The 122,420-nt window shown below is 35.3% G+C and overlaps 1 protein-coding gene across 4 annotated transcripts; it reads left to right on the plus strand.

The window, feature by feature from the left end:
• Positions 1-38,429: 38,429 nt before the first annotated feature.
• LOC128233441 (homeobox protein php-3-like) lies at positions 38,430-113,381 on the plus strand. Of its 4 annotated transcripts, none has more exons than XM_052947123.1 (3): positions 38,430-38,521; positions 100,854-101,367; positions 111,780-113,381. In XM_052947123.1, exons 2-3 carry the CDS (start codon positions 100,869-100,871, stop codon positions 112,130-112,132), a joined length of 852 nt encoding a protein of 283 aa, XP_052803083.1. In that variant the 5' UTR covers positions 38,430-38,521; positions 100,854-100,868; the 3' UTR covers positions 112,133-113,381. The 4 variants fall into 4 exon arrangements, with proteins under 4 accessions (XP_052803083.1, XP_052803081.1, XP_052803082.1 ...); XM_052947121.1 differs by lacking the exon at positions 38,430-38,521 and adding an exon at positions 62,216-62,538; XM_052947122.1 differs by lacking the exon at positions 38,430-38,521 and adding an exon at positions 63,216-63,406.
• The last annotated feature ends 9,039 nt before the right edge of the window (positions 113,382-122,420 follow it).

Consider the following 122,420-nt stretch of genomic DNA (forward strand, 5'->3'; position numbering starts at 1 on the left):
CGATAATGTTTGAGACCAAAATGTAAAACAAAACTGTGAGTCGTGAAGTTACCTCCGATAATGTTTGAGACCAAAATGAAAAACAAAGCTGTGAGTTGTGGAGTTACCTCCCATAATGTTTGAGGGCCAAAAGAAACCAAAGCTCTGAGTTGTGGAATTACCTCCCATAATCTTTGAGAGCCAAAAGAAACCAAAGCTCTGAGTAGTGGAATTACGTCCCATAATGTTTGAGAGCCAAAAGAAACCACAACTCTGAGTTGTGGAATTACCTCCGATAAAGTTTGAGAGCCAAAAGTAAAACAAAGCTCTTAGTTGTGGAATTACCTCCCATAAAGTTTGAGAGCCAAAAGTAAAACAAAGCTCTTAGTTGTGGAATAACGTCCCATAATATTTGAGAGCCAAAAGAAACTAAAGCTCCGAGTTGTGGAATAACGTCCCATAATGTTTGAGAGCCAAAAGAAACCAAAGCTCTGAGTTGTGGAATTACCTCCCATAATCTTTGAGAGCCAAAAGAAACCAAAGCTCTGAGAAGTGGAATTACGTCCCATAATGTTTGAGAGCCAAAAGAAACCACAACTCTGAGTTGTGGAATTACCTCCGATAAAGTTTGAGAGCCAAAAGTAAAACAAAGCTCTTAGTTGTGGAATTACCTCCCATAAAGTTTGAGAGCCAAAAGTAAAACAAAGCTCTTAGTTGTGGAATAACGTCCCATAATATTTGAGAGCCAAAAGAAACTAAAGCTCCGAGTTGTGGAATAACGTCCCATAATGTTTGAGAGCCAAAAGAAACTAAAGCTCTGAGTTGTGGAATAACGTCCCATAATGTTTGAGAGCCAAAAGAAACCAAAGCTCTGAGTTGTGGAATTACATCCCATAATCTTTGAGAGCCAAAAGAAACCAAAGCTCTGAGTAGTGGAATTACGTCCCATAATGTTTGAGAGCCAAAAGAAACCACAACTCTAAGTTGTGGAATTACCTCCGATAAAGTTTGAGAGCCAAAAGTAAAACAAAGCTCTTAGTTGTGGAATTACCTCCCATAAAGTTTGAGAGCCAAAAGTAAAACAAAGCTCTTAGTTGTGGAATAACATCCCATAATGTTTGAGAGCCAAAAGAAACTAAAGCTCCGAGTTGTGGAATAACGTCCCATAATGTTTGAGAGCCAAAAGAAACTAAAGCTCCGAGTTGTGGAATAACGTCCCATAATGTTTGAGAGCCAAAAGAAACTAAAGCTCTGAGTAGTGGAATTACCTTCCATAATGTTTGAGAGCCAAACGTAAACAAAGCTCTTAGTTGTGGAATTGCCTCCCATAATATTTGAGAGCCAAAAGAAACCAAAGCTCTGAGTTGTGGAATTACCTCCCATAATGTTTGAAAGCCAAAAGAAACTATAGCTCTGAGTAGTGGAATTACCTCCCATAATGTTTGAGAGCCAAAAGAAACTAAAGCTCCGAGTTGTGGAATAACGTCCCATAATGTTTGAGAGCCAAAAGAAACTAAAGCTCTTAGTAGTGGAATTACCTTCCATAATGTTTGAGAGCCAAAAGTAAACAAAGTTTTTAGTTGTGGAATTACCTCCCATAATATTTGAGAGCCAAAAGAAACCAAATCTCTTAGTTGTGGAATTACCTCCCATAATGTTTGAGAGCCAAAAGTAAAACAAAGCTCTTAGTTGTGGAATTATCTCCCATAATATTTGAGAGCCAAAAGAAACTAAAGCTCTGAGTAGTGGAATTACCTCCCATAATGTTTGAGAGCCAAAAGTGAACAAAGCTCTTAGTTGTGGAATTACCTCCCATAATATTTGAGAGCCAAAAGAAACTAAAGCTCTGAGTTGTGGAATTACCTCCCATAATGTTTGAAAGCCAAAAGAAACTAAAGCTCCGAGTTGTGGAATAACGTACCATAATATTTGAGAGCCAAAAGAAACTAAAGCTCTGAGTAGTGGAATAACGTCCCATAATGTTTGAGAGCCAAAAGTAAACAAAGCTCTTAGTTGTGGAATTACCTCCCATAATATTTGAGAGCCAAAAGTAAAACAAAGCTCTTAGTTGTGGAATTACCTCCCATAATATTTGAGAGCCAAAAGTAAAACAAAGCTCTAAGTTGTGGAATTACCTCCCATAATGTTTGAGAGCCAAAAGTAAAACAAAGCTCTTATTTGTGGAATTACCTCCCATAATATTTGAGAGCCAAAAGAAACAAAAACTCTGAGTAGTGGAATTACGTCCCATAATGTTTGAGAGCCAAAAGTAAAACAAAGCTGCAAGTTGTAGAATTACCTCCAATAATGTTTGAGACAAAAATGCTATACAAAGCTGTGAGTCGTGAGTTTCCTTCTATTATTGTTGAAACCCAAAAGTAAAAAAGCTCTGAGTTGTGGAATCATCCCCAATTATGTTTGAGATCCCAAAATAAAGCAAAGCTTTGAGCTCTAAAATTACCTCCCATAATGTCTGAGACCCAAAAGTAAAACAAACCCTGACTTGTTGAATACCTCCTGCGATTTTTGAGACATAAAAGTAAAACGAAGCTCTGTTTTTAGGAAGTACCAAGATGATGAGGATAGAATAAAAGAGTACTAGACCCCAATTTTTTTTTTCTGATGCATAGCATAAGATTCTTTCGAACAATAATACAATGGACGAGCCTATAAGTCAAACTACTAACAAAAGTCTTGTTGAAAGGTACTAAGACCATTCGGACACTCAACGAGACATTCGACAACACAAGACAATAGACACAGATTACATACATATTCAGATATCTTTATCAAATCATGCTCGGGTTATCTTCTTGGAATGGTCGGTGTAAAACAGATTAGTTATCGGGTTACGAGATCTCGACCAACGACTTGTCCAATTTGTTCCCTAGTAACTCCATCTGAATTTTTGTTCATAGTGTACAATAGTGAACTATGTTTGCCAGAAAAAGTTGCGTGTGTATATCTGTATAGTTAAATATATAACGCTTTGACCAAAATGTCCAATGAAATTTTGGTGGACCATTCAAACATTAGTAATATGTAAATCGTGTCATTGTTCTTCCAAACTCGCGACATCATTTTTTATTTTTAAATCAAACATTATTTGGTTGAGTCAAATGTCTTTCAAACATGTTTATAGTCCTTAAACGTTAACATCGTTATATTAAAAACAATGGTTACTTATCACTTATACCAGAAGCATACATGCGCTTCCATAAACTACTTTGGTAAACTATACATTATTTTTTTGCACAATATTTTTGTCTAAAAGTGTTAGCAAATTCAAATTGTCGCTTAAACAATCCATAATGATATCGCCCAGTTAAAATATAATTGAATTCTAAAATGTCCAAGTCGATGGTTCTGGTCCTCCCTACTCAGCTGTTGTTTCTTCAGACTTCTACCTTAACTGACATACTGCCAAACATGTTTCGAAAAGCTGTGACAATGGATACCAGACCTTTCAGGGTTCTATGCTTATTATACTAATTCTAGTCATAAAACCGTGCCGTACTAATTCAATTCGTCTAATCATAAACTTTTATTTCGTTCGCCAAAGCCTTAAAAGACCATCGCGAGTAGCGCCTAAGCCATAATTTCGATTCACTTTGTCCATTTCGACGAGTGCCTTGTAAGAATGGGGCCCAACTATTCATTTTGTATTCTGATACATTTTATGTCCCTTTTCAATGGAAACTTTGTATAAATCACCGTGATCAGTTGCCTTGGTTACGAATTTTTCTTGGCAGGGTATAATTCAAGCGCGATAGCGAGGTATGAATTTACATAAATCTGGTTTTATTGTTGTTTTACGATCTTTTTTCTTCTTCTTCTCAAAGAGCTTAGACCTCAAAATGGACACCCATAGAGCATATGATTTCGTGTACAAAGTTTTATTCTCGGCAAAAATCGCAACAACTGTGAGCGCATTAAGAGATTAATCCCGTCCTGTTCAAAGCCGCTGGAAACAAAACAGTCTTAAATCTAAGATCGTTATAGAAAGACGAAATCACTGGGAAAACGGGTCGAAAGAGAATGAAAATAGTAAATAAAACAGTTTTCCATGAGATATGGGAATTAGGTACTATATTAGATCCTGGAATTGAAAATCGTAAAATTTCTGGCCGTAAATTCGAAGCTTTTTGGCGCATTCTTAGCGATTTGTTCTCCACGTTTGTTAATTGATATAGCCATGATTAAGGATATAAAATATGTGTTTGTTCAATAACTTTGATCGTTGTTTAACATATACTGAGCATTAAATGAAAACATGTACATATTTGTATGGAAGCGTATGTCGCATATACGGAGGATGAGATCATGCTATATTGTCAACTTTTTGTATGGAAGCGTATATCGTATACATTGATGATGATACCATGTTATATTGTCGACTTGTTCTATGGAAGCGTATATCGTACTAACTGATGATGAGACCATGTTATATTGTCAACTTGTTCTATGGAAGCGTATATCGTATTCACTGATCATGTAGGATTGTCGACTTGTTTTGTGTCGACTTTGTGACATATAAGGCGACATTTTATAGGTAATAGGTACTCTATATAACATAATAACTGGATTTGCGACAGCATTTTCTCAAAAATAAAACTAGTTGAACGCACCATGGCGAAATTATTTTGTTAATGTATAACCTTATTTGTCCACAGAAAGTAAGTCATCATACGCAGGTAGTAAGCACAAATCGAGCCAATGTTGTGCTATATCTCGTAAAGTCGACATAGAACATACATGGTCACCATCACTAAAAACGATATTCTCTTCCAATCTTGTTAGCTGATCGGACGGATTCAAATACTTAATTATAATCCTAATTTGCATTGACAGTGTTATTCATTATTATGATAAAATAGTGCTTATTGCGATAATAATTATTGTTAATCATATCGTTGTATTTAGAAGCACTTCAATCAATATCACTTATTTATGTTTGTTATATATAATAATATAACATTGCATATTTTTAACGATCTATAAACAACTAAAGAGCCGTAAAGATAGATCGAAACTTTGTCAAACAATTCGTTTAAAAGTACTGTCAGCGGACAAAACGTTCTATAGAATATAAACAGGTGAACATTTGATTAATTTACACACGATTTCCATTAGTCCACAAACAAGTGCATACACTAATTATACCTGATTGTATACTTATAACTTATAGTAAGCATCAAATTTAGTCCAGACGAGGCTGAACGTGCAGGTGTTATACTTAATTTGATTCCTCTATTATTGTTATTTCTATTGCTGTTATAATGACAACGATGACTATAAAGCTTATAGTAAATACGTTAAGAGTATAGTCATTATTATTATTGCAAATGAAACTCTTGCATGTGATAATATTAATTAGAAAAAACTCAATAGAATTGTAATTAGCATGTGATAATAATCATACTACAAAAAATGTCGAACGTACTTAACATTTGAAGATTATTTTTTGTTATGTTAGGTATTAAAATAAAAACTATTATTTCTGTTATCATTTTTACGTTTTTACGTTAATTGTTATTAGTATGATTAGTACATTATTATTATTATTATTATTATTATTATTATTATTATTATTATTATTATTATTTTTATTTATTTTACTTTATTTTTTTATTATTATTATAATCAAGATTGAGAATTTTATTATTCTTTTAATATGACCATTCCTTATATGTTTTATTCAATTTTAATTTATGGTATTTATATTATAATATTTATATTCTTAACGAACATTTCAAATAGTCCTTGCTGTTTTTTATAACGATTTCCACACCATATAACTGTTTAATTTAGCTTAGTTGTTTCCAAAAGACTGGACATCAATGCTGATTTTGATGAGACGGAAGATATAAATGCAGTTCGTTAATTTATTTATTTATTTTATATTGATTTTTATTCTAATTCTAATTTTATTATTATTATTGTTATTATTATTGTTATTATTACTATTATCATTATTATGTATTTTCCTATTTTTATTATTAATATAATCATCATCATCATCATCATCATCATCATCATCATCATCATCATCATCATCACCACCACCACCACCAACACCACCATATTTCTATTTTATTTTTCTCGTTTTTTGTTAATTAGTTTGTTATGTTGTCAGTTTAATATTTTGAGCAAAACGCTAAATTAACAAAAAAAGTTTTCTTTTTTTTTTAAATAAGAAGGAAATTCTCACGAACCATCCAATTTTAACACTTTACGGCTGAATTTCAAAGCTTGCCGTATAACACCAAGACTGAATTTGAACATGCCGATTTATAAAATGCATTTTCAATTCTTGAGAAATGTCTTGTAAATGAACTGGATGAATATGTAAAATCATATAAGACATTTTGTTTATATTCGTATCGGGAAACGCAAATATTCCCAATTTAAAATCGCTCATGCAATTTGACGGGACAGCTTTTCTCTAAAACAATATAATTTATAAATACAATATTTGATATAATAATTCAATAATAACATTTCTCAAACTTCCGCAATTATATATACATAGTAAGAGTGATAATGTTAAATGTAATATCATTAATTTCACTTTAATAAGGAAAATAAAATCATCTCAGAATTGTTCATATTGTTTCTCGCCTATTCCATTTCATGTCAGCGCAAGTGGTGATTTCATTAGTATATTATTTTTCGTGTACCTTTTTAATATACTCAAATCGATATAATCAAAAATATACTTTTCATATATACTCAAATAGATATTTACATTATCCAAGCATGAAATTACAATTTGTTATTGTAAAAATGCATTTTATGGTGAAAACAAATAGTCAAACTTTGACGAACGAGAATCTTAAATCAGCTTTTTGAAAGTATTTTAATGTTATTATAGATAATTCAAATGTGATTTGATTAACAAAAATTAACAAAAATAGGTGCCAAATGGAATTTAAAATTTTGAATTTCAATATACAGAATCTTGAATTTTTAAAAATAAAAGGACGATCTTTTTCTTATAAAGTCCGGGTTTTCACATCTGAACATTCGGCCAAACAGATTTTTACATTGAACTGACATATAAACAATTAAAGGCAACGGCCATTTCGAGAATATGAAAATATGTATTGTAGTTGAAAATAGATATGAAACTCATTACTATTATTGCAATTTGTTACAATATTCCATATCCGTGTTTCGGCGTGTTTGTTTGACGTGGGCTCGCGGGTATGTACCTTTGTATCAAATTTGGATTCAGCAACCCTGTTGGTTTAACCAGTACTTATTTTGATAATATAATAAGTTCAAACCCCATATAATATCAAGTAGACAAATACGCACAAAGTAATCAAGATAGAAAATATGTGTAAATAAGAGATATCAAGAATAAGTCATACTAGCTATTCAAGTACACATTTAAAGAATTGAGAAGTAAGCGTAAATGTTTTTTAAAAGTCTATTTCTGTATATCAATAGAATGATTAACCAGATTTGACATGTTGACATATTTGATTCATAATTCACCTAGTACCCTTAAGAGGAATAAACAAACATTGATAGTTGAACCTGTTTTTTAAGACCTTTGGGAAGACCAGCAAAAGTATTGAGGGAGCTGTAGGATATTCTACGTATTTAATTCCATTGATTTCAATTTGTATACATTCATTTTCCAAAACAAACCTGTGGCGGTATTCAAACAATGACTCAAGTTTTTCCTTAAGTTAAGTCAATTTCATAAATTGAAAGAATTAAAATTAAACGAAAAATATAAATGTTTTTATTGAAAGGATTGTAGTTTATATCAAATAAATGAAACTAAAGTACTTCAAATATTATAAAGCGAATAAATTAAAATTAGAAGCAAAGTATAAGGGTTTTTTTACGTAAAGGAATGTATTTTTAATCGCATAAATGAAATAAAAGTATTTCAAATGAAGCGATTAAATCATATGATTAGTGAAATACTTGACATTAGAAAATGCTTTAAGTTAGGATATGACTTAAGATATTTTTTATGAATACCGCCCCTGGTATAGATTGCATTCGCAATAGTGTTCAATTCACAAATCTATCAAAGTACCTTATACCAATAAACCCTAAATATTCAAGATAAAACACGTCTATGAAAAGCAGATACAACAGCAGAACATTCCCTTCGGCGTTCTGTACCCCTCTATCTATTGAACAGCGCATGTGTTCTCCTCAGGAAAACGTCATTCACAAGCTACCAAAGAAGGCAAACCCTTCACCAACTTCAAATTCTTTCAGGTTTTTTTCCCCTTCTAACATCCTTCGGGAGTTTGTTTCGGATCTTGAAAAACTAAAGCTTCCGTCAGTCAGGTTTCGGCTGAGAAATATTACTCCATCACAATTATGACAACCCTCAATTGAAGCCATTTCAAGTGCGATTTCCTGTAAAGCAATCCATTTTCGGATATGATCCAGAAGCGTCCAGGGACTTTCCAAATTATGCTTTAACTTGTTTTATCCATTATTTTGGTTTTAACTTTTCACAGCTTTTTGTTGCGTAAGCAACGGTTATCTTTCTCGTCTTTCTTTTTGTGTTCACAACTTTCAAGATATATTTCATCTAATAGAGGCAAAAAAAGTTTGCCTTATATTCGAATGAGTCAATAACATATATATGTCCAAAAATTGCAACACCAAGAAATATGAAGAAATAGCTAATCCGGATGGTTTATTTCATTTATATTCCGCAACCTTAGTCTTGAAGTTTTAAGAATCAAAAATGACAGAAGATTGTTAGCTCGAATATTTATACGTATTCAGAGAGTTTAAACGCCATTTTATGGTCTGCTTGGATATAACTGCCCTTTTTGTTGTCCCGAGAAGATGTTTACTCTGTTTTTATGTTAAAACCGTTGTTTTATTCGAGAAATAAAATAATACGACCCCATTTAATTACATGATGAAAATTTGTATTGGTCTGTGGGCGCATTTCTGTGTTTAGTTATACCTGATCTTAAACATTATCTGTCATTTTATGTTTGCGAAATTGGCATAAACGAATTTGAGAAGCGCAATCTGTTGTATTTAGAGTGTTTCAGTTTTCTACTATTTCTTTTGAACTTCTTCGGGCAAAATGTTACTTTTATGATTGCATTAAAATTTTAAGATGTTGTAAAAATCGCGCTTTAAACACAATCCGCGGATAGGGAAGATTTTGTAGTTTTATGGACGTTGTACTCTTGATTCATTCATTTGAGTCCTGATGACTTTTATTAATATCACATGGGGGCGTTTGCGAGAGAAAAGAGAGATAAACAATCTTTTTGAGAACATAAGTTGAGATTCGAACATATGCTTTATTTTTATGTGGGTTATAAAAATATTATGCGAATTTAAACGCTTTCTAAGGGTCATAAACTCGTGATAGGTCGAAGCGAGTCATGTATATTTCCGCCAAAATGTAAATATAATTATTGAAAATGATAAATTTGAATGCTTTACCTAGAGATACGATCATCATAAAAAATAAGAAAACAAGTTTCGAATTTTAACAGGTGTTGTGAACAAACTCGCTGAGGGTGTTTTTTGTTATCAATGATTTCCAAAACGCAATGAAACGACAACAATTATAACACAGTCAAACCTATCTAGCGATAATAAACTTCTTCAAACACATTCACTTCCTACAACTTTGAATAAATATTTGAACTTGGACTTAAATTCAAAAATTCATTTTATTCCCGGCTAATATCACGAAAATACCTTCAAATCTCAATCACAATCTCAATTCATTTTAGCACATAAAACATAATATGATTCAAAATCGCGCATGAGCTTTATACCTTTTGAACACGTATTTTCTCAAAGAATGTGTTGATAAAACGATATTGTCAATATTTCAAAGAAAACTTATTCAAGAGTCAAAAATATACTTGAGAAATTATTGAAAAAATACCTAAGAATTGTACTAAAATATATTTTTGTCTGTTTGATATTTTTCTGTTGGAGTATTGACCAAAAGTTTTAATTAACATATTCTATTATAGAATGCGTGTTTTCACGGTGTAAAACATATATGAATTTGATAACTTTTGAGGCTAGTGGTAAAATGAGTTGAGACCATAATTGAGATTTACTTTAAGTATTTTCGTGAAATTGGGCATGATATCAGCGATCGCTTATTAGGTTGTCCGGTTAGCACACTCGCTTCTTACCTAAGCGACCCGGGTTCGCTTCCCGGCCTGTGAGTTTGGTTTGTGGTCACCAAGCCGTACATGTGGCTTTTCTCTGGGTGCTTCTGTTTTCTCCACAGCAAGCACAAGACCGTTGTCACCTTGCCAGACATGTGGGTGTCCTCCGGATTCTCCGCCCCCCCCCCCAACAACACAAGACCATACTCTCGAGTAAGATCGTGCCAACGAGAGTGATTAATGTAGTGTTGCGTAATGTTGCAACAGCTTGTTTCACAATCGTTGTGAAATAGATACGTTAAACTAAAATAACGATCTCATTTTCTATGGGGCGAGGAGGGCCCCCGTATCAACGATCGGATTTTGTGAAGCAAGACTATCTTTTTCAAAAGTAGTAATTATATTTATTAGTTCAAGCATAGTTTATTTGTTGTATCTTTACCAATAAAACCGTCCAAATTCATTGGTTTGGTTTTACCTGACGTTATATTTTACTTCGATATTCATATTATAACAATAGTCAAAATTCAGCATTTAAACATGTTTTTCAACTACATTTCGGCCATTTTACTGTCGGCTTCATTAATTTGGCATTATATTTTGGTCGCACGCACCTTGATCAGATAGACTCATACTGACATAAGAAAGTCTAAACGACGAGGATGGAAACACCTACTAATGGAATAACTGCCCTATCAAAATGGTGCCGTAATTGTTCCTATTGCCATGATATAATTTATTACATATAATAATTTCCACCAAAAGAAAAACTTATAGTTGTTATAATTTTTCACGTACTTAATCGAACTGGACGAAGTAAAAAGTTATGATTTCATGAAAAACGTTAGTAAAACAATATCCAAAATCATGTGTATTAACAATATGTAAAATCAAGTAAAATCAAATGAACCTTCTACACATAGAAGTTAATCATTTTGGATGCCGGGTTCCAATAAATAAAATATAATATTGTCTGCATGATTATTTGTTTGCGTTTGGGTTATTTCCCTGTAGAAACATTGATATGTTTTATATGTCTGATCTATATGTCTGTGTATGTGAAAGCCTGATTCTTCTTCTATTTTACGTATAAAATTCTCGCTTTTTGTAGATTTTTTTAAATACTTTGATAGCAAATAAAATAGATACCAAAAATATAACATTTAAATCTTAAATTTATTACAGACATTTAGAATAAGTTTCTTTATTATTTGAAAACTTTAACGAGCGTATTACCGAATGTTAGGGTTCCCATGGCGCAAAATATATTTTGCTGTAAGTGTGAGAAATGGAATTGAAATGAGACAAGGTTTTCAATATAAAATAGGGTATTATACACCGCAAATTGACTGAAGAAGCTGTTTCAAAGGGAAAATTTCCATTTTTTTCAAGAGTATCGTTGTAAATAACAATGATCCTATACTCAAGACGCTTGATAGATGTTTTACAATGAAACTACAATGGTTAAGTCAAATGATGCGTGCGTTTGGACGAATCTGATGACTGGATTTGTCTGTTTTATGACAATATGGCGTTTCTGCTTGACAACAAGAGCATTAAGGAAACAAATGAGATTTCTGAAGAGAAACCACCGCTAGGAACGAACGTTTTAAGTGATTTGTAAGTTAAATTGTTCGAAAAATTTAATGTGTTTGCATTACCATTAGCGGATGATGGCATTGTCATCTTTTGACCGCTAATGGCAACGGATGCGCCGAGGACGACGTCCCCAATATTGAAACATTTTGCTTTGAGGTTTAAGAAAATGATTTCAGATCAAAGAGAATCAAAGATCACTTGTTGCAAAGACGATGGACCTCAGTAACATTATGCTGTTTAAGAAACTACGATCCTGCAAATAAATAAGACCCAAAAATGGCACTAAGGGAAACATGAACAATTTGTTTAGCTGTGTGGCCCACGAGTTGTTACTTTTATTAAAATGTATTATGTTGCACATTTTAAGATTGGAATGAAAGGTAATTTAAAGTCGAGTTTTTCTTCTTCCTTATACAAGGTTAACGTTTTGTTAAATTCGGTAACAATTTGGTAACAGCTCTTCTTCAGGACTGGCAACCAACACTAAGATTATGACAAGATATACCTTATCTCGTATGGAAAGAAAATATCAATGCTGATGTATACGAATTTACGTGTTTTTTCAAACAAAAATGCACCAATAAAAAAATGTGTTCAACACCTAATACATAATTACAGTATGTGTTATTTCGTTCGTTGATTTTTTCTCTGAAAGTTTGTAATTTCATTATTTTTCTGTTACTTAAAGGTTGCATGTTAACATCGGGAAATAATGTCTGGTCTAATCAATATGTTAGCATCCTTGTCATGTTCTATTGAAGGCGTTAACCCAGCGCGTAGGAAATCATGCGAATGCGTTTCTGTATAATGAACCTATTTACCCATAATCGCATAATATTGCGCGTGGAAAATAGACCGAAGAACATAATAGACTTGGTATTTTCAGAAAGCAGTGCTTTCTGCACTCATGCAACTTTGTGTTGTAAGTTTAGCAAATGAACAATATTGCGTGAATATTCTATAAAAGCGATAGACAGGGCATAATTAAAAATGCATCGATTAAATACAATGTATCCACTCTTGTTTATTTAAACTAAGTGAAGCACGTCAAGCGTACAGTGCACTATTCAATTAACAAACAAAATAAAACCTTATCACCGAGACATGTTATATTAATATTCATTTTTTATTTAATATGTACAGTGGAACCCCATTGGCTCGAACTCACAGGGATCGGCGAATATACTTGGAGCCTTAGAAAAATCGAGCCAAGCTGGATGGTTTGTCTTCAGTTTAGAGAAATCGGTCCTTTACATCTAGTTCGAGCCAACGAGGATTTCGAACCAAACGAGTTCGAGCCAACGGGGTTCGACTGTAATTCCATTGACGTCATTGTTTTGTTGTTTTGTAGGCTTTGTTTTTGCATTCGCTGCTTTAAGTTTCTTATGGGCATACCGTAAGAGCACACTCTCGCGTGACATCATGCCAAGAAACTTAATTAAACCGAATTCTAGAAACATTTAATCTTGTATAATAAATAATTTCAAACTTCTGTGCAAAAACTCGTTGAAATACGCTCGGAATAAAGTAGAGATTTGTTCCATTTTACTTTAGTGCGTATTCCCCTAATGCCTTCTTATCCTGTATTGGCCACGTATCTTAGAGACGTTACACCAGAACATGTTTGCCTTAGTACCGCACATCTTTGTGACGTTACACAAGAGCATGACTGTCTTTAGAATTTCGCATGGATAAACATCTTGTTGACGTTACACTAGACATGTTTGCATTTTGAATATCGCATTGGTACACAACATGGCCACACATATTTCTCACGTTACACTAGACTTTCACATAGTAACAAGTCTTGATGACGCTTTTTGCTTTTAGACTTTCGCATTACCATACACCTTGGTAACGTTACACTAGACCCTTATGTCTTTCGCCACACACGTTGGTGACGTTACACTAGACCCTTATGTCTTTCGCCACACACCTTGGTGACGTTACACTAGACCCTTACGCCTCAGACTTAAGCAATACCATACACATTGGTGACTTAGTGCTTGACCCGCATTACCATACACCTTGGTGAGGTAACACTGAACCCTTACGCCTTTAGACTTTCGCATTACTACAATCATTGGTGGGGTTACTCTGCACCCTTATGCCGTTAGACTTTCGCTTTACCACACTCATTTGTGAGGTTACACTAAACCATAATGCCTTTAGACTTTCGCATTATCACATTCATTGGTGAGGTTACACTGCACCCTTACGCCTTTAGACTTTCGCATTACTACACTCATTGGTGAGGTTACACTGCACCCTTACGCCTTTAGACTTTCGCATTACTACAATCGTTGGTGAGGTTACACTGCACCCTTACGCCTTTAGACTTTCGCATTGCCACAATCATTGGTGAGGTAACACTGGACACTTATGCGTTTAGACTTTCGCTTAACCACACTCATTTGTGAGGTTACACTTAACCATTATGCCTTCAGATCTTCGCATTACCACAATCATTGATGAGGTTGCACTAGACCCTTATGCCTTTAGACTTTCGCATTACCAGATACCTTGATGAGGTTACACTAGAACATTCTGTCGTTAGATAATCGCATCACCCCAATCATTACCACAATCATTGCTGACTTTACAATATACAACTATGCTGTTAGGATTTTGCATTACCACACACCATGGTTACGTTGCACTAGACTTTTATGCCTTTAAACGTTTGCATTATCCCATGCCTTGGTGACGTTACACAATATTCATGTGTCGTTAGATTTTCGCTTTCGCACTCACCTTGGTGACGTTACACTCGACCCTTATGCCTCAAAGTTTTCGCTTTGGCACACACTCTTTGACGTTACACTCGACCCTTATGCCTTAAAGTTTTCGCTTTCGCACTCACCTTGGTCACTTTACACTCGACCCTTATGCCTCCAAGTTTTCGCTTTGGCACACACTCTTTTGACGTTACACTCGACCCTTATGCCTTAAAGTTTTCGCTTTCGCACTCACCTTGGTCACTTTACACTCGACCCTTATGCCTCCAAGTTTTCGCTTTGGCACACACTCTTTTGACGTTACACTCGACCCTTATGCCTTAAAGTTTTCGCTTTCGCACTCACCTTGGTCACTTTACACTCGACCCATATGCCTCAAAGTTTTCGCTTTGGCACACACTCTTTTGACGTTACACTCGACCCTTATGCCTTAAAGTTTTCGCTTTCGCACTCACCTTGGTCACTTTACACTCGACCCATATGCCCAAAGTTTTCGCTTTGGCACTCACCTTGGCACTTTACACTCGACCCTTATACTTCAAAGTTTTCGCTTTGGCACTCACCTTGGTCACTTTACACTCGACCCTTATGCCTCAAAGTTTTCGCTTTGGCACACACTCTTTTGACGTTACACTCGACCCTTATGCCTTAAAGTTTTCGCTTTCGCACTCACCTTGGTGACGTTACACTCGACCCTTATGCCTAAAGTTTTCGCTTTGGCACACACTCTTTTGACGTTATACTCGACCCTTATGCCTCAAAGTTTTCGCTTTGGCACACACTCTTTTGACGTTACACTCGACCCTTATGCCTCAAAGGTTTCCCTTTGGCACACACTCTTATTACGTTACACTCGACCCTTATGTCTCAAAGTTTTCGCTTTGGCACACACTCTTTTGACGTTACACTCGACCCTTATGCCTCAAAGTTTTCGCTTTGGCACACACTCTTTTGGCGTTACACTCGACCCTTATGCCTTAAAGTTTTCGCTTTCGCACTCACCTTGGTCACGTTACACTCAACCCATATGCCTCAAAGTTTTCGCTTTGGCACACACTCTTTTGACGTTACACTCGACCCTTATGCCTCAAAGTTTTCGCTTTGGCACACACTCTTTTGACGTTACACTCGACCCTTATGCCTCAAAGGTTTCGCTTTGGCACACACACTCTTTTGACGTTACACTCGACCCTTATGCCTCAAAGGTTTCCCTTTGGCACACACTCTTATTACGTTACACTCGACCCTTATGCCTCAAAGTTTTCGCTTTGGCACACACTCTTTTGACGTTACACTCGACCCTTATGCCTCAAAGTTTTCGCTTTGGCACACACTCTTTTGACGTTACACTCGACCCTTATGCCTCAAAGTTTTCGCTTTGGCACACACTCTTTTGACGTTACACTCGACCCATATGCCTCAAAGTTTTCGCTTTGGCACACACTCTTTTGGCGTTACACTTGACCCTTATGCCTTAAAGTTTTCGCTTTGGCACACACTCTTTTGACGTTACACTCGACCCTTATGCCTCAAAGTTTTCGCTTTGGCACACACTCTTTTGACGTTACACTCGACCCTTATGCCTTAAAGTTTTCGCTTTGGCACTCACCTTGGTCACGTTACACTCAACCCTTATGCCTCAAAGTTTTCGCTTTGGCACACACTCTTTTGACGTTACACTCGACCCTTATGCCTCAAAGTGTTCGCTTTGGCACACACTCTTTTGACGTTACACTCGACCCTTATGCCTCAAAGGTTTCGCTTTGGCACACACACTATTTTGACGTTACACTCGACCCTTATGCCTCAAAGGTTTCGCTTTGGCACACACTCTTTTGACGTTACACTACTCCAGTTGTGTTCAGCTTGATCCTGTTTCTGATAAGGTTTGTATTTATACAATAAGAGATCATGTTGGGACATGTGTGAGGTTGAGTCATCATAAAGTAGTTGAAACCCAAATGCATATATGTTTCGCTGACCGTTTCAAGGCGGTTATCTTTATTTGTTGCATTTGTGAAGTGTATTCCTCTCTCGTTCAATGTATGTTTGATTTGTTCGGCCTTAAACGCTGTGCCTCTAAAACTGGCTCATCACTAATGCACCAATCACATGTAACCACGCCCCCCCCAAGGTCCGGGGAATAGCGGGGACTATGACTTTTGGTCTAGTCAATCCCAGGTGAAATCTCCGCCCTGCCAGGACCAACTGCTGGTAAAAGCCCCGCCAAATGCACCCACACCCGGGGACATCCTAGGTAAGGCCCATTACCCGCTATTTTCGGCGCAAAACAAAACCACCGCATTCATCCGGGACTGCGGGGCCACCTGGATGGTAAAAACACGGCCCATTTCCCCCGCTATCCCCGGTAAACCCCCGGACCTGGGGGCTGTGGTTACAATTGACTGGTGCATAAATGGTTGGCTACAAGTTTTAACCCTGTGTGTTTAACTGTATAAGTAATATTGAAATAAAGGTAATTGTTATTTCGCCGTCGTTATCATACTGTTGACCAGATTTTTTAAAGATCCATTGACTCCTACGAGGCCCTAAACATGGATTTCAAAAACGATGTTAGTTTCTGCAATACAGTCGAACCCCGTTGGCTCGAACTCGCTTGGCTCGAACAGGATTTTAAATGCCGATTTATTTGTATTGAAGGTAAGCATTCCCGCATGGCTCGAATGTTGTGAGGTTCGAAGTATTTTCGCCGGTCCCTCGGAGTTCGAGCCAACGGGGTACGACTGTAGTTGCAACTTTAAAGTTAAACTTATTAAGGTCATTACCAGATGTAAAGATTTATTGATAAGGTCAATGTTTATTATAACTTATGCTGATGTCTTACCAATTTCTTTCCAATTATCACGAAATTTACATAGGTTCCGTAACTTCAATAAACATCAACTATTAAAGACATGAATGTTCCAGCGAAAACGTTTTTAACTACGTGTTTAACCATATACCAAGTTATATACACATCATTATAGCAATATTTTACCAATAACATGAGCAATAACCTTCTCTTTTATATGAATATGACAACAAAAACCAGCAGTTAAATTTGAGCTTCGAAGATTCTGAATGACCGGTAGTAGTATTAAACCTTCTATATTCTCGTGGATTTTATTGAAAATTAATGGTGATGATTATAGCGAATATATGAGAAATATAGCCATGAAATGGAAATGAAAATGTATCGTAACAAAAGTATAAAAACGAGGTAAATTTAGAATAAAAGGGGTAATGAAGCGAACGGCTCGACAAAACGATGAAACAATTCTCTATTGCCTTACTAATAGGCTATGATAAATAATTGATAAAGGCAGTTAACACAAGCAATGGAAGTTTACTATGTCAAACAATAACGTAATGTTAATTTCTAGTATACTATAAAAAACAATATTATTATCCCCAGCGGATCCGGGTTGGGACGCACGCTGCGCGCGCCCTCCCACCTAAATTCGACCAAGTTTACTTTGTACGTCAATATCGTAAAAACGTATTCAAAAACGCTCAAAAAACACAATTTCGGGAAATAAATTGCTATATATATATATATTTCATTCAACGGGGGAGTGTCCCAAACACCCCCACACCCCGACAACGTTTCGAACTTTTTGAAAATCGATTCTGAGTGAGTGGCAACTGTCAAGATTGTGCCCCGAGTTACGCCCCCTCTAACGTCAATTCCTGGATCCTTCCCTGATAAATGTTTTCACAGTAAAACTGTTTATATTCATACGTTTGCAGTTATAAAAAGTAAAATCGCAAGACGCTGCACAAAATGATACAAACGCCATTTTATAATCGACAATGAAATAAGACTGGCGCCATGAACGCAACAACTGAGCGTTAAAGACGGAAATTGTATAAACCATAAATATACCAACTGCAATGAAAATTGGGCCCATTGTTCAGAGCTTTGTTAAAGTTAACAACATTGTTATCATCATCGTTGTTAATTTTCACATCGTTACTGTTCTGGAAGTTTAATGTATACACTTGTGATCTGCAGTATCTCTAACAAGCTTGAAAGTAAAATCACATTTGATTCCTGATAAATATATTAATAATTTTTAAGTTTAAAACAAGATACTATTATTATAAGTATGACTCATTTTCATAAGCTTGTAGTTTTGTCACAAACTGTTTCAACCATACTATTTTTTTTTACATGATTGAGCACAGTATCAACTTTTTCACATTTTAATGTTAACAATGATGTCTTCAATCTCGTTGTTAACTTTTACATAGTTTTGAACAATCGGCCATAATTAACTGTTAATTCTATATCATACAATTAGGTGTAAAGCCCTGCATACAAAAAGGTAGTTTTGGGCTCACCTATGACAAAAAGTATACTATCCAAATACCTTTATACCCCAATGTAATGGAACTTTTACCATGCCTATAATATACCATCCAGTGTGTTACAAACCTCGCTTTACCTATGATTGACTTTCCTACATGGTGAAAACTTCGCGAAGCCTATGACTTACCGCAAATGTGGTGCACATTTCAAAATGCCTTTGCTTTACCACCAAACTTGGCGCACACTACATTATGCCTATGTGTTATCACCCAATGTGGTGCAAACTCCGTTAAGTTAAAGTGTTTTATTACCCAATATGGTGCAAACCTCGTTGAATATATGTGTTATCACCCAATGTGGTGCAATCTTCATTGAAAATATGTGTTATCACCATATGTGGTGCAAACCTCATTGAGAATACAAATGTGTGTGTTATCACCCAATGTGTTGCAAACCTCATTATGTATGTGTTATCACCATATATGATGCAAACCTCATTGAGAATATGTAAAGTGGTCTTAACCTCATTGAGTATATGTGTTATCACCCAATGTGGTGCAAACGTCATTGAGTATATCTGTGACCACACAATGTGGTGCACGCTTCATTGACTATATGTGTTATCACCCAATGTGGTGCACACTTCATTGAGTATATGTGTCATCACCCAATGTGGTGCAAACTTCTGGTGCAAACTTCATTGAGTATATGTGTTATCACCGAGTGTGGTGCAAACCTCACTTAGCCAACGGTTGTTCACCAAATTTTAAGTTATCTATTATCTAGTTAACTATGCGCATAAAATACTACCAAATGTGGTGCAACCTCATTATGCATATGATTCATCGCCAGTTGTGATGAAAACTAGACTTCGATATACCACACAGGATGGTACAAACTGCGCATGCCCAGGCTGTTTAACCAAATGTTGTTCGGTTCTTACTACACATTGCCAATACATTTGCCAACTGATTTGGTGCAAACTTCACACTGCCTTTATCGTTGCCAACTAGTTCGGGCACTCTACACATTGCCTAAACCTTTGCCAACTTATTTAGTGCAAACTGCACATTGATTATATTGTTGCCAACTAGTTCGGGCACTCTACACATTGCCTAAACCTTTGCCAACTGATTTAGTGCAAACTTCACATTGATTATATTGTTGCCAACTAGTTCGGGGCACTCTACACATTGCCTACACCTTTGCCAACTGATTTAGTGCAAACTTCACATTGATTATATCGTTGCCAACTAGTTCGGGGCACTCTACACATTGCCTACACCTTTGCCAACTAGTTCGGGGCACTCTACACATTGCCTACACCTTTGCAAACTTCACATTGATTATATCGTTGCCAACTAGTTCGGGGCACTCTACGCATTGCCTACACCTTTGCCAACTGATTTAGTGCAAACTTCACATTCCATATATTGTTGCCAACTAGTTTGGGGCACTCTACGCATTGCCTACACTTTTGCCAACTGATTTAGTACAAACTACACATTGCCAATACATTTGCCAACTGATTTGGCGCAAAATACACATTGCCAATACATTTTCCAACTGATTTGGTGCAGACTATACATTGTTTATTGCTTTGCCATGTTCACTGTGTGAGAATCACCATTGTCTTTAAATATTCGTTTGTGGTTACAAAGACAATGTTCATTGTACAAGTCTAAATAAATGATCTGCTCTGTTCTGTTCTGTTCTGTTCTGTTCTCCTCTACATGAACACTCATAAGAAGAAAAAAAAACTTTCACATTTTATATAGAATGGTCATGTACATCTGCATTTTCATTGCATTCATGTATGCGGTAGGGTGAGACTTGAGTTAATAAATAATAAAACATGAAGCCTGAAATGAGTGAGAATCAGGTTATCATAGGAATCTGACCGAGATAATAATCGATTGGTTACACCCATAACTTAATCAAGCGCGATCGTGCGCGTTTTCTTTCTGGGCAAATAACACAAATTCGGAAGTGCTCGATCAGTTTTACATGCTTTATTTCTTTTAATTAGCACATGGCAGTGAATCAAAGCATGGTTATACCATCTCAGACCATTGGCTACCTTCCTTATTTTTAGGTTTGGAAGCTGAATTGTATGTAAATTTTATAAACAGTAGTGCGTTCAGTAAGGCGAGCCTTTACAAAACGCTAGCAAACGTTTTGTTTTGTACCCCTATTGCATCCCAGCGCATACACTGCAAGCGGGGAACCAAACAGTAAAGGTTCGGCGCAAACATGTTAACTGAATGCATGGCAGGCTCAACACAGTTATATCTCCTTTTTAATAGTGAAGTTTTCACCGCATGTTTGTCCTCGTACACCGGATATGGTCATTTTACCGAAAACACAGTGGTTACGTTCAACAAATTTAATTTTTCTTATGAGAAACGTATTTTTTTCTAACGTTGTTAAATGTTTAGTACACAAGTGGAGCTTCCTCTTCATATATGGTGTTTAATTTATTTCTATACCAAGATAAGCTTTCGTATACAGTGTCTAACTTTATAACTTCAAATATACTTCATCCAATTTCTGTACAATACTTAAGAAATATACCACACCACTGAGGGTCATATGGCATAATAAGGACTGGCCAGTCAGCCCCTGACGGTGTATATGAACCGAGGCGTTCTACACACCGCCTCTTCATTCTGTACTTACCTATACAATTTGTCTTCTACTGCATCAGCTTCACATTCTCTCCTCTCCTTTCTCACTTCTTTCATCTCTCAATTTTTTCATATCTCATTTCCTCTCTCTTCACTTCTCTCTCTATCTCACCTTTTTTCTATCTCCCTTTCTCTGTCTCCTCCTATCTCCTCCTCTCTCTTCTTCTATTTTCTTTTCTCTATCTCTTGCACTTCTTTCCATTCTCCTCTCTCACTCTCACGCTCTCTTTCTCTAATTCCCCCTCTCCTTTATTTCCCACTATCTTCTCTCCATTTCTTCTGTTATATGTCCGTCTCCTATTGCTTCCATCTCCATCATAACATAGGCTTAATTACATTGAGTTCCTTCTCTGTGTTCATCCCTCTATCTCTGTTTGTCATTTCTCCCACATACTTTATACACAAGATATCCCCAAAATGTTAAGCTTCCTTTTGACTCTGAAAACAAAAACAAAATGTGTTAATATAGTTAATTCTTTCATCTATCAGGCACTAATTATTAACAAAATGTTGTCACAAGACTTGACATTAATTTTCAATTAGTTCAGTCTCTCAACACGATATCTGCATGTCTGTTACTACAGTATAATTTGAAGCCAAAGCTGTCATATATTTTCGCGAACTTCACCCTTATTGACGAAAATACAGTCTAATACAATGAAACACCATTTCAAAATGTTGAACTATATATAAGATGAGCTTTTCGATATTTCTTAACATTTTTAAACCGAAAAATAATCATATGATATTAAACAAATCTCAAACACTCACCTACGACTTACCAGTTTCTGGACAAGATATATATGATGCGACAAGAGAACAAATACTTTCCAGTGGACCAAATCTAACATACCAGCCAGGGAAAAACACTCTTGGTCCGTATTACAGAAGCATCTTAAGATTTTTAAACATATTTAAACTTAAGTGTAAAATTTGGAATTGTTATATTTCTTCAAAAAGCTAATTCTTTAAAATGGAATTTTCATTTTTAAAACGGAATGAAAGTGTCCATACTTTAATTGCAGAATATAAACTAAGCATAACACTTTCTAACTGTGAAGTAAAACCGTTAAGAAAACTGTTGAATTTAAGGAAAAGGTACAATTTTAATTTAAGATGCTTCTGTAATATTGCCCCGATCTTTTAATATTTATAATTACCAGCTTATTGTCTAAATGGGCTATTTCTATCAGCATTTTGTCCAAAAACTTTTAAATATTATTTGCATGCTTAGACTAAACAATCGTTCAATGACTGTCCGAGTCAAATAAAAAATGACCGTTTTTCGTGATTTAAAGCCAGATTAATATGTGGCATTTTCGCAGAACTGGTAAACTAGGACAACTAAGTAATGATAATGAATTTTATATTTAAGTGTAATATACGTTTAACGGCATTTTTGAAGAACTGGTGAACTAGGACAACTAAGTAATGATAATGCATTTAATATTGAAACGTAATATACGTTTTACTTACCTATAGCACTAGAATCAATTAAATAGGTGCATAAAAGTGTTTGTCATTCTGTACTAAATTTAGAAGCTAATGGAAAATTTATTACCTGAGGAAGTAACTTAGGTATGTATATGTAGTTACAAAAATTTCATCAGACAGTATTCATTAACTACAATGTATGTATGTATTTCTTTAGACCTTGCGATCAAGGATAACCCGTGAAAGTGCAAGCACTTATTTCCAACGGGGTCCTTTGTTTTTTGCTGAGGGGACAGCACGCTGAAGAGACAGTGGTGGGATACAAGGAAGTCCGGGTGCGAGACCCTAGCTCTTTTTCGAAGAGACCCCTTGGTTCTTTTACGTGCTCGGTGTAAAGCACCGATACACGGGGTACAACTTTCCTGGGTTAAACCAGTACTGAGTACACCACTTTTCCAAGCACTACCCTTTAAATGCCAAGCGCCAGGCAAGGGAGCTACTTGTACCAACTTTTAACGTCTTTTGGTATGACGCGGCCAGGGATCGAACCCACGACCTCCCGCTCCGTAGGCGGACGCTTATCCACTAGGCCACGGAGACGGTTACAATGTAATAATAAGGAAATGTTTTTTAAATAAGTCTTGTAATTTTAAGTATCTGGCACCAATTTCTCGAAATTTCTTAAGCTTTATATATGCTTATGTTACTTATTTCAAATTTCTAAATTAATCTCGATTTTACTAAGCAAAAATCAGTTTTTGATGATTATTATAATGATTATTTCCTTCTAGAGTCCAAATACTTTGAAAATGTGAATATTTATAATACACAATATATACCTAAACAAAAAAGTAAACTTAGCTTAATCCTGTTGTAACGGACTTCAGGTGCTTCGAGAAATTTGGGCCTGTGATAATACCTATTAAAGATAATTCGACTGTTATGGCTCTACAAACTATACATAATAAGTTAATAACGCCCCCACCTGTAAGTAATCAGCATACGATTTGTAAATCCTTTTAGTACGTTCCTGTTTGTGCAATATTTGGAAACTTTATTATTCAGGAAACACATTTTTACGTAGCTATCTTTTGAAAGTTTTTGTTATAATCTACACAATCTGATAGAGAGAACTGAACTTCTCTCAAATAGAAATTACTGTAAAACATCTGAAATTCAATGATGGTAATTCAAGTTCAAGAACTTAGGCTTATGAGTTAGTAGTTTTAAGGGACTTGTTAATGAACGGCGAAGGGCAGTTCATGAATGTTAAAAAACTGTCTATCAGTTCATTGGCCGGTTCTCAACAGGGTGAGCATGCAGCCAGGGGCAGTATTCAAAACTGATTTTATCCTTATCCTTAGACACGTCTCAGTGATTCCATTAAGCCCATTGGTCAGCTATATATACGGGCCAATCAAAACACTAAGATTTTAATCTTATAATTCAGTTCAATCTAAGTTGTTTATTGAATCCAGCCCCAGAATAAACACTGATTGCACATGTTATAAAAGATATATCTACAGCATAAATGGCTCTTCAAGTATTTAAATTCAATTTAAGCATTATCGAACACTTATATAAAACAGAATTCAAATTCTAAACATTGGCAGTTCTGGAACGAGTCCTTAGTTCTTGGACTGTCATCACAGGGGCATATGTGCATATGATAATTGCTGTCACAACATATATAGTCCATCTCTAAACATCATCCGCATATCACTCAAACACTTCATTAGTGGAAACGTATCTTAATTTTATGTTAACAAGTGGACAACCGGTGGATTTTTTTCCTTCTCTTGGTTAGCTTCACGTTGATAACTCGTGCATAGCACATTGGTCTTTGAAAGCACTTGGTCTATAGCGTTTGCTGATATGTATCTGGCGGGGCAGTTGTTTCGCACTCACCATACTTGGTCATATTTTCCCCACTGCACCCTCCTTTCTTGAGCGCTAAAGAGGACAAATGTTAATTCATATCACGACACTATGATTGCATATGCAATTTAATGTTTGATAATTCAATACCTATCACAGCTATATATCTCAGCTACACATACATTTATAGTATATTTGTGCACATTTAGTTGATAAAACGAATTTACGTTCCATATCGTGGCAATTTCTTTTAGAATCACTGGACCTGTATGGCAAATAACATCGATGCGGAAGCCCCTTCTCAGTATAACATGTGTTTTTTCCCTTCTTTTTCTTAACACATGACAGTGAATCACATCATTGTTATATCATATCGCTACCTTTATATTATGTTGATTAATAGTTATAACGCGATTGGAACTTTCATCCTATGTGTGGTTTCGGGGGTCGTGAAACACTTGAAATCAGTATTATTTCGCGTGCAAATCGGTTGGTGGTGTGAAGCTTATTTATACTCGCACTCGGGCCTTGCCCATTCGGTGAGTGCTCCGATAAGGGTGTTAGTCATTTTAGATTTTTGGAGCATAGTGCACAGACAGAATGTTAGCCTGGTTAGAGCTACCATGGTTCTTTAACGTGCACCAGTGTATAGCACTGTCACACGGGACCCATTTAACGTCCCTCGCGGAAAACGATTAGTATTTGTTAGTGGTTGGGAATCGAACCTGCGATCACTGAATTGAGTGTCAAGTGGCGTTCAAATCGGTCAATTCCCTATAGAATACATAGGAAGTTTATTCAGTGGTTTCTGACCTTGTAAACCCTCTGTTTCTTAATGACCGTTGATTAAACCAGGTATATTCTTATTGTTTAAGACCCTACCGCTTCCTCTAAACACACTCACCTGGAAGCTAAGGTCTGGCAGACTGATTGCTGAAAATCAATTCTGTGTTTATTACTTGCAATCTTAATGAAACGGCTTTTGGCGGTGATTCGGGCAATATTCACTAATATAATTGGCTGCTAAATCATAATAATCAAGGAACACACAGGTCGAAATACGTTGTAGTACACAAGTCTGGACGTTGTTATTTTGGCATTTGTATAACTTTCTGGTGAATGAAATATAGGTTTCGTTTAGTTTTCAGGTAGAGGTATACTTTATCGTTGGGCAATTACAAACGGATATTAATCGCTCTTAATCGTTTATTGTTGAACGAATATTAAAAGAAATTTTTGGCACGATCATTCTAAAAATAATAATCTGAAATTGAGTGTTTTATTTACTTTAAACAAAGATTAAACATCAAACAGGACCTGGCAGATACTTATTTGGGCTCCAGGCATACTGCATTAGCAGACTACAATAGTGGACAACATTAATGAACAAATTTTGCAAACTCATAAGCAGACTTAGAAGATGTTTAAAAAAGCAGACTACATCAGCAGACTCCTTAGCTGTATAAATTAGCAGACTACATGAACAGACTACATTAGTGGACTACATAAGCAGTTTATTTAGCAGATTATACAGTGGACTACATAAGCAGAATACATAAGTGGACTACATTTGCAGTCTACATCAATGGACTACATTAGCTCACTACATTAGCAGACTACATAAGTGGACTACATTTATGGACTACATAAGCAGACTACGTAAGTGAACCTCATAAATGGACTACATAAGTGGGCTACTAAAGTGGACTACATAAGTGGACTACTAAAGTGGACTACATAAGCAGACTACATAAGTGGACTACTAAAGTGGACTACATAAGTGGACAACATTAGCCGACTATAAAGCAGACTACATAAGTTGACTACATTAGCATGCTATTAAGCAGACTACATAAGTGGACAACATTAGCCGACTATTAAGCAGACTACATAAATAGACAACATTAGCCGACTATTAAGCAGACTACATAAGTGGACAACATTAGCCGACTATTAAGAAGACTACATAAGTGGACAACATTAGCCGACTATTAAGAAGACTACATAAGTGGACAACATTAGCCGACTATAAAGCAGACTACATAAGTTGACTACATTAGCATGCTATTAAGAAGACTACATAAGTTGACTACATTAGCATGCTATTAAGCAGACTACATAAGTGGACAACATTAGCCGACTATAAAGCAGACTACATAAGTTGACTACATTAGCATGCTATTAAGCAGACTACATAAGTGGACAACATTAGCCGACTATTAAGCAGACTACATAAGTGGACAACATTAGCCGACTATTAAGCAGACTACATAAGTGGACAACATTAGCCGACTATTAAGAAGACTACATAAGTGGACAACATTAGCCGACTATTAAGAAGACTACATTAGTGGACAACATTAGCCGACTATTAAGAAGACTACATAAGTGGACAACATTAGCCGACTATTAAGAAGACTACATAAGTGGACAACATTAGCCGACTATTAAGAAGACTACATTAGTGGACAACATTAGCCGACTATTAAGAAGACTACATAAGTGGACAACATTAGCCGACTATTAAGCAGACTACATAAGTGGACAACATTAGCCGACTATTAAGCAGACTACATAAGTGGACAACATTAGCCGACTATTAAGAAGACTACATAAGTGGACAACATTAGCCGACTATTAAGAAGACTACATAAGTGGACAACATTAGCCGACTATTAAGAAGACTACATAAGTGGACAACATTAGCCGACTATTAAGCAGACTACATAAGTTGACTACATTAGCATGCTATTAAGAAGACTACATAAGTTGACTACATTAGCGTGTTATTAAGCAGACTACATTAGTGGACTACACTAGCATGCTATTAAGAAGACTACATTAGTGGACTACACTAGCATGCTATTAAGAAGACTACATTAGTGGACTACACTAGCATGCTATTAAGAAGACTACAATAGTGGACTACACTAGCATGCTATTAAGCAGACTACATAAGTGGACTACATTAGCATGATATTAAGAAGACTACATAAGTTGACTACATTAGCGTGATATTAAGCAGACTACATTAGTGGACTACACTAGCATGCTATTAAGAAGACTACATTAGTGGACTACACTAGCATGCTATTAAGAAGACTACAATAGTGGACTACACTAGCATGCTATTAAGCAGACTACATAAGTGGACTACATTAGCATGATATTAAGAAGACTACATTAGTGGACTACACTAGCATGCTATTAAGCAGACTACATTAGTGGACTACACTAGCATGCTGTTAAGCAGACTACATAAGTTGACTACACTAGCATGCTATTAAGCAGACTACATAAGTTGACTACACTAGCATGATATTAAGAAGACTACATAAGTTGACTACACTAGCATGCTATTAAGCAGACTACATTAGTGGACTACACTAGCATGCTATTTTGAAGACTACATAAGTTGACTACACTAGCATACTATTAAGCAGACTACATAAGTGGACTACACTAGCATGCTATTTAGAAGACTATATAAGTTGACTACAGTAGCATGCTATTAAGCAGACTACATTAGTGGACTACACTAGCATGCTATTTAGAAGACTACATATGTTGACTACACTAGCATGCTATTAAGCAGACTACATTAGTGGACTACACTAGCATGCTATTTAGAAGACTACATAAGTTGACTACACTAGCATGCTATTAAGCAGACTACATTAGTGGACTACACTAGCATGCTATTTAGAAGACTACATAAGTTGACTACACTAGCATGCTATTAAGCAGACTACATTAGTGGACTACACTAGCATGCTATTTAGAAGACTACATAAGCAGACCCATTAGCAATCTACATCAACAGACAACATTTGGAAGGCGTTTTTTCTGCCGTCTCTAGTCGAGCATTCATAGATTTCCCATTCATACCTAACTTAGTATTATTTCACACGTGTAGGTCCTCATTGCGTTAAAAGGATTCAAAGCAATGAAGCGATTTATTACCGAATATTAAAACATGATAGCACCATGTTAATTGCGCATAACTCATAACGCTCAGTTCGTAAATCACGACAATTATTGCCGAATGTCGAAAGTACTTTTAGGGAAGTATTAAAATAAATTGCATCAATGTATTAGGTTGGTACCAATACATATTGTAAAATTAAAGGCTGGTGTCGATGCGCTGAGGTCTTGTTGTGTGAACAATAAGTGGGGGAGTGTGTGTTTGTGTGTGTGAGGGGGGGGGGGGGGGGGGGGGGGGAGAGAGAGAGAGAATATACTAGCATGCATGGTGGGCGATAACTGCTATTTCGTATTTCGATGCGAAAGGGCGTACATGCAAAAATCCGCTGCGTGACAGGATGTGTCGGGTAGAAAAGTGACATTGCGCCAAGTTTCGGCGCAAAAATCCTCAAATGGCAGAGCGAAAATCTTTTTTTTTGTTGCTAACAGTTTACATTTTGAATGGAAATTGGCCTTCTGCTTATAGAAAGGGTCTTGAATTTTAAACAGAAAAAAACAAACACATTTCAATCGTTTTTGTTAAATAAACTTCCGACTAAATTATAATATGTATTGGTTATAGAACGGATATGAAGTTTTGCAAAGAAAAAGATTCGAACATTAAGTGTTTTTTATGCAATAAACGCCGTTTCTTCAATCTCACAGCTCGTGTTACCGTTGCTCAAATACTAAAAGAAACCTACAGTTGTATGTAAGCGTTCAAGATGACGTTTATTAGTAACATTTAGGAGTACACGATTTTCCCCCAAATGCTCCATCAAGCTTTGATTCTCAATGTCAGTATTAATTACTTTTAAAACGTTTCATCATTTTGCAAAACACTATCAAATGAGCAAACTTCTTCTCTCAGACCTGTCAGTATTTCCTATTAAAATACGTCGGACTTTGATCAGCTTCTTCGATGATGGTTTAACAACACTATTTTATTTCCATTTTAATATCACAGGTAAGGGGTCAAGACATAAAACAGTCAAATTCGCTTTCACTTTGAAATTAAATAAAGAAAGCACGTGAAATATATACGGCTTGGGACTTGAGCGTGATATATACACACACGTGGCTGTGCCCAAGTATTTGTGTGGTCATAGGAACGAATACACACATGGGTAATACTTTAATTTGAGGTTTTGCAAGATGCATAATAAAAAATGACTTGAATAAAAGTCGTCTTAATTTAAAACAGGATATATTTTCATATTTTTTCTGTCAAAAAAGTTATTTAGAAACTACAGTGTGTATATACCACGTGATAAATTACGTCATATATGCTACGTCGGAAGGCAATATTTTGCTTCAAATGAAGACTTTAAACATAAATAACTTTTCTTTTTCTTTATCATTTTAAATGAAACATATGGCAGTCTATGTCTTTTAAAGAGCCCCACCTTTGTTTTATTACCGGAGTTTGATTTGGTGAACATTTCGACAAACCTGTTTTCAAAATAATATTTTGACACTCCTCCATCAGGCTCCATCGGTTCTGTGAAAAGGTTTCTCGACGTGTTTTAAGAATTTAAACTCTAAATCAAACTCTGGTAAAAGACTGAGGGCGGGACTATGTAAGCGGCGTAGACGGTTTCAAGTTTCATTTAATATGGTGAATTAATAGCAAAGTTATCTTTTTTTTAAAGTCATCATTCGAAGCAAAATGTTACCTTCCGACGTTGTATTTTGACGTAGTTTATCACATGGTACAGACACACTGAATTAGCGCCACTTACTTATTTGTTAACATCGGTTGTGACCCGTGCTGACACATCTTAGAACCCTCTAAGTCACATGATTCCTCAACCTGATTTGGCTTAACCTATAGTTTTTTTTGTAATTTTAGTTCATATATTTGACGAATACAATATTTGGTATCTGGTTCATTACAAAACCAATTCTCACAAAATATTCAAACATGAAATCAATAAAAGTACTATCATATACTAATAAACTCAGTTTAGTATTGCAATAACAACATTAGATTGCGTATGTGGAAAACAATAAAATCAACTGAAATAAAAATAAATGTTCAAACAGAATTTTTCATTGACACTAATTGTAGTCCTAAATTAATATACTACAGGATGTTTAACCACGCTGGTCGAACCAATGAAAAGTGAGAGTATTACTGAAGTATACTCTAAGCCCACTTGAGACATTCCTGTGACGTACTTTCCCACACTCGTTTATCTGTCCTTCCTTTACCACTAAGATTATCAACTTCTTCAAGAGTAGACTTAGAGCTACCAAATGGTTCCTCTAGTATTTGTTCTTCCATAAACAAATGTACACTGTGAAATCTAACACTCGGTTGCAACAACTGGCTAAATAAGCTTTGCTATCTAAATGGACATTAGGGGCATCCATATAGCAATCAATGACTGGTCAATAAAACTCTTGAGAATTGGGTAGATTTAAAGTGAAAGTGATATGAAGAAGATGAAATACCCGTTTATTCAATGACTGATACAACAAACAATACATACTATTTGAATAAGGCCACCAACTTGATCATTGATTTAATGTATGAATCATGTAATGGCTTATTCGTGTATCTTTGTATTAAGAAGAAGAAGAAGAAGATGGAGAAGAAGAAGAAGAAGAAGAAGAAGAAGAAGAAGAAGAAGAAGAAAGTGCATTCTATGACTATAAAGAACAATTCATACTATTTAAGTTATGTCAACACGACCCGTGATCTAATGTATGAATCATGTTATGGCTTATGTATGCACCTTTGTATAAGGAAGAAGATGATGAAGAAAAAGATGAAGAAAGTTTATTCAATGACTGATACAACACACAAGACATATTATTTGAATAAAGCCAACAGGACCAGTGATCAAATGTATGAAACATGTTATGGCTTATTCATGTAAGTTTGTATAATGTAGATGAAGAAAGTTTATTTAATGAATATAATATACAATACATACTACAATTAGGCCAACATGCCCAGTGACCAAATGTACCAAACATATAATGGCGTATTTATGTACCTTTGTGTGAAGAAGAAGAAGAAGAAGAAGAAGAAGAAGAAGAAGAAGAAGAAGAAGAAGAAGAAGAAGAAGAAGAAGAAGAAGAAGAAGAAGAAGAAGAAGAAGAAGAAGATTTCAGATATAATTATATCATGTAAACGGCCATGTTTAGAATATTTAAAAAAGTCAATTATGCCAATGCTATTTTTAAGTGCAGAACACAATGACTCATTAGTATGTCCACAAAGTCATAGATATATTATTCTCTTTGTTTAACATTTTTTTAAAAATGTTGTTGAAATTCAATGTAGTACGGTCATTTGTTATTTTGAAGAAAAAGAAGATATATATTGCAAAATTAAAACTAAAAGCGTAGACTTCACTTGACCTACTTCATAAATTCGGTTACATAATGTTTGTCTCTATTCGTCTGGGACTGTAGGGGCCAGACCCGCAGACAGCCACTCCGGTATGCCACCAGAAAGGGGTTACTAAGAAGAGTTCTGAGACCAGATACGATACATGGGTGCAACCCTCTTGAAATTCTTCGAACGAGAACGAAGGGTTTGTTCAGACCACCTTGAAAAACTTTGAATATTCTACCAATGTGTTAGTCTGGAATAAGGCCTATATAGTTCTGGTCGATGTGAAGTGTTAATACGTGTGGTGTGTAAGCTTACTGATAATCGCACTCGGGCCTTGCCCACTTAGCGAGTGATCCGATATGATTGTTAGTCATTTTGGCTTTTTGTTGTCGTTTTTGGAGCATAGTACACATACAGAATGTAACCCGGTTAGAGCTACCCTGGTTGTTTAATGTGCACCAGTGTATACCACTGTCACACTGGACCCCCATTTAACGTCCCTCCCGGAAGACTATTACTATTGTTTTAGTGTTGCGGCGCGGAGTTGATCCTGCGAACCCTGGTTTGACAGTCAAATGTGTTACCACTAGACCACGGATTCGCAACTGTGTTAATAATAATAATACTTGACTCTTTTATGACACATTTGAGTGTGTGTTTTATTCATTTGTTATTTCTCATTGTGTTCTGAACAGTCGAACAAGTAGGACAAAATATATGGACTATTTTGTCATTGAGAGTACGATAAAAAATTAAGATTGCGCATTTCAAGTGAACAATCAGCGAGTGTTAGAAACAAATAAAAAAACACAACTCGTAAATCTGAGTAAGCATACAGTCATATAACTTTCTGCTTCAAAATATATCACAATTCAACCAATATTAAATAGATTGATACGATCGGTGATTAGAAGATGGCCCCTTTTATTCGCACACTTGCAGATATGTCATTTTACGTTCTTTATTTATTCGTCCAGTCGAACACCGTTGGCTAAAACTCCCTTGGCTAAATCGAGCCAAGCGAGCTCGAGCCAACGGGGTACGACTGTATGTTGAAATTTTAGTGACGTTTGTGCCATTGTATCAACGATACGATTGTTTTTCGAATGAATATTACTGATTAAACACGTTGACAATATGACCCAAATACGATTTTTCCTTGAGCAGTAGTAGCTGGTCCCAATATCACGAAAATACTTTCAGGTCAAATCTTAACCTCAATCTCAACTCATTTTACCACATGATATCAAAAGTTATTAAAATAGCATATGAGATCACACCTTTTAAAACTGCACTCTCACAGATATACCATTTTTACAAATGTTTTATTTTTTGTCTTGGAAAGAGCAAATGTTTGCGTAAATATCTGCAAACCAATAATTAAAGATTGTTGACAAAAGATAAGACCGCAGATGTTCATATTTCAGTTCGAAAATTAATGTTTGATGGCTTAAACCGTTACTAACGGTTTAAGAAAAATGCATAAAACATCAATTTTTGAACTTAAATATAAAAATCTGTGATATATTATTTTGTCAGCAGTCTTATGCAACTGGTGTCCATGGATTTTTGCTGAAAAATGGCTCGTTCCTAGACAAAAAATAAAAAAAGTTGTCTAAACGTTCAATCTGTGAGAGTGCAGCTTTAAAAGCGCATTCTATCATATCATATGTTGATAAACGCCTTTCGTCATTATTCTAATGGAACAATATTCTACACCAAAAAACGATTTCATTAGAATTGATTGTTTTTAACAATAGCTTAAGTATATGTTTAGCTCTAGAATTTAATCTTAAAAAATAGCAAAATCTATGGTAAAAATTCGTTTTTGAAAAAGTTTAAAAACATGGAAGATTTTGAATTAAACTATGATTTTATGTGGCAAATTGAGTTGAGATAGAGATTGAGATTCGACTAAAGTATTTTTTGTGATGTCGGGGCATGACGTTCACGACATATCTGATAAAATATTGATTTGACAAGGACATGGACCTTGCCTTTCCACTCCCACTTTCCTTCATTTATTCGACTCTCATGATCGCCAGACTATAGCATTCCAATAAAGAAAACAACTAAACACAATAAAACACACGTTTGAATGGCAATAAACTACCTTTCTCAAATATACTTACAATTCGGTCTACCCATGGAAATAACTCGTACATTATCACACTATAAAACGCTAATAAAACAATACTAAACCTTCAGTTAGGTCACTGATCAAACATGAAGCAATATGCATAAAGGCGGTAGTGGATGTAAAATCAACGTAGATTAAAGGGAATGGGTAAGCAGAATATTCAGACCCAGATGGGATCTTACGGAGTAACAAATGTAGCCACAACTGGGCTTCATCTGTTGGATGGAAGCAACAGCATGTTGAGGACTATGAAAAGGCAGAAGAGAACAATAAAACAGACATAAACATCAACCATTCTTTGCATTCTGCCAGATTTATACTTCCATTTCTTTGAATGTTATGTGAGGTTTATTCGAAGGGTATGGCCCGGACAATTTGTTCCATTATAGTTTATGATTCATAAAATAGGCGCTGTATCCTGCTACTAAACTTACGCAAGTTTGACTTATACAGCTTAACGGCGGTAACACCTTACTTAAGCTTAGTCTTAGGTATGAACTTTCCTCGCGAAAACTGTGTCTTTCTCAGTATGTCAGAAATGATTTCTTTACCTTTTCGCACTACAAAACTACTTATCCTAAATGCACTAATAGATATCTAAAAGGAATAACGTGTTTGTGTGATTGTTGATTAGTACACTTTACATACAGTCGAACCCAGTTGGGTCGAACTCGCTTGACTCGAATTCCTTGTTGGCTCGAATTGGATGTAAAGGACCGATTTCTTTAAACTGAAAGTATGCACTCCCGCATGGGTCGAATTTTCCGAGGTTCGATGTATTTCGACTGTATAATGAATTCAATCTAATAAATGAAAAAAATAATAGTGCATAAACAGTGAAAGAATAGTGTTTACATTTCTAAACAAAAACACCACTCCTATACATATAATTGGTCATATAGGAGTTGTTTGTCGTTTGATTAGTCGTAAGTCGGAGTTGGATAACTCGAATCATCGGATAACTCGAGTGTTAGGTCAGAGCCCATTGTCCTCGATTTATCGCAGTTTTTAGTGTGTATTGTGACGTTATGTATCTCGTCCAGTGTCTGCTAGGCATTAAACCTTTGGCATCTTAACAGTGTTGGCACTGAGATTATCCCTGTAGTTTCCATTGTGTTGTGTTCAGGGGCGTACCTAGACGTACTCCGGCACGCCCAGTCGTACAAATGAATTTAAGTTCCCGCAAAAAGGCAAGTACTCTCAACTCGAAATTAGGAATACAATTTGAAGGCTTAAGGGAATGCTAGCGTTCATAATGCTTGAAAAAGCATCAGATACGCTTCTGATGTTGATAGCAATTTACATGCATTTAAACTTTAAAGGGGCTAGACACCCAAATCGGCAAAAAAAAAAACCATTTCCTCCATACAAGCTTAGAATACGAACTAAAATGAGGCCGATAATACATCATATTACATGATTAAAAGAATAGTTTTCGTCGATGTCACAGCTGAGTTTACCTATTTAAGAATAGTCCATAATGTTTTCCCAGTTTATAATGTGTATTATTTAGCATGTTAAAGTCACGTGATTAGTACAGATACATACATATACACAACGATATCAATTTTATTTAAGTTGTTGACATTTTTTTACTGCAATGATATCATCTGGTATTAGTGAATGTTTTCAACTTAGTGAGAATTTCATTATTTTTGACAACGATTATGTTAAAAGGCTGGTACTTTTCATCAGATTTATTCATATGCATATATTCTTTAGACAATTTTCTTGCTTATTTTCATAACTTTGGTGTACAAACATTTTTCGTTTTCGGAAAAGTAGAAAATAGGCAATTTTCACTAAGTTGAAAATTGTTACTAAGATGCTTCTTGAATACGGCCCCTGGTCCCTTTAAGCTTTTTAAGAGAATCGCGAATTGAATTTTCTGTGCTTGGGAACCTTGAACAATGTATGTCAATGCCAAATCTCGTCTTGACCGTTACAACAACGAGAACAAAACCCAAATGTGATAACCAACCGTGCAGACGAGACACCTGCAGCTAAACATCATCAAGGTTTATCTTCCTCACAGTCCCCAGTCTGACATTTTACTATGGCCGAAATTGAAACAGGGCTTCGGCTTGGACAACGAGATAAGACGGCGACATTTTTATGACGTCAGCAACAGATTTCCGAGGTCGGGATAGACGTTTACGGTCGTTTTATGACCGGCTACACGGGGTTTGTTATCGGACTTGATTAAAAGGGAAGATGGTATGTATGACTTGGACACTGTGTCTGTTTAATTAGAGTCTTGTTTCCAATTTTTATCAACAGCTTGGTCCGCATTGTGGGTTTTCGCCGTCTGCGTCTTAAAATCATGAAACTCTTTCAATGACAATCTCCCTAAAAATTGAGGATTTTTTTAATGTCGAATTTATTAAATGTTATCGATGGTGAATATCATTTTGGAAAGCAAATGCGAGAAAATTCAACGAAAACTGTCAATGTTTTTATTTGATAATAACCTCTGAACAAAGAAGTAAATACATAACTGCTTTAGAATACAAACACCGCATTTTTTTGACGTTTCGATCGTGGCGATATTATTAGGATTTAATTCCATAACTAATATTGGGTCTAAAATATGTTTGATAAGGGTGACATCTTCATCATTTTTAGGTAGGGTAGGTAGGATTTTTTTTTAAATATTGCAAGAAGCAACATTCTAGCAAATGTCACTCATATATTGCTGTTGTTATGGAGCTTTAGTCTGTCAAAATATATAACATACTTATGTTTTGAAATTTATGTGTTTATGATGGGAGGACCTTTTTTCTCTTTTTGGAAAAAAAATACTTTGGGCTGTTATTAGGTAGTGTCGTGTTACCTGAAACAAACAATAATCATTTTAGGCCTTGACGTAAGATCTTTTTACCTTTTCTCATAAAGTGACAAGGTAACTTAATTTTATGTGTATCTTTTCTTTCCTCCTTTCAGTGTGACCCAGATGAAAACGCTATAAATGTCTGAATGATATTTGCAAGGTGGCGAATCCAAGAAAAAATAACTTGTAACAGAAGTTCTGACAGTTTGCTTGTATACACGAGAATGGAACTCCCAGACACCAGGCGCCATTTAAAACATTTTCTCCGCGCGCGATGTCCACATATCACGAGCGAAAATTTATATTTTAATTTTGTGAAAACCTTTTAGGTATTACGCGCTTATGACTTTGAATACATTTGTATTTCGTTTTTAAATCAAAATAAAATGCGGAACGTGTGTAAAAAGAAACTACAATGTATAAATATTTGCCATACATGTAGAAAACATTTTCTCTGCGCGCAATGTCCACATATTCACGAGCAAAAATTTATATTTTAATTTTGAAAAAACCCTTTTATGTATTACGCGTTTATTTCGTTTTTGAATTAATATAAAATGTGAAACGTGTGTAAAAGAGACTACAATGTATATTTATTTACCACACATGTAGATTTATTTACCGTGCATGTAGATTTTTTAATATCTGCACTGAAAAATATCTAAATATAATTTATTATATACAATTTGAAAGTTTTTACATATCCCTTGTAATTGAAAAAACCCAACACATAACCAATTAAACATGACCATTATTATTTTTTATATATATACAATTTGAAAGTTTTTAAATATAATCCCTTGTGAATTGAAAAAAACAACACATAACCAATTAAACATGACCATAATTATTTTTGTTCGACGCAGATGCATAATTTGCATTTAGCTAAAATCATTACAGATGATATATAAAAACGGTTCATATTCTTTCAATTTTCTGAACGTGTAATTAAAATTGTTCACCGATTAGTTTGAACATTAAAGAAGATTAACTGATACATTTGCTGCACACAAACACCAGGGCGTCCGCTAAGCTACACCTGCATTATGCAGCGGAAAACACCGCTCAAATTATTTATACCCGACAAGGACCATGTGTGGTCGGACCTTAATTATCGTTTATAAAAATTGCAGGGAGTATAAATAATTGAATTAACTATATAGCATCATTAAGGAATCGTTGAGCATCCCCGATGTAGAAAATGGTTTCGATTCCGACCGGGTAATAGCAAGGAAAGCAATAAAGACCCCACCGTACCAGTCATAAATGGAACCAAACACCGAATTTAAGTGCACAATGTGTAGCATCCCTAAACAAACTTCAGCATTTCTAAACAGTGGGAAAATGGTAACCATTTAGATATAAGCACCTTTGCAAATGCTGTGTTAGATTTTAAAGCAAGTAATAATTTCCATCGGAATTTCAATTTTAATTTAAAATGGGTATTAAATGGAATTTTTGCATACTTCGAAGGTAGGCTCTTTGTTTTGTAATTATATTTAACTGACACTTAAAAATATTGTGTTTTTGCATACAAATTATTTCTACGTGCAAACGAACCTCAACCTATTCTTATTTCAGGGAGCATACTGTTTAAATAGGTAAATACTATTCAAGTACGGAACAGACCAAATACCAGGTTTAGATTAAAACCTTATTTTGTGCAGAGGTGTATTTGTTTCGAACAAAACAGTGTTACATATTTTATTACCCGAGTGGCCATTTTTACTGAACTTTGATAACAATGTTAACCAAAATTCGCGTAATGATGGCCATTACCTAAACCGTGCCTAGGGCCACATAATCCGTCCTGTGATCAAGGGAGCTAATTTAGGTTGTTACGTGGCCTTATTAATGAGTGTGGCGACATGAATGCCGCTGCTTCCCACGTTCTTGGTCAGTGATTATCCTGCGGGCGACCTAGGTTTGAGGGAGGGTGGCATCTCTAGAAAGTCGTAAAAGAGCGACAAAGGTAGACTAATTGAGATAAATATGATAAACCTCGGAAGGAATCGGTCACTCGCCCGTAGGATCTCGACTTGCGGCGCCGGTGGACCTACTTACGCGAACCAGTGCTCAGAATAGTTAGCATCTATTGGACATTCGTTAGAGTTTACAAATGGTTATCTTTGACCTGGTTAGATATTGTAATGTGGAAATATATACAATAGGCAATAATTGCAAAACACAAGGGTTGATGCTTTCATTTGTGTTCGCAAATATTTGGTGGCCATTGACAGTCAAGGATTTACCCCATTTACTGTAGCTCCATATCATGTAGAGCAGCTTTGACAGTGAACACAACATTTATTTTCATAGAGGAACTTCTGTCGGTTTTCGTGACTTGGTAAAGTTGACTATTTTTCATTTATCGCTCTGCCCTCTGAGCCTGCGCGAAGTAACTATTGCTCCATTTTCTATAGGTCGCCAAAATGAACTTTAACATATAGTTGGTGTTCGCACATATTTGTGGGCCAATGATAATCGAGGATTTACTCTATTTACTGCAGCTCCATTTCATGTACAGCCCATCTAATGGAGAATACAAACACTTATTTTCTCACTGCTCTTGCTCACTTTTCTGTAGATCGCCAAAATGAACTCCAACATAATTATATGAGTCCTCGCGTTCCATTTAATTTATTTAATTTTACACCTGATTATGAAGATTTCATTTGTGATGATTTTGGTCTACAGTAAAACTGCGATCGTTCGAGGACACCGGGGCCAGAGCTAAAACCTCGAGTAATCCGATGTTTCGAACGACCCAATTTCGATTATAATCCGTTGTGGAATGTCTTACAATGGATTTTCAATGTTTGAAGTCATCATACCTATTGTTTACTTCGGCATTGATAATGAATTGCGTTGTGGAAATCGCTCATATGCTCTAAGGCTGTCGTATACTAAATGTGAAACTGTAAATGAAAAACAAAACAATTAACAGTGAATATATCAGGTATATGTAGGGTAGCATCTTCTTTTTAATCATTAATAGTGAAAGTAAAGAGAAATCTAGCAATAATACTCTGCATTTCGATAGGCATTGCTTAAAAATCTGCGTTATAATTGTATATAAAGATAAGATCATATCTTCGCATCAATTTTAGTGCCATATAGCTATGTTTGAGAATAGGTAAGAAGAAGAGTGAGATTAGTTCAAAATGCAATGTACAATACTTGAAAGCCTGCTTCATAATTACATTTAAAATAAGTTTTCTTTTCATTAATTTCGCTGGACAAATGCCACACATCTATGTTTGAGCATAGGTAATATAAATGTTTAAAAATGGAAAGCAAATTAATTACAAACTGAGTCATTTTTACATGTAAAACAAGTTCTCGTTGCATCGATTTCGCTGGACCAATGCCACACAGCTATATTTCAGCATAGGCGATATAAGAAAGAGTGTTTGTTGTATGCTTTCCTGTGATTTATATAGATTTATCAGTGAAAAAAAAGATATTTCACTGTTTCAAACACTGTTATAGATTTTGGTGTTCACTCGATGAAATATATTACGATCTTATACTAAAACAGACTTCTATCCTCCATCTCTATGACATTGTTTAACATTTCAATGCAAATTACATATAAAAAAAACATTGTCAAGAAGCTCTGAGCCACACGCATTTCAGGATGATGTAAACTCCCAAGCTCTCAATTCAAGTCTGCCGTACATCACTGTAGAGTGTCATACAGAAAATAAAACCCTTGTCAACTGCAAGCAATTGGGGAGGTTTACGTTTCGTTTGGAGGGGTTATAAGCGCGGATTTGGGATGTTCTCCTCAATGTGTGTTGTCGAGAAGTCAGACATTCTGATGTATGTACGGAACCCCCAGGAGGGACTGGGCCACACAAGCGTGCGAAAATTAACAAATTAGAATTTTTACACAATAAGAGGCACTTCTAAGTTCTAATTGTATACGAATACTTTAATAAATTTGCTGCCTAGTAGCGAATTCTGAAACGAGACAAAATGATGTTGAGTGTAATGTTTTATTCTTATGCTGTTATTATGTTTTCAAAATCATTATCCTCTTCATCGTCAAAGCCACTCTGTTTTAATGCCACGACGTCGTCGTCACCACTGCCTACCATCATCATTTACATCACCATCAATCACCATCATCATCGTTATCATCATCAGCAGCAGCAGCAGCAGCATCAGCAGCAGCAGCATAAGCAGCAGCGGCAGTGGCATCAACACCATACTTACTAACACCATCTGTATCATCACTCATCATCATCATCATCGTCATCATCATCATCATCATCATCATCATCATCATCATCATTATCATCATCATCATCATCGACTTCATCAACATATTCATCATCATCATCATCATCATCATCATCATCATCATCATCATCAGCAGCAGCAGCAGCAAGTGAAGCAACACCACCAATACCAGCAGCAGCAGAAGCATCATCATTAACATCATCATCACCATCTCATCATCATCATCATCATCATCATCATCATCATCATCATCATCATCATCATCATCATCATCATCATCATCATCATCATCATCGTTATCGTCAGCAACATAATCATAATTGTTTTCAGCATCGTCCTTACCCACATTAACACCATTATCAAAATCAACACATGCGTCGTTGAAATTTCACAAAGCACTGTAGAGGACCACACATCATTGAAGGGTTCAAAACAATTGACATCTCAGCAATTTAAGGCGATCAAGTACCGCGGAAACTTCTAATTTTTCACCAGGTATGACTAAAACTGGACAATTTCAAGCTATGACTCGATGCTCATTTTTCAAGAAAAACTACAACTGTCGACATTATGGAAACACTAAACTCCAGTAAATCTAATGGCAGACACTATCATCTGTACCACTTGTTGAAATCAGAAACCACCAGGATCAAGATTTATGCGCAAATTAAACAGAAAACACATTTATTTTTGCGGGGACGTCCGCATGTGTATTAGGGTAGTTTTGTAAAATAGCTCCATTATACAAAACGATAATAGGGTCATTTCGTCTCATTGCTCATTAAGTGAATTTGAATTGGCCGTATTAGCATACAAATTGTCTTTATAATGATGGATTGCGGAAGCTTTAACGTGATTTTGATTTCAAACAGTATTTAACGCCCTTGTAGATTTCAACACTGGCTGTTTGTGTCCAGAAAAAATGGGAAATAATTTGTCCAAAGTGCCACAGTCGTGCTTAGCGAGATTTTATGCGAATGAAATATGTGTTTTTGCGAATGTTACAACAACTATTTAACACGGACTTAATGAAAAATGGGAAAGGTTATGATGTAATAATTGATTGGTAATTCACTCTGATGATTATTGACAATAACGCTTAAATCATTACATTCACACTTTTTTGTAAATCTCATCCTAATAATGAATTGCTTTAAAACAAAGAATCACTTGATTCGATAAATCTGCGCTTTGGATCAACTATATGCATTTGTTCTCTAAGGTAGAGGAACGTACCCTGTTTTGAACGAAAATGGCATTTACCTATAGGTGCACAATACAGATGGATTAAAAAATAAATAATGCATTATTATGTTTAACGCCTTTTGGTTTAAATACATTTGATTCAACATATCTAAATATCATACATTGCTTCATTGTATGTCATTATATACATGAAAAATTAAAAGCAGATTAAAACGAATGCTGATTTTAAAATGTTTAAATCTTTGCGGTATTTAATGGGTTATCATGTTTAAATCATTTGACTTAAATGATCGAAATAAATAAAAAAATATATGACTTGTAAACAGATAAAAATATATAAGCGATATTTTGGCCCTTTTAGCTAGATAATTTATGACCACGTAGCTATTAATTAAAATATATAGAGGATAATTGTTTGTTTCAGTATAAGAGGGTAATATATTGCACCAAAATTTATGCTCATGAGGTGAAATATATTGCTATTTTACACTGAAACAAACAATTGTTTTAATTTTTATTATATACCTAAAATTGGAATTAAAAGTATTTTAATTACACTTTTCTTAAACACGCGCCAATCTGTACGCGCACGTGACGTCATTTCGGAAACGACGTCGTTGAAATTGTGCCCCAGCCTTGTGCGCGCTGACGTTTGAATTGGAACCGAGGGCGAGCCTAAATTTTAAAACAGTGAAAATATCAAATTCATATTTTCACTGTTTGAAACAGTGAAATATCAATTTTATTTCACTCATAATTATCTATAAACCACTGGAAAGAATATATATTTTGCTTTGATAATTGAAGACAAATTAGTTAAACATAATAATGCATTAAAATTAAAACAACAACACATGCCTTAACCTACATTCTGCGCCTTTAAACTATGCCTTATATGCATCAAACGTGCTATTTGCATCAAACTTTAGAGTATAATGCGTATATAAGTATTATTATATTAAAGATGCACTCTTACTACCAAATAAGTTTTACCACAATAAATACTATTGTTTTAATTTATCAAAAAGGTTAAATAAATATCACAAACAACGGTTCTTATGAAGGCGTTATTTGCGTTTTCAGCTATTAAAAACACTGTTACAATTTTGTTATCAGTAATTAATATTTTCCATATATGCATTACTTAGTAAGTAGTAAAAGGTTTATCACTCAAAATGTATGTTTGTTATACATGTGTGTGTATTGATTTTAAATAAAAGTGTCACTTTAATAAATAATACATGTACAAAGAACAATATGTGTCATTATTTCGTACGACTACAAAAATGATGGAAATGTTCCCTAAAACGTCAAACGTGTACACCAAGATCACTGACAAGAAAACAAGGCATAATTCATTTCACGTCCTCAAGATATTTCAATTAGCTTCCTGAATTTCAGGGGGTTCCTTTGTAGAAATGTGTAACTATTCGTGCTATGATCTAATTTCGAATTTTATGTCTAGTTTTTGTCTTCGCTGATGGGCTTTACACGTTAGAAGTAGTAGAACCTTCCATTAAAACGATATAACATGATTATAAAACTGAAAGCAAAATGGCATACAAAATGTAAATGACACAAGCGACCCGTTCGTTCGCGCCATCTTAGGTCACATGATCGGGGCATTGTTTCCAATCAGAGAAAGGGATGAGGGCTCTTCGTAACGAAGATTTTATTGTCTACGTTATAATTACAAAGCCTTAAAGGTGGTATAAAACTGGTCATAAAAGATTCTTTTAATTCCAGTGTCGACACCGTTCGAAATTAAACGCGGGCAACGCGATACGAAATCGAATATAGCACTCAGGAATTTTACGACGTCAATAAAATGTTGCTCCTTATTTAAGAAAAGTCTGGCTTAGGCTATGGTCGGTGTTTGCCTCGCAGTTTTTATTCTTTTGCTTTTATTGTTAAGAATTAATTCAAATTTGCATATAGATTTGGTCCATACTGAACACGATTTTATGACCCTACTCAGTTGGACTGTTTTATTCAAATGTATAGGCGTTGTTCCCAAGACCTCTTGTAATCTTTTGATGTCTTCCAGACTGGCTAATCTTGGTCTTATGGCCGTCAAACTCACCTCACAACGAGGACAAAGAAGCGAAGCAACTGCTTTGCCAACATTTACATTTACATTCTACTGCACACCTCCGCTGTTTGCGCTCAAAGCCACACGGAATAATGTGGAACACAATGCATGACTTCTGCAAGAGATGTAAGGCAGAAGATAGGGAGATGAGATTCTTAACAGAACATTACATTAATTGCTTTCAGTTCAAACATTCTAGATTAAATACAGGCGAAACCCGCTGGTTCGAACTCGCTTGGCTCGAATTCTTCAATCGAACAAGATGAAGGACCGTTTTCTTTATACTAAAGGTAAACATTCTCGCTTGGCTCGAATTTTCCGAGGCTCGAGGTATTTTCGCCGGTCCCTTGGAGTTCGTGCCAACGGTGTTTAACAGTACAATGGAATAGATAAAAAAAATGTCCCTTGATCATTTACAAGAAACAATACCTGTTTATTTATACATGGTGATCGGCGAGGATATACATTATGAAATGTAGGTTTTTTACCTCTGAAATGCCTCCTACAAGAAGTATGTTATTTCTTGATTCGTGAATATAGACATATGTACTGACAATAGATTGTAGTTCGGCTTTTATGTCAAGGATATATTTGTGAGTTTTGTTTGTTTGGCAAATACACCAGAATGCTAAATAACTGCATGCTCAATGTTGCGGAATATGAGTTGGCATACTTCTTAGTTCAATTATCAAAGTGTCGCGGATTAAGGTGTAATACAGTGTACAGACGAAACCAGTTGGTTCGATATGCCGGGGACCGGCCAAAATACTTCGAGCAAAGCAGGAATGCTTACATAAAGTAAAAGAAATCGGTCCGTTGCATTACGTTCGACCCAACGAGGAAATCGATCAAACGGGTTTATACTGTAATTCACTCACGAAAACAGGTGTGGATGCTCACGTATGCCGTCCATCTTGCAGAATGATACTTTTTACCGGCCCCAATATCAGAAAAATAATTAAGTCAAGATTCAACTTATTTTACATCAAAACGTGAAAAGCATATATAGTTTTCATACTTTCGTTAAATGTGCATTCTCTCATAGAACATGTTGAATGCAATTTTTGGCAAAGATTCCAAAAAAAATACGGCGAAAAAAATGCATTTAAGTACAAATCATTGATTTTTAACAATTACTCAAGATCTTTTTGCTGTAGAATTAGTTCCCTTTGGTATATGGACAAAGCAGTTTTGTAAACAAATTTTAGGTTAGAAACCTACAAGATAATCATACCATGCTTGTATGTGGTGAAATGACAGTGAGATTTAGAGTTGACTTAAGTATTTTTGTGATATTGGGGCCAGGTGTTCTCAGCCCGACATTAATGACCAATGAACAAGCCCCTGATAAAGCACCTCATTGTCACTACATTGCGAACACCAGTTGCAATGGTTAAGTCAGTAAGTACAAAAGGATTGGTTTGGAACGCAATTGTCTGGAAGAAAAAAGGTGACCTGTTTGAGTAAAACGTTTGTCTTGATGTGGACATAAATGTCACATCAAACAACGTCGAATACCACTCGGCCATGCTTTGGTAATTTCATAACCATAGTTATCTTGGATAAATCTAACTATGGAACATTTCATTTGGAACTATTTTATTATTAAAACTGTATAAAAGCAAATTACTTGAGAACTGTCAATCAAATCCCCCGTAAATGTCAATCGATTCTCGCTTACTGAAACTGCTATGTGCCAAATTGTGTTGAAATTGATTTGATAAACCTCTGTGTAGAATTAAACATGAGTTTACGAACGATTACTCATTGTTAAGTGTGTTAAAGGTTTCTAGTCAAGGACATTGAAATAGTGCACTTTATTGAATGCTTTCCGATGCTTATAGAAATTTACCAGTTAAATAAAAAGATATTTCACTGTTTCAAACAGTAGAACAACAATTTGATAGTTTTCCCTGTTTTGAACCTGTAGCCCGCCCTCACTTCCGATTCAAATGTCAGTCCAAACAGTGCTGGGACTCAATTTTAATGACGTCATTTAAGAAATGACGAAATGTTCGCATATAATTTGTTGCGCTTTTCTGAAAAACTATGAATAATTGTTCAAAGCATATGACCAAAAAGAGAAAAAAAGTGTTTGTTTTATCATGTGAACACCAAAAGTAGATATTCTTCTTCCATTGAACAATTCTCATCTGTGTGTGTGTATACCACGTGATAAATGACGTCATACATGCTACGTCGGAAGGCAAAAACTTGCGTAAAATGAAGACTTAAATCAAAGATAACTTTTCATTTACAACACCATTTTAAATGAAACAAATAGCAGTCTATGCCGCTTAAAGAGCCCCGCATTTGTTTTATTACCAGAATTTGATGAGGTCATTAGTTTCATCAAACACAAAATAATGTTTTGACAGTGCTCCGTCAGACGGCCGTATTGTGAAAAGGTTTGTCGAAGTGTCTTAAGAAACTAAACTCTCGATCAAATTCTGGTAAAAGACCGAAGGTGGGGCTCCGTAAGCGGCGTAGACTGCGCTATGTTTCATTTAAAATGGTGAAGAAATAGTGAAGTTATCTTTGTTTCAAGTCTTTTTTCAAATCAAAATATTGCCTTCCGATGTAGCATTTATGACGCAATTTATCACGTGGTATACACACACTGAGTAATCATAAAATATTGTTCAGATTTATCATTGACCATACGAAACATGTCATTGTAAACATGTTTTAATTTCACAACGTATTATTTAGATGTAAGTAGGACAACACAGTTGTAACGGTCAGATATATGTATAGTTTTGTGGCGCTGAGACAATATGGCCACACGAAATAGGCACAACAAAATGGAGCCAATTGTATAAAACTGTGTTAAGTTCAAAATGGAGCCCATTGTATAAAACTGTGTTAAGTTCAAAATGGAGCCCATTGTATAAAACTGTGTTAAGTTCAAAATGGAGCCCATTGTATAAAACTGTGTTAAGTTCAAAATGGAGCCCATTGTATAAAACTGTGTTAAGTTCAAAATGGAGCCCATTGTATAAAACTGTGTTAAGTTAAAAATGGAGCCCATTGTATAAAACTGTGTTCAGTTGTCTAAATGATTTTTTTTGGCTAGTTTGCACACATAAATGATTTGCAATTTTAATGTTAATTTTTGGATAAATATTGAACAACTAATAAACGTTTCGGCTATTAGTTTGACCAAACCAAAACTTTTACAGAACAACTGACACCTTACCGACGTAAGGTCAACATAAATATATATTTCAGCATTAGCTGAAAAAAGCTTATAGAGGTTAAAAGATCTTAAAACCATGTTACTACGGAGTTTGTATAGATGTTATGACGTGTTTTGACGGGATATAGTTTTGAACGAATTATAAATGTTGATTTAAGATTCACACTTAGTACATATAAGCATTAATTAAATAATTACTTTGTTATGAATATTGGAGTTATCCTTAGCAAGGTCAGTCAAATATTGTATTGCAACATGGTGATTGTATTTTGGAATCGTTTTGTTTTTAGATTGAGACTTAGTAAGTACATGAACTGTATTCAAGACTCCAAACTGCACATTCTGATTTTCTAATTAAAAATGATAAGTAAGGCATTGATGTTAAAACTTGCTGTATTGTGGTAAATAAGACTAGTTTCACTTTAATATGTTCTCCTTTTGTCGACCGGAGTGATTTTAATGACTTTTTATCAAGTTTAAATATTCATGTTCTTCAGTCTAAGCCTAAAACGCGGACTCTGTTAGTGAATTCGGGCCCCGTATAATTGATTTTTTTGATCGCCAAACGTTAGAAAGTTTGTTTTATTTTGAATAAGTCTTACATTTTATGCCACGTTATGCGTGGGATGCCATGCTATTTGCTGAAACTGACAAAGCAATTTGACATAAGTGCGTTATTACCTGCACTATGTTGCATAAATCTTTCTTAAGATGTCAACTATAATTGAGCAACAATATGCATCAGCCATTTTGTGTAGTGCATAAACAGTCAAGAGTTTTGGTACTTTATTGAAGAGCTTTTGCTAAGTTCTATACCAAATTGAAAAGCAAAAAAATCCTTTGTTCGAATGCTGTTTTTTCCAAAAGTCTAGTGATCTTGTCTGCGTTCTTTTAAGAACTTCTTAACGAAAAGACGAATAGTTTGGCGTCGTATGATGATTTTCATAATACTATATAGCAGAACGATGCATACATTTAATTGAGAACCGTTTCGATTTCCCGAGTGTTTATAACTTTGTTAGAGTGAACAACGCGATTGACAACATCGTTGTTACCTTTAAAATGCGAACTATTTTATGACAATATCATAGATTTTAATAAAACACGGACAGCTGAGACGGGTGTCTCAAAACTTTGTTAGAAATACTGCAGATCACAAATATGTCCATTTTATTACTAGAGAAATAAAGATTTGAAAGTCAACTATGATGACGATGAAGTAAACTAAAGTTCGGAACAATCGGCACATCATCTGTACAGTCGTTCAGCTCTTAATACGATAAAAAATATGAATGGAAACGAGAGTTTTGTAACTCAATACATATATTATAGAGCTTATTAAATTTGTGCTTTTACATATTCCGAGCAGAAGTTATCATGTTTTATTTTACTATAGTGTCGTAAATGCAAACATAACTACATTTCCAAAATAAAAAAAAACATATATAAATAAAGTATTACCACTCTAATTGAGTCAAAAGAGAATGTTATAAATTATACAGAATCGTATTAAAATATTATATGTAGTATATACTATACATACAATGTATAAAATCTGAAATTAAAAAACTGATGTATTCACTGTAATTCATTTATAAGGTACCAAGTATTGGTTTCTATCTTATATATCATATGTTAAATGTCCACAAAAATGGCAATGACTTGTTGAAGATATCCTTAAAGTGCTTTACATAACAAAAGTGTGTCTAATATATCATATTTTCATTGTCCAAAAAAATAGTGGAAATAATTTGTTTTAACTATCGCAAGTTCTTTACATAAAAGAGTGTGTTCCGAAAACATGAAAAATACTATATAATAATTGTATAATTATATGTTACTATTTTTTATTTATTTCATTTTTTAAAGAAAACATTTCACTACATCTTCATGCGAGCCGTTCCTTACGTATCATAAGATACAATCTAAGATAAGCGTTCCCCCTTTTTTCCCTATGATATACAAACATCATTATTAAAAGCAATTGGCATGAATTATTCCCCCACAATCTACTTATTTTAATAAAAGTCTAATATCAATTCAAGCTATCTCCCGGAGCAGTACACTTTTTTCGCAAATTGCTGTTAACACGTGCGTTTAACCGTACAGTCGGCGTACATTTCTATATTTCTATACATTATCCCATACCGCTAAAGCCGCAACACTCTACCTATCTGTGCCCATAAACATAGTTTACCGCCGTATCTGTGCGGGCGCTTGACGGGCTCGGATGATCTATGGGCTCTCTTGGGTGGGCTTTGGAAGCTGTTCGGCGCGGGGGAGCGCTTGCAAGACGGTACCCTGAAGCCCATGCAGTTAAGTTTAGCATATTATGCTATCGCAATAAAAACACTTGTCCTCACCAGATCAAACGCTGTGGGCAATCTTTTGCTTAAGAAATTAGACGCGTTACATGGTCGTTTTCTCATGAAAAATGAGTTTCTGCTAAAGCCATTCACATCTCCTTGTCGATTTAGCTAATTGAGATCATAACTTTGATTTAATGCAAACATAGTTAATTCTGACTATGAAGCATACATCGTTATTATAACGTTATTTATACCAGATTTCATTCAGAAAAAATATAACATGAAAAAGGAAGAAATCCATGTTGTAGTAGAAATATTAATAAAGTGCAAGAAGATCATCCCTTTACCTAAATCGGTTCATGCATTTCAATGAATTTAAATGGAATCTGTTCGCATGTGCAAAAAACAGTTATGCAATATTTATTAAGTTACTGAACTGGTGCGAGTTATAGACGTACAAGGAGGGATAATGCATTGATCGCTTGACACTGATACTGTCAACAATGATAAAGCATTACTTACTGGAAGCAGTAACAGCATTAGAATAAAAGCAGCAGCTGCTGTTGTCAGTGATGATGAATCATATAAAAGCAATGACTATAAAGCACATCGTTTTTCAACTATCGATACCCATGTGTTGCTGCTAACGAAAATGATAAAATAATGAATGACGATGACGATGTTACTGCAACTGCTGCTGCTGCTGATATTGATGATGTTGTTGTTGTTGTTGTTGTTGTTGTTGTTGTTGTTGTTGTTGATGATGTAGATGAAGAAGAAGAAGATGATGATGATGATAATGATGATGATGATGATGATGATGATGATGATGATGATGATGATGATGATGATGATGATGACGATAATTTGAAACAAATGTTGTGATGATTATGGTGGTGGTGGTGTTGGTGGTGGTTGTGAAGATATTTGCCCATGCTTTGTCCCCCAAATGTGACTATATAATGGCTAATGCACACCTATATTAGGTCAGGGCACCCTAACTCCGTCAGTGTTATGTGTACCCGCCAGATGGTTCATCAGTCGTGGCAGCGAAGCATAAATCCTATACACAAGTGGATGCGCACTGGTGTGTTACGCAACGGGCGAAAAGTAAACAAACATAGAAGAGGCGCTGTGTTGAAGGCGTTTTATAATTTTCGGCAGTGAAAATTTGAATAAAAAAATACGGTAGGTTTTGTATATTATCATTTTGTTTTTGTGCACAGTTTATTTTTTTTTAAATTTCATTCGCGCACAATAGTTTTAGTTTATATTAAATGGAGGGAGAAATACGGGTTAACGGTTTAACTGGAGTTGTGATTTTTATATTGACTACTTTATTTATATTAGTTGCGTCGTTTGTCGCAATTATTTCGGCATAATGTCAATCGCTTCAAACGGCTGTAATATCTAAAATTTCAAACCCGGGCAGTCTAAAAAGTGAAACATATCGGATCTCAAATAACATTATCTAATAGTTTGACAGAGAATGGTTAAATAATAGCTTACGTAAATAAAATTTAAAGACGTCCTAGTTTGACAAAGAATGGTTAAATCATATTGTACGTAAATAAAATTTAAAGACATCGTAGTTTTAATAACATTATTTCACAAATATTAGTAACATATTTCATGTAAGTGTTTTAATTTCATTTTGCAATATAAAGAAGAATGCGAAATAAATTGCCTAAGAAATAATAATATGAAAACAACTCATAACGCGTTTCATCGTTAATTATTCTTTAATAAAGGCTCATCCATATTTACAAAAGATGAAATCATTCTTAAAGAATGGTAATGGACTGTAATCATCTATTACAAACAACTGTAGAATATTCTTAAACCATAATTATGCAGTAATGACTTACTAATCTACTTACTAATCTATATGCATGTATTCATATAGTTAGAAATACTACAAATATCCATACTGTATTTTAATACATGATGTGAAAACATGCGAACAAACATATATTATCATACATTATCAAATTACCATCTTACGTTTATTTAATATCTTATATCGTCATAGTGACATCTAATGTAATATTGTATATCAAATATTATCATATAAACATCTTATATCATATTTTATATCATAAATCATCATATTAACATCTGATATTATATTTAATTTCATATAAACATATTATCTGATATTTCGTATATCATCAAATTAACATCTTATACTTTAAATCATATGTCATCATATTAAAATATTATGTTATAGTTTATATCATATTTTATCATATTTACATATTATCTTATATTTTACTTACTAGTTAGTTAGTTGTATAAGGACCCAACGAAAATAGTATACAATTAATTAGAACGGGCAGGGTGATATACATTATGTATTAATGTTGTTTATAATTCTTTACTATTTTGCTTAGTATTCAACACATGTACAAGGTCAATCAAATTATGTAGTCCATAGAAACAAAATGATCTTAGATACATTTAGTAAGATCATTTTGTTTCTATGGACTACATAATTTGATTGACCTCGTACACGTGTTGAATACTAAGCAAAATAGTAAAGAATTATAAACAACATTAATAAATAATGTATATAACCCTGCCCATTCTAATTAATAGCTTTGTGTTGCTAGTTTTCAAAAGGGCACTGTAACTCTTCCTAAAAATAACACCGAGATTAGAATATAGACACTGGTCTAGAAAGAAAATACAACCACAATTGAAAAGAGAACAGTTATAACAATAGCGTTCGGTATGCTTTAACGTTAAAAAAATAATGTATTTCAGAGAGTATATTTTAATAAAAATATAAAAATACACGCGGTTGACAAAATATAGTAATAACCTACAAAAATAATAAAACATCGTGCCTATTTATAATTAAACACATTCACACACTGTTCAATTAAAATGATTCAGAATTCAAAGATGTAATTCTATTATTTTTCCCAAACTCAACTTCTACTTACAAATGCTGTTTCCTGTCAAGGAAAGATTAACTCTTAACAGTGAACATTTAAAACAACAAAAGGGCTATTCAAAGTATAGAAACAGTATGTTGATTTCCAGTACCAAATGCAAACGGAAAAATATAAATAAAAAAACAACAACAATAAAATATATATTCCAACTACGAAATACTCACTTACATAATATATGAACACTATCATAAAACTTCCCCTTGTTGAACTACCACGCCAATATATTTAAGAATACAAATCATATCAAAGTTAAATACTAGTACCCGGAAACATGCAGTTATTTCAACAAAATAAAGAAACAATGTTTCCAAATTTATTTTGTTGACCAAGAGCTTTGAAAAAAAAAGACAAAATAAAATCAAATACAAAATAAAATCAAACACGCGCAAACAGTTCCACAATGGAATCAAAGCTGGACCCTAGCAATAATCACCCAATAAAACCAAGTGACCGTTAAAGTGACCAACAGTGGAAAGGGTCTGCTAAATCCCTTCTGCATCTGGAATACTCACAGACGGAAGGGACCTGTTGGCCCTTTGACTTTTATCTTCGCTGTTGCGTGTGATTTTTATGATTATTTCTGTCATCAAACTCAAATTCTGAAAAGAAAGTGGACAACATTTATTTGTGTTTATGATCTTCTTAACTGCTTCTTATATTTTGATCTTTTTATGAAAAAGGATTTTGGAAATAAAAATTGAAAAATAATGGCGGAAGCAATGTTTGCTTAAGTGAATTTTATCGTAAGATCCTAAAGATCAAAGTTATAGTAACTTCTGGGAAAACAATTGTCCGTTTCAAAAGCAAATTTCATTTTAAAAGATCAGATTGTCCATCTTTCGTCCTGACCACAATAAACATTTAATTTCAAATTTTACAATCAACCCAAAGTGATTGAGTGGTTTTAAGTCAAACGTTTTGTCTTTAGCACTTACTTTTCTAGGCATACGGAAAAAAAATGTGTATATGATCTTTAATATTAACCACACACAGTTTTAGATGTAGTTATCGCATATTTTATCGTATTCTTTTCAAACGAAGTTTCTGATAAAATTTCAAGCATAAGAAAAAGCACATCACAAAATCAGAAATGCACTTTAGTATCAACCTCGTGTTCAGTCACAACCAGCATTCCACATACTATCTAGAACACCTGGTTTAATTTTGTCTTCATTATCATAACATGTAAATGCATTTACCTGCAAGCCAGATAACACAATACCAATTTACGATGAAACAGAAGAAATTATTCAGGAAAGAGCACAAAAACATCGGCAAGTAAGTTGTTATGTTTTAGCATTAGCGGAATACTCAACGTCAAGCTATTATGTTATTTTCGTCGTCAAAATATGACATAAAACGTTCCAATTTGCATGGGACATTTTTGCTTCTTTTCTGGCCCAAATGTTCACGAGCAATCTTAAGTCTTTAATAACAATACTATTTTTTTGTTTGGTTAAAGTTGTGAAAGGGTCTCCTTTGATTTTTTTCAACATTTAAAGAATGGAAATCAAAATATAACACTTATGATTAAAAGGAAATTATTCAAAAGATCATCAAGAAAAAACAGTTAATCTGTTTTGTAAAATCAAGTCTTACCAACTAAACCCCATTTTGGGCCGAATGATATAAGGCACTTAAACCTGTAGTGCTTATGATATTCCGTGAAATTGGGACCAGGGACAATTTAAGCTACATTAAACCTGTAATTCTAACAAAATACATGAAGCTATCAGGACAGGCTGAGCAACAATTTATTGCACCGTGCCGTTGTAAGAAGACCCAAAGGTCAAGGCCAGAACGGAAACTCATTGAGCGACATACAAAGTCACAAGAAAACACGTATAGCTTACATATCAATAATGCGCTAAAAACTTAAGGGACAAACCAAGTAGTCTGAAATTCATATATGAATACACATTAAAAAATACAACCAATAAATGTCGGGGATAACATCTTGAATTGTCGAGTGTAAAGATTGTCTAGATGTGGTCAATAACTTTCTGAAAGTTAACAACCTCCTGGTATATTGAAATGAAAAACAATGCTTTCCGCGATACATTAAAGCATAATAATGTACCAAAAGAAAACAATGTTTCAGACTTCAAAGCTTTAGCAACGAACTCCTTGCATGGAAATTGAAAGAAACTCTAATATACCTTCTACTGTCCATTAAAGGGTTAAATTTCCGTTAGAAATGTGCCCGCATGAGAGACATGCCATAAAACTGACTTCATCATCCTGATTCCTCTTGGCTCTAGACAGACTTGTTTATGTCCCCTTGGTGGATATCATGGCTCGTGGTCAGACATCTCGCTGACAACAAGACCCAAAAAACTCTAACTGGGTTACACAATATGAAGTTGAGAAGTGTAGTAGGAAAATTTACAAAAAGAACTAGGCTGAAAAAGTTTGTAATCTAACTTGTTTGGTTTACATTATTTGTGCATTTAAACAGGATATTGGTAAATTACAGGTTACTGCGACTGTCCCAATAGTTTTCATTTTTCCAATGATAGGAAAAATGTGTGTGTAAAAGTAAAACTACAAATGCATACAATAAGTACATTAAGATCAACGTAAAAATCATGGAACCGGAGGGTGTGTCTATATTTGTTCAGTTCACGCGCATGGATTCGTGTCCACAAGTGTCAGGTATTCAGATCTAAAAGATATCTTAAAAACACCATCATATGGTCTGGCGAAAATTTTAAAAGGATCACAAAGTAATCAACAGCCGGTTTCAATGCAGTAGAAACAATTTTTTATTTGTCGTCACATTAAATCAAAGCATTTTAAAAGGTCTAGAAACGTTGCTGACACATTACCAAAGGAGGTGTTAAAACATTTGAAAGAAGTGGCATTGTGTAAAAGTAGAATAGAAAATACACTGATATCAGGTCTTAATGCGAGCGTCCAAGCAAAAACCGAAGTGTAATTCTAAACATGAACCCGGCTTTAAGCCTGTTGAAGAGTTTATATGTCCGTGGGGTCGTGTAAAAGTGACTTGCATGTCGTGACACCGGGAGATAAAAGCAGAAACCTTGTAAGATAATGGTGAAGTAATTGGAAAATGGTCTCAACGTATCACAGAGCCTAAGTGTCCACATTTTAATTTCTTTCCCTGGAAAATTCTTCCCTTTCTAAGACTTTCTGGTATCATAACGATTAGTTCGATCATGAAAATGATATGGTTGCCTCGATAGAGGTATCAAATTTCACAGTGTCAATGTATAAGGTAATACTATCATGACCAGTGTTGTCTTCTTGTCTTAACATATGTCTGTGAAGTTAATATTGAACAAAAAAACAATGAAAGTATAAGTGAACATAAGATGTGTTTTAATCACTATGCCCTCAAAGCGCCGCTTTCTCATTACGACCAAAATATTTTGTCCCAAGATTACATTTTCCATACTACTTTACCTTCCTGGTTTTCTTTTCATGCCATCATTTTCTTAACTTCCCTTTACCATATTATCTGTTTGTTGATCTATCACGGTATGTGTTTACACAGGATAATACACAAGCGCGTTCTGCTGTTATGTGACGTTATACTCGTATGTACACACAGAATAACACACACGGGCATTATGTTGTTATGTTGTTATGTAGCCTTATATTTACACACAGGATAACATACAATAACTTTTACCATATGTTGTTCAGTGTTGTTATGTGTACACACAGGATAAAACATATTAACGGTTTGTTGTTATGAAACGTTGTGTGTATACAAGCACGGTCTGCTATTCTATGACATTATGTATACACACAGAGCAATACATATTAACTTTTTTTTCTGTAACGATGTGTGTATGCAAACAACACACAAGCACGGTTCGCTTTGTGTGACTTTATTTGTCTTCCCTAAAGTGCCTTGATGCACATGATTCTTATGTGTAAGGCAACTGGAAAGCAGGAGGAATATAAAATAATGCACCAGTCAATTGTAACCACGCACCCCTCCCCCTGGTCCGGGTGTATACCGGGGCTAGCTGTGGAAATGGGCCGTGTTTTTACCTTCCAAGTGGCCCCGCAGTACCAGGTGAATGCGACGGTTTTGTTTTCGCCCCGAAAATAGCGGGGAATGGGCCTTACCTAGGATGCCCCGGGGTGCTGGGGGGGGATTTTGCGTGGATTTTTCCAGCAGATCGTCCCCACAGGGCGGGGATTTTACCCGTGATTGGCTGGATGAAAGTCAAAGTCCCCGCTATTCCCCGGACCTGTGGAGTCGTTGTTGCAATTGACTGGTGGTCTCATCGAAATTTCAAACTTTATTTATAAAAAATAATGAATAGTACAGAAATTATTTTTATGTATAAAATGCGGACGCAAACATCGAATGAAGCGGTTCCTGAAAAATAAGCCTTATGTTGGCCTTATTGTTCGTTTTCTAAGCTGAATTGATAAACCCTAAAATATAACAAAATACATCAAAATAGGTGTCTCTGTAGAGTGGAAAAAAAGAATGTTCATGTCGAAAACTGAAATGTGGATCAAAACAGGGTATGCTGATATGTGATAGTTTAAACATAAAAACATTATACTTAAAAAACATGATCAAATGAACATGTACAGCCGGTATGCAAGTTTCGTATCAAACCTTTCTTTTATTCATGGCCATTTTTTCGCACCTTTCATTGTAATCGTCAAACTCGCTACAGCAATACATTGTTGTTATAATAATACATTAATATATAGAATATCCATAAATGATATAAATAGATTGAAGAAAAAACCGGAAGGCAGAAAAAAATTACTTAATCGCTTAAAGACGACAATTAACTCAATTTTGAAGAATTGTCATTCCAGACTTAAGCTCAGAAAATATAATATTATGACATGTAGGTTTTCCGCCTTCCATTGAGTGCATATGTACAAATGTTATTTCCACTGAAAGTGTTATAGAAAAATACAATTTAAACCTCAAGTATTTGTATTATGACAAAAATATCTCCCATGGTTCAAACATGGGACGAATTTTGTACGGGAACTAGCGTTGCTGGTTCTCGAGCCTGGCTCTCAGAGCCTCCGTTCGTACGTGTGGTCGTGCATGGTACGAGATCTGTCTTCTCTTCTGTCTTTCCCATCGTACATGCGTATGTGGTCGCGCATTGTTTCGAGAACTATTTAATCGAATCTCTTTATTATTCCTAGATTCCTCTCTTTCTTTCTTCATCAACTCTCTCCGCTGACACATAGGTCTCCAACCCATTAACCCTCCTGTATATTTTTCCTTTCCTACCACTTTCCCTCTTCTTCCACTTATCGTAACTCTCTCACGTTTTCCTTTCCCTATTCTACCTTTCATACTTCTTCCTTATCTACCGCCTCTCATCACACTCTGCTACCCCTTTCATCTTCCCTTCTCCTACCTCTTCTTCCATCCTGTCTCACCTTCCCTCTCTAATGCCTTCTTCCCTACTCCCTCCTACCCCTCCCCATCAGTACCCACTTCTCCTCCCTTCTCTACCCCTCCCTTCCCCCTCCTCTACCTTCCCTCTTTTCCTCCCCCCTCATCTACCCCCCTCTCCTTCCCCTCCTCGGTCCCCCTCTCCCTCCCCCTTCCCCTCCCTCCCCTCCCCTTACTTCCTTACCCCGTCCCCTCCCTTCCCCCTTCCCTTCAGTCCTCTCCCTCACTTCTCTACCCCTCTCCTCTCCCTTCCGCCTCCCCTCCCTTCGCTACATATCCTCTCCCATTCCAACCCCCTCCTCTCTCTACCTCCTTACCTCTCTGCCCTCTTCCCCATTTCCCGCAGCTACCCCCCTCCTTCCACACTCTTTCCCCCTACCCTTTCGACCCCCTTTCACCCCTTCTCCTTTTATCTCTCCTTCTTTACCTATGTTGCTATATTGACTTGAATATACGTATTTTTTTTAAAAAAAATAACACAATGGGATCCTTTTATTTCGATTGTTTATCTCCAAAATTGGCTTTTATGAGATTGCTTACAAAAGGACATTTGAAAAGGTAAGTTTGAACGAAAACATTAAATGCAGGGAAATTTAAATAGGTTAAAAACGTGGCAAACGTTTATTTTTTTTTAATATAGAAATGAAGTCGGCTCTATAAAACGAATGCAACTCTGCCTGAGAAAGTTAACATTGTTTGTGTTTGTCCCGGGTACTCATAACTTATTAACTAGTTTTAAATGCTCCCTGAAATTCCTAGTTAATACTCGTTCTAAGCATTTATTAATAATGAAATGTTGATGTATGTCTGGTACGCGTTTGTTGTATTTTGACCTTGTCCTTTAAGCGTGTACCTTAGTACGGAACAGTAACAAATACCCTGAACAAGTGACATAACGTAGACACAACAAATACAGACCACACAAATATATGTTGCCCTACACAGGGTATTCGTAAAACATTATGCTACTTGGCTTGCACTACGTTGTCCCCATTGCAAGCGTGATCGTAGTGATGTTTAATGTGGGTGCGGCGTACTATGTATGTCTTAACAATACAAAATAAACAATTGAAAGGCACAAGGCTAAGACACAACGTAAATACAACATACCACCCATATGTACCAATGCATAGACTTCGTTGAATATGTTGCTATTGGGCTTGTCCGATGAAGTGACCATTGCAAGCGTGATATTGTGGCGTCCTTTGTGGGTTTTAAAACTACAATTGAAACTACAAAAACGTAACCCAAACCCCTATTTAATGGCACGAGGGCCAGATCTATCAAACACTAAGCAGTTAACACAACATAGAAAGAGAACACATATGTTTTAATACATATATATTGAACGGAGTCTAAATAAACATGATAAACATGTGCCTACGTGGCTTGCCCTGAGTTGTCTCCTTTGTAATCCAGTTTGATATGGGTGTGAGGTCCGGTCTGGGTCTAGGTCGTGGTGACCTATTCGTTTTGCCAGTGCTGTAGTCTCCGTGCTGTTAAAACTAAATAATATAAGAAAAGACACACAATATCAGTCAGCAAGCCTCGACGATGTAGTTACTATTGTTTTGTCCTATGGAATCATTTAAGATGCACTCTTACGCCCAAATAAGATCTACCACAAAAGATACAAATGTTATAATATACCATAACACGATGAATACATGTCAAAAACATTGGTTGTTATGAAAGGATACCGAGTTTAATTTGAAAAAAGGTGCACGAAACACGGTATTTCTATCTAATGAGATGATAGTAGATCACAGTAAATCTTTTAGCACTCACCAATCATTTAATATTTTTGCGTGTTCAGCTATTAAATACACGGCTACAATCGTGTTATCAGTAATTAATAATTTCCATAAATGCATTATTAAGTAAGTAGTTAAAAGTTTATCACTCAAAATGTATGTTTGATATACATGTGTATGTACTGATTTTAAATAAGAGTGTCACTTTAAGGTAATCCATCAATAATACAAACAAATGTTACGTGTAAAAAATCATTTTAAAGTCACAAAGTGTTCAGGCTGAACAGAGAGCTTCTTGTTATAGAGATTATGTTATTAAAGAAACAAGTTGATAAATTTGGTATATAATCATAGTAAAATTATGTCTTATTACCTCCCTTAAATAGATCATATCATAACAGTAGCGTCATTATGGTGTTATTCGAAAATGTAGACTAGGTCAAAATATTAAGGGTTAATCAACATAAATCAAACATAGAAATAATGACGATGTTAACATCTACAAGACATATTTGCATCCTACTGGTGGATGGCTTACCTTGTGTGACTTTGTTTTGCTTTTACTGAACGAGGTTTAGTTTAGGTATTAGTATATGGATAAAAATACATTGAAATAACGAAATAACACGTTTAATGCATAAATCACTCTCAAGATTGAGGAGATAGCTATGAGTTGATAAAGTTACCTCACTTCTTGGTGTTTAAAGATATATCATAGTTTAAGCAGTTGTTCAGGGGTTTGACAGAGTTGCCGGTTTGTAAATTTTCTGTCAACGTAAGTCTTAGGTGGCTTCCCACTTTGTGTTTATGTTTTGCTGGTCAACCTATGTACAAATGTATGGATTTCTTTTCCAATGCAAACTGTATGATTCCCTTTTCAATTACAACAACAGAAAATGTCTTTTTAAGTTTTTCTGCAATTCGTTGCTAATTCTTTGACATTTCAGATGTGAGTTTATTGTTTTGTTCTTTTGAATGTAACTTTAAATAACACGTCTTAAAATACTTCAAAGGCTAGATTTTCATCTTGGCAATACGTTTGTTCCAAACACAATACATATCGGAAAGACCATATATCAAAATCAAACACAACATGCTCCTAATGAGATTAAATGGGCTTCATAAACAGTTTTTGTTTACTCTGGTAAGCCAATGCATTCTAACGAGCGCTTTGTACATGTATTTTAATGATGTATAGCGGAAATGAAATCCATGTTATCTTAAAGCAAGGCATGCCGATCTTGTATGTTTTTAACATACACTTTTATTTTGTGATGTTGGCCAACGTTGATTTAAGCATGTTGAAAAAAATACTCATTATGCACATATGAACATATATATATGTTAATTAGCCAATCACAAACAAAGCCAAATTTACGTGATTGGTCAGTTTAATTTTGATTGAAGTATATTATTGTAAATCAAAACAAAACTAAGGTACGAGTTTTAAGCCATTCTAGGTCATATTAGCCAGACACAATAGAACGTAGGTATCATATTGTATTATAAAATTACATGGCATTTGTAGTACCATTAATAAACTCATTATGAAATATAATGACAAACATAAATCGTCCAGAAGATGCAAGTATGTCTGTTTTGCAGAATGTGTGTAGGTGGGGAGGGGACTTGAACTTCTTATAAATGATTATCCAGCCAGGTCAAAACAGTACAATTTCATTCCCATGTAATGTTGAGTACCACAGCCAGATGCCACGGCGTAATTTTAGAAGGAAAAAAAACTAAAGTTTAAACCTCAAGGCCAACGATTATGAATATTTCGTGTACTACTACTTTGCATTGCATATTCGAATATAAATACAAACCGAACTGTTTACCGTGTATTGCTTTAATATTTCGAGACGAAATTTAATTAACTTCATGTTTTGTTGCGTTTTCATGTGTGCATTAATATGCTAGTGATATGATCCTAGTTTCAGGGACTACATCTCAGCGCGGATGTATATTTACGAGTTTTCACATGGTCTACTTTGAATGATGTAGTGTACCGTAGAGTATACGGAACGAAAATTATCAACTTTACGTGTATTGAATTTCAATCTTGTGAATGACAAAACAGTTTATGGAAAGGTATTTAGTCGACATCAAACAGTTCGTAGACTTTGGAACGCATGATTGTGGGTTGGTTATACCGTCAGCTGAAGGGTGCAGATTATTCGCTTCTGTTCGCCAATATTAGAAACCAGACGTTGTTCTTGGAGCATCACACGAAATCGTCTTCCTGCACAAGTGTTTGCCTTCGGACATGCGTACGGACGGACATTAAGACCTAAGCTTGAGTTCAGGTATTGTTGTATTCTTTCTTGTTAAATATTCCTCTTCGTGATGTTAAATCGGTGTAAATATGATGTTTAAGTCGTTCATACAAAACAAATGCAGTGTTAATACTATTAAACATCGAAGGAGGGCGGGCACTGTGTATTTAATGACCGATTATAAAAGCTGGAAGCCTTTTCAAGCAATAATATCATTTGATGGGCAAAATTATTGTTTTGCGGGCCATGATTTCTGTAGATCAGATTTAAACCGATTTCTACCAAGCCTTAAAATTTTTATTATGTGTATAAAAGTGTACAGTCTCTAGTATAAAAGCGTCCTATTAGTCCGATCGTTCCTTGAATTTTATTTTATTGTCATATAGTTTTAGGTTTAGTAGGAATTGTACACACAAACGTCATTTTTGCAATGCTAGGTGCTATTTTGGAAGATATCGTTTACGCGTATTAAGATAAATATGACATAAGAACCAGAATTGAGTGAACATTAAATCGTAAAGAGTATATGAAATGTGTTCTTTTAATGGGGTAATGAAACGACATTTTAATGCTTAATTTCAAGCTATAAAGTCAGTTTAAATGCCGTAAAATGGATATTATTTAAACCGTAAAAAAACAAAACACATTGTGGATTTTCGCCGAGGCCATTTTGAATTTATTTTGAGATCCCGCAGTACTTTTAGCAAGAAAACATAGATAAGTTAACCGACATCTAAAGTGCATCTTCGAAGTGATAAGTGAACCAGCGCTAATGTTTGTATTTACATTCTGTTTATTTATAAGACTGGATTCAAACTATTTATAACACCTTGTTCAATGAGATGCAAGTTACGGAAGTGATTTTGTTTTTTAACACAATGGATAGCTGCGCTTTTAGGTAAAACACTTCTTTACAGTTTTGTATTTGCATATTTCACTTATTTATGTCTTTGAAAGTTAAAAATATTGTATATGAAACTAAATCATGCATGTACACATAATCTTTATTCCTGTTATTTCATTTTACATGTATATCACCCTTTTTATTTAATATTTATACATCAAACAAGGGCTGTTTGATATATCTGACATGTTACACAACATTCTAAATATTGCCTTAAAATTACATGTATATATTTTCATGTATATATCGAAATGATTCATTGCGTCGATATCTTATAACAATACAAAGAATGCCGTAATTATTACGGTTATATAACTTATGTAGTGAAGATGAAAATGTTTATTACTGTAAAGAATGTACATTTATATAATTAAATACCATATTTTTGAATGCACTCTTACATCAAAACTATTGAAGTTCTAACCATTTCTAGTCTACCAAATGTTTTAAAAGTCATGTTGACATTAAGTCAAACAATCAGAGACTGGGTGGTGTAATGTTTAGTTACAATATTCCATCGATTTTACCATAAATTCAACAACTTGGTTTCGATATGAAGCGTAAAAGAACATTAAAGTCATTAACTTAAATTTGTAATGACGGTCGGGTATGGTTTAGTGGGCAAAATCTTTAAATGCACAGAATAATATCTTGTCATCCGACGTGCACAAATCAATACAATTAAAACAGCAGGTGTTAAACAAATGGTTATATTTTATTTAAAGATTTTAATAAATTATTTATATTTATTTTTATTTATAATGTAACATTGACTAATCTTTTGTTTTGGACAGAACTTTTGAACTTTGACAATGTTTTGTTTTTATACCCATATTATCTTAAATTAATAATTATACAATAATTGTGTTTTACACCACATGTCAATTATTCTAATAATATACAGAAGAGAGACCTAGAAAAATAATAAATGCTTACTCCTAAATTCTGTAAATGTGTATTTTAATTGCTAGTAGGACTTATTATTGCTACCTCTTATTTATAAATATTGAGTAACATGATTACTATGGGGTGGTCTGCCTGCTTGCTAGTGTATGTGTTTTGAACTTATTATATTATCAAAATAAATACTGGTTAAACCAAAATAGTGAGAAAAAATAAAAATACAACCCAAAATAATTATTGTTCTGCATTTTATTCACAATCTCCTACAGTTTTTACCCCAAAAAATGCAACAAAAGATTTATACATAGCACAAGGCTATAAACTTGATATAATCAAGAATAAAACATGCTGAAGTGTTGGAGGTATTTGAAATAGGTTCAGATATATTTAGACTGTTAAACTTTCATGCTGGATTTGATTGTCAATTTATTAAAAAAAATAAAGTTGATTTGTTTTCTGTGTGTTCATTCTTTAATAGCTTACATATAAACTTACATATGCAAGTGATTATAATAAAATATTATAAAAAAAAATGCATTACTCATATGATGCGATATTTTCTGTCATAATATATAATAATAATAATAATTTTCACACTCTTTTGAAATGACATTGATTATATAACATAGTTTCAAGTTTCAAACTATATTCATATAACATGAAAACACGAGGTTAACGTATAGTTACTTTTATTGTTATGCAGTTTTACATAAAATGAAAATGAAAGCCACATTTTCTTTGTTCTGCTTAATTAAGTGAAAAAACTTTACAACATTTTATAGCTCTTCCATATTGTATAAATTTAAAATGTTTCCTTGCATCAAAACATCGGCTAAATTATATTACTATTATTTTAACCTTAATCATTCATTATGTGTATTTTAGTGAAATTATAAATCATAGTTTTTTACACAACCTACGCTTAAAGCAAAATGCAATGTTAAAATCCCAAACAGAAGAAAATCAGTGAATATTTCAGCTTGTGTAAAAGTGTCATCTAAGCGATTGACACTAATGGTCGCTAAATTGTTATTTACAATCGTATAAAGACAGCCAAAATTATCAATATATATTTGTTTAATCAATTCGATACGCAACTGTTATTTATTTCTTAAACCTAGGATTGGGTGACAGGACTCTGTCTTAAAACCATGGCATGTTTAAGTACCACAAAAATGCCTAATTTCAATCCAGAATTTATTAAACAAGGCCACAAAAAGATTTATCTTTTTTTCTGTCATTTGTATGTAGCTGTTCTTTTAAAGCTGACGTATTTAAACTTTTTCTAACACTTTTATATATTTTAAATCCATTTTAAGTTACACGAATGTTGCTTAAATCATATAAAACAACAACAAAAAGGAAGGCATGTACTTGAATGCTTAATTTACATACATGATTTAGTTGTTTATTTTGTTAATATTAAAATAAAATACAAACAAATGTAGTTTAAACAATTCTACCCGGAAACAAATAAAATTTTAAACAATCTTGGGCAATCTTACCCTATGCCAGTAACTAATCCACATGTAGTTGGAGTTATATAAATCAAAATATCTTCAGAATGAAATAAATAATATATATACATGCATACATGTGTTGGTATATGGACAACAAATTTAATGTGTGGTTATTATAAAATAATAATAGTGAAATTAAAAAAAATAAAATGAATGTTCTTTGAAACCTTTTTTCTCTCCTCACCCCCCCCCCCCCCCCCCACCCGGACCTCCGAAACAAAAACGTCAACAAACAAACAAAATCAGACAATTGATGTTTATAAATTAGGCTTATACATGTAGTTTTTTGGGATGTTTGCAATAATGCAATGCGTAAATGTTTAGTCGTTTGTTATTGTTGTTTTATTTGCAAAATCTACTATTGCTTCTGTGAAGTAAGTATGTATAATACTGATTAAATTGTTTTAGAATTATTCAGATTTTTTTAAAGAAAGTATGTTGTTGGTGTCTCCGTTTGTCTGTCTGTCTGTGTCCGTCTGTTTGTCTGGCTATGTCTGTCTGTCAAAATACAATTTTCTCTAGGATGGAAGGGAAGTTAACCATTATGTTGCAACATCCTTTCAGAAGAAAATTATTTCATGATGAAAAGAATGTACACTTTAACCAGATCTTATTCAGGAAGATTTCGCTGCTATGTGTTATGTGTTACAGTTATGTGTTGAAATAAAAAAGTTATACAATTTGAATAATTTGAAACTTGCAGAATTTGCAAGTACTAAAACACATAAAAAATAGCAACAATAAGAAAATGACAGCGAAGCATTTTTTTGAGAACACATAAAACCAAATATGTTTTTAATTCGGCATAACTTGTGATTATTATACTGGTTAGACTAATTAGCATCCAACATGCTGTTCAAACATCTTTGCACAAAATATTGCATGACAAAATTTCAAAGTACGACAATAAAAACTCCTGCAAATTTTCCAGCCTAAATAAATTTCTCTGAATTCGCATAGCTTATGAAACAATGCAGTTTAGTCATGATTTTCCCGTGGAATGAGACGATGGCACGAAATGTTTTAATTATTTCCAACTGCACGCTTCCTAAAACACCTAAGACTATGCACAGTACGCTAAACACACACGTAATTTAGACTGGCAGCGTGAAAATGGTAAGAGTACTCCAGCAAAATATTCACATAAGAAAGTATCATCTTAACGCACATGCTGTTGACAGGTCACGTGATCATGACGTCATATATAAACATGGAGTCATGTCGGTCGGACAACATGCTCAAAATAGGGTTTCGATTGAAGTTCAGCATCATATTTCTAAAGTGCAGGTGCATGCAAACGTACTTCAGGAATTATTTATTATTTCCTTTACCCGTTCAGGTTTTATTGCCATATTGCAAATTTGCCTTGAGCTATGTACAAATATACAGTGCAATAGCACGGCCAAGACGTACAGGTAACATGACAAACAATGAACATATCATCAAACAATCTGGGTCGATTGTTCAGAACTTTGTTAAAGTTAATAGCGTTGTTAACGTCATTAATTTTAACTTTTAAATCTTTACTGCTCTGGAAGTTCCATGACCACACTTGTAATCTGCTGTAAACTAACACGGTTTGAGACAAATGTTGTAGCTGTAATTGCTTTATTTAAGGATAAGAGCACATTATCAAATATTTCACCTTTGAAAATTGTTAACTTTAACAAAGTTCTGAAAAATTGGCCTTATGCCTGTTACTGACATCATCATATCTAGCAGTCTCTATATACAGACAAAGTGATGAGATTCTAAATCTTGAAAATTGTATCCTGTATTACCAACATAAAAACAAGGGATCAAATAAATTGCAATCTTGAAGTTACCAAACAAAATGAACGACGATGATATATATTTCATAAAAGTTGAAGCGTGTAATACAATGACAATGCATTCTAACGAATTAGTTCTAGTATCAAAACAGCGCTTGGATGTAAAAACGCCAATAAAGCTGTACACAAATAATTATATAGCACATAACATTCTTAACAATATCCCGACGGTCTACCATAATTGCATATTTAATCAGAAAAAAATGAAATAAAGACTACATTATATAAACATATAATGAAATTCACAAGTCTACACACAATCACATAAAATAATTATATTTACATATAATCAAGTTTACAAAATGCATGTGCATTGGCAGATACCAATTTCTCGATGAAAATCAAGTTTTCCGACACCAGTCTAAATACACTTAGACGGTCCCCTGATGGTGTATTACCAATAGACCTATTTACAGTATAGCTATCTAGATGAAAATGATAATATCCACACCACACACATAAGCCATATACACTATCTAAAGCTTTGCAAAAATCTAATAAATCATATAGAAAAACCCGGGGAAGCAATAAAAATGAATACCACACAAAAACGCTCACAGGCGGGTTTAAGGTTTTGTAAAATGTTCTCTAAAATATTTTCCCTTAAACTAATACATTGCAGCTACATTTGAAACGGTCTGTTGACATGTTTATGTTGACAGTATTTTAAAAGGTGAATGTAGTTTTGCTTATAACGGGTAAACCTATCTGCTTACATTATGAATTCCAAACATATTTATTACTCGTTTTACATTTTCCTCGTGTTCATGGAGACATTTTGTTCTGTATCTCAAATTTTAGCAATCGAAAACATCCAATGTTTTGCATATCATTGAAGCCTCATGTTTCAAGCTTTCATACTTTTTTGCAAAACATGTTGCTTATCAATTTAATCTGTGTTATGTTAAAAGGCTACCGAATACACATATTGTCCACCCTTAAAGTTTATATAGAATGAAGATGTTTCTTTAATGGCCGACATACGCAAATATTAGTGTGAATAGAGGTGAGCTTTTGCTTAGAATATTTTAAAAATATCGACTGAAACAAGTAATTATGAATGAATATATTTAAATTATTATGTTAGCATAACAAATAAGCTGAATATTTCCATGCATTTTGGGAAAAATAATAAACGTCTGTGGTTAACTTCTAACAAGAAATAGAATCTGAATGTCGTGAATAATGTCAGTTAAGGTTAAACGAATTGTGTGGAAATAATGTAATTGAAAATTATACAATAAAACTCTCTTGGCTGTATGTAATGAATGACACGAGGCGAAAATCACCTGGACGAATATCAGAACAGTGGTTGCATTGTGGCCAATGGTTGGGCCATACACCAACTTTTATTTCTCTACATTGAGTTTTAATACAGTAATTACGGCTTATTGCGACTCTTTAACCTTTATAGATACTGTCCGAGTACTACAACACTCGTTCAATAATTCTACGCTTGGTCTAAATGTTTTCCACCTATTTTAACAACAAGGATATCATTATCGTGAGCTTTAACGTATTTGTTTCTTTAACAAAACCGGTTATGAACTGGGCGATTAGCGTTTGACAATGCAACTGAAAGTTTTCTTTCCTTTGCAATTGTCTGTTCTATGATTTTTCATAGCACGGTGAGTGATTTTTGAAAGCACTAAACGTCGAAACATGTGTCGATCACTAAACGATAGGAATGAAAATTAAAGAGAAGTTAAATGCTGGGTAAAAGCCCAGGTGGTAAAATGGGCTTCCCTAAGCCCAAACAGGAGAGCTCAATATCGTGACGTGGGTCTATTGGGCTACATGGAATGTCGTCGGTGCTTTTGATGTGGTGGATTGGCCACACTAGAGCCCGATGTTTGACATTGATGAAAAATGTATATTGTTTTTTTCTTCGATTTGTAAGTGAAATTTAAGTAAACAAAAACGGTACGGGCTGTGATTATGTTAAATATTCAAGGCATAAACAATATCGAATTGAAGTATATGTAAATGCATTTTTTTTTCGGCCGACTGCAAAGTTTATATTAGACAGCCGTGTAGGAAATCACATAATTGTGGTACTGACTGGCTGTGACGCCGAATTAAAACCGATACCGGACTCCAAATTAAAAACAAATGCATTGTTTTTAATATTTTCACACTGTGTGTCCTGTATTACCATTGTTTAAACCATATGTTACGCATCGGCACATCACATATCACATCGTTACTCATTTAAGCTTGTTTTTGAATATTTTTTTCTTTCGCCAATTGTTTTGTCTGCTCGTTTTTCCGTTGCATTCGTCATTGTTGTTGTCTGTCCGTTGTATGCTATATTGTTTTAGTCTGTTCCCTTGGTGTGAACACATGGCTTGTAGTTTACGTGTCCGACCAGGTTACACTAATTGGCATACGACAAAGTACGTTCATGCAAACCTTTGTTGTCTTGAATGGTTTGTGTTTGTTTTGTTTTTTAATAATTGGCAGGTTGGCTTCTTGTCCCCAAAATGGCTTGAATACGTGTGTGTTTTGCCTTGTACATGTCTTGTATGTCCTGTTTTGTACATGTCTTGTGTGTTCTACCATGAAGTCTTGTGTGTCTTTGCTTTGATGAATTGTGTGTTTTGCCTTGCACATGTCTTGTGTGTTCAACCCTGTATGTGTCGATTAGGCTTTTAATAGAATGAGTGTATACTTGGCTTGACCCTGTGGTTCCCATTGTTATATTGATTGTTCCAGCCAGTACATGTCATTTAGGCCCGCACCTTGGACCTCTAAAATGGGCTTAGGCCTAAAAAAAATGTTTGGTTAGGGTTACATCCTTTTCAAAAATAGGTAGGGTAGGTAGGCTTTTTTTTATTATTTTTTTTTATTAGGCTTTATATAAGAATATCATTTTCATCATTGGAGAATGGTGTTAAAGCTATCTTCTGTAAAAGCATTTAAGGTTTAAACTTCATATTGAAAAGCACTTAGAAAAAAAACGAAAATATCTTTATTTTTTTTGTTTTTCATTTTTTTTTTCAAACTGACTATAAAAACGGTAGGGTCGGCACCTATTCCGTAGGTAGGGTCGGGTAACCCGAACAAAATGTATTTTTTAGGCCTTATGATAAGTTGTATGTTTCTGGGCTTGTCCCTGTAGTTGTCAGTGATCTATTGCTTTTGATATCCTGTATATGACCTGTCTGCTATTCCCTGTATATCAATTGTTTGAACTGTTCTGTGTATGACTTGTTTGTTCTTCACTGCATATGTCTTGTTTGTTCTCTCCTGCATATGATTTGTTTGTTCTGCTCTGAATATGCATGTTCACGCCCCCCCCCCCCCCACCCCCTTGTATGTCTTGCTTGTTCTGCCATTTGTATGTATTGCTTGTATTTCCCTGTATTTAACTTGATTGTTTTTCCCTGCATATGTATTGTTTGTCCTCTCCTGTATATGTTATGTTTGTTCTCTCCTGCATATGACCTGTTTGTTCTACCCTGTGTATGTCTTGCTCGATTTTCCCTGTGTATGATATGTACTACCCGGAATATAACTTGTTTGTTCTTTCCTGTGTAGATTCGTTTGTTATGTTCTGTTTATGATTTTTTTTTTCTGTCCTGAGTTTGTCTTGTTTGCCCTGCCCTGTATGTGTCATGTTCGTTCTGCCTTGTGTATTGCGTGAGTGTTCTGTTCTATGTTTGTTTTGTTCGTCCTGTCCTATATATTACTTGCTTGTTCTGCCCTGGTTTGTTTGTTTTACCCTGTATATGACTGTTTTCTTCTGTCATGCGTATGACTTGTTTGATTTGCCCTGTGTAAGTATTTTTATTCTGTCCTGTACATGACTTGTCAGTTGCCCTGCATATAACCTGTGTGTTCTTTCCTATATATGTCATGTTCGTTCTGTATATGTCTTGTTTGTTCTACCTCTACCCTGTCTATGGCTTGTCTGTTCTGTCCTGTCTATGGCGTGTCTGTTCTACCCTGTCTAGGACTTGTCTGTTCTGTCCTGTGTATGGCTTGTCTGTTCTGTCCTGTGTATGGCTTGTCTGTTCTGTCCTGTGTATGGCTTGTCTGTTCTGTCCTGTGTATGGCTTGTCTGTTCTGTCCTGTGTATGGCTTGTCTGTTCTGTCCTGTGTATGGCTTGTCTGTTCTGTCCTGTGTATGACTTGTCTGTTCTGTCCTATGTTTATGACTTGTCTGTTCTGTCCTGTGTTTATAACTTGTCTGTTCTGTCCTGTTTTTGACTTTTCTTTTCTGCCCTGTTTTCACTTGTTTGTTCTGTCCTGTGTATGACTTGTTAGTTCTGTCCTGTGTATGACTTGTCTGTTCTGTCCTGTGTTTATGACTTGTCTGTTCTATCCTGTTTTTGACTTTTCTTTTCTGCCCTGTTTTTCACTTGTTTGTTCTGTCCTGTGTATGACTTGTTAGTTCTGTCCTGTGTATGACTTGTTAGTTATGTCCTGTGTATGTCTTGTTAGTTCTGTCCTGTGTATGACTTGTTAGTTCCATCCTGTGTATGTCTTGTTAGTTCTGTCCTGTGTATGACTTGTTAGCTCTGTCCTGTGTATGTCTTGTTAGTTCTGTCCTGTGTATGACTTGTTTGTTCTGTCCTGTGTATGACTTGTTTGTTCTGTCCTGTGTATGACTTGTTAGTTCTGTCCTGTGTATGACTTGTTAGTTCTGTCCTGTGTATGTGTATGACTTGTTAGTTATGTCCTGTGTATGTCTTGTTGGTTCTGTCCTGTGTATGTCTTGTTAGTTCTGTCCTGTGTATGACTTGTTAGTTCTGTCCTGTGTATGTGTATGACTTGTTAGGTCTGTCCTGTGTATGACTTGTTAGCTCTGTCCTGTGTATGTCTTGTTAGTTCTGTCCTGTGTATGTCTTGTTAGCTCTGTCCTGTGTAAGACTTGTTAGTTCTGTCCTGTCTATGGCTTGTTAGTTCTGTCCTGTGTATGACTTGTTAGTTCTGTCCTGTGTATGACTTGTTAGTTCTGTCCTGTGCATGACTTGTTAGTTCTATCCTGTGTATGTCTTGTTAGTTCTGTCCTGTGTATGACTTGTTAGTTCTGTCCTGTGTATGACTTGTTAGTCCTGTCCTGTGTATGACTTGTTAGTTCTGTCCTGTGTATGACTTGTTAGCTCTGTCCTGTGTATGACTTGTTAGGTCTGTCCTGCCTATGACTTGTTAGCTCTGTCCTGTATATGTCTTGTTAGTCCTGTCCTGTGTATGTCTTGTTAGCTCTGTCCTGTTAATGACTTGTTAGTTCTGTCCTGCCTATGACTTGTTAGTTTTGTCCTGTGTATGACTTGTTAGCTCTGTCCTGTGTATGTCTTGTTAGTTCTGTCCTGTGTATGACTTGTTAGTTCTGTCCTGTGTAAGTCTTGTTAGTTCTGTCCTGTGTAAGTCTTGTTAGTTCGGTCCTGTGTATGTCTTGTTTGTTCTGCCCTGCATATGACTTCTTTGTTCTGCCCTGTGTATGAATTGTCTGTTCTGCCCTGTATATGTCTTGTTTGTTCTGTCCTGCATATGACGTGTTTGCTCTGTCCTGTATATGACTTCTTTGTTCTGCCCTGCATATGACTTGTTCGTTCTACCCATATATGTCTTGTTCATTCTACCCTACATATATCTTGTGCGTTCTGCCCTGTATATGCAATTTGTTTCATGCCCTGTATATGACTTGTTTGTTGTGTCTTGTATGGCTTGTAAAGCTGCTCTCTTAAAGGTTATTTTTGTTTATCATCAGCCAATTGCTTAATACTGGTTAATTATTGTTGTTAAAAGTTAGCCAAAATGTTGATCGAGTTGTCAAAATTTATCCAAGATTTAATAATAAGTTTGGAAAATAACCAAAATATAACCAGAGGACAACTTATCAATTGACTGCAGAAGTCGGTGACACCAGGCAAACAAGCATTCAGGCAACTGTATCTCATCATCGTTTCTTGATATACATCCGTATTGAGGTTGTATAAAGTACTTAAAAACTACCAGCGAGTCATTGACAAACGTGGATTTTGAATGAAAAACCAAAAACATTATAAAACAGAATAACGAGATATTGTATGCACAAGATGGTTTCCGTCGCTTAAAACACGCATAGAAATTGTGAAATTATACAAGCATGGTGGCGGATCCGTGTTAGCTTCAAGCAAATACTCGCATTGAAATCAGTTGACGGTTATTGATGTGTTGTTTATGAACAATGGCTATGTCACTTTAATGTAAAAGAGCTATAAAAATGTAGATAGTCTGATTTTATCGCGATTTTCACAAGATAAACCACATCGGAGTTGCTAATATTTTGGTTATTTGAATATCTGTTACATTGACTGCTTTCAATTATGATTTCCATTTGTAACCATTTGAGTATTTTTGGATACGGGTGATACGTTTATCAAACTGTTACCAGGTGATTGAGGCTTTTATTATGTTTCACAACATTGAACATGTTAATATTGTGCTTCCGATTGCAAATTTTAACAATTAAAGATTCTAATGTACTTGCGAACTTACGGGAGGAGGGGGGGTATCCGGCGCCCCCATTTCCTTCCCGGCAATATCTGAGGAGTTATTTAAATAAATTATTCCCAAAACTCATCGTATCAGACTAAAATTAGCAACCATTTTATATATTTATTTATATATATATTTTTTTTTTTTTTTTTTTTTTTTTTGGGGGGGGGGACCCAAAACCATATTTATACCGTTTTCCTTTTCGATTCTGGGAGATGGGGTGTACGTCCAAAGTTGCACTCAACAGTTGCGCCCCCTCTAGAGCAAAATCCTGGAGCCGTCCCTGTTATGTATCCAAAACTTAAAGGGCGAATATTATTGTTACTCATATTACTATATTTAGTGTTAATTCAAACAAGTTATCAATATCTTTGTTGTTCACCATTGAGCCGGGGGAAATAGATTTGAATCCCCAGTATTATATTAATTAGTCGCATTCTAATCAACAAATATGGGGGCATGCGAACCCACTTTATATAATGCTCTTTTCATGTTGATGCATGTGTAGGCAACCAGTTGTTTTCTGAGATGAGATGAGTTGACTTGAGTTGGGTTAAGTTGAGAAGTATATTGGAGGCAGCATAAGTTTGGAATACAAATAAACTGCACTTTAGGATCCAACTTATAAAAAACAAAAGCAATTTTAAACAAAATATGTATATTTTCCATTTACATTTACATGTATTCATTTGTTTCTGAAAGAGTCCAACTTCAAACACAATTAAAAGGATAAAGTTGTTTATGTGTTCATTTACATTAATTCATTTCATATGATTCTAAAATAGTTTATGTGTGAGTTATATAAAAGTGCACATGGCTTAAATGCACGGCTATATAAAGGGAAACCGAGCAAATTAACGCAAAGAATGATTTAAGACCATCCATTATAATTTTCAATACCATTAACCGCAAACGTATGTTATTTAAATCAAAATAACTTCTAGGTGAAAAATCAAAAACGTTAGGCAAACCTTTATCGCATTAAAATGATTTAAACTAATATGGAGTGAAGACTGCTCCTGCGTGTTGGCGTCTGTCTGTCCGTTTTGGGCTGGCTAATGTTTTGAAATGGGCTTTCGGGCGCAGAGAAGGGCAACCTTATGTATGATAGTATCATAAGGTACGGTCTGTTTTGAGAAATGTCAGGTCTGAGTTATCATGTTTATGGATTTATTTGAACTATTAATAATATTGTATTTAATAAAATATTATATACAAAAATGACGGATTTTCAAATTCCGCTACATGGGAATGACTCGATGAATACTATGCATATCACTAAACATTTAATACTTTTTAATTGGATTTAACCACGGACCTATAAGTTCATAAGTCCGTGATGTCACTAGCGGATTTAGGGGGTGTGTTGCCCCCTAGAAATCGTCAAAGTTTACTTTTTTATCAATATTGGAGAATAAAAGTAATAAAATACACTCACAATTTCGGACTAGATATTGTAAAGTACCTCCAAACCCCACTGGAAGCAGTTTAAACCAATTAAAATCTGGTTATGAGGAAGGGGCAAACGTCTACGTTACGTCCCCTCTTAGGTCAATTCCTGGATCCGCCCCTGGATAATACTGTTGAACTTATAATTAAAATAATAATACAGATATACAGATTGAAAATATGATGTATTATGATCGATATATAAGTGTTTAAGTGAACATTTCATGACAATTATGGTAGAAAAAAATATGCAGTGAATACACCAAAATACACCAGTTAAGACAAATCTGAGCCATTTGTCTTGTTGAGTTCTACCATCCCCATTATCAAATGAAAAGTCTGCATATTTCGGTTTAAGGGGGTAGTGGATGATAGGGGAGCACTTTGAGTAAACAAGTAACGACCCCTCTAATGTAGTAAAACCAAATAAAAATCTAAATTAGTGTTTTCACAAATTCAAACAGTGATATTCAAGAAATAATTTGTAATAAAAACAATTTACTAGATCGCAATTATTGATAATGCTTCAAATTTACTTTCAAAGGTATACCTTTATAATTTAAAAAACAATTTACTCTCAAACTGTACACAAGAGCAAATATTCCCATTTCGAAAGTTGCAATTTATGACATCATATTCATTCCAAATTGCTGAAAGACTGCCAAAAGCTATAGCTGACTTAGAGCAATTTTATGCAGATTTTTTAACTATTACTCAATAAATCGCTGCGATTTGATATCCAAATTTGCCGCCATCAATTATCATGTCATTGATACAGGAAATAACAAAGTTCAACCCCTCGCGTGAATATATTCGTTTGATCCTCGTGGATAAGTCGTTTTGTCGTCTGCTTTTACGTATGTCGTGCTGGGAAGCAGCGCCACCTTTTAGCGGACCCACCGGTTAGTGTCGTCTGCTTTCGAGGTGTTCGTCTGCGAAAATATGTTCTACCAAACGATGTATACCTAACATTATGATGTCTATAAACATGAAACAATGAGCTCTAATTAGCATTAACTATGAAAAATACCAATCTTGTAAGTTACACATAATGTTATAATGAAGGTAATATAATGACTAATAAACAGTTGCACAAAATTAATGCACTTGGCAGTAGTTCAAAACACATGAAGAACCTTATTTTACATGAATTCCCATGCTAAATTACTTGAATAACTACTTGATTGACTGGCCGAGATCTGGGATCGAACCTTGAAATGTTTCAGTGAGAACTTACTTCTATTATCACGTGACTGAAATTGGCCGAGACCTTGGATCGAACCTTGAAATGTTTTAGTGAGAACATACTTCTGTTATCACGTGACTGACAATGGCCGAGACTGGGGATCGAATCTTGAACCGTTTCGGTGAGAAATTACTTTTATTATCATGTGACTGACAATGGCCGAATCGTTGGATCGAACCTTGAAATGTTTCAGTGAGAACTTACTTCTGTTATCATGTGACTGACAATGGCCGAGTGTGGGGATCGAACCTTGAACCGTTGCATTTAGAAATTACTTTTATCATCACTGATGGACAATGGCCTAAATTGGTGATCCTACGTTGAACCGTTTCAGTTAAAAGCAGACGAACAAACACACAGCAACGTCAATCTATTTTTAGCATGGTAATTAGTCTATATTACAATACAAAGGGCACTAACTCTGCAAACACTTCTCAAATGAAAATATCTAAGAGGTAAACCCGATAAATAATGGTTCTTATGAGAAGAACATCGTTATAGAAATATAGACTGACATCTTAAAAACGATAGTTGCACTAAATAATTTGATAATTAACCATATTGTATTAATATAAAAGATATTCAACCATCGTTCGTTTCGTATATCAAGTGTGTTTGACACATACTATTAAAATGACTTGCTGTATTATCAAGTGTCATCGCCTTCGAGTGATAAATAAGTCATTTATTTAATATAACAATACGTACTTTTATATAGCAGCGAAATTACATTGCTATAATTTAACTTTAAAATTTAATCCCGGTGTTAAGTTACGTAATATTTCAAATTATCTCTCTTCAGAGCGTATTACTCCCGGGTCATTTTTGGTCACCAATTTTACAGACTCTATGCGCGAAACAAAATGGTTTGACACCTAGGTGCATTTCGTAAACGTTTGAATTACATTTTATGGCTTAAAGAGCACCGGCATTCACAATATCTTGACACTAGCCGCAATCTGTTGAATATAATATATTTACAGACCACCAACGGTAACAATACTACATCATTCCTCGTGTAATTCATCCTAGCTATCGTTCTTCTCTTTTTATAGCACCTTGTGGAATACCCGAAATTACAAGCTGACCAAAATTGGCTTAATTGCTACCTATTTAGCCCAATAAAGGTTTACTTTGATCTCAGCCGAATTTGGAACATGGTCGGACTGTTGGGAGTAATATATATGAGTTGGTCAATGTTCAGAGAACGATTTGCATGGCCATTTATTGAAAGATACGGTCATGACCACCAACAAGGTAGAGATAAATGTTGCAGATAATATGAAATAAAATCATACTAAATCAGTACTTCAGTCCCCATAAACTATGGCTATGTAACACGGGAGTTTATGCCAAGGGGGATGCGAGTTTGAGTCATAAAATGACTATATTCCGATCATTCGTAAATAAACAATGGCATCATAAAGTGAAACATTTTATGTAATTATTTGTGGCTGAAATGAAATTAAATGTCACATATATGCTGAATTTATGGTCAAGTTATGGGCACAATGTGTTTCTTTACGAACTGTTAGCCTCAGTTTTATGTTAGGCGCTGAATAAAGATTTCATTTCTTATCGTTAAAATACACTTCGGTGATTATAGTATAATTTATCAAATACTAACACGAAATACTCGCATTAAATCGAAACTCGCTGTTTCAAACTGTTTTATCAAGCTGTTCTGGTTATGTTGAACATTTTTTCCCAATGTATTGTGTTAAGTTATGTTCTTTTTGTAATTTGGTTACATCGAATGTTCATTATCTGTAAGTACCGGTATTTACCATATTCCAAAGACTTCGATATAGCGAGTTTTGACTAAAGCCCAAGAATCAATTTTAGCTCGGTGTCATACAACTATTGTACACATTTTCGGTAAACAGGCAGATAAAAAGTAGTTCGTTTCTGTAATTACACAAAAATACAATTTTACAATGCACGAAGAACGATTGCGGAAAGGTCATTAGAAAACAGCGCTTTTTGTGGTAAGCTACGTGAAAGTCTTAAAGTAGCGTTCGTAGGATTGCTGTTGGTAACACTAATCAAGATACTGTGGCACCGAGGAAAAAGGGTGCTTTTCCCGCCTTACCATTCTCGCACATCAGAGAGATGGTGCTCATCGTCGGCAACATCGGTACATTTTCCGTTACACTTCATAATGATAATGAAACTGCCTCATTAATTATTCATGATTACGAGATTTTCCTAGCCAAATGGCCCACGGTACACATACGTAGTAGAGTATCGGGTGTGTCCGACGATGGATGGTGCTATGCGTGTATTATCATTATCATAATCAAACCTTAGATGAATGAGAATAAGCCTTTCCTGTCTGATAAGTTTAAGCTAATCAATAATACAAAACTATAAGAATCTTAGAATGTCAACACAACTTACTTGGCTGGCTCAGTCATTTAGCCATATATGCAAAAACAAAAATCTGCCAAATGTGTTATCATTCTGCGTAAGCGATGGGCCTTGGTAGTCAATCTTTAGAGAACTAGCTGTCACGTGACCCGAGCAAGAACATAAACATTGCGGAAGACAAACATTTCTCAAACTTCGCGCATTCCACGTTGAGAGAAGAATATTCCGTGCACCCAGTTAATTTGAAAGCCAATTTTATTTCGAAGTTCTCACACGCTCCATTAAACTATTAATAATTAGACAGTAGGTTTTATTGCACTGTATTGTCATAGTAAAAATACTTTTACGACCGTAGTCCAGCATCGATTTTGAGTAGCGACCCCGCGGGCAATCAATAGATGCTGATTCAAATACACTAAAGGCATGCGTGCAGTGGCCAAAGGACGGTTTTATGACCAGCATACCTGCATTTTTGAGCACTTTCTGGCCTGCACATAGCAATGAACATGATTTGCTACACCTGTGATGATTGCTAATTCACTGTGGGAACAAGTTTTCATCGTTTTATATTCGTTTTTCCTTGTGTATAGTATTGAAGGGCTGAATAGTCATGTCTGTGTCCATTCGCCACTGTCCGTCAGAGAATTCAAGCGCCCCGCGAACCCTGATGCCCTGACGTTTGACGCTTTAATGTCGCTCGCGATGTCAATCAAAACAGCTCACGTGATTGGCTAATTATGACCTTGCAAAGCGGTGATGCTGTGCAAAGTGACAGTTTTATCAGAATCGCAAATAGTCTTTGGTATTTGTATGTCAGTTTTGTTGAAATATATACAGGTGACATGACGCCGCGAAAAAATACCATACGAGTATATAAAGATTCATTAGTGTAGACTGTATGATCATGATGTCTATATAGTTCAAATACATTTTACATTTTGTATCAAAATGTATAACTCTTAATCAAAAGTTTTGGCTTGGTTAAACCGGTATGTATTGCAATATGATAATACATCAAACGGTAGCATTGATTTTGGTGACTAACAAAACAAAGAATGTATGTAAATCAGATAAAATGCAATGCAAAAACAATTAAAACATACAAAAATATAAGTCAACGAAGAATGTTGTTTTTAAAGTCATTCTGTTAATAGGCGTCCTCATTTCTCGGTTTCATTGCAGTGTCTATTTACAGTAATGGTTACTCATGATCAGTTATCGCATACTGTGTAATGTTTCAAGAATTATTCAACTGAATACATAATATGCATAAGTCGAAACTCGTTATGTCGAACTATGTAATCTCGATGTTCTGGTTATGTTGAAAACATACCCGTTTTTTTCGGTTTAGTTATACAGTTGTGGTATTTCGGCTATATCGAATGTTCGTTGTCTCGAAGTATTTGTCTAGGTCTAAATATTTATCTAAACGTTTCGACGTTATGCCATATTTTCTGTGTTTTTATTAAGCTATTTACCAATGATCTAAGGGAATATTAACAAGGCAAACAGCTCTTTTTTGGTCTCCAGTATTTAAAAGCGGCAAAACATTTCTTTTCGCATAATTCCTTGCGATAATGAGAGTGTGGTTTTTTTTGCATTCAGCTTTGCGTTTTGGCAAAATGATAACAATTTAGTGGCATAAATATTTGTACTTTGGGATGTTTTTGTTTGTGACGAAATCGCACGAACTTTATTGCTGTTTTCTACTATTGTTTTATTAAGGGCGTATTTGTGGGTAATAAACAAGTTTGAGCTTTATATTGGTTTCAGGAACTGTGTTCTTGTTGTGAGAGTTTCAAATAAAATTAAAACTAGATTTATCGTTTGTTTTAGGAACACCGAAACTGGTTTTTGGAAACTGGTTGTTTAAACTATCGAACTCCCTCTGGAGACGGTTTCGTCCGTTCGTTCCATCCGAAAACTAGTTCACTTTGAAAAACAACATGGCGGTCAGTGTGTTGAAACGGCTTTGAGTTAAAACAGGCAAACGACCATCTGCGGTATCATTGTTTTAAAGAAATAAAAATAATGGCTACTTGCAGAAGCTCAACCATGTTGTTGAAGCTGTCCACAAAACCACGCATTTGTGACTTCAATCAAAACTTCCGTAACAGGTGTTCAAACCGCCGAATTCCTTGAAGCCAAAACTGAAACTAGTTTGGTATCAACAAAAACGCCCTAAGGCTTTTATGGAAATATATTTTTGAAAGAGGCGTTGCGCAATTTCTCACCCTAAATAAGTTTGCCCTCTATTTCAAAAAGCGATATCGTTCAAAAGTATTTTGATTTATCTTTTAGCTCTCATAAGTCCGATTTTACAGTATTTATGAAATTCGAACTCCGGTAAATATTATTGTTTGAAATTGTTTTAAACGGTCAGTTTACTATGTTGTAAAATAGATCAAATGGACTCATGAGGTATAAACTAACACTTTCTTTGCCATAGAACAGTTATAAACGACTTAATAAAACATGTATAAACGAATGGAAATGTTCGTTATAGTACTGTACAGGTCATATAACGCGAATAAACAGTAGTAGTTCCGTTCCGGTGCGTACATACAAAAACTACTCGTTGATTTTGTCGTGTGGGTATTTCTTACTTTCAAGTAGCGAATAAAAGCCAAGGCAGGGTTCCAGTTGCAGTAATGTGTTTGGCAGGAGTTTTAAAGGTTGTTAATTCGAAACAATGGGTGGCATAGCTCTTGTTTCCAAGTTAGTATTAAAGGCTTAGAAGAGAATGCATCAAATAATGCAAAGAATTCGATTTATCACTTGTTCATTTTTTCATTGTTTTGGGTTATTTGCATACTTAAAGGAATTCCATGGATGGTTTGAAAGTGTTTTTAAAAATAAAAGTGTTTTATTGTATGTTTAAGATACCTGATGTACAAATGGGCTTGTCATTGGAAATATGTTTTCTGCTGGTTTATAGAGATTTATCAGTGAAACAAAAATGATATATTACTGTTTCAAACAGTGAAATAACTTTTTGATATTGTTTATTGAATTGAAATTCCTACCCTCTCTCACTTTCAAATCAAACATCCGCGCGCACAAGCAGGGACACAACGACGTCATTTCCGAACTGACGTCGCATTCGCATACAATTTGGAGCGCTTTTCTGAAAAGAAAATCATGTCATTATATATCCTTTTAAGACATATAATCAAAAGAAAAATTGTTTGTTTTATTGTAAGATCGCAATATGTTTTCACCTCTTCAACACCAAAAGTAAACATTTCACTCGTGGCTAAGCTATACTTCTGATTAGAACTTGGTTTGTTTTCTGTTTATATTAGCAGTTATATCCTTCAATTAAACACAGTAATAGTTATATGTGGAGTTATTTAACACATACGATACCATTTAGGTACAATGTGACCAAAAGAGATGGACATTTCATCGCCTAAATATCAGGTATAAAGGTAGTTCAAAACCAACCATTTTCTTTGCCGTTGTTTTGCTTTGAGGTACTTTAAAAAAACGGGTTCAAAGACACATCAGAACGAAAAATATGTTTCAAAACCTGTCCGTTACAATAAAACTCCAAAGCGGCACTGGCTAATGGTCAATTGCACACAGCAATTAGCTCTCTTACGCGGAAATGGACAAAATTAGTGAAATAAAAACTGTATCCGCTCCGCAATTTCACAGCGATTTTATGTCATTTCGAAGTCTTTGATGAGTGATGCGCTCATAATGTTATATCCACGTGTATGCGTGTGGTGCTATTCTTGATCGAATTTGATATCGCAGGTACGGAGGGGGGGGGGGGGGGGGGGATATTATAAAAAAAAACAACAACACACAACTGCAATTTGATCATGAAAGTAAAATCCATCAGAGTAATACTACTCAAATTTTGCTTAGGATCACTAGTTATCATTTTGGTTTCAAAGTATTATATATCGACAGTTGATTCATATGGTATGAACAGTCTGACAAAATGACCACTTTGTGAAAAGAAGTAGGATCAAGTAAATTGACGTCACAATGACGTCAAGACAAACATAATTTTACATATCAAAAAATGACTATCGATAGACATTGATCACGTGACTAAAAAAATCTAAACATTTCATATTTACCACGTTGAACCAGGTGAAGGGTCAGAATGATAAGAGTCTAAGGTTCGATCTCCCGTCTCATTACTAAACAAAATAACTATCTTCGGAAGGAAAGGGGGTTAAACAAGGGTCCCATGTGACAGTCCTATACACTGGTGCACGTTACAAACAACAGAGTCGCTCTATCCAAAGTTACATACTGTCTGTGTACTATGACCCACAACCTAACAAGTCTAATCCTCTCACAGGGTCCGACGCCGATAGATGAATGCCCCAATGGCGTCGTGAGATAAATGCTCAACTCCAAGTACAAATCAGCAACATTAATACTGCAAGCTGTATTTTTGTATGGGGGATTAGTTGTGCCCCATCCCTGTCCCAAATTCCCGAACCCCTCCCCCTACAAAATACGCATCATGGTATAGACATTAACCAAAATAGTACCTAGTGAAAGCTGAAATTACTTTAAATACCAGGCTGGTTTTGTATTATTAAATACAGGAAAATAATAAAAGAGCGTCGATCACTTAGTAAAACATATAAATTATACAGAATGCAACATTGATGTCAAGTGTGCAAATTAGACCTTACATATAACAGTATTGTCAACCACACAGACGTTTAGCGTTAAACGTTTAAAAAATCAACAATAAATCATAATTCAAAAATTATAATTTTCTTAAATAATTTTAATATTTATATCTAGCGCATCAAATAAAACAAAACCTATAAATTCCCGTACCACAAACTTATGTGTTACATTCTTTTAAGCGTTATCATCGTCTTTGATAGATAAACGCCGTATGTCAGAAATTCGTTTCATCTTTTGTCCAAGTTGTTAATTTCGTGACCACTTCTGTCACTTTCGACCGCAACTATATTAATTTATTCTTTATATCCCGCTAAATTCATCGTTTATGACAACATTGACCGCTCAGAGTATGATTAATGTGGATAAAAAACTTTCTTCCTAATTGTGCGTTTTCTGTAGCATTTTGCATGCTTCAAAACTTGCAGTCATCGACCTATTTTCGCTGGCGCCGATAGCTCAGTTTTAAAAGTTAAAAAGAGTTGGCGCCAGTCTTATTTGCATTAAATTATCATTAGCACGTTTAATTATGTCACAGTTGCAGAAGGCATTTCAGGAAGCGATTACGAGTAAATGACATTTCATTACTGTTAATCATTTGTCAATGGTGGTGTTTTTTTGTTTTTATAACCAAAGTTCCGCATTTTATATTTTCTTAAAAAAATACATTGATATATTTTTGGTTACAATAGGTTGATACTATCAAATACTTTGCCATAGATATTTTAACAAATACTATTCGATAAGCTACTTTAAATATGTTATAAATCTCCTTTAAAGCTGCACTCTCACAGATTGTCTTGGAATGAGCCAATTTTTGCGAAAATCCATGGAAACAAATTACATAAGACTGCTGACAAAAAAATAAGATCGCCGATTTTATATTTAAGTTCAAAAATTGATGTTTTGTTCATTTTTCATAAACCGTTAGTAACGGTTTAAGCCATAAAACATTAATTTTCGAGCGGAAATATGAATATCTATGATTTTATTTTTTGTCGTCAATCTTATACCATTGGTTTGCAGATATTTATGCAAAATATTGCTCTTTCCAAGACAAAAAATTAAAAAGTTGTAAAATGGTATATCTGTGAGAGTGCAGCTTTAACTAAACGTGTTGCTGACGTCTGTGCTAATTACAACACTTTAGCAACATAGGGCCAACGTTAGCACTTCTTGTTTAATTTCATTTGCCTGAAGGTAAATCTGAACAAACCAGTAAACTAAATTCCGTAATACCCGAAACCAACAAAAAGTAAATATCGATGTTTTAAAATAGTTGAATACAAATATACATAACAATACAGGAGCGCCTTGTCTTGGTCCAATTTTACGGCAAAAATTAATTTAAGACCTTCCGATTTTCAATTGGCCGTATGTAATAGTGGCATTATGTATGCAATTAGTATCAATTTTCAACCAAATTTGAAAATTAGTGAAAGGGAAAACTGTATTCTAATTTTCAATATATTCCAGATCGTTTTATATATCCCCTATAAATGTGTCATAAAATAACAAAAGACAAAATGTGTCGAGTGGTTTTTATAATCGTTAAAGGCTTAAATTCTTCGATGTATACTAATGACTAAATTCACTGACTTTTGAACCGAAAGCCCCAAAGCTTAATGTGAAATTAAGTTTTACACATTTCAAATATCCAACAATGACAAATTACATCAAATTACATCAAAATTTAAGCCTTTAATTACGGGTCTGTAGTCGGTCTTTCGATCCAAACCCCTTCTAAATTCTGTTCATTATCTTCAATAAGAAAACTGTTAAAACAAGCCTTTTTATACAAAAAAAAAATATATCATGTTTTTAATTCGACTTCAGCATAATCGACAGAGTTGTAAAAGAGTATCCTTGTTCAACTTTAACAAGGCAGAATGCAAAAAAAAAAGAAAAAAGTTATGCTTTATTTTTTCTCGATATGTTGGTAAAAGGATCAATGTTGTTTGAAGAAATGTTCATATCATCTCCACTTGCGGATCCCGGGATTTGGGCGCCCTTTCATGGTACCTCCTCCTCTTCTCATCCTTAAATTGTCTACATGTCAGTAGATTGTGTCAGTCAATGTGGCAGACGAAACTTAAATTACACCAGACTGAACCATTTCATAATTGAATTGCCAAAACCCCTATTACCACGTTAAGAGACTTTTTTCTTCTTTTTTTGTTTGGTTGGAGGGGGGGGGGGGGGGCGCACGCCCTAAGCAGGGTTAAAGTGCGCCATTGATCTTGTATGCATTACAATTTTTTGTTCTATACCATCATTATACTTAAAACCGTCCAACATAACAATTTGTTACCATTTATACATTACCAAATGCTATATATCTAGTTCTAGAAAGATATTCAGTTCGTTATAAAATAAAATTCATCAGTTAAAATCTTCCATGTCTGATGACATGGCGACATGACTCGTCCACTGAGCATGTAAACGGTCACATTGAAACCCGTAGAGAATGACTAGTATTGAATGTTTTATAAATCTTTGATGATGTTCACCGTACAAATTCCCCTGTCAACAGACCGCAGTTTATCATATGGTCCAGGGTTATAATTGAAGGTTCGCGTCTCCAAAACGAGGAACAATTGATAATTTATTTGTTGCACCCAACAATACTATAAACAGACGTGTAACAGCAGCAGCAAGGCGGAAAATTCAATGTTGAATGCTTTCTCCTTGAACCATCTAAATTGAAGAGCACAGATCGCTTTTCACTTTGTGAAATTGTGATATATGAAAGTGTATGAAGGGTCAGTCAGGACACGAAGCTTTTTTCAAATAGTTTGGACCAGAAGTCATAAGTTTAATACCATTTGATACAGTTGAGGGTACGATGAACTACGTTCTGATGTTTCTTCGTGTACGGAAGACAGCAATTGTTTGGGAAACGAAGCAGAAAGGCTACAATTAGTAGTCGTGTCCAACTGAGTACAAATATGTCCCATTAACAGCGTAGATAAAGAAGTTTCACTAACATCGCGTTAGATTTATTGACTGTTTTCAAGTGACCATCTCGAGAAGAAGAGCATCCATAAGTCTTTTCTTGAGAACTTAATTTGCACCCTTGCCTTCAATTGTCCGTGCCCTTAAATTGACGGTCATCTCTAATTTACTCAAACGTAGGATGATTCAGCAGTTGCTATTTCAGAGAGTATTGTATTGTTGTAGCACAGAACAAATGTGTACAGCATTGCAAATACAAAACAGATATACATCAATGTACCTTTGAATGTTCGGAAGTTCAATGCTATTAACTCTTTATCAGAAGTGTCGTAGTTTACCTAAGCCTTAGCTGTCATTACCCGGAAATAGTTTTACTTGGAAATACAGTCAGAAAGCGTGATGATTTGAAAGCACAACACCATTGAAAGCATGCAAATAGTATTGCCTGTTTAATTAAGATTGTTAATTGACAGCAATTGTTTGTAAGTGTAACAATGTCAATGTCCCTAGCCCGATGCAGTTGAGATTTCATTCACCGTTGATGTAAATTGCACTGATCGTGTACTTATATGTCACCCAATTGAATATGGAATTTAGAAAAGCCTTCGACTATGTGTTCATAAACGTGGCGCTTTGAAGCCGCTGACTTACGTAAACTGTACTGTATTTGTTGATTTTTTTATTTGATTTTCATGCAGATTATGATGTGATCAATAACACATTAACATCATTTACCAAGCCTCCAATCCTTTGGCGGCGTTAAACAAGGCTACGTTTGCATACCTATCGTTTTCACACTGGACAGTCATAATATGCTTTTTGTACCAACTAAGTATCCTATTTACATTTGTGTTAACTCGCCAGTCAACATAAAAGACTAGTTCTGATTTACAACGTTGTGTTCAGAATGCAGAGATAGACTGGCCATATTAAGTATCTATGTAAATACGAGAGTGAGCTGTTAGTAGAATCGTTGACGACACATGTAAGAGAAAATGACGTATGAATTTCATTAACAAAAATAGAAAAGAAACAATACGGATATGCCAGAAATCTACCGTTGTGTTGTTTATTGATAAAAGAAAAAAAAATGACAAGTAGACCCACCACCTTGAAACCATTCTCGTTCACCAGAGTGATGATGCTATGGGTTCCATTTATCATGATCAAACCTCTGATGAATGAGAATGCCTTGAAACTCACTCTGGAGAATAGAAAATATTCTTCATTTGCCATAACTGTATTGTCTTTGACCTCCGGGTAGGATAAGTATTCAGTGGCGTAGATCAGCGAAGGCATGGGTCTCTGTTTCAATAAAGGCTTAAGATAGTAAATTTCCAGGCGTATTTTTTTTGCGTCGATTGCGTTTCAATAAAAACACCATAAGGACATTTTTCGCATAGATTATTCCCCTAACTACGGGTGTACCTGGTCACTCTTCAGCATCGTAAGGTTTACGACTTAAATAACTGTTTAAACGGGGCCCAGGTCTTAGGATGAATGGTATTTGGTAAAAATCCAAACAAAATGCATTTACAAGGGGTCGGGGTATTCTTAAATAACCACGACCCCCCCCCCCCCCTCCGTCAAAACGGGTCTGCGCATCAATTCTGGACTTGCTACGTCCCTGATATGTTTTAACTTCAAATGATGTTTATTTAAGAAAGCAATTGACATTTTTTTTCAAATGTACATGTTCGGAAAAGATCTTAATTCAGCGCCACATACCAATTTTAATAACGCTTGTTTTCGGGTCATATAGATCAATATTATTATAGTCTTGTGATTCACTTGTCATTTTCTCTGTCTTTCGCCATCTGTATTTTCACAAGTACGCACTGACGGATAATTATGACATATACATTTTTGCTGTCATATTTGCATGATCAAAGCGTTTACTGACCATGATGAATGTTCTAACGTCCTTTACTCCATTAATCAAACGCCGTTGACTGGTCATCTTCAACGATGGCTTCCGAAGCGGTCCGATTGTCTAATCACGTGACAATTCTAAGCCGTAGCTTGCCAGCCATGCAATAAAAACGTAATGTTGGAATGTATGCTGCACGAATAAATAACAAAACTTGTGAAAAGCTAGTCAGTTTGTAGACAGGCGAAAATATTTCCATTTCTTCTGCCATTCTTCTGCTTCAATTTTAGAAAATCGTCTGCGCGATGCATTTTGGTCTGCATCATCAGACGACATTGTCGTCTGTAATCGATTATTATTTTCGTACAATGATTTGATTGGAAATTAATATGTCATATTTTGATAAATCATATGTGTTGTTGAGAATATTACTGCATTTCTTGTCAACCTTTTATTGACGTATTTTCATTATGTCTGATGTGTTTTGAATAAACTACTGAATATAGCACTGACGGATTTCTAATTTGTCAAATCGTTGTCGCGCTTGACGTTTATTTATTATATTAATTAAGTAATAGACATTGCTTCGAATAGCAGTTAATATTACAAATGTCATTAAACTATTATATGAAGCGCACAATGTTGTGTGTATCAAAATGTACAAAATGTCGAGATTTGAAGTGGTTAAACTTTGACATACAGTAAAGTGTTTGTTTATTAAAGTGTTATAGTTAGGGGCCAACCCGTTGGGATTATGGGACACTGAACATTCGTGAACATCTTTAACCCCAATTCCTATCCCGTATGCCAGACGCCTGGTAGGAAGGAAATCGGTACCCCTCGATTTAACTAGCTGCTGGGTCGGCAACCGGCCATGTCAGATCAAGCCCTGTGTGAGACTCGAACCTTCGACCTCCCGCTCCGTAGGCGGACGCCTTAACCACTAGGTCACGGAGACATGTATTCATTATATTAATTAATAATAGATGTTGCTTCGAATAACAGTTAATATTTCAAATGACATAAAACTACTATATGGAGCACAGGTACTGTTTCTTGCATCAAAATGTACCGTAATAATGTCGAGATGTGAAGTTGAAAAACTTAGACATATACCATCAGGCCCCTATTTCATGAAACTGTGTAAGCTTTACCGTCTTAAGTGGCTTATTTCAATAAGCCTGCACACATAAATAAATTTGAGATTGATTAATAAAAAAAATAATCTCTGATAATCATGAAGATACTGCCTGTATAAAGTCTTAAACTCCTAAAGCAGTACATATTACGCCAGTCTATCTTTGATGTAATAACCGTTCTGTAAAACCACTATTCCGAATTTTGATTTTAGAGTTTTCAATATAGTTTTTTGAAGTTGTAAATTATTGTTTAAATGTATTTGAGATGACGATGAAGAAAACACGAACGTTTGCACAAATGCATGTTGTACACATCGGCTCATTTTCATGCTTACAAGATAAGTGACAAAATAGGAGCATGTTTGTTTTCGTTTCGATATTAGACAGAATTCTACATTGGAACATATGTCAAAATTTCGTGCTCTCTTTGATAAACCGTCGGGAGCATGTTAAGACACCTCTTTTGTAATCTCCGACGGGCTTCAGGTTAGAGTCACGTACATAATGACATGAACTCAACTTGTCTCTAGCTTTATAATTGCTTTCAACTCTGTGAGTTCACGAGATGGAAGTCTCGTGGCGTTTCCATGGGTGTTGTTGTTACTTGTTACACTTGTTGCCTTTCTTTGGCGTACTTCTTGTCAAACAAGCATGTTCGGTGTTTTTCGCCGATGTCGAACATTGCCGAACGTTGTCCGACATGTTACGAGATGTTACGAACAATGTGACCATGTCAACTTCCGGAGTATTCGGTGCATTTCTTGTTTCCTTTGGTGGTCTCTTTGATATTTCGACTTTTATTGAACATAAAACTGTTTTTAAAGGGCCCGGTTTATTAGCGGTGTGATTAAATAATAGAGACACAAATGCCACCTAGTGTATATGTCATGTGCATCATATTGATGCAACGCTTCAGAAACTTGCATTCGTAATAATATTTGGTAGTTTTATTAAAGTGGTAAAAATATTAATAACTAAGTATACATTTGAATTATTTGAAAGACTTGCGATTTAAAAAATGGACCAATTTGCAGTTAACACCGTTTTGCTTTTCATGAACTGCCCCTTCAGCCCCCCTCCCCCCAAAAAACAACAACAAACAACAACAACAAAAAAAACCAGAATTACTCTACAAATGTTGAAAAACTTAAAGTTTTAAAAACGGACCAATTTGCAGTTAAATGCTGTTATTTCCATTCAATGGGAAACGAATGGTTTCGTCGCAGTGAAATAGTGCTGAATAAAAACTCTAGCGAGGTACCAGAATATTTGATATATCTTTCATGATCTTCAAAACAATAATATAACTTTTATTGTATTCTTTATTTTAATGTAATTCGTTTTTTGTAGAATAAAAACAATCATAACGTTCACATGCGTAACGGATTACGTTTTACTACGGTATTTCAGATGTACACATTCTTTTGATAGATTGACTTTAAATCTTATAAATTTATCATAACCAATTAACCCCAATTATCATGTAAAAATTTGACATAATTGCAATTGGAACCCAAATAATGTTGTATCTAAACAGTTTTACAAGGGCCACTCTTCAAAACAATACATGGCCAATTAGATCAGATTTTGTCCACACATTGTCCGAAAGTCCGATATATAGACAGTCAATGACAAACGAAGCCCCAGGAAAAGTTGAATATCTGCGACCACATTGTATTGTAGTAGTAAAAAAGCAATAAAAATCAAATAAGTCAACAGTTCATCTTATCTATTTTTAGATCTTATCTGCTCCAAAGCATTGTTACTCTATTATCAGGAATCGTCATCGGACATATATCACTGTAAAATGACGGATAAACAATGCGGTAACGTAATGTGCACTCGCACGTAACGGAGACTACATCTTAGAAACCTGTCCAAAATGCAAGAAAATTGGATAATTGGGTTTAAGACAGCGACTTTAATTGCTATCAATGAGTTAAATGCCCATTATTGATTCATTACATGAAGATTGCACGAAATGATATCACATGTACTTGCCAGACACACGAGTTAGGCCAAACTAAACATTAATTATGTTCTGGTTACATTTGGATTCATATATGTATTCCAGATTGTCGGAATTAAGACCATATTCTCATAAAAAAAGGCCTTTTATTGAAAGATGCTTTTATGAATTTGAATATATTTCCTTCCTTTATCCAAAAACCTGGATATTTCATATACACAGATTTGCAACATAAATATGAACAGCTTAATGCATATAATATAAGTATCCTTTGATCGTTTAATACTGTTTTACTACTGTGTTCGTTGTTTTGTAATCATTCACATTATTATAATTATTGAATGTTTACTTTGGGTGAATTATTCGTCTCACGTTTTATTCCATTCAAACAGAACATTTCAAAAAGACTCCATACATATTTTGGTATCAAAGTGACCTCCTTATAAGTATATACTGTAAGTGAGTGGTTAGATTTCTCACGATATAAAAAGAAGATTATATAAGAAGTTTATATTTAAATTAACTCTAAATAATTACTTCATGGATTTGCAAAACAGCGGCCAAGCGTTCATACAGCATAAACGCACGAAAAACAAGAATAACTCGTGAAATGAGCCCTTAACCCAATCCATATTTGCTTGTCCTTTCTTCCCCTTAAATACCTGCCTTCCGGGCCGATGTCGGTTGTCGTGGGTCCTAATTGAGATACATTTTGTCAATAGCTGGTATAGTACATGTCAATACCCGATGATGGATCGGGCTCCCTATTAGAATGAACCCATTTTGTTGTCTTAATTTTTGGTTAGGTTCCATTAGTATCTGGTTAGTAAATAGGGGTCTAATAATGATGACGGTGTTAAAGTTAGATACATATAAAGATCAAGGTGTTGCGTTGACTAAATGTGGTAATAGGTAAAGAAATTATAGTGTCTGTGCCTAAAATGTAGGGGGGTGGGGAGGAGGAGGGGGAATGGGGAGGGGGAGGGGGAGGGTGGTATCTCCATTTAAAGCACGGCGCGAACCTGTATTAATTTCTTTGAAATGGTTTATACCGCCTTCATCTCTTGCTGCTGGTGCTGCTGGTGCTGCTGATGATTATTATTATTATGATGTCATTGCTGCTGTTGTTCTTGTTTAAACGCATGTGTAACAGTACCCTTCATTGTCCTTAATACGCACCAGTTATGCAAAATTATTGGTGCTGCTGCAACTGCTACTGCTGCTTCTGCTGCTGATGATGATGATGATTATGAAGATGATGCTAGTGCTGCTGTTGTTTTTGTTAAACGCATGCGTAACAGCACCCTTCAATGTCCTTCATATGCACCAGTTATGCAAAATTATTGGTGGTTCTGCTGATGATGATTATGATGATGATGTCAGTGCTGCTGTTGTTCTTGTTAAACGCAAATGTAACAGCACCCTTCATTGTCCATTATTATGCACTAGTTATGCAAAATTAACAAGTCAATTAATTTCATTGTCTAAGTGTCTTTGAAGCTTGATAAAATGTATCATATTAATTCTGATTCAATTATTTACATGACAATAAACATAGCAGAAAACGTCCTTTATTTTTCTCGATATCAATCATAAATAAACGAACGATGTATAAACAACGAGTGAAATTTATATTTGTTTTATTTTACAAGTGATGATAAAATAAAAATAAAGCCAATGTCATATGTGATTTTGATGTATAAATTATGGCTACTTTATTAATCGCTTTTCGCCTCTCTTTCTGTGAAATTTATGATGTATGGACGTATGTTCGTTTGATTTTAGTATCTAGTTAAATGAGTCTTAATAATATGTATTTTTCAATGAGGCATTTTTCATCATTTTTTTATTAAATATTTAAAAAAAGAGATTAACTTATGTACTTGAATCTGCTATATTCTGCTATTTGCGCGATATTTTTCTGTCATAAACAGTCTGCACGTGTAATAAAATGCATTTTCTTTTGTTCTCACGAAAAGCATAAACTATAATTAGCTTTAATTAGAAAGTCAAGAAAGACAATGGGTCTTTGAAAAAAAAGCTTTAATCATTTGAAGGTGTAGCTGCGTTTTACAGCCAAATTATAAATTGCTTATTTTTTCACTCTAAAGTTCTAAGTATTTCTAGGACTTTGAATCATCGAAGAGTCACGCATTTATTATTTTCATTTTCTGCATTTATGTGATTAAATTTTTATTTGCGAGAACGTATTTGAAGCTGTACGATAAATCTTAAATACATTTGCTGCCTCGTAATAAAACAAGGAACGCAGGACCACCAACATTTCAATCGACTTTGTAGAAATAAGCCTGGAAAATTGGCTAATATATTATTATCATATATCATCAAAATCCAACCCAAAATCAGTGTAACACATAATAAAATAACCCTTGAAATATGGAAGGGAGCTCAAAGTTTTGTCTGAAGTGTGTTTCATACTTTCTTTGCGCCGTTTCTACAATGTATTGGATTCCTCTAATCCCGAGCGCGCCATTGGCTGTTTATACTTGCTTATAAATATTCATAAAAATAGTTCCGAATCGTGAAACCCAATACGTTACAAGGAGAATGTAAACAAAGAGTTTAAAACTCGTTTTTTGCCTATGTTTTGAATTAAACTTAACTGAAAACTTACATATTTATTAACGTTAGGATATAATGCATATTTTGAGTCGAGGATATCTGAAAATATTTCTTAATCAACGATTCATTGAACACATCGCGTTCAGCCGATAGCAACTTCGATAGGCTGAGCTTTTACCTGATTGGCCCGCGCTTGTCACGTGACGAGCTACTTGGTTGCGCCCCTTTATGTGACGTCGTTTTTATTGCAGTCGGGTCATATTCATTTTACTACAGTCGACATTCGTGTTGCATAGACTATTTCTATGTTTCTAATAAAATTCAAAGGATATACTACAAAGTGTTAAACCGAACAAGAAAACTCTCATCGGATCTTAGCTTCAATTCATGGCGTTATTTATGTTTTACGTAAGTACTATTCATTGTTGTTTTTTCAACCACAATGGTAAATATTACCGCTAATGGTTTTATTTCTTATCAAATGCATAAATTTCTAATAAAATATTGATGCAACTATAAACTATTATTTCTCGTCGGCAATTTCTTCTTGCGGACTCGCGCTGGAAAAGATATGAAATTTAAACTGATTATCCGAAAATAAAAGAAATTTAATGTGTATTTTACTGTTCTCGGTTGTTTTACAAGGATGTAAGCGGCCCGATATATTATTGCCTGATGCGACTATTAAACCGGTTTTAAATGCGCCTTAATCGCTCTGTTTTATGAATGAGTAACTATGAATTTTGCCATCCAAATGTTGATTTTATTACATATGAATGGTGTTTTTAGTCGCATATAGTAATATTGTCTGCATTAAAATTTGTTCATTTTATGGTGATGGCCGATGTTAAGTGTTGGCGTTTATGGGATTATTATATTTTAGTACTTTTATTTAAAGCAATCCAAATATGATAATTCCAAAACTTAATATGGATTTGATATGGGGATGTTGCGTGTAAGGTTATGTTTTTTATGCATTTTTATTAACAAAAATACTTTGCAAAAAGTATGCATTGAACTTGACTTTAATAATCAAACTGTAAAGAAAATAAACTAACCGAGTTCTCATATAATTATGTGGTATGGAGGAAATAATTGAAATGGCTGAGGGTCATTTTAGAAAATGGCATTTTTTTCATTTTTCTTTATATTCCATTTATAATCTAATAATATTAGAAGGTGACTCAGTCAAATATATTTCAATGGTGTTTTATATCATGTTTAGTAAAACCATTTTTGTTTAGATTAAATACATTCGTTGATGATACCCCACGAAAAGAAACAAAATAATTTAATAAGTTTGCTCTGGACAAACTGTATTTGGATATATTTTTAAAACTTATTTGGTTTCATTAATAAACTCTTTTTGTAAAAAAGATGAACGCGCTTAATAACATGGCTAATTATGGTACTACTATAGTATGATTAGTTGTGTTATTTTGAGATAAAAGCGCTTCATAACATGGCTATTTATGGTATTACTATATTATGATTGGTTATGCTATTTTGACACGGGAATGGTATTATATAGCACAACCTGATAATGAAAACGCAGATATAAAATATGATTATTATTTTTGTTCCGATTACAGATGGTACCGCCATGTCATATTCAGTCAAAAGCTTAAATGCAACCAATAATTTTGCCTAATTTTGATTTTAACAGTCGTAGCAATTTTGATTTTAATATCACATTTTATTATCTTTATGCCATTATTAACATCACATTTATGATTGCCACAAATTTGACATGATTTAGAGAAAACCATATCCATTTGTTCATGCTAAAGTGATCTTGATTTTTATTCGTTATTTATGACAACAGTGTATGTTTCCGCTACACCTTAGATTTAGGGCAACAGTTTTCATAACCATTTTATATTTTTTTCTCTGCATTCATATTTATGTAACATACACTGACAGATGATATACAATTATATTGACCATTAAAAGAAAATCAAAGAATTTCTTAGCTTTGATCACAAAACGTGTGCAAGTAGAACCGTCGAATGTCGTAAAATGATTCGAATTGTCGTAAACTGAGGTAGCATTGTCGTAAAATCGAGCCCGCGCAAAAGAACGCTCCAGATTTATTTTGAAGATAGACCCTTGGTACCCGTGCTGTCTTGAACCGTATTTTGACCATAAAATAACAATAAAACGCTCTTATATGCGAAAATATGAACAGCTTTGGTCTGGCAAAATGTTAAGTGTGTACAGGTCGCAGGAATGTGTAATAAAAAAAATGAAAGTAACAACAGATGTTTTCTCATTTGACCATTTATATTTTTTCAATAAAAAGCACTGAACTTGTACCAAATATAAGAGACTTTTTAACAACACATTTGCAAACAAGCAGATAATGACTTTTAAAATATTTTGCAAAATCATTTTCTTAAGACTTTCCTGATCATTTTGACAAAGTCACTGAGCACTTGCAAGTATGAAACTTAAACACTAGTTTACTAAAGAACTGATACAAAAACAATATCATATAACACACAGTTTTACACATGGACACTTCTGAAATACATTCATCATTTCATACATAAGATATTAAGGTCCGCGGTGAAAGTATACTTCAGTACATATTGAAATTCTATAGCTTAACATGCATATCAATACATGCTTATATTATGACTAGGGTTCAGCTATTTGGAAGTTAAAACAAGCTTAGAAAAAATAAACAGGTAGGAAAATAAGCAACGTCATTAAAGGGGTTCGCTCACAGATTTTATGTTGGCAAAGGTTTTATTTCATTCTTTGTTGAAATTGAGTTAGTAGTTACTTACTGTTATGAATAAACATCAAACAGCCCCTAGCGGCTACTCATTTGAACATAATTGTGTAAATCTAAGCCTAAAATAGTTCAATTTTCGATAGCTTTGCTAACGCTTTTTGGAAATAAAAAGCATATTCTGTCCAATGTGTAAAATACAGTTTGAGCTCGAAACTTACTATGATGTGTAATCATTGAAAGAAGTTTTATTTCTTTACACTTCCCAATAAAATTATTAATTTCGATTTCTGCCGGACTCTTTAAGAGTCTCTTTAAAAAGGTTCTTGGCAATAATTTCTTCTAGATTTGATAGCATAGCAACCCTGAAATTACATATTTATGCAGATATTACTCGTTCTCAGACATATTAATGAAGTACTACTAATCTTGAATTGTGAAGACGCATTCTCTTTCATCAGCGGTTTGATAATGATATATCTGTTGTACGCACAGCATCATCTCTCTGGTGCACGTGAATGTAAAGACGTGAAACGGTTACTAGGATGTTTGTAGAGATGAGTTTTCAAAGAAGAAAAACAAACACAACAACACAAAAAATATAGAGACACGTTATAAGACGGGGGTGTTTTGTATTTGAAAATGGTAAACATAGCAAGTAAATCCGGGTAATCCCCGCCGCAAATGCATATACGCATGTAAGAAAAACACTTATAAGCATTATATATGCTACTCATGTCAGATGCCATGTTTTGTTCCCATACTGTGTTTGTATGACGATGAGCTCGTTATGTAAGTTCTGTTCTGTTCTGTTTTAAACTCAGAATCCAGTACATCACAAAGACTGATACGGTGAACAATTTATGATCCCCGTACATATATAAACCATGGACAAAAATTCCTACCGATACATGTTGAAGCTATTCCCGACCTGGGAGGTTCACGTATATTATGGGGGAAATGGGTGTTTTCTGTGGCTGATATGCTTAAGAAGAAACCATTGGCGCATTTTTGCCTCCATGGAGCGCAGATTGATGTATCATTTAAAGATGTAACAGTGTCTATTACAGAGTTTTTTATTTGAAGAAAATATCAGAATTCGACAATTTGTAAAATTGGCAAAATTAGGGACAAAAGAAGTATATATTGCGAAACTTCAAATTATTCTGATGCACATTTTAAATTTAAAACTTAATTTTTAAGAACGCGCACAGTCTTGACATTAAAGATGAAAATAACTGCTATTTTAAGTGTACAATTTCTAGCATTTATACGCATGATTCGTTTGGTTAAGCGCCTCCATATACTTGTTGATTTAGAGTTTATAATAGAAGGTGCACCGCGCCCATTGACTGCATTATGGCTTGACCAAACCCTGTGTCCCATCCCTACTTAGAATGATTTTAAATGCCGAAGGGGCATGAGTTATAAGTGACTGAAATTCTTATGCCTAAGATTAATTTTGAAATCTTACTAATAGCTCCGGAGCACTGGAGAAAATTAAATCCAAAATCTGGCCCTCTCAATTAACTTATCATATTGTTGTTGTTTTTGTTTTAATTCCTCTGACCATGTTTACAGTGCTGTTTATAATTACATGCCAGAATTATCATTTTTTGAAGGACTATAGAAAGTGAGAATTATTATATTACAAACACTTCCAAATACTGCAGTTCAGAAATACTGTATTAATACTTTGTCTTCAATGAACCCTGCACTCCGGTGCAAACTAATTCTGACCCGAAAGGGGGTTATTTCTATTCATAAAATGTATTTTAATGTATCAATTTATTATTGTTTAAAAACTGAGCAACTTACGCGGTGCAAATCTGCGATGTCGTAAAATTAAATGTGATATGTGCATTAATGGCGAACTTTGCGACTTCTGGTTGCACTTGGCGGTAATTTATGTATCTGTGATGTGAAATTCAACACGATAATGTAGCCAAGATTTGACGTAATTTAGAATTTTGTCCGAGTGGCGTGTTTTCTGCATTTCACATTATCGTTGTTAAAAATCCCATTCATTAACTGTATATTTTAATTTTTAGGCAATGCATTTTAAGGATAGTTTTCTTCACTTGAAATGAATATCATTTTATGTTTACAAACAAAGTAGCATGGATGATTCGCGCTTTCGATGATTGTATTTGCTTTCGCTTAAACCATCTGTATCATTGTACAAGATATCCCACAAATGATGTGATTTTAATTGAGCATGCACAAAGGATGGTTAAATGTTTTACTGGCATGCTTTACCACGGTTAAATGTTTACTCCATTCGTCATAATGGGTTGTACTCTTCCAATGGTTTAATCATTCTGATGATGACGGTTAAGCTGGTGCAGTTGTTTAAGGATGTTGTTGTTGCTAATGGTGATAAGTGGAACAACCACCGATTTTAAAAAACAACAAATAATAATAATAATGAAAATAATAATAATAATGAAAATAATAATAATAATAATAATAATAAAAATAATAATAATAATTATAAATATAAATAATAATGATGATAATAATAATAATAAAATAATAATAATAAAAGAAAGAGTAATAATAATTATAATAAAAATAATAATATTAATAATAATAATAAAATAATAATAATCCTAATCCCCATAATCATCGTCATCATCATCATCAAAAAACTTCAGCAGCAGCAACAGCCGCAGCAACATCTCATCGTATTATATCTTAAACATATTCATCACCAGTCTTCACAGCAGTATAAACAGCTCGAAAGAATGACAGAAGCTAGACAAAGTATAACTTTCAAAGCTTCCTGCTCAATTGTGTCGTGCGAACGTGTTTTCTGCATATATCACCTGTCTACTTATCACGTATTATTGCAACAGTAAATCTTATAATTATGCTCAAACTTAGAATATCTGGAAATTCGAATAAACAATGTTAAAACCATACGAATACATCAATTTTGCGGGTTTTGTGTTCATGTAATTTATCATTTTAATACCCAAGGTTTACTACGTAAACTGCGTAAACAAATCAGTGGACTATTTGCAATGCTCAAAATAATTGATCGCTATAATTATCATATTAAATTGTGTATCAATGTGTTTATTAATTGCAATTTAATTGTTTCAATTTAACGGATAAAAACAAATGATAACTGTCATAAAGCTTGAAGAATTGGTTTATTCAACTGAAGTAAACATGCTTTGAATCTAGTTTGTATTCATATGCTATTTTATTCAAACATATATTTGCATAACCCGGAAATATGGAATGTTTTTGAATCGTTTTTAGCAAACGCACGTTAGCCTGAAGTGCCTATTACAATGAATTTGACAATAAGTTTCATAGGTGCGAGATATTTGTTGAAACTGTAATGCACACTTAATACCGCGGTCGTAATAATTAAATTATTCTTTTCATTTTCTAACTGCAATACATGTGGTTCGCTTTTGTGTATTTTCAATAAAGATATTCATTTTATTACCTGATTGATGAATAAATTAGTTAAGGTTTTCCTTATTTATTTACTCGAGTTTGAAGATAATCGAATATGCAACAGGCTGAAGTCTTTGTTTTGGGGTATGGAAACCAGTATTTGTGTCCCTTCATTTAGCGACAAAGAGAATGTTTGCCTGGTGGGCCTCTTGGGTGAGGAGCGGTCACCGGCTTTACCACTCCCATGTATAAGCATTCATGTATATGTCACTACAAGTATTATACCTATTGTTCTCTTGTTTGCAGTGGTTATGGTAAGCTATGGACAGTCCCGCTAACAACATTCTAGCCCACTCCGGACTGTCACTCTACCCCAACCCCATCAGCTCCAGCGTATCGGGGCTACTTCCGGCATCACCTACACAAGACTCCAGCCCGCGCCTCGCCGGAAACAGTTGGAACTCCCCCTACGCCGGTGACAGTGCGTCCGCCCTCGCCGTGCACAACTCGTGCTCCATGGCGTCCTACGGGAATCTGCCCATCGGGGCGAGTTTTGGTATGAACAGTAAGGCCGCCGCCTATGGCTCATTCGGCGGAAGTTCAGCGGACAATCTATACTGTCGCCAAATGGTGCATAATCCATTGAACGCGATGTCAATGCCGCGTAATTATCCTTCAATATACGGGGACAATCTCATGTACCAAAGTCATACCGGATATGCAAACAGTGGCTACTTCCCCGACATGACCCCGGGGATCCCACCCTTCGCCGGCCGGGATTTGGACTGCCGACAACCACCGACAGACTCAAACGATGGAGGTAAGTCATCAATGCAATACTCTAAACAAAAACATGAAGCTAATACTAGTATGCCTTATTGCATATACATGTACTTCTGACTATTGAAACATCAGTCTCTTTTTCATATGCGTATACTTTATATGCCCTGTTTGGTGTCCGTGCAGTAATGATTAATACGTTTAAGATGTTAAATCAACAAAATTAGAATAACAATTTTCTTAGGGTTACTTTGACCACAGTCAGGCTACATTCGATGAAGGTCGTTAAGGTCGATAAGGGCGCCATACTCTTAACGGAAGTATACTTTTGGTCAGTTCATTTCGGACGCTTGTCGCGAGTGGACGGCTTATGCCATGGGCCCTTAGGGATGACAACCAATTAGGGCAAGTTAAGCAACAATTATTTCAAAATTTCAACACGCCATGATACACTTGTAAAATAAGACCATCTTGACATGCCTATTAGTACGCTATGTTTACACTGATTTGAAAAGTCAGACAAATTAGTAACGAAAAATTTAAAAGGAGGGTCTTACCGTTAAAGGGACTTGTTCATAGTTTGTAAAATGCACTGTTGATATTAAGATACTGACGGCTGTCTAAACTGGACGAAAATATAACAATCACACACAAAAATACAATAATGTTTTGATGTTAACTAAAGACAACATCAAACAAATTGGCTTCAATTTGTGATTTATGTGACGAATATTAGAATCAATGTTTGTGCTACGGCCTTAGTTGTCTCCACCATTTAAAATACCACAGAGAAACGCTTTTCATTTGACCATCTGGACACTAGATAGAATAATATCCGTGCTCGGAGCGCAACGTGCCCAAATGACCGTGTAATTAGCCATTGCACGTGCGCACACTTGTCATGATACGCAGAATCTAAATAAACGCGCAGCACCGCTGAATAAACGTGCGGCCACGTGCTTTGGACTAATGGACAAACTTGATTTACCATTTCGCAGAAATGTACAATAATTTATCCATTCCCGACGTATATCGTTTGCTGTTTCGTTTATGTTCGAAAACTCATTATTGTTGTTGATTATTAGAAAGACATTTCGAGCTAGTTCATTCGTATAGTTTCTTTTCTTCGAGCGGAACTACGCTGATCGCAATTTCAGCAAAATCATTATAAATGTAGCTTATTGTGATTTTTTTGAAAGAGTATCACTAATTCCTTTCTTTATAGTTGTACTGGCTTTGAATATGAAAGCATAAGTTATGTGCATAGAATTTATTTCGGCATTAGAAGTGCAGGATTTTTTGTCAGCATTCAAAACAAAGTATATAAGAGAAAATTATTTAAATTTGGGAACACTAGTTGTCATGAAAGCGGTTGTTTCATATTATATCAAACATTTAAAATGATTTAAGAACTCTTCATTATTTCCGGGCACATTTTAAAGAATGAAATTCCTTATGAATGAATTTTAATGAGAAAGCAAAATATGCATGTTCAACTTTTGTTTCCCATATATCTTGTATAATTTTGCATGCATGTATTAAGCAATACTTATTTATTATAAATAAGTTATTTGTAAATCGGTGTCATTATCCTTCCTTATTGCACCATAAGAAATGGTGAGCAGACGACCGCACTTTCATTATCATTTTACAAATACTTAAAACAAAAACTCATTATTTATATAGGAACTGTCAACATGTCATTGGGGACGAATCTCACTCATTTTCTCTCACCTTTGTATGATAATTACCTCATGTAGAAATTAGCGGCTTCTTTGATGTTCGCCAAGACGGTATGAGTTATTTTGACCAGGGTGAAGTATTCTCCGTCCAAACTGTGTTGCTCGTGAAATAAATAACTCGACCTGTCCGGAAAATAAATGCACCTCATTTTCTTATAAATTACAACTGTATTTAACGCTAACGATAATGCGTTGACCGCACAACGATAGGAATTCTGCCTGGTTAACAGGTCTCGTCACAGGAGCAATATGTTTTTGAACACTAAGACGCATTTATGTTTAATACCATCAAATTCATTTTCATCAGTTCTTCAATAAAATTATATTTTTAACTCAAGTCAGTAAGGTAAAGAATTTTAGCCTTCTGCTTTTAACGTTCAGCGCTTATTGACGTTGGTGCTTGTAAACCTAAAATACAAACACAACAACAACAACAACCATGACAACAACAGCCACTACAACAACAACAAAAACAACAACAAAAACAACAACAAAAACAACAACTATGACATAAACAGCCACTACAACAGCAACAAGAACAACAACAACAGCCACGACAACAGCAACAGCAGCCACGACGACAACAGCAACAACAACAGCAACATTGACAACAACGAAATCAACAACAAAAAACAACAACCATGACAACAACAGCCACTACAACAGCAACAACAACAGCCACGACAACAGCAACAACAGCCACGACGACAACAGCAACATCAACAGCAACATTAACAACAACGAAATCAACAACAAAAAACACAACAACAACAGCAACTTAACATTAGGTATCAATCCAGCGGCTAACAAATGATAAATTGTCGCTAACTTCTCAGTAAATTCACCTCATTAAAATGATAACAGTACATCGTCACAAATGTTTTCGATCTAAGTCTTAGCGGTACTGATTTGTATAGAAAACGGCCAATTAACGTCAAAAAATGATTTATACCTTATGCAAATACATTATCTAGTATATGCTAATAAACCATTGTTTCTCCACCATGAGGTGTCCATACTTGATAAAACCTGCAAATATATGACTGTACACTGTGATCTTTCTTAATTTATGATAAAATATGTCATTTACTTGACAAAAACTGCTCATATTTTAAACAAAAAATCGGTAAACGTGTATGCTTTGCTTGCATTGTCCTTTTCCTCCGAAAATGATAGGCATGTTCAGGTGTACAGTTGGAATATATTATCAGAAGTTACTTGTGTTTATGAAGGATAATACAAATGTTTGCATTTTAGTCAAATTTAATTAAATAATTAACAAGTAATAACAACAGCAGCAGCAGTAGCAGCACCACCAGCGCCATATCCTTCAACACAGAGTAGAACTAGTGGTAAAAACAACACATATTACAACAGCAACATAAACAGCTTAATCGTTTGAAGTACACAAAACAACAACAACAACACATATTACAACTGCAGCATAAATAACTTAATCGTTTGGAGTACACAGAGCAACAATAACAACACATATTACAACAGCAGCATAAATACCTGCTGACGGAGCACTGCTGATGTAATCGTTTGGAAGACCAAAAATAAACACCAGCTAATACTAGTTGACTCTAACCTTTCACTAACTTTTTCACAGCATTGAGTTACATCAGAATAGCTCATAATCTAAAACCATTCCGACCAATTAAAAATCGATGAAATTAATTACGCCACAAGAATATTCAAGCTATATCTCGTTAAAATCATGTATGATAAAGTTGAAATCTTTCTCACTTACGCAGAAAACGAAGGATAATTGTTTTCTGTAGGTTTGCGAAATCCCACATGGCTAAAATAAAGTTTATCATTGTCTAAAAAGCAATTTAGAACTGATCCCGCGTTACCAGAAATATCAATTTTCAAATTTCTTGAAATTCGATCTAGCATTTAATTCGAATTCCTTATTAGAGATTAAAATGCCTTTTTGCTCCTGCGCATATTTAATGCAAAATATAATGATTTTAGTGAGATAGCGAAGTAATTTATTATCGCTGATGTTAATTTAGTAAATTGATGCAATGAAAGGTCTGTCAGTAATATTAGTAAACAATCCCTGTCCAGTTCTTTAAACGGGATTTACGATTTTCTTAATTTAACCTTAGATTCTTTTAAATGCAATTTCTGTCCTTTTTTCCTCGCGTTGAAATTAGAAATGTGCATTTTTTACGATTTATTGTAAAATTACCGAAATTTATTGGATTAGCTGGGGAATTAAACTTATTAACCTTGTAAATTGGTTATAAAAGACAAGAAGGAACTGAAAATGTAATTTATTTAATCTTATTCATCATATTATACAGAAAATTAAGTTAAAAACAGTCAACTTACTGAAAACTTAACCCTGTTTGCTGTACAAAATGATACATTTTGGGTTAAGAAAAAAACCCAGATTATTGCCAATATTCCGAAGCATGGAGTGCGAACTTATTAAACCTTGGTGCATACGCCGTAATTACAAAATTTATTAAGCGAATTGCTGCAAAACCTTCTCGACATTATTCAAATAAATGGTAAAAGTCGTTGTTTAATTAGCGTTAGGGCATGTGCGTCAATTGTTGTTTGAACGAGTTTTTGTTTTATCGGGTCTAAGGTGATCCTCATATAGATTTACAACATTATGACAAATTTATTGCTCTAATGTCATAAATAAAGGCCATAGACTGCAAAATAAATATTTGCAATAAAACTTTCTCCACCAGACTTGTGGGCAATTCAACGAAGATTTTGTCAACTTTGGTCTCATTCCCAGGATATGATCTTCGGTAGTTTCCGTGATGTTCCGGTAATTTCCGTATGGCTTCATCAATTTACTTGAAATTCCGTAATTCCATTCGATTATTATTATAACAGTGGGGAACCGAATGAAAAAATATCAGAAAATTTTTCCGTAAAATTATTAAAATAAACATTGAAGTAGTTTATGACTAGGTTATTCTTTTAAACAATTAACCATAAACAAAACATTTCATATAAAACAAATGGTTCAAAACATCTGGAGAAGTTCATCCATTCATAAATAACCACCGGCCGTAAAATCGATTTTTTTGCTCGCTCATTTCTTAGCTTGAAGTATGTTAATTGTACGTTAATATTTCTCTAACACTAAGGTCGAGTCATTCCAATTGTGTTTATGATTGTATATCATTGTTGTAATTGCATAAAACCGAATGGTTTGATAAACGGAGAATAAATTCGTTGCCGATCACATCTGTAATACTAGGATAGATCCCATAAATAATATAAAACATTTCCTGACTGCGAATGGCAAATTGTTTTACTAGATATCGTTTCAATGCCTGGCAATTGTCAAACAAGCAAATGTGCTTGTAGCTGGTCCGCAAACACGCATTTCTGGATGTTTCAATAGATTTTTCCGACAGAAAACAATGGTTATTCAAACGAATGTGCACACATTGACTTTTTGTACGCTATTTTGAACACGAACATCAAACGCTAATGTCATGAGGTTTAAATAAAGCAATTCTACAAAAATACATGTCAAACTTCGCTTGTTTCCGTCAATTCTCGGAAGCGTTGTTGTTTTCGTCGACTCTGCAACTATTTTTGTAATACATGCATCATCTTTTGCATGCAAGTTTTGAAATTTTCGTGTATATAAGTGAGTATATAAAGAGAAACAATATATTCTTAAAATAATTAAACAACATAATTTTAATGAGAAAAATCGAACTCTCCAAAACAAACCAAGAAAAGAAATTCCGCTTAAAATCCATAAAAGACAAATAAACGATAAAATAAGAGGAGAAAATAAAGCTGTCGTCAAAAACAATCGAGACACAGAATTAAGACATCGCTGCCACAGGACCTATCCGACCTCTGTTATAACTATTTTCCGCCTCAGTGCCCCCTTTCAATCTTCTCGGGGACGGGGAATGGAGAGGGGGGGGGTGGTGCTTGATGCTCCACGGAGGTCCGCCATTTTCGGGCGACAGGCGCGTTTAGTCGACTCCAAGATGGCGCGATGCTAAGCACAATAATGATTTCACCACTCGAGGTGTTATGTGAAGTCAATGGAACTCGTTCTGAAGAATTCTCCGCAATTCACCCAATGCGATCTCCGTCGCTCGACTATTCTGACTGTTATGGATCTGAATGAAGATTTATGGACATTTTTTTCTGTTTTGCCACACATGTTGTGAATACTCCTCATTTTTTTGCTAGATCTTTATCATTTGGAAAAGAAGGTTTACTACATAAAACGTTTTAGATGATTTTTTTTTTAAAAAGCGCCTACCCCACCGTCACTACCAACACAGCCACGGCCAACACCACAGCTACGGCCAACACCACAGCCACGGCAACCAACGCCACCTCAACTTCCACCACCACCACAACCATCATCATCATCATCATCATCATCATCATCATCATCATCATCATCACCACCACCACCACCACCACCACCACCACCACAATCACCATCACCACCAACACCACCACCACCACCACCATCACCACCACCAACACCACCACCATCACCACCACCATCATCATCATCATCATCATTCATCATCATCATCATCATCATCATCATCATCATTCCATTTTCTCATTGTAATGTGAAAGAGGAGGTAGAACAAATATGTCTGGGAGCATCTATGAGAAACTCTGTAAATTATTGTTATATACGAAATTGCGTTAGATAATGGAAGTTGTCGAAATATTGATGTTCTGGAACTCAGCGAATTCCTTGTAATCTGCAGAACTCTCGGAAAGCCATTTACATTTTTCTGAGACTTAGTCGAGACAGGGCGATTATTATCGTAGTTTTTTGGCTTCAGGGTGCTAGTTGGTATTATCCATGATAATAAAAACAAAATGTTCAAATAAATAATACACACCATTGTTGACAATTACGTTAAAGCTTAATGCAAAATCTTCAAGGGAGGTTATAGATTATATTTGAGAGGAGTTATCGGTAAAAAAATAGTTTTTATTTCATAGAGCTTTTGGGGTGATTTCAAAATTTAGATTTTATTAATTAGAAAAGCTTTGTTTCTTTTTTCATACAATTGGTATGCGTTATACGTATATACCTGGATATAATTTAAAGCTATCATCAACGCTGACAATTATTTTCAACAGACGTCAATGCTACTATTACAGCACTTGTTCGTGGCAAGCTATAGCTGTAAATCTTTACACTAAAGTACCAGCTTGCAAGAGAGAAATTGAACATGATTAAGAGGTTCGATTTTTTCTAGAAATGTATCATTCTTAGCCGACGCAAATAACATAAGATGCAAAACAGCGTCCGAAATATGAATAGAACGCGTCAGAAATGGTCATTACAATGAATTATGTCCGATATGGCTTTTGTCCAGTGTTTCGATCCAGGCTGACCCAAACAAAATCTAGGTTCTGACTTGTGTGTCCAAGAATTTCTGAATGATAATTGTTTCTGTAGCTCATTTTTGTCATCTGACCTTGGGGATAAGGCTTACTTATAAAAGCTTTTGTTGGTACCGTAAGTTTTAATGTGTTTTATAAATCAGTTCCACAGCTCTTGGAAAGCTAATTGTAATACATCTCAATGGTTAAAGTGCCGTGTCTATGTCGACGAACTAAGGAATCGTTAAACCTGCATTATTGCCATAGCAACCATAGTATTTCTATTTCATAATATTAGATTACATCGTCAACATATTTTCATACAATATAATTTGTTTCATATATAACACTCACTCGCTAATGACACACTAAACAATGCTTAATGCTTGAATACACATTAAAGCCAGGGTTCCTCACTGAATAAACTTTTCTGTCTGGTCAACAGTTTTCTATGGGACCTGAGTATTTGTATTTGCCCCAGTTTACGGCCATTTATCTAATAATATCCATTTTATTGTTATTATATGACCTAAACTCTACTCTCTTAAGTATAAGACCGATATAAAACGTCTGGAATCGTTATCAAGTGAAGTATTCTATTATGTTGAGAGTGAATTTTTCGATTTGGATTTGGTCGGCGACAACTGAGTGTCAAAATACAGTTTAATTCGAAATTCAAAGGTTTTAAAAGTGTGAGATCAGATTGAAAAACATTACAAACAAATGCATAAAGTTAACATAGAGAATGAAAAGTCAGACAAACGAAATAAATAAATAATAAAATAATAAATAAATAAATAAATAAATAAATAAATAAATAAATAAATAAATAAATAAATAAATAAATAATAAATAAATAAATAAATAAATAAATAAATAAATAAATAAATAAATAAATTTCGTTTCTCACAATATTAATCAACAATTTGAATATTTTTATCTTTCCTTTAAGTCCCAAACATCAAACATTTATCAATCAAAACTAAAAGGCGTAATTCATATTCAAACCAACCTGTATAAGCATAAACATATTATTATAATGCATAAGAACACACGCGAAACCGCAGTTTTGGCGGTCGGAACATAGAATTACATTTAGTGAAGGTACTTTTTCACTTTATTTTCAAACGATAAATTTCCTCTGACTTTGTTAACTACAACCTCGGGTGACATTCGGCCCGGGTTCATTCCCACCTTCAAACCAGATCAAAGCGATTCTCATGACGCACATATTTTTCAGATTAAGTATTTTTTTATTTATGGCCTTTTCGGACAATGAATGAAAGCGAAACGTAAGACACCAACGTCGAATTTGTAAAAAAACTTCAACCGCAAATAATAATAACTTCTATGCATGCATTTGGAATAATTTAGCAAGCCAGTCTCGTTTCAATCAATTATACAATGTATTAGTCAATCATTTGATCAACCAATCAATCAGTTAATTATTCAAATTTAATTCAATTAAAACAATCAAAAGGTAAATAAAATAATCAGTGCATCAGACAATCATTTGATCGATTAGTCAATCAATTAATTATTTAATCATTAATTCAATAAAACATAATCAGGAAAAACTAGTTTTGATATAAACATTCATAACGTTTTTCTTCAGTTTTACGTAGACGAAATACCTTTCTCTTTTCAAAAAAACAAAACAAAAATGTTTCAAATGTCCCTTCGCCCTTTTCATATCTTTTGTCTGTATGTATTCTTGAATGAGCTCACAACATGAGCACAAAACATCGAATCACCGAAAAGATCTGAGGGAAAAAATCCTGGGACATCAAGTACGAACCACTGTGACATCTCCCGACCAGCTTTGATGGTGGTGGGCATAAGTTGTTAGGTTTAATTTGACAAAACGGGCCGTACTCTTGTTTGTTGCCAGGGGTCAAGTTTTATTACGGCATATTGATGTATTTTGTTGAACAGCGCATGTATAGAACGTGGGATATGATATGGGAACGGTTGATATCCACTATACAAGCCTCTTTGCTTTCTTTTCGTTGATAACTTCCAAGCATACGATCTGTGCAATATAGTCAAACCTAACTTACTTTGGCTCCAATTTTGAAAGACAATCGCTTGTTCATAAAAATAATTCAAGCTCATGTTCTCAGTAAGCATAGCTAGCTTTTGTCAAATTGTTGAGCCATACATGCTATACCTTATAAATGCAAGCTTCTCTCAAATTATTCTTGAACATAGCTCTTTCCTTTTTATAGTATTCAAGGTACCGTATCAAATATAATGCTATACATGCTATACTTTATAAATACTAGCTTCTCTCAAATTATTCTTGAACATAGCTCTTTCCTTTTTATAGTATCCAAGGTACCGTATCAAATATAATTCTTATTCTTATCCTTAGACATGCACTGGAGATTCCACTCCGTCTATTGGCCAGTTATTTTAACTGTCCAATCAAAACACTCAGATTCAAATTTTAAAATTAAGCTCAATCTAACTTGATTATTGACTACGGTCCCAATAACCTTGCATCAAAAAGGTTTGGCAACCACAAACATCAAAGAAGGGATATTAACATGCCTTTCAATACACCATTCAGTATTGATATATGTGAGAAAACAGAAGTCGTGACACATTTTGCGATCACTACATGTAAAATTATGACGTTATTACGTAACGAGTTTGTTTTCGATGACAGCCGAAGTGCTCCGAAGTTTGTCTGTACGTCTATTCTACAAACGACGTCGATTTATCAATACAGTCTCGGGTCGATTGTCAATAAGTCCTGTTAATCATTTATCGATTAGTGTCCCATAGACGGTGTGACGTAATTAACGTAAATATTTATTTTACGTTTCGACGTTGTTTGAAGTAACGTTTATAATCAGACGTTGATGAATTGGTACATTCGATGAATTTGAAATAACCAAGACATGAAGACTGACCAATATTTGTTTATTGCAGACAAATATATTTAGAAAAAAATATGAATAAATGCATTTGATATCGTTGCTATCGACTAATTGATCAAGGTTCACCCTTCGCCGTTTATGTGGTCAACGTTTCCTCCATTCAAAACGCAAATCTCCATTCAACGCCATGATCTTATTTAGGTGTAAAATTGTTACAAGTTAAAATATTTGAATGAAATATTCAAATGTTTTAGTATGACTCGATTAGTTCGTTACCTTTTTTACTAAACGTGTTGTCTATCAATTCGTACATATTTTGTTTTATCATAAAACGAAATATTCGTCCTAGGAAATACCTTAAACTGTTTGATTGTATAATGCATGCAATACAATGTATGACTTGTGCTCTTGCACAATTATAAGCAAATTGATAACACATTTTCCTTTTCTCATTTCAGAATCGAAGGGGAGAAAGAAACGAAAGCCATACACCAGATATCAAACCATGGTTTTAGAAAACGAGTTTTTGAACAGTTCATGTATAACCAGACAAAAACGCTGGGAAATCTCGTGTAAATTGCAACTTACAGAACGTCAAGTTAAAGTTTGGTTTCAAAATAGACGCATGAAACGGAAGAAGCTGAATGAGCGAGCTAAAAATAGAATCCGCGAGGAAACAGACATTAAGGATGTGCCCCAACTACCGCAGCAGGCCCATAGTCAACATCCGCAACATTCTGCGCTCTCTGCGCATACGCATGCGCATGCGCACTCACATTCTGCGCTTGTGCAGCAGCACTTACAAGCCTGATGATTGGTTAACTATTTATAGATTGAAATTTCCTTCGTGGGCCGTTTCAAAACACTGTTTTGTCGGTTATATGTTAAAGGTCGGTTTCCTAGCAAGGACTAGTCACAGAGCTTTTACGGAGCAGACGATCTTTGGACGGAAGCGGTGCTAATGGCGGCGACTTTAGTTATTAAGTAAAATAGTGTTACATATTAACAATTACTTGAAGACTGTATAATATCAAGGTGGTATGTAACCTATATTGGCTGTATAATGACCGTAATAGAAACATAAGCTTACACGTGCACGTAAATGTGACATGTAATTGACATGTTAGGAAACGTTTTGAAATTGCCAGTAGCGGAGATCTCGTGCTGTCACGTGCAATCACGTGAATTGCACCGACTTTGATGCAACTTTGCTCACATAACTAGAGCATAATGTCCCAAGGGTTCTTTATCTGGCTTGGCCCAGATGCCCTTACAATTTATCATAATTTACGCGATGTTGTTTAATTCCATAGGTTATTTAATATTGTGTATATATTTTCAATGTGACGTCATATTGTGCATTTGTGATGAAATATTTAATACGTGAAAAAGTGCTAATGTGGACATGTTTGGTATGCTTATATCTAGCTTTTGTCTTGAAATGTTTTGTATCCATTTCTCAGCATACCCAAAATTGTCTTGCCAGGAAAAATTGACGCCATGTATGAACTTGATGAATATTGTTGCAATAGTAACCAAAAACACTCTCTAAGACAAATTGTTTTAGCTCTTTATAGATTTTGAATTATCTTGATATTGTTTTGAATTTACAATGGAAATTATTTTTCATTTATAGTTTTTTAAACAAAATAAAGTCATGTTCTTTCACACTAAGAGTACAAATGCTAGAACTACCTATTCAGTTTTTTCCTCATATCAAGAGTAATTCATCAATTTGTCACATCGGCGTTTCCTCCAAATTGTTTAAGTTCAAAACCTTAAATTATATATCCTTGTAACGTATGAATATGTATAATGCATAGATTTAATCTTCATTAAAATAAATTGTATATTTAGAATAGAGAAGTGACCGTCATGCTGTATGTGTGACGCGCTTTTTTTACCAAACAGTATACATTATGATCTGAATGCTATTTGTTTGACTGTTTTACCTCGACGCGTTGTTTGTTTGTTGGTGTAATATGAAGATATTTTGTATTGTTCAAAACATAGATCATCATTGATGTCATTGTTCCAAATAAACAAAATAGATTTGCAAAGTGTTGTTTGCTCGTCTGTTGATCAAAGAAAACAAATTAGATATATTGAGAGCCTTGGTGTCCACTGTAACGACGCATAACAGCATCGCCGCATAAACGAAATCGACCACGTTTATGCGGTGATTTTCAACGCATAAACAGGACTTTCTTATGCGGCAAAAAGGCACACTTTCGCCGCATAAAAACAACAACAATTAAAACACAAACTAGTACAATAGTAGTTGATAAAGATTTATCAAGATCGGACTTAGTTTTTTCTGTCCACTTAACCAAGCTTTGAACTAGACTGATATAGGGTCATTCATGCGGCGATGCTGCTATGCGGCGTTACAGTCCAATTCTACAGCGGTTTCGTCGTCGTCACACAAAAACTGTACTGTTGACCATAATGATATTTAAAGTTAATCACAATTACAATGATATCATCGTTAACACAGTAAACTTTGGTGCACTTGGTGCGTTATTGCTAAAAAAATCAATTGATGACACTATTGGGCCGAGTGTTCACAACGTCGTTAAAGGTAACAACGTTGTTAACGTCATCGTTGTTAACTTAAAAATAATCTGTACTGCTCTTGAAGTTTAATGGATTCACTTGTGATATGCAGTATTTCTCACAAGATTTGAGACAACTGTTTTAGCTGTACTGGATGTATCTAAATAAATTAGCAAATTTTCAAAAAGTTCACCATAAAAAGTTAACAACTATTTCGTTAATCACGTTGTTAACTTTAACAAAGTTTTGAACAATCGGCCCTATGGTGTACTAGTTAATACTATAAAAATATTATAGATGTAGCAACGCTGCGCTTTCACAGATTGACCGTTGTGACAACTTTCTTTTTGTCTTGGAATGAGCCAAATGTCTAGAAACCAGTGAAAGAAGACTGCTGTCAAAAGATCAGATCGCAGTGTTACATCATTACGTTCGAAAATCGATATTTTTTAGTTAAACGCGGTATAAACGCTTAAGAAAAATAAAGAGATTTTCGTTATTTTTCCAAACCTTTGAGATCTGCTTTATTGTCAGTTATCTTATGTGACTTAACTGAAGGCATTCATCAGCTGATTTTGAGTCAAAAATGAAAAAAAATAATCTGTAAGAGTGTTTCTTTAAAACGCTGTTGACCACAAAGCTCAACGTAATATTGTTACCCTATCACGTAAATATCTTCTACGAGACAAAACTTTGATAGTTTTTCAGTCAACAAGCCTCAGACCCTGGGGAAATATTGTGAAAACACAAGAAATGATTAATCTGAGCATTTCTCCTTCCTGTAAGACAAGGGAAACATCTTCTGGCAATTTGTAATGTGTTTTCGCGAACTCCCTTGAGAATATAATGCTGTAGTAATGCCGTAGTGTTTCTCGGTTTAGCCGAAAGTGAATGAAAAATGCGTAACACGATAAGTGGTATGGATGGTGCTTGCATTATTTCATATCGAATTTGGTTGACATGATTTTCGGCCTTGACGAAACACATAACTCTTCCTTTGTAATAAGAATAACAAAACCTTTTTTGTGATTAATGGTTTTTCTCGCTGTGAATATCGGCAATAGGAAACCTAGCCATATTTTGAGGAATATTAATGTTTCTCATAGTTCCTGATGCAGTTTGGGGAGGTTTATTAATTAAGACATGTCGGTGAGCAATATACACTATTAGGAATTAATATGTGCAGGCAAGTCCATCGGCGCCGAACTCAGTATTACCCAGAATTCCATTTTCACTTAATTTCTATATGAAGAAGAGCTGAACACTGTCCCAGCGATATCCAGCGATGACACACGCCATTTGGGAATGTATTTCAAAAAAGACATTTACATAAACAAAATAACATACAAGTATAAAGAAAAAGACTTCCGAAAGATGTCAATCAGTTCTTCCAACACACAAAAACGGTGTCTATGCGTTCTCTCACCACACAAGAACGGTGTTTATGCGTTCTCCCACCACACAAGAACGGTATATATGTGTTCTTCCAACGTACACGAACGGTATATATGCCTTCTTCCAACGTACGCGAACGGTATATATACGTTCTTCTAACGCACAAGGACGGTATATATACGTTCTTCTAACGCACAAGGACGGTATATATGCGTTCCGTTCCTCCAACGTACACGAACGGTGTCTATGCGTTCTTCCAACGTACACGAACGGTGTCTATGCGTTCTTCCAACGCACACGAACGGCGTCTATGCGTTCTTCCAACGCACACGAACGGCGTCTATGCGTTCTTCCAACGCACACGAACGGCGTCTATGCGTTCTTCCAACGCACACGAACGGCGTCTATGCGTTCTTCCAACGCACACGAACGGCGTCTATGCGTTCTTCCAACGCACACGAACGGTATATATGCGTTCTTCCAACGCACACGAACGGTATATATGCGTTCTTCCAACGCACACGAACGGCGTCTATGCGTTCTTCCAACGCACACGAACGGTGTCTATGCGTTCTTCCAACGCACACGAACGGTATATATGCGCTATGCGTTCTTCCAACGCACACGAACGGCGTCTATGCGTTCTTCCAACGCACAAGGACGGTATATATACGTTCTTCTAACGCACAAGGACGGTATATATGCGTTCCGTTCCTCCAACGTACACGAACGGTGTCTATGCGTTCTTCCAACGTACACGAACGGTGTCTATGCGTTCTTCCAACGCACACGAACGGCGTCTATGCGTTCTTCCAACGCACACGAACGGCGTCTATGCGTTCTTCCAACGCACACGAACGGCGTCTATGCGTTCTTCCAACGCACACGAACGGCGTCTATGCGTTCTTCCAACGCACACGAACGGCGTCTATGCGTTCTTCCAACGCACACGAACGGCGTCTATGCGTTCTTCCAACGCACACGAACGGTATATATGCGTTCTTCCAACGCACACGAACGGTATATATGCGTTCTTCCAACGCACACGAACGGTGTCTATGCGTTCTTCCAACGCACACGAACGGTGTCTATGCGTTCTTCCAACGCACACGAACGGTATATATGCGCTATGCGTTCTTCCAAACCACACGAACGGCGTCTATGCGTTCTTCCAACGCACACGAACGGCGTCTATGCGTTCTTCCAACGCACACGAACGGCGTCTATGCGTTCTTCCAACGCACACGAACGGTGTCTATGCGTTCTTCCAACGCACACGAACGGTGTCTATGCGTTCTTCCAACGCACACGAACGGTGTCTATGCGTTCTTCCAACGCACACGAACGGTGTCTATGCGTTCTTCCAATGTACCCGAACGGTATATTTGCGTTCTTCCAACGCACACGAACGGTGTCTATGCGTTCCTCCAACGTAAACGTACGGTATATATGCGTTGTCCAAAGTACACGAACGGTATATATGCGTTTTTCCAAAGTACCCGAACGGTATATATGCGTTCTCCAAAGTACACGAACGGTATATATGCGTTCTTCCAAAGAACACGAACGGTATATATGCGTTCTTCCAACGTACACGAACGGTATATATACGTTCTTCCAACGTACACGAACGGTATATATGCGTTCTTCCAACGCACACGAACGGTATATATGCGTTCTTCCAATGTACACGAACGGTATATATGCGTTCTTCCAAAGTACACGAACGATATATATGCGTTCTTCTAACGCGCACGAACTGTATATATGCGTTCTTCTTACGCACACGGACGGTACATTTGCGTTTTTCCAACGTACGTACGTTAAATGTGGTAGCATCGGTCAGGGAAGATACATATTTGTCATAAATACAGTCGAATCCCGTTTGCTCGAACTCCCAGGGACCATAGAAAATACCTCGAGCCTCGGAAAATTTAAGCCAATTGAAATGCTTAGCTTCAGAATAAAGAAATCGGCCCTTAACGTCCAGTTCGAGGCAACGCGGAATTCGAGCCAACGGGTTCGACTGTATATCAATAATATTGAATTCATTTATATGACTATTCTTACGTGTATCAAATATTATCATAATCAGAAACTTCATCGAAATAAAAGAATGCTATTTGGACGGTTTCGGACTGCAATGCTGTCAGAATGTGGAATACTTATCTGCAACGTTAATAATCAGATGGCCATATTGAACATTTATGAACTAGGATATTAGGTTACTATTAAAACAAAATGAGGCCAAACTAATAAACAACCTTATAATATGCTTTCTGGTGGTTTATTATATATTAATCAGTGAAATAGAATGGATATTTCACTGTTTAAAAAGTGAAAATACCTATTTGATAATTTTCACTGTTTTGAAATTTAAGCCCGCTCTTGATTCCTAGTCAAACGTTAGCGCGCACAGGGCTGGGACACAATTTCATCGATGTAATTTTTTATATAACGTTATGCGCGCATACAAATTGGTGCGTTTTTCTAAAAAAGTGTAAATAAATGACGTTTAATTCCAGTCCTAGGCATATAATAAGAATGAAAATTGTTTGTTTCAGTGTAAGATAGCAATATATTTCACCTCGTGAACATCCAAAGTGTATACAGTCAAAACCCGTTGGCTCGATATCTCAGGGACCGGCCAAAATACTTCGAGCATCGCGAATATCGAGACAAGCGGGAATGGTTATAAAGAGTACAAGAAAATCGGTCCTAGACATTCAGTTCGAGCCAACGAGGAAATTGAGCCAAGCGATATCGAGCCAACGAGTTTCGACTGTATTTTACTCGTGGCTACGCTACTCGTGAAATATAAATTTGGTGTTCACTCAATTTTTTTATCCTCTATTTATTTTGTAAGATTATATAGTTTTCTTTTCCTGTAAATACATGACGCTCTGCAGAGAAAATACAAATACAATGCTTTTTGAAATGATTATCGAATAGTAATCCAATATTTCCATTAATTCCAGCAAGTCGCGTGTTTCAAGCATAGGCTTTAAAGGTCTGATAGAAATAATTAATGTTTTTGCCAATTAGTGAGAATACGTGCTATATTTGTACAAAATTGTCTAAACTTCAATTAAAATTCACTGCAATATATCAAACGTGTGTTCTCCCAAGTTTAACCTTAACATTATGTCACCTGCCTTGGCTGTATAATGATTTTATTGTTTCAAGTGATGTATTAAATATTAATTTACAACTAATTTATGAAATTTTATATTAAACACGTCAACTTCTGATATTTATTATATTTCGCGCATGAGCGATGTCAAAACTTGTCCGCTATACCGATTTGAAAAATGTGTTTTTAAGATTCTTAAAATGCAGATTTTATTTCATTTACATCAGAACTCAATAAAATTGACAGCTTTATATAAATATAATTAAAACAAAGTATAAGAATTTATGTCACATTAGCCGCAATTAATCAAACTGAGGGTTTTCACTGTCGAAATGGCTTGTGTGGCTACCTTTACAGACATGCATTTCCTGGCGTAGGGAAAACATGGTTTGCCAAATCTATTATCATTATGAGGATAGACAACGTACGACTATACTGTACTCCTTATTTCCTTTTTCAATTCCATGTATATCTGTGAATACATTTTAGACATGACGTCATATCCGGTGGCAATGCGTACTATCAGCTCGCATTTATTAAACACCTCCTACTTCCACAAATACTCCCAAAACTACACATCCTCTTCACTGTACACCCACAATGCTCCCTCACCAACTCTGCTCATAAATCAACCCCTGATCATTTATCAACTCCAGCTTATACACCACCTCTTCTCATATTCAAACTCCTGCGTCTAAACCAACTCTGCTCATACATCAACTCCTGCTTTTACACCTCCCTTGACCATTCATCAACTCCTGCTTATACACCACCTCTGCTCATACACCAACTCCTGCTTATACACCACCTCTGCTCATACACCAACTCCTGCGTTTACACCACCTCTGCTCATACACCAACTCCTGCGTTTACACCACCTCTGCTCATACACAAACTCCTGCTTTTACAACTCCCCTGATCATCAATCAACCTCTACCTTTGCAGCCTACTTCTTACTGCTCGCCGTCCACATTCTCCTAGTTCTGACTTCCCTTTTGCCCATTCACATTCTTCTGTTTCTTCCTCTCTTCCTTCTCTTATACCGCCACTAGCTGCTACATCTCCTTGTCCTTCATCTCCTTCTATTCTTACACCTACTCCTACCATATCTCCTCCAACACCAACACCTCCTAATGCGTCTACACCATTTCTCTTTCCTACATGTATGTTTACCTCATCTGAAAATTTTCATACAGCTTTTGTTCCCACATATCCTTTTGCTCTGAAACCATCACCAGCCCAAATCTCCTCCTTCGCCTATATCGACTCCTAATCCTTCATATCTCTCCGCTTCTAAATTATCTCATGCTCTTCTTTCATATCCTTCTCCTTCATCTGATAAAGATCATACACAACCTCAAATTGCAATACCTGATATTTCTACTTCTCCTCTTGCTCCTCTTTTCATTTGATTTTACACCATATCAAGCTGCTTTAACGACCTCTCTTTTCGCCCCCCCCCCACACGTTTATCACTTCACTCTTCTCCACCTCTAGCACTAACTTCCTACAGCTCATACACCACTTTCTACTCCAATATTTCCTCTAAGTTCAACAACATCCCCTGCCCATACAATACCTACTGTTCCTAAAACACCTCTTGCTATTTCACGTGCCTCTGCTACTTTACTGCTCTCTGCTCCTACACGATATCCAGCGCCTACTCGGCAGTATGCTAGTGCACCACCTCTTGCTCCTAATAAACCCAATACACGAGGGGTGTTCGGAAAGTTTCGGTACAAATGCTGTCATATTTTTATTTCTTGACATTTTCGTATGAATTTTTCAGTATTTGTACCTACACGTTTCATTTATTCATTCAAAATTATGTATACAAATATTCTTGTATTACACCATATTGTCACACATTCCTATGAAGTTTACCTTCTCCTGATGCCCCATCTCCTACTGCTCATACACTGAACCGAAATGCTTAATCACCTTTACCTGCTCTTACCCATCAAATTTCTCCTAAAACATATCACCCGTCTACATCATATTCTGCTTATACACCATATTCTGCTCCTATACCCCATTTTGCTAATAAAAAAATCTAAGCGCCTACACCTTTCTACATCCATAATGCCGACGTTTCAATGAACGAGCCCTATTCTTAAATCACCCGTCAACACATCAAAACATCCTTTACATAAGTCTGCTATTACAAGACCATCTCTAGCTGCTACACCACATGCTTCTACACCATATCTGCTCGTATATGACCTTCTGTTACTTCACGTTTACATGATATGACGCAACCATCTGTTACTTAATAATTTACCAACCGTTAACGACCTCCTGTTACAGCACCATCTCCTGCTTATACACGACCTCCTGTTGCTACACCATCTCAGGCTTCTATACGACCTCTTGCTACTACACCATCTCCTGCTCATACACGACCTCCTGCTACTACACCATCTTATACTCATACACGACCTCCTGCTACTACACCATCTCCTGCTTATACACGACCTCCTGCTACTACACCATCTTATGCTCATACACGACCTCCTGCTACTACACCATCTTATGCTCATACACGACCTCCTGCTAATACACAATCTGATACTCATACACGACCTCCTGCTACTACACCATCTCCTGCTCATACACGACCTCCTGCTACTACACCATATTATGTTCATACACGACCTCCTGCTACTACACCATCTTATACTCATACACGACCTTCTGCTACTACACCATCTTATACTCATACACGACCTCCTGTTGCTACACCATCTCAGGCTTCTATACGACCTTCAGCTACTACACCATCTCCTGCTCATACACGACCTCCTGCTACTACACCATCTCCTGCTCATACACGACCTCCTGTTGCTACACCATCTCAGGCTTCTATACGACCTCGTGCTACTAAACCATCTCCTGCTCATACACGACCTCCTGCTACTACACCATCTCCTGCTCATACACGACCTCCTGTTGCTACACCATCTTATGCTTCTATACGACCTCCTGCTACTACACCATATTATGCTCATACACGACCTCCTGCTACTACACCATCTTATGCTCATACACGACCTCCTGCTACTACACAATCTTATGCTCATACACGACCTCCTGCTACTACATCATCTCCTGCCCCTACACGACCAACTGCTACTACACCATCTTATGCTCATACACGACCTCCTGCTACTACACCATCTCCTGCCCCTACACGACCTCCTGCTACTACACCATCTCCTGCCTCTACACGACCTCCCGTTACTACACCATCTCCTGCCCCATACACGACCACCTGTTACTACACCATCTCCTGCCCTTACACGACCTCCTGCTACTACACCATCTCCTGCCCCTACACGACCTCCTGTTACTACACCATCTCCTGTCCATACACGACCTCCTGTTACTACACCATCTCCTGTCCCTACACGACCTCCTGTTACTACACCATCTCCTGTCCATACACGACCACCTGTTACTACACCATATCCTGTCCCTACACGACCTCCTGTTACTACACCATCTCCTGTCCATACACGACCTCCTGTTACTACACCATCTCCTGTCCATACACGACCACCGGTTACTACACCATATCCTGTCCCTACACGACCTCCTGTTACTACACCATCTCCTGTCCATACACGACCTCCTGTTACTACACCATCTCCAGCCCCTACACGACCTCCTATTACTACACCATCTCCTGTCCATACACGACCACCTGTTACTACACCATCTCCTGTCCATACACGACCTCTTGTTACTACACCATCTCCAGCCCCTACACGACCTCCTGTTACTACACCATCTCCTGTCCATACACGATCACCTGTTACTACACCATATCCTGTCCCTACACGACCTCCTGTTACTACACCATCTCCTGTCCATACACGACCTCCTGTTACTACACCATCTCCTGCCCCTACACGACCTCCTGTTACTACACCATCTCCTGTCCATACACGACTTTCTGTTACTACACCATCTCCTGTCCCTACACGACCTCCTGTTACTACACCATCTCCTGTCC

The sequence above is a fragment of the Mya arenaria genome, chromosome 5 (assembly GCF_026914265.1).
Source record: "Mya arenaria isolate MELC-2E11 chromosome 5, ASM2691426v1".
In the NCBI taxonomy this organism is placed as follows: domain Eukaryota; kingdom Metazoa; phylum Mollusca; class Bivalvia; order Myida; family Myidae; genus Mya; species Mya arenaria.

Bases quoted from the DNA above. Each gene is read 5' to 3' on its own strand.
- LOC128233441 (XM_052947123.1), top strand. From the start codon at position 100,869: ATGGACAGTCCCGCTAACAACATTCTAGCCCACTCCGGACTGTCACTC. The intron at 101,368-111,779 runs GTAAGTCATCAA...TTCTCATTTCAG, and splicing joins GACAGACTCAAACGATGGAG to AATCGAAGGGGAGAAAGAAA.